The following is a 120,411-nucleotide window of genomic DNA, read 5'->3' on the forward strand; positions in this document are numbered from 1 at the left end:
GTACTTTAGTGTAGCTGTACTGATTGATTACTCAATTGAAAAAAAAATTTTTATGAGAAGCAAGATAATAGATCCTATATGGTTTGTTGTTATGCATAATTTGAAAAAAAAATAATCTCAAATGATTGAATTTTGTCATTATCTGAACTCTTTTTTTATTTCATATTGAAGTCCTCTTCTGTAAGGTCTAAAAGTCCTCTATTCAAGTTAAACACACATTTATAATTATTCAGAACTTATTTAATTCTATCAACTCCTGATAAATTTAACAATTAAGTTACAGTTATTTTGAAATTAATTTTGTTCAGCTATTACACTTGTAATGGGACCAAATTTACCGTATGGATTGTAAGTATGTTTTTTAAGGTGGTAGACCAAGGGTAAGGGACATAACTCTTGAAATCATTGATATGTTGGTTTCATATTTAATTTCACCAATGCCTGTCAAGCTTTCATTTGAAACAAAATGAAATCAATCCAAGTTACTTTGATGCTTACATGAGATTAATATAAAATGCTTAATACAAACATTCGAATGATTTATAAGAGTTGTGTCCCTTATCTTAGGTCTACCTCCTTGAATACAATTTGTATATGATATACAGATAGATTTGTAACTGATATGGATTAACTATATGTAGCTACATGTATGTAAAAAACATACACTTGGAATCAGTTATCTTATCTTCTTACTTTCATGCTGTGCTGTAATTTCACTTTATTTTCAATCCAAAATATTGAAAAATGTCACAAATTTCTTGCTTAAATTATATTCCTCTTTGAATTTAAAAAGAAATTATCCAAGACATGACAAATTGATTTATACCTGCTAAAATAAGGACCCAGGTTTAGGAAAAAGGGGCCAGATAGGGTAAAAAAACAAATTGGGTGGTAACATATTTGTTTTAGTCTTTAGTGGGCATTTCTCTGAATTTATTCACACTACTTTTATGGTTTTAACAGCCTTTTATTTCAATTTGGTTAGAATACATGTATACAGTACTTGCTCTTTATAGTTTAAAAAACAAAATATAAATTATATGTTTAAAAAAAAAACAAACAAATTAGTGTGAAAAAAAAAATTCATAAGAAAATTTGTTAATAGTTTCATTGCTTAAATAGTTCTAATATTTTTTTTGTGCAATTTGCTCAATATTATAGCCCATTTAGGGCAAATTTTTAAATGTGTTTTAAATGTATCTAGTTTTTTCATGATTTATTTGTTTTTGAATAATGATTTATTTTTGTTCCCATCCCCAACAGGAAGAGCATGGGCTGTAGAATTCAGCTTTCAAATGGATTCTGGAGCATAAAGTTCCAAGTACACTTATGCAAAAAAGTTTCTGGTATCTAATCTCATAAAACTTTCAAAATGTACATGAGAATTCTACCAGTTAGCTATTTAAGAGTTTTAAAGAGGTAGACCTAGGGTAAGGGACACTGTTTGAACTCTTACAAATCATTAGAACTTTTGTATTCACTATTTTACATCAATCTCATGTAAGCATCAATGCAACTTAGATTGATTTCATTCTGTACCAATTGAAAGTTTGATAGACTTTGGTGAAATTAAATTAATACAAATACATCACTGATTTCAAAAATTATGTCCCTTACCATTGGTCTACCTCCTTAAATGAAGACACCAACCAATTTGGTATCAAGGTTACTTGTAGGTCTCCTCAAAAAATTTCTGAAAGCATTAGTGTGTTTTATATTACTTTAATAGTTACAGTAGAAGTTACTGCATAGTAATTTCAATGATGAACATGTTAAATGTCAATTGGAATTTCCTTTTTTTTTGTGCAGTAGGGCTCAGATTGCTGCATGTGCCATTTTTTGTTCAGTTAAGGTTGTTAAAAATTCAGTCCCAATGTACTACTGGTATTTATTGTCATATTGTTGATTCAACTGTGGAAAAATATAATTTCTGGTTGTAAACTGATTTTTGTTCTTAGTGGGGAAAATGGCTTTTTATAAGGAAGTTCATGTCATGAAAAGATTTATTAATACTTCAGATACCATAATTCTAGACTTTACATTGATGTTCTTTTTACTCTAAATATTTGTGCAATATTTTTTTTAGACTCTTCAGTTGTGTACTCTGTTGCAGGTGAATGATCATTAATACATAAATTACTGATCAGTAACCCCACAAATGACTGATCAATGACCCATAATTGACTGATCATTGACCCATAATTGACTGAACATTGACCCATAATTGACTGAACAATGACCCATAGTTGACTGACCAATGACCCATAAGTGATGGAGCAATGATTAATGGGGTTGACCTATGACCTGTTGATGACATAAATATGACCAATTAGAGATGGAATGTGACTGATTCATGACCGAAAGTTTGATTGTTGACTGAACAGTGACCATTTGATAAGGAACTTATTAATGACAGATTACTGACTTATGAACTATGATTTAGACCAATTAGTAGTTTTGAAAGATAAAAGACCCTCCAGGGGCCTGGTTTCATGAAGAATTTCAAATTAAGATTTTTGTCCTCAATTCTAACCAATTAAGACACATGAAATTGAAGATTTGAGGAAATTCTTGAAATTTTTTATGAGATCTGGCCACGAACTTGTTTTTGCCATTAATGAACATTTCCATTATACTTTTATATAAGTAAAATAGTTGGAATAATTTCTTTTAGATGATTATTAAATATCTCAAAAATATAAGAGTGGAAAAGTTTGAGAAGTATTAAACATTTATACAAACTCAAAGACATTTACGATGTAATGACCCTCCATCAGAGGTTAAGATATCAGGAGTTATTAGATGGAGGGGATTGCTTGCCTAACAGATTATGACTCATTGTTTTATTTAGTGATATTTTTATTTGCAAAACATATCTTTACAATATGTCTGGCTTAAGTGTGGACTTTTAATACCTTATGAATGATTGATTTGGCCTGAGGCCAAAGTTGGTCATGATCCACTTGATCAGAATTCTTCTTGGAAAAAAATATGATAATTGCCTTGCTCACATGTAAATTGCCAGTTAAAATTTCTCTTTTCCAATTTGCCACTAAAGTCACAGATACTTGAGGGTAGGACCTTACTTGTTACTCCACTGTCTGGATCCCCCTCATTAGTTTAGTTACTTTATGTTCTTTGTTGTGATTGTCTGTTTTACATGTCTGGTCATTGTCCCTGGATTACATTCTTTTGATATCTGCTCAAATCTTGGTTCCCTTGATTACTCTGACTGAATTGAGTATAGAAATGAGAAGGCACAGGGGCATACACTTTGTACCAAATAGTGTCATCTCCTAAAGTGCCTATGATAAGGAGTCTATTCTATTGAATATGGTATTCATTGCAGAGTGTTGCCTTGATTGTGTATCATGTATATGTAAGACACAATTGTTGTCTTTATCATGTCTTATGTATACATATGACAAGATAACTTTAGGTATTGCTTCATGTATTTAAAGTCCACAATTAGCCAAGACTGAAATTGTATATATTTTTCATTTTTATTTTATATTGTCAGAATTATACACAAGTGTCATACATATATTTTTAGTCCACCTACCTGTTTTTAAGTGCTAGTACCTGCACATGAAATTTGCTGCATAATTTTTGTCACAGAATTTTTAATTCAAAAACAAAAGTTATCTCTTGATATTTCTCCTGTTTCTTACAGGATGAAACATACAAGTTTATGGTTGATGGTATTAAATTTAATTGTTATTATTTTTAGGGGGTGTGGGAATTAAGTAAGTCTTAAAGAGACTGTCCATGTAAAAACCAGACAGAACCTATGGCAGCACAAAGTAAATTCCATCCCACTGATTTTTTTGTTGCTGTTGTTTTTTTTTTTGTTCTTTTGTTCCAATGTTATGCTTAACACATTATGTTATTATAAAGGGCAGGAATTTCTTTCTGTACAAGAAGTGGAGGACTTGAAATATTTGTTCAAAATTATTAAAATGACCAGACCAAAGAGTTATTTTCCTATTTTCCCTTTATTTTAAAGTTTCTAGTGCTCTTTATGTAGTTTGTTTCAGTCTTACCATCTCTATTTATTCCAAACCAACATTTCATATATAATCTCTTATGGATGAACATTTGTTGAAAACAAAAATAAGACACGTGTCACTCTATGCCAATGTCAGGTCTTTCATGGACACCCTCTTAGAGTTATTATATATTTGCACTACATGAAATTGAAATGGACAATTTCACTACGAACAACCATTTGAGTTTTGAGAGCGGTGCCTGGAAAATTATGTGGGATCATAAATTTTATTTTCAACCACATCAGGGCAATGTTATTTATTTACATTTCATTGTATGAAGTATCTGAATTGAGATCAGAAAATGTTTCTGTATTTTCTAGGAGGTGTAGGCCCAAATATTTATTTTCAATTTTTCAGGTTTTTATTTGAAAAAATTGCCAGCCCTCCTCCATCCAGAATCAAATGGTTGTACCACTTATATATATTGTATTTGTTTTTAAAATTAATGACATACTGCAAAATTGTAATTTGACTTCAACTGTCTCACTTTTTCTGTAGATATTTTTATGTTAATTCAATTGTATGGCAGTTTTGTTAATGTGCTTTTATTTTTTATGTATTCTATGTATTTTATGCTTCCAATGCTGGTGCTTGCATAGTTACACATAATACAGTCCTTGAAACGATCCGCGCAACAATTTGACGGATTGATGACCATTGATTGATTGATCGCTGACGGACCGATGACCGATCTGATCGCAGTTTTGTTATGTAAAATGACGTAAGATCTGTTTGAAATAAAAAAAATGTAAAATGAAAGTATAAATTGATGTTTAAATCTATTACACTATGTGAATGTGTGTAAAATTGACAAAGAAAACAATAAAAACTGTAAAATACAGTGACCGCTCTGTGGTCATGTGATGCGATTACCGGTTTAATGGATCGGTTTGATGGATCAATGACTGACCGGAAACTGATCGGTGATCGATCGCAATTTTTGTTGTATGGATCGGTTCAGGTACTGTACATATAGAGCCTTTACAATAAACCATTCCATTTCAATTGACATGAAATTATGTTGTTTGCGGAAGATTGGCATTCCATACTTTAAATAAGCTTAATAGCAAATGCATTAAATGCATTGCATGCATAAGCTTTAATAACTTAACTAACCCTTTAAACTACTTTGACAACATTATTTTACCGAGAACCAAAATCATTAAAAAACTTTCAGGGCCAAGAGTCTAATTTGTTAGTGCTACCTCATATAAGTTAGAAAGATATTGAACATGGTGTTTTGAGTAAAGAACAGAGTTTCAACACATTTTTGTTATGAAATAGGTCCTTTTTTTTTCGAAATTTATAACCTTAAATTTAAAACATTTTAAGACAGGCCCTTTAAGCTTTTTAAAAAATATTTTTTAAGTAATTTGACAAATTATTTCCTCCTGTGAAGATTTCCTTATGGAATATTTTTTTAATGTTTCTTGGCTAAGAGAGGCTATTAGATTGGTGGGCTTTGAAGTATTTATTCCCTACTTTCAGTATACAGATTTATCTCCCTTTTGCAGAGTTATCTTTCTTTATAATGGCTATGTTAAGAAATTTATTTTTTTTGCAAAAGTAATTTCTTCATGTACTGTCAGTACTAAATAAATGTTATTTTCTCGAAATGATAATTATTTTTTCTTGCTTATTTTCAATGATTTTTGTGGTCTACATGCTTACATATTTTTATGATAAAAAAGATGTCTTCTCAACCCTTTCTGAACAGGTTGTCTGATGGGAACTAATGCCCATCCTGCCAGTACAAGATATCTGTTTTATGGAATGATAACTCACGTAAATGGGATGACCAAGCTAATTATAAATCTGTTTACTGTAAATAGGGAATCCTGTGAAACTATCAGAAGTCTCAATGTTATCAAAAAATATGATTCAGAACAAACAATCCAATTTATACATGTGGCCTTTTAGATTTTAAATATGTTTGTTTGCTACTTATACTGTCCTTTTAAGAAACTGCACCATGTGTAATTCTAAGGCCATACAGAATATTTTTTGTTAATTATCATCCATTTTAATATTGTGGACTGAAATCAGAGTTTCAGAAGTTTCATTTAAAAAAAAAAAGGTTAATTTATTAATTGAGGGAAAAAAATAAAACTGGTAGTATAAAACCATGTCACATAAATTTTTTGTGTATGTAGATACAAATTTATGATTGTAAACATACTTGAACAAAACCAAATACATTTGAGTTGACATTGATAGGCTATGGAAAAAAATGAAAACAAAACATTTCTCTTAAAATGTGTTTGAAGGTAAAGGGAGATCCTTTGACTTATCTGTTATGGTCAAAAAATAAAAAAAAATAGTTAGTTTGAAATGTTATTGTTAATGGTTAATAAATTATTCCTTCTTGTTAATGTTTTTCTCAGGGGAGATAATTTGTATTTTCTGTATTAAATAAATTATTATTCGCTTTGTATTCTTTGTTTTATTTATTTAGGTTACAGACCACCAATTCAACCAATGAGCATTTGGAACGTACGCAAAAATAGTCCTACGCAGAAATTACCCCTGTTCCTCAAAGTGCTGTGAAAAAAGTTCTCATCTCATTTAAGAAATTTAAACAGTTTCTGAAAGGAAAAACATTTCTGTACATTTTATAGGTGCATTTTGCTTCTTGTGATGTGAAGCCTAATCTCCATAATGATTTCTAAATATATTCCTATCTTGTAAAAACACTGGGATTTCCCATGCTATTTATAGACACTTCACTTCCGGTGACCAGTACTGCACTGCAAGTCTGCTAACCCCACATGCCATTCTGAGGATTGTGAGCTGATATATGTAGAATCATGCTGATATATAGTCCTCTGCAGGTTAAAGTTAAGGTAAAGTCCAGAGAAGCCATTGAATATTGTGAAATTAGCATAGGAGCCTATGGGAAGTGGAATTAGTGGTTTCTAGCCTTTATTGGGTGACTTGAATATGTGATTTATTACACCCATAAGTGTATAGGATACAATCATCTGCACCTGGATTTAAAAATAGTGTGAGGAATATAATATGTATCACAGGTACTTGATTTTTTTTTTTTTTTTTGGGGTGGGGGGGGGTGGGGTTAAAAAAGAAAAAGTTACAAATATCATGTGTTAGGTGTAATACAGCAAATATTGGATTGATACTATTCATAAGAGATTTTCTGATATAGTGTTGACTGGTATGGTTTTTTTTTATTAGAAAAAAATCCTGACCCCAAGTACCTGTGATAGGTATAAGAATTATTTAACCAACATTTGGTACAGCCATTAATCAGGAAGTGCTGATTATGTACATATACTAGACCACAGTAGATACTTTCATGAGGATCTGTGGCTTTATTTAAGCAATAACTTAAGACAAATACAAAGATTTTCCCATATAAAGCCTACGTTTTTGTCATTTAAATGATAGATTTGTATCTTAATATCTTCATTGTAATTTGGATCTGTTGCAATATGAGTAATAAGGTTTTTTCAAAAAAACTTTCTACTAAAAACAGGTTTTATAAAATCTCAGACATGAAAACGAACAGGAAAAAGTAAGCAGACTGGATTTTATTGTAAAAAAATGCCAAAAAAAAAACCCAAAAAAAACCATAAAATATTTGTACATTTTTTTGCTAATTATTTCTCATTTATTAACCAGCTGGCATACACAGAAAAAATGTTGGATGGACATTCCATCAAATATAACATGAACTAACAGTAAAAGTCAAACATGAACCAGAAAATGAAAAATAGACACTGTACATGTATATGCATTTCAAAGTAAAATGGAAGGTTAAACCAGTTTAATGGCAAACCAAACCACTCGCTTCCGTAGTGGCCATAAAAATTCCGGAATAGATATTGTATGCAATATTTTATCAAAGTTCAAAAGATCTTTTATTCATATCTACAGTAAAATTAATGATTATATATACTACAGAAAACAAACGCGTAACAAAAACTTTGGACATTTATTCTATCAAATATTCTAAGATAAAATTGTTCAACCGACTTCTTTTTGAAGTACAAAATAGTATAACGTAAGCACATTTTCTGAATGGAAAAAGATAGATGCTGAGACCTTTGAAACGGAAAAGAATAAGTGCTTCGTGACAATTTTTTATTGCGTTAAAAACCTCATTTCTTAAAATAGTTCATGTAACATAATATATGGACTTTAAAAGGGTTAAAGCTGTTCGGCCTGAACCATCGAATCTACAACATTTAGCAGAGTAGTAATGACTTTATCATTACACATTTAGAACATATAAGTTATTTTGGGACAGGCAATTATAGCGGTATTATGTATTTTCTTAACGGTTCTTCCATTCTCTAAATGTCAACTTTTCACGCGTGTCGTAGAGCATTTCGATCACATTATCCGCGGCTTTTTTTTTAATTTTTCGTGGTGAACTTCATATAACCTCATAGGCCAAATCCACGAAATTATGTTATACAAAATTTGGTGAAATCTGATCAGTTTTGAAAAAGTGATATGTAATATAATAAAAACTTATTTTTGTTACTTATTGTTACAAGTTTCATGATATTTTTAGAGCTTTGTGTTTCTTTTTTTTTTTCATATTATATGAATATTAAGCGGTAAAAAATTACCAATATTTGTTCTTTAATCATAAACGAAATGTGCAGCTCAAAAATATTTTTTACATGGGTGCATCGAACTACTTAGAATAGCACAATACATAGAGTTGTCGTCAACTTTTTGCGCGACGTCGATCACAACTTAAAATTTTCTATGAGACTTTTTAGTTAAGTGTTGCAAGTGAATGGAAATATCGTCATTACATTAAACCTTGCTACCACATTGAAAGAATGAATAATGATGACCATTTTGTGATTTGTTCTTAGATAATCTTGAACTTTGATTTTTTTTACATATTTTTTTATGGGAAATGCTAATAGTATTCGAAATTACCATGATATGGAAAACATAATCCTCCCAAGTCAGGGGTTTGAGTGAGCGAGGGTGGACTCAAAACCCTGACTTGGGAGAATGGGAAAACATAGAAATTGCGATGTTATCGCAATATTTCAGCGTCATTCAAAATATTTTATTTCATCTGCAATGTTTTCTCATGTCGCATACTCTAGCTGTATGTATTTTTATAACTATAGTTATAGGAACCCTAGCTGCTAATGATTCTGAATAGAAGAAAATTGTAGATTTAGTGCATTCAAATTGGGACCATAGATTGTTGAATTTTGGATCATAAATTGTTTTCTAAGGCTATAATTGTCTCTTTGACGTGAACACCATATCCTAACTGTTTCAATCAATTAAATGCAGTGTAATTTATTATTAAATAAATGTGGCCGATTAGGTCATAAGGGCGATAATCGAAAGGTCGAGAAAAAATGGAGTAGAATATCGCCAAATAATACCGAAGCGTCAGATATTTATTTTATGATTCAAATACGTCAACATCCAAAAATGTGGCCTAAAAGAGGGAAACTAACTAATTAACGCATTAGGTATTTCATACATGTATGTGTGTAATATTGGTCTACCTTTATTATACATATCATTTTGTTTTTAATTTTGATAATTTTAACAGTATATTATTTTAGGTTCAGTAGAAGAAAAACAAATTCATTTCGTCGATATATTATTATTTTTTTAATTTATTACATTAAAAATAGAAGGAAATACTTGCGACCGAAGAAAATGATAGAGCTGTATTTAGGCTACAAACCACTAATGGGGTCCAATGCTAATTTCACTAAGTTCAGTGTGAACTTTTGTCTTAAGTTTAACATGAAGAAGACTATACATCACCTAAAAGCTGCATGTTTACACTAATAGCCCTGAAAATTTTATGTGGGGTTTACCATCTTGCAGTGTAACACTGGCTCCTAGAAGACAATGAGTTAAAAATAGAATGGGACTTCCCATCCATTTCACAAAAGGGGTCTTCACGCAGAACTCATATAAAATATGTAATTCAGTGAGTTACAGTGATCATTTTATCTAGAAATGAAGAAAATATAATTCCCAGCAAAACGCATGCTCACTTGTGTAGATCTTTTTTTTTTTTTTTTTTTTTTTTTTTTTTTTTTTTTTTTTTTTCACAGCAATATAACAGATCCATACGAAACAAAATTTCAATTAATTTGGGTTTTTGACACAAGTTTTCCATACTCACATCCGTTACATGGCCCAGTGTTCGGTATCCATTTCAGATTCATTTGATTGCAACCCGATCAATAAAAAAAACATGTTTTTTTTTCTTCTAGTAACACGAGAAACGGATTTTCAAATAGTTTTTTCTGAATTTGTTGTTACAGTAGAATAGATTGTTTTGTCTTTGTATGCATATTTATCCTCGATATATCCAAAAATTAATCAGTTTTACGGACGTCTAATTGTGACCGGGAGTTGTGACGGCTGTCATTAATATAAAAATATATATGGCGCTAAGGCAAAATTGTAAATTTCTAAAGAAACAACCTTTAAAACTCGATATTTTCAGTTAATGTATGGTTAAAAAGTTGATCCCTACACTTGAGTAAAAACCACTCGATTTTCTCAAAATTTGTAACAGTATCAACATAATGTATAAGAATTCCTTTTGGGTCGCCTCATTTTGGCCCTCTGAGTGTATAATGGACTTTTATTGAACAGACGAATTCGTTACATGCATAAGTTCAAATCCGTGTACGTGGAGTTTGTTTACACATTCAGTACCCTGTACATCGTTCGGCTACGCCTCATGGAGTAATTTGGTACTTCAGATGTGAAAAAAAACCTTCAAACGTAATTATAATATAATTCTATCAAAGAGTCTCACAGTACACTAAGTACTATCAAAATTCTTGATTATTTTCATGCAATTTAGGCGGATTCAATGGGTTCCTTTTTGATCAAACATTTTTGGTTGATTATATAGAAAATCACTCGAATTTGTGTTTTGACATTTGTCAAGATTGTGCTCCTTTACTTGCTGACCTATTCCTTCACTCTTATGAGGCTGACTTTATAGCTGATCTGATCCGAAAGAAATAATATCGTTTGGCTAGATCTTTTAATCTCAGTTTCCGCTATATAGATGACGTATTATCTTTAAACAATCCTAATTTCGGGGATTTGATACATCGCATCTACCCCAAAGAACTTGAGATAAAGGATACTACAGACACTGTGAAGTCAGCCTCATATCTTGACCTACAATTAGAAATAGATGGTAAAGGAAAACTATTGACCACACTTTACGACAAACGTGATGACTTTTCATTCAGAATTGTCAAATTTCCTTTCATCTGTAGCAACATCCCTTCAGCACCTGCGTATAGAGTGTTCATATCACAACTCATACGTTATGCCAGAGCTTGCCGAAACTTTTTGTATCGCGCTAGAACTTTAACAAATAGGCTTCTGGAACAGGGTATGTTGCTACAAGATTAAAATCATCACTACAGAAGTTTTATGGTCGTCATCATGAACTCGTGGATCGTTATGGTGTATCCATCTGCACCATGAAAACTGATTTATTCAACGGGTCACAGCTTTCCTTCCCTCGTTTGTCTACCCCGGACTTGACTTTTTATGAGCAACTCGGCAGGTGTTTCTAGAAAAGCAGAGAACGCTTACCCTACCGGTGCACCTGGCCCATGCTCCCAGTTTTTAGTGGAGTCCGAGTTGCTCATTTGCTTTTGTTACTTTGTATGTATGATTTTAGTCACTTTGTTGTGTATGTCTGTTTTCCATGTCAGATCTTTGTCCCTGGATTACATTCTTTTGATTAACGCTATCACCTTGGTTTCCTTGATTAAGCTTATATTAGTTCGGTATTGAAACTTTGTTATTAGTCTACCCATCACTGACCTACTCTTAGGCGAGTCAGTATCCCTGGCCTTTTTTTTTTGGGGGGGGGGTCTAGATTTACCACTGCTATAAGATCTATGAAAATCATTGCTAATTGTTCGTTCATCAACCGTATTATCATATATACGTGAAGGTGTAGGTGGATTCAAAAAATGATCAGGTGACAACATTCTTGTTTTTGAATGTCTATAAGAACTAAATAAATGATATACATCAGATCTTTAAGAAATAAAAAAAATAACTGTTAGAATTAGTTGAACAGACGAACAGAAAGAAATAATATAAATGCAAAATAAATCGTTAACATTCAAGAATTAATAAAATTAAGTCGACATTAAATAATTAGAAAAGTTGGATGTAATAACTGAGTATAACTTCAATGGAAAATACCAGCATAATCTATTATACATATTATTGATCACGTGTCCCAAGAAGTTAAGTACTTCTCTGTCTAAGAATCAGGCAACATGTGTATAATGTGTGGCACATGAAAGGAAAATCAAAGCACCGAAGGTGCTGAAACTCGGAAGTCGCTTAGCGTGCAACCTTCAAGATACAAATGTAGGTTCCTGATGTTTATTTTTTAAGCAATGTGCTAGAGTGCCGGTCATGACATGGACTAAGGTTTGAGAATGTTTTGGTGTTGAACCCATATTTCTCTTGCAACCTGCAGCAAAACAAAACAAAGCTGTACACAAATATCGTGGAAATAAGATTATTGCATTTGTTTACGTTCTTAAGACCTTAAACTTGGAAAAAGGCAGCTGATGATGTTGATTGTGACGCTTCACAATGATTTTGATTATAATACCATTCACGGGGCATAGTTAAAATCCAACACCACCCAAAGAGAGATAACTCCAATTAAATTGTAATGGCTTTTATCTTCTTTGAAATTACTACGCGGCAAAGCGCAAAAAAATTGTTTTACCCGATTTATCGATTTACCCGGTTCGACAATATTTAGCAGAACAATAACACTTAAAATGTTTGAAATATCATACATTTGGGATATCGATGAAATATGTAAAGTTTAACAGAGAATCACGCATTAATTTGAAGAAAGCATTTTCGTCCGTGAAGTTATATGCCGGAAGCCCTTTTGTCATTCTTACACTTACAATACTCGAGGCCATTGACGTGACTTCCGAGTAAAAATGTAGAGATTTTATTGCATTAAAGAAGTAGTTATACCCGATAACCTCCAGATATAAATATCAAAGTTTTTGTAAAATTTGCCTTTTTAAGATATTGAAAGGTCAAATTTAGCTAAAATGCACTATGGAAATTGGGGGGAAAAATATTCATGCACTTTTTTTATTTTTATAAGCAGTCAAAAATAGCTACGTCACAGAAACTTCGGTATAAATTTAATAACTTTTCAGTTGTTTGCTAGATTATTGAATATATTTGAGGAAAAAATTTAGATGTATAATGTGCCACCCATTGCCCGATTCTTACACTGAATGGTACTTAAAGGAGACATGACCATTATATCATAAAAACGCTCCATGTAGTCACTTACATTGTTTCATTGAAGATAAATTGATTCAAAGTCGACGATGACCCAAGCCATACGAATTTTAATTAGCCACGTGGTCACGTGCTACGTCATTGGTTCTCTATTCATAGATCGAGTGGTTAAAATGCGTGGGGCTTTTGCATCTACAAGTGAGGGTGAATATATTGAAAGTTTTGGTTTATATACTTACAGTTGTATCAATTCAAACAACTCCGAGAAGAAAATGATAAACATTGACTGAAATATTTAACTTTTACATGTGTGAAGACTAGAGTCCACAGAGACACGACATCACTTCTCTTCGAAGATTACATAATAACATTTCATTATGTTCTGTCATATTCGATTGAATTTTTTACATAAAGTAAATTAAATTTACATTCTATGATTTTAACTCAATCTTCAATGAAATTACTGACTTCATCCCTTTTTACGGAACGTTGCTACTGATAAGCTTAAGTGTACCAGTACCCCGTAAGTACAGCTATTGCATAATACGAACATGTTTATTTTTATTGGGTTTGGATAATTTTATTTAAGAACCCATAGAGGTTTTGTGCTGAAGCTTCCACGTGTTCCAAATCTGTTTTGCTGAAATTAAATATTTTAACTGACCTATAAAAAAAATATTGTTCGTACCAGAAATTAAAGCTCCCTTAAACTCACCTAAGGTCGCCTATTATAAATTGTGTATTGTGTCAAATTCTCCATGTAAATTGTCTTATTTCGAAATTCCTAAGACAAAAGAAATGCAATTTTATTTCAATTATCGAAGTCATACACCTGCGTCGACTAGGCGCCGAACCATGTAAAGATAAAAGAAGCCGTCCCACGCTTTCTCTTGGCCATATTAAGTCTACCGGGCTTGTTAATAGATATATCCCAGCGGCAAAGAATGAACAATACACATAGTGTCACTATTACACAGATCATTGGACCATATATATATATGTGCTATTTTTGAAGATTTGTTAATTTTTTCGGACACGTATATATACATTTTTAATGCACCCAACCAATGACGTAGCACTTCCTTACATGCAAGTGGGTGTTACCTCCGGTTTTAATTTATACATATTAATTAGGTCGTCGTGATAACACAAATGAACCTTCTAACTTTATTTAGCGTTAACCTGATGAGAAAACATTTGTTATACTCGTATCTAAACATACTCAAGTTTTTTTTATAAATATAAATGTTTAAAAAAATGAAATTTTTGTGTCATGTCTCCTTTAAATATTATTGCGTGTCCCAATATAATAAAACCTGACAAGTGACTTACATACTTATATTTATTAATCATTTTTCATGCTTATCGAAATAAAAAAAAATAAATGAATAACATTATAATACGGAAAATGTCGGAACTTGATTCTAGCTTTTTGTTTTTCAGCCACATCCGTTTACCTTGGCGGGCATGGATTTGTTGCCGGTGTATATCATTTCTTGCTGTTTGAGTGCTGTCTGCGTACTTTTATATTTATGTTATCGATATTTGAGGTTTGTGTGTGTGAACTTTTGGTTCTTTTCGAGGTTCCCATTGCCTAGCGGTTATATATATTACTAGAAATGCTCACCAAGCCCCTGTGCTCACCACTGCCTAGCACTATCCGGCACTGATATGACTGGGAATGACCTATAAAAGTGTATGTGTTTGAAAATTTGGTCAAAAAATATTTAAAAACCTTTTGTGTTAAGTTAATGAGCATGCTCAATATACATTTCCATGACTGGCGTGAGGGAAGGCAAGGGTAGAACAAACGAATTTCGCGAATGTGGAAATAATATTGAGCATGCTCCTTATTCATTGTATGTACACTAAGCTACATGTATATGTAAATGTATCCATATTATGATTTGAATAGGCGAAAAGAGAACTTATAAATATGGTAAACTTCACATTTTCCACTATTTCTCTTGGAGCATATAAATACATATCAAATAGTCTTTAATGGCAAATAAATTTCTGACAAGCCTGAATTTTAATGATCAGTGATCTTATAAAGCAAACATTGGCATAATCCTCATTTTGGACAAAGTATTGTAACTTATAATTATTACTGACAATGTTAGCAGTCCTGACTAAGAGCTTCTACTTTGCAATTCTTACAAATGTATGTACACATCATCTAGAGTGCTTTGGACCTGTAAGTAGTTTCTTTTATTTCTGGAGAAGTCTTCAATTATTAAAACTATCAGAAACAAAAAGCATCACCAGACTGTTTTTACAAGTTCGTCTGTCGAATGAAAATTGTTGGTACAACTATCAATACGTTCAAAGAGTTTATTTATAATTAATATTGTAATTATCAATTTAAAAGTGAAAATTTTAATATCAAAAGATTGCATTGCATTAAGAATGTATTACTTGATAAAAATACGAAGTAATATTTCTGCACAATATCGCCCATTCATTGGACATAGCTGTAAAATAACGCATCAACAAATGATAAACAGGACAAAATTTTTAAAAAATCAAATATACCGAATTTTCAATGAAATAACTTAACTTAAATCTTAACTGCATTGCCCCAAATTATCTGAGAAACAGAAACAGAATATACATCATATCTTACAATGAATTCCCCATTTTGCCTCATTGAATTTTTTGACTTACAATATGCAAACAGTCGGTGTTGGCTAGGTGGAATCTTGGTGTTAAACACTCAATATGTCAGGGTAACACCAAGTTTTATCCAGACTTGACTTATTGTAAGTGTAAGAGAATCATTCCCCTCTGAGTGTAGTGTACTTTTGGAACATAATGGAACAAAACCTTTTTTAAGACCGGAATCTGATAGAAATATTTACTGAATCTTACAGTACCTTCACAAGTCTGAGATTATTCTGATTTTCTTTCAATGGCTAGTGACTATCAAATATGAATATGTAAGATAATTTCCTATTAGGCAAAAAAGAAGTTATGTATCTGTTTGTGCCATAACCCTAAACATTTTATAGTATTTTTGGCTCGGGCACTGTTAAAAGTTAAGATTGTTTCCCCAATAATTCATGGTAAAAATTACAACACTGAAGACCCAATAAGAAAAACAAACACTATTAAAGTGTGGCTGAAACCAAGTGCTGCAAAAGGTTGGGGTTAGTAGATAGACAAGGTTCTGACACAAACTGCCACACATAATGCAGAGAATGATTTATACATGTACATTTAAATTGTATGTTACATTGTATGTGTTGTGGTTTACCCTGAAAAAGTTTTCAAGAAATGTTTTCCACATGTATTTTATTTTCTAGGCAAAGGTTTCCTGTCAGAGTTACATGTTGGTTTTGTCATGAAGTTACTACAGTACCTTATGGTAATAAGAACTGCTGGGATTGTTTATGCTGTGAACAGTATAATGGGTTTACTAAGGTATATGTACAAATGTATACATAGTTAACAGGTTTTGTAATGAGCGAACATTGATTATCACAAAATATCAACTCAAGTTTCATGTATTTATATTCAATATGATAACAAATGAGCCTTGATATTGTAATTGAATAAAGTGAGTTAATAATTTGCGTTAGTCATTAGTTACTGGTAAATGTTTAAAACACTTTCTATGATTCGTGTGGAATATTTGGCTGCTTGACATTCAGTATATTTCACTGCATGAAATCTAGGGATAGTCTTTTGGGAGAACAACTTAAGAAATGTCAGGACATTCCTTTTTATCATTTATTTTTATTGACAATGCAACACAATCACACAACAGCCAATTGCAACAGTGAATACTGACATTGTTTGCCTTGATTTTCCTCTGAAATAAGGCTGTTTCTCCTGATGAATGTTCCCAATTTGTAGAAAAACGAATGGCTAAAAATAATCTAAAGTACGATTTATAACCATTTACAATGTACTAATTGGTAGTCAAAGGGCAGAATTAGAGACAATTAGCAAAAAACTTGAATTATAAGTTCTGCTGAGGGACACTAACTTAGTATCATCAGTCAATACCAAATGGAGCCTTACAACTTTTTTTCCAAGTTGTTCAGTGTTGATTGGGATCTTTCAAGCTCAGCTGAGCAGCAGACGTACATTTCCTCTCTTACTTACCATTGAAAACAGTCCTTCCACAATTTGCATACATTATTTAAATCAAACACTATTTTAAAATTAGATAATTTTTTCACAACATACAATGTACATGTACTAGTATGTATTATTGCAGGTTTCTTTAATAAATATGCAATGGTATGATACTTTTTACAGGTTATTCCAATTGATCAATGAGTAAACATTTTCACTTCTGGTTTAATCGTCCCTCACTTCTTTTTCCCCAAATTTAATACCCTGCTATTCAAGTACTTGAACAAAAGATGACAGTTTAGGGAGGGTTTACTGTACATGTATTTTCCCGATCAAAAAAAGGGATGAAAAAGCCTAACTGAATAACTGATTAAGTTTTGATATCACTTGTTTGTATCATCCATAGTGTGATATCACACACTATTAAGTCATCCAGAATGTAGAAAAACAACCAAAAACCATAGAGAATTTGTAATAACACAGGATCTGGGGCCAGTTTCATGAAAAATCTCAAATTAAGATGTTCCTCAAATCCTTCTTCTCAAATTTCAACCAATAGATTTGTGCAAAACTCAAGGATTTGAGGAAAATCTCAATTGGAAATTTTATTATGAAGCCAGGTCTTGAAATTCTTGTAAAAAAATTCTATTCTTTCATCATTGCTTTAGCAGTAAACAAATCTGTCAATTAAAATATTTATATACTTTTACACTGAAAAGTAGATTCAAATGATCATGAGGAGGGAAAATTTTGACATCATTTGTTTCTTTTGCAGAATGTTCAATTTGAAAATTGCATTGTTATTATTATATTACACCTTTCTTTCTGAAGATTTATGGCAGTCGATTTATCAATAATGTCCTCTACACAAGCATCTATTGTGTTTATGTCATTGAAAGAGCAGTCATAACAGTGCGATAATGTGTTTTTGACATTTTTTTCCTAATTAATGAATCGTATACATATGATGATGTTTTAACCAATAAAAATAAATCATTCTTCTCTGATACATGTGCATGTATGAAATGATATTAAATATTTGCCAAAAAGTCTTTCAAACTTTGAGATTTTGACATGCAAGTAGGGGTAACCGGGGTTATATGTACTAATTTGAAAACACACTTTTTCTAGGATGGGGATTATAATAAGAAGATTCCAGCAATGTATGACAGCTCCATGAACCATGGAATCAGCTGTAAACCTTCAGAGTTCATGACATTTAACAAACAGCTCTGTGACAGATGTAACAATAATCTCCACCTTAAAGCCAGGCTACTCGCTGACTTTGTTCCTGTCAATGAGGTAAAGAAAAATGTTCACTGTGCATTTGTCTCTTCTGATAGTCTAATTTGGAATTATACGATTAAAAAAAGAACATGTAAACATGGTTCATTGTTGTCTCTCTATTTATCTCATGCTCCTAGCCCCTAGCAGGTCCGGGTGTTAAAAGAATAGGCCTGCAGCAGCGCTAAGCTTGTCGTATAAGGCGACTAAATAGTGCTCAGAAACCTAGCCGGGGGCTAGGCGCTCTGCCCACAGAGCAACTGGGATGTGTGCCCTAGGTGGTGGAATGGGGTACCCCTGGCGTGTTACATGCTGGGGTTGTCAGGCTATAATACGGAAAACCTGACCGCAAACCATAGTGGTGCACCGTGTTGGGAAAGATGCCACGTTCCTCGCACGTTAAAGAACCCTGCTGTGGTATTCGATAGGAGTAGGAACCTTTGCGCTCCGCCACAGGAGGCTAAATTGCCCGACCTTACCCATTCCCCCTTTTACCAGTGGCAATCAAAATTTGTCGACCCTATTATCCTTGTGACCCATCCTTTCTTTTTTTCATTTCATGTTCATTTTATCCATTTCATGTTCATTGTCTGAATATAGCTGAAATATTGCTGCTCGGACGTTAAACCCCAACAAACAAACAAACAAACAAACAAACAAACATACTCATGCTCCGAACTAATCAAAGCCTATTGATATTTTTATATTCTTCGGGAAATGGCCCTTTGCGACTTGAGACAACCTGTGTAAGAGGAGGTCTTAAATTGTTCTCGTAACCGATGAAAAGTCTTAAAGTGCCAGCATCATAGACATACAACGTATTCAAAACACAAGCAAGAGAAAGCTATATAGTACATTGTATATACTTCTAGAAATGACAGTGCTGTCTAAGGGAAGCAAACAAAATATAAATGTTTTCACAGAAGAAACAGGTTTTTATATATGTTACAGATCAAAGATTTGGTCATCTTTCACTTGTAAGAGTAATTCTTGATGTTTTCGCTCATTCCCTTTTGCTCCAATTGTGAAAAAAGACTTGAATTTCTCGAACTCATGAAAGATAACCAGATCTTCTATCTTCATTCATTATGTAAGAACATGTTAAACGTTCCTATACACTACACTCCACGACATTTGTTTCTCTAACATTCAAGTCCGGCCTGAGTGAAACTCAGTGTTACACCGACATTTTGGGTGTTTACCACCCAGTTTCCAACTAGCCAACACTGACCGTTTGTATATTGCAATAGTCGTAAAATTCAATGAGGCATATAACGGGGAATTCATTGTAAGATACAATGTATATTGTGTTTCTGTTTCTCATCCGTTAGGTAATTTGGAGCACTTTTAGTTAAGATAAAAAAAAATATTCATATCATTAAAAATTTGGCATCATCTTTTTTTTATATTTTGTACATGTTTATCATTTGTTGATGTGTTGTTAGAAAGTATTGATTTTTGTAATTTGATTCAAGTGACGAACTTAATATAGCTTGTAAAAACAGTCTGGTGACGCTTTTAGTTTCTGATAGTTTTCATAATTGAACGGCTATTCTAGAAATAAAAGAAACTAATTGCTGGTCCCATGATAATTTGTGCATAAGAATTGTGAATTAAAAGCCCTTAATCAGGACTGGGAACATTGTCAGTAATAATTATATAAGTTACAAAATGATCTCCAAACAAGACAGTGTCCTCAGGTGGTTGTTTTCGACCACTAAAATGCTTCAAGTTAATCTCTGAGAAATTTCTTATTTAAAGTACATTTCAAATACAACCTACATATACCTTTATTTTAATTATAAGTTTTGAAAAACGGTTTTGAACTTTCACTGATGCCAACTGATGTTTACTCCCGGAAAAAAAAAAATCCCTTGACGAACCTCACACATATATAGTTGTCTATTTCTAAAAATTTGAATGAACACATTGTTTACAATGTATCCGATGTGTGTCTGGTCATCAAATGGATTGCAATTAATTATAATTACTCAGTACAGGACTGTCATGAAGTTTGTATCAACGATAAATATCTTTTTTCATGATTTTCACATTATATTTGTCAATCTTTAATACCACGTGCTAATTGTCTCAACCACTGTTTTATTGTACAGACGCCTTGAATTGGATTAAAGCTGAACAATTCAACATATATCGATTTCGGCGATTGGATTAAGAATTTTCACATATCCTCTGGACTCCTTTGTTGTGATTTTCTAGGGTCTAAATTGAATTTTGGAGGTCAATGACTGGGAAGCTCAGGAACTAACTTCCATATTGTGGGGAAAGATCAATGAGATTAACTCCACTCTGCTGAGTGATTTTTCACCCAGGTCAGTGGTTCTCCGTACACAATTAACAACTGGAATATACGATATTCCAGCTGAGTGGGTGTAACACTCACATTTCACCGTGAAAAAATCTGTCTGGCACCGTGTTTCACAGACTAACACGGATTTAAAACCCCGACTTGAGTGTTAGAGAAACACAAGTCGCTGAGTGTAGTGTAACATATTTTCTGATAATGTTCATGGATACTGATAATAAGTTATGTTTGTTGGCAATGGCAGATCCAGGATTTTATGAAGGGGAGGCGTAATTACGAGAATCATTATAAAAGGAAACCTGATTATGACATATTTAATGAATGAATATGATAAATTGCCATATTCAGTACAATATCCAACATATTATGATAGTTTTTTTTTTAGGGGGGGTGGGGGGGGGGCGTACGCTCATTATGACCTCATCTTGACCTGTCCCTGATTGCTGCCAATTTGGTGGTTGGAGAAGGCAGCTGTATTGTTCCATGAATTAATATATTTTACTTCAGCATTATTATTTTGTGTTCAGACCCATCGAAACTCATTTTGCATTTGTCAGACAGAGTCCTGAATTTAGCATCTTTTTTTCACTTTTCTCCTTATTAGCAGCTAAAAATAATTAAAATTTTCTACCGGACCTATTGAATTTTTACCGGACAGGTCAGGCAGTTCAGCATATTTTGGTAGGTCTGGTGTCTTATTTTTTTTTTTTTTTTTCAGAATTTTCCAGCGTTTCAGTTTACTTCAACAATTAAAAAAAAACTGTTATTGGAATCAGAACAATTATTAGATCCAAAATGTCTTGATTGTTGCATCATTCCACTTTCTTCAATTCAATTCTTAACTTTTTTTCTGCAGGCAAGCTTTGATAAGGAGATCGAGATGCATTCCCAACGTCTTGATAAGTGGTATGACATTTGCATTGATTGTCATATGATAGTACAACAGGAACTACAGAAGCAAGATGCCATGTTGCTACAGAAACTGAAGTCATTTGACCAATTATGGCAGGAAGACAACACTGTTGATGATGGTTGCATTAAACCCAACCCAAGTGCCAGGGTAATGCACATACACATGTTAAGTGTCTCCTTTGTAACTTGAACTTTTGTTTGAAGACTGGATTTTTTTTCAGTGTTTTATTTCATGTCAAAACAAGTTAATTTTGTGTGAAATTTACGGAAAACCTCTGGCATTTAATCCTCTTTCCTTGAGATGCTGTAGAATTGGAATAAATAAGAGTTATCTCTCTTTTACCTGTTTTGAATATTAAAAGTTTACTTATTCATATGCATATTAACCTTCATGGATTTTATTTCTTTATGTTCTCAAAAACTCTTTTTTATTGACTGATAGCATATTTTATTCATCCATGGCATTCATTGATATGAAGAAGATTAGGCCTACAAAAGTCTCCATTGGATCAAAGTTCTAAGATGACTCCTTGAAAGGCAAAAAACAAAAAATGATGTATTTTGAAGTTGTTATCCAGTTTTTTGAAAACTATAATAAATCGGAAAAAAAATATTAATGAAATGATCCTCATAATTATGTCTATGAAAGTTAGAAGAGGTATAATGTGAAAGGTAATTCTTCGTTTGAGTAATTGCCCTTGAAAGATGAAAAATGAACTAGGTGAGCCATTCATGCTCCTAGGATCCTCTTTTTTTTCTTGCTTTTGAAACTTTCAAAAATAAATTGCTAGCAATTATAAGGTAGTTTATTGTTACTTTGACCAAAACCATTTGAAGAATGTAGTCATTGTAAAATTCAATGGAACATCTAACATTTTGGAAAAAAATATATAGCTTGGTACATTTACTTGTATGGTCATAAGATGTTATATGTGCTTATTGTAACATTATTAATTTATCATTTTTCTTTCAACATCAGCAAATCTCGAAAGAAAGAAGTAAATTTATCTGATCCCAAAAATTACAAACTTGTAGCCAATTAAGGCAGTTAATTATGACATAAAATCCTTAATTACTTTTGTAATTGAAAGATAATTGAAAGATATTTTGCTATAAGACCTTAATATTCTTAAAGTTTTGAAATACCCAGGCGAGTGACATGTATATGATTAATATTGTACTTAGAATGTGAGTTTAGGCTTTGCCTATGAGGAGTGGAACTATTTGTTTTAAAAAAAAACAACATTTGATGGTGACGATAATGTACTGCTATATTGTAATATCCCTGATATTTTGACCAACAGAAATAAATAAGACTTCCCATATAACATAGAGCTAGCATTATCATTAAAATTTAAAACAATCACTTTCTAACTCCTGAGTCAATTCTGAAATATGTCAATTCTGACAGATGGATTTCAGCCATTAATTTGTGTGAGTGTCTACATTGTACAGATAAAAGATGTCGCTGATGCTCCATCCCTATTATATTCTTGTTTTTTTTCTGTTTTAGAAAAATATAACAGGATCTAACAGGATGTACAAAGTGTTTGAGTTGCTGTCTGTTGCCTGCCTTAGTTGTATATTACTCAATATTGTCCTGAATTCTGACCTGTCACCAAAGGTCATTGAAGATTTGGCATGGATAAAAATAGACAGTGATGCAATCCATTATATCTACCTCATTGGATGTGTAGCAGACATTTTATCAAAAATTGTTCTCATGTCAAAGCATTACAGGTAAATTTCATTTTATTTGAGTTAGCCGTTAGTAGTAATAATGTTTTTTGATAAGTCTTAAGGCCAACCCTAGAATTTTTATTGCCAAAAACGAAAAATTGGTAATCACAAAAGGTCAGCCAAAACAGAAAATATGATTTTCACTCCTTCTTCAAAGAATCCTATTGAAGTGAAGGATAAATGTCATAATTTGACTGCATTTTACTCCAATGTTTGTGCAAATGTTAAATTGCTGACTTATAGACGGTTTTTGATATGCAGGGATGAGTTTTTTCTGCTTTATAGTTGAATTCTGCCATTTCAAATTTGAATTTTACTGTACAATTTTCCTTTTTACTGTATATTTCCAATTTTGCCAATTTCTTCTTTCTTTGTTGACCTTGTAAAATCAAACCTGAATATGTGAATTTATGGTAATCTGACATGTATAGCCTGTATTGACCAACCCTTTTCATGGACCAAGATCGCTAAAAAAGATAAAGTTTACATGAACTGTTGGTTTTCTGATTATAAGGTAACATAAACCCAACAACTGAGTCATTAAAGCAACTCGCATTGTACAGCAGTGAACATAATAACTCTGTAAAGAAGTATTATCCAGAGTGTACAAAAATATGGCCAGGTATTTTTAATAGCCAAATAGGAAATGTTCAAACCATTCTGTTACACAAAAATAACACTGCATGAAACACTGATGTAGCAATTCACTGCAGTGCAGAAGACTTGTTGAACGCAACGATTTCAGTGTAGATTTTATAATTTTTCACTCCTTTTATTTTGCCTTGCACTCCTTTATGTTCTTTCTCCACTTGAATCTACTTGGTTTACATTCTACCTGAAGAGTCATGTATGTGATTTGAATTAGAAGTGGCATGCTGAAACCAAAAAAAATTATCTAAAACATATTTTTTTTAAAAATTACAAGTTTAAAAAAAAATTATTTATTATTCAATTAAAAGTGCTTTTGGAAAGTACACATAACATTTATGGTGCAGGAAATTTTACTGGCTGGCAGGCTACTATTTCTAACTCTGCTTAAGACGTATAGGCGTACTACAGTAGCTGAATCGATCTGTGCAACTATCACTGTGATCGGTCATCTGTCACCAATCAGTTTCTGATAAAAAAAGTTGTGATCAATCGCTGATCTGTTGAACCGGTGATCATTTCTGTTGACATTGCATGAAATGCTGATTGCTATATATAACTTACAGGTCAGTAGTGATCAGTTTTCCATGTTAAGACATATTCTCTTACATAATATAAATTTGGATATGAATGTAAATATTTTTCTTTTACCTAAGTTTTTTCAATTGAAGTAGAAAATGTGAAATTTTAAGAAAAATCCAAAGAAAAATTTAAATATACAGGGATGACCTTTTTCTGCTTTTTAATGGAATTCCGCTAATTGAAATTTTACCGTTACAATTCTTCTGTTTTACTGTTTATTTATTTCTGATTTTACCAATTTCCTCTTTGTTTGATGACCTTGTAAAATCATCCCTGAATATGGTTTTTGTTCCGATGAAAATTTTGAAATTTATATGAACTTTTTTTTCATCATTTTACATATAGAAAAAACACAAACAGGTCAGTCATAGGTAATGAGTCAACCAGCGGTCATTCAATTATAAGCTATCCAGATGTCATATAGTTGTGTGCATTGCATCAGGGACTGTAAACAGGATTTGCCGTTTTCCTGATAAAAAAATAATCCCTACCAACTCTAATTATAAATTTTGTGGTATTACCTTCAATTAAAACACACATTTTTTATGTTTGCCTAACAAATATATACCATGTTTAGATAAGGCAGATTGGTAAATAAATAAATTACTAAAGAAAAATTGTCATGATTTTAGGGAAAGGTACTTGTAAATATTTTTTTTCCAAATTCAACAAACATACAGAATAAACAAATACAATTATTATCTTGATCGACACGATGGAAAGTAATCACAAATGATATTTATTGAAAAAAAAAGCAGTGCCAAGGTACTGTTAATATGAACATCGTAATTACCATAACATAAAAACACTCGTTAAGATAACATGTTTACTTTTATTAATTTAATTACATTTTATGATATTTAATTAATTTTTATTCACATTTCTTATTAAAATTAGATATTTTATTACATGTATATTTAATACTTGTAGGTTTATGATTTTTTTGTCTGATTAACTTAGTCACCGGGAATAACAGGTTTTTTATCTTATTAAATGAAATACAAGTAGAAGGTGTCTTATTAGGTACACTTATTTATGTCAAATTTTTAAACTAATTAACAATCTTGAAAACAATATTGAATTGCAGTTTGACTTAGTTCTAATAATGGCAGAAATAAGAAACATTTAAAACTAATAAATTGCAGTGATTCACTGATCAACGGTAGCATTCTCAATTATATGAATTTTGTGATATCAATCTGTAAACTCAGTACAAAGATTTTATTTGTAGTCTTTCTCCTTTCAATCTAGTCTTGATCCTGATCATTCTTTATGTATATTCAGTGTTCTAGGATTCCACATTCTTGTTGCCTCGAGTAAATCAGATTTTAATGAGGGAAAGTTGTTTCACTTTCTCTTGGCATGTAGAAAACTTGAATTTCGGAAAAGGATTTGTCAGTTGGAAAGTTTGGAAAGTGGGGGAAAATTAATTTTCTTCTCAAGTTTTCCTATAAAACCTTAAAAATAAAAAAAAATAAAAAAAAAAAAAAAAGCCCAGAACACTGTAGAAAATTTGTCACAAAAATCTCTGCTCCCAATAAATGGATTGATTTCAAATTTGTTTGTTTCTTATACATGGGGCATATGTTGTACATGTAAGTAAGTGAGTTTGGTTGCTCTCCGATATCAACTTTTTGTATGAGTAGGAGTATGCTTAGCATGACAATCTGTGCAACTTTATGTCATCCCTATGAGCTCTGTTCCTCTGTTTTTTACTGTTGGTATTTATAATTTTATTTTTATTTAACTCAATTCAAAATATATCTCTTGGACCTCTGGCTTATATTTACAAAGACTGAGAGTCATGGACAGGAGGCATTTCTTTTTACTATTTTATTGACCTACAACGTGACAAGGTTCAAAATCAGAAAATATATATATATTTATAGATGGCCAAATGGATAGTGAAGCGGCCTCCCTAGAGACAAAGCAAGAAATTAGCTTTAAATGGCTTTAACCATTTATTTTCTGGTCATTTCAGGCTTCATCTGGTGGATGCATCAGTAATACTCTGGATTGATCTATGTCTACTCAAGTTTATTTTTAATAATTGGACAAGTGATATGTTAAATTTGTATATATGTGTCGCCAACTTAGTCTTAGTAACATACTCAGTTCTTATAAAAAGGAGGAAGTTCCAATCTAGAGTGATAAAAATTAACAGGTAATTATGTTAGTTTTAAGTAGCAGTCTTTATAAAAATCAGACAGAAGGTGATTCATGCATGTCAGAAACCTACACAATTCAGTTTTATTTCTTGCTCAGAAACAGTAACTGATCATGTAACCAGTCTTAGTTTTTCATTTGGTTGTTGTGCTTTTGATATAAAAATTATATAGATTGTACATGAAATTTGCACTTTTCAAGAGTTATCATTCTTGATTTGGCTTCATTTGGTTGATTTTAGTGGGAGATAAATGTATGATTTTCTAAAAAGTGCAAATCTGAATGCAGAAAAAAAAGTTATTCTTATGTGAAAATATAGCATGTGTAGCCTAAAAAAAGCATCGTTTGTTTGATGGATTTTTCTTGGCTATGGATCACATAACCATTGGTAGTGTCTGAATTTTATTTGGACTTGTACTTAAAATATGATTTCTGTTCAATTTTCACATCACCTGTATGGTAATTACACTTCTTGTTCATTTGTTCTTGGCGGATGGTAGGATCAAATTCCATTGTGGCAAGTTGTTTTGCTTTTTGATGTAAGGGACAAAGAGCACTAGTTTGCCATTCAGCGTTTTGTGTCAAGTTACATTTTCACACATGATCAGTACATTTTCCTTTTTCAAAATTGTAAATGAGCCTCATGCTTTAGAAAATTTTACTACTGGTCTAACATTAGTGTAGAACTGAAATGTTGTTTTACACTGGGTGCTGCATAAGATTCAATATTTAAAAGTTTTTTGAAAATGACTAATTTTGAAAATGATATTATGTATAGCACAGCTCTTTCAGAAAATGTGTTTGAATGTTTTTTTTGTTTTTTGTTTTTTGTTTTTCATTTTCTTCTTCATCAAAGCTTTCATTTTACACAATTATTTACTAAGAAATATGTTTTTAGGCTGTCATTGGGTGTTAAAAATAGCAACAGCAGATTTGAAGAAAGTAAACCAGCCTGTAGTGACAAAAAGATGTCCACCCTTAATTCTCAAGATCCATCAGTTTCCTCAACAAATATTTTAGGAAACTTTGAAGATACAATGACTGGCCTTAAAGCCTTTACTTTTGGTACTCCTACTAAAGTATCTTCAAAAAAAAGTATGTATTTCAAATGGAAAAAAAATGCTCCCTGTTGTTCTAAAAATTTTTGTTGGTCCTGTCAGTGTTAGCAGTTGTAGAAAATTTCCATAAGCCACACTTTTCTAGAAAATAAGGCGTGGACAAATGCTGTGGCTAATGTCCAAGGTTATCCTCAAAATTTAATTAGGGCAGTTCCAGTAAAACATGGGGAAAGAGATTTTTATTCTTTGTACATGAGTGGGTGTTCAGGTCTCTTGACAAAATATAAAATTTAATATGAATCTTCAATAGAACTTCCATGGGTGGTCCCCCCACATACACAAACTCAAAACACCATGAGTTAGAAAAATTTAATAAGATTATGAAAAATTATGCTTTGAATTAAAATACATTTACACTATTATGTTTTATATAAAAGATATAAAAGACTGTTCTCAATGTTCTCAATATCATACAAATAATTCCAAATATCATAATATTGACTTCATATTTTTACAATGAATTAAAACAGTAGCATTTCTATTTCAGGTATTTTCAGTTCAACCTTCAGAAGTCCAGACAATACTGCCCCATTTCCTGATAAATTGTCACATAAGAGGCCCCTTATATCTCCAGCCAAACTCAAGATCATGAAGTTCTCCAAACAGTATGGAGGTGGTAAGTTTCTGAGAAAAATGGTTCTTTTCCTAAATGTCTGCCATCAGAGAAAGGTCCTGTCATTTTCCGTAGCTAAATTTTTTCAGTTGACAGTGTACAGACTCACAATGACATACTCAAAATACAATGCTTTTACTTGTGTTTTTAATGAGAAATTTTACTAAGTTCTAATTTTTTACAGTATTTTTAGGTCATTTGAACCATGAAAATAAAAATCATAAAAATTTAGTCTAAATATCTGTTAGTCCCTAATTTTTTCTTCAAACTTCCGTTAACACAAAAACGGCACCTCAAAAATTTAAATTTGGTAAGCATTGTAAAAGTGTTATAGTTGTGAAAATATCAACAGAGTTTAGGTACCATACTGTAATTAATTTTTATTTCAGGTTCTCAAGAGCCTCACAAAAGTGGAAGTCCAATTCCATCAAACTCCAACCATGATTTAATTAGTTCTACTTCTAGTCAGCTGTCTCTAGCCTCTACCCCAAGTCAGCACACTTTTGGATCCTCCTCAGATTACCTGTCGTCATCTGGTAGTCACCTCTCTGTTGCCTCAACTTCTAGTCAGCTAGGAAGTCTCTGTTCTGGTAAACATACAGAGAGTAAGACAGTTGATGAAGAGAATAACTCAGAAGAGAGCCATTCATCCAAATCATCTGTTTGTCCTGTAGATAGCACTACTACAAATACCAAAAGTATAAGTGGTTATAAAGGTGAATATTTTACATAGAAGGTGATGATTTTATAAGTGTTTTGTGTTTCATAATTCATTGAGTTTAAACTTAAATATTGATAGTCATTGCTTCACTGTTAAACAGTGTTGGAGGAGGTAGACCTAGGGTAAGGGACATAACTCTTGAAATAAGTGATATGTTTCTATCATATTTAATTTCACCAAAGCCTTTCAAGCTTTCATTTGAAACAGATTGAAATCCAATTTACTTTGATGCTTACATAAGATTGATGTAAAATGCTGAATACAAACGTTCCAATGATTTGTAAGAGTTATGTCCCTTACCTAGGTCTACCTCTTTAAGAGGATAGACTGACAACTGGTTGGCTTGGGGTCAAAATAATGAGACAGAGTAGGGTGGCATATATACTGTTAGCTGTTGCTTCTCTGAGCTAACACAATAAAAATCAAGTTCAGGGTGTCTGTTTCATTTGTAAATCATTCAGCAGGTCTGTTTGACTTGTAAATCATTCATTGGGTCTGTTTGACTTGTAAATCATTTTCATTCTGAAATTGATAAGATACATGTACCTGCCAAAGGATATTAAACCATATTCAATCTATCAATTGTGGGGTTTGATACTAGGTGTTTTCACTGTAATGATCTGTCTCATTTTGTTTTTGCAGAAGCTACATTCTTGATAGTGAATCTAGATTAATAAATGTGAGACCATAAATATCTATAGTAATGTAAATTAATTTGAGATAAATACTGTAGTCTGATTGGTTAAAATAATTTTGTTATATCTCAATGGATAAAAAAATATTGACACACCCCTATTCAGTTATATTCAGAGCTACTTTTCTCATGTTTAAAGATAAAAATATGTTTTAAAATTAATTATAAGAATTGGGTATGAAAAAAAAATTTGTCTATTGAAAAATAACATAAATTTTCCTTGTGCATATTTTGTTTATTGCACTTCACGCAATATACAATATGCACATGGAAAATTTATGTTATTTTTCAATAGACAAAATTTTTATCATAGCCAATTCTTAAATCATTACAAAAATTTAATTGAATCAGAAATATGCTTAAATAACACCTACATGAATGAGTCTGGTTTAGAGGTTTTTTTTTGCATTAACTCTTACCATGTGGGAGCTGAATATAGTCTTGGGCTGTTTTCCAATTTTTTGGGTTCTGGCAATTTTATTTTTAGCTTAGGAAACCACAGTTTGATTTCATCTGCAAGCAGAGAGATTGTGCTTTAAAATGAGACTATCTTAAAAAGAGTTTTATCATAAAACTAGACTAGAGAGCTGAAAAAGAGCTCATGAGTTAAGGTGGCCACAAAAAAGTTGTGTTTTTATAGGGATAGGGCTCATTTCTTGACCTCTTACCAGTGTTCTAGGATTTTTCAGAAATTGAGATTTCCTCGGGAAAAATCCATATAAAATCAACCTTCCCACAGTCAATGACTGCTTTCCTAACATAACAAATCCTTACAGCATATGAAGTTTTCAACTTGCCACGAGAAAGTGTAACTAAGTACCTAACTTTCCCTGACCCAAATTTCACTTGCCCCGGGTGACGGGAAATATGAACCCTAGAACACTGCTTGCTACAGCAGAATCGACCCATAGCGCTTCATTTCACCTGGTTTCTAGAGAATAATATGTCTCTTACCACTCCCACGATGTGAATTCCTTATACTTCCAGTTTAAGGACAATCTGAAGCCAGTAATTACAAAAAAATCCTGATTTTTTTTCATGAGTGACCCATCTAGGGAACACTGACCTTCCACTAATGACTGTATTGAACAATATTTGGCTTAAATGACCATCAGAAGGAACATACTTTGGAAAAATTGCATTTGGGACATTTTCTTACCCTTGGAAGTGACAAAAAGTCACCAAATATTACTATTTTTAGGTATCAGACCCATTTTCCTGTGCATACCCACCCACCCTCCAACCACCTTTTCAGCCCATCCACCACACCATTTGATCACCTACCTTTAAATTATATATATAAAACAATCAGCATCAGCACCATGATGCAACAAATTTGCATGTAATTTGCATAAATTTTCAAAATATCAAAATCTAGACATTTTTTCTTCAAATAAATCAGGATGCTAAGAGTTAATGACTATTATTATAAAAATGATACTTTATTTCAAGAGTGTAGCACAGTAAGTCAGTATCTTATTTTCCCTTAGGCCCTCACACAAACCTAATACAGAGGTAAAATACAATACCACAAAAATGAGTAAAAACATGCAAGTACATGCAAATAATTTTTTAAAAATTCCACACTATACATACAGCTGATAAAACTCTTTAGCCTGTTATTCAGGGTTCACCATATTGATGATACTCATGATTGTTATCGATCATCATTCTGACAGAGCATGTGCAGCAACAAACAACAAATGATATTTTAATAAAGTGCTACCATTGTTTACATAACAAATTACACGACAATAATAGAACATAGTTATCATAAAAGATGCCTGCCGATAATGGCTTATGAGATAATACATATCAAACAAACCACAGAAAGCAAAATAAAAAATATTATTTACTATTCAAATTTAAAGCATTATACTAAATTAATGCAGGATTTCACCCGTAAAACATTTTATTAACACAACTGACTTGAATTTGAATCGTGTAAATGTAGGCCACATTAAAGGATCATTTCTAAATCAGTTAAACTTTCTATGTAACAGCAAATCAAAAAATCTCTTACTATCATGCAAAAAAAATACTACTTTCTTTGCTAGATTGCATTTTTTTTAGTAATATTGTATACTGATATGGTTTTATTACTATGAGACGAATCTCCATCTTTGATTTCATGCACTCTTTTGTTTTATTGCTGTTGTCTCGACAGATGAAGATGTGTCAGACTTTTTATAACTCATGCTGCTCACGGTGTCAAAAGTTTATACAAACACTTCCTTGCATACGTAATTTTCCAAAACACAACACTTCTTGACAAAACCATTCTGGGCCATCAATGTTTCATAGCATCTACATGTATAGGATGCCACTAACACTCTGTCCCTATTAAATATAATGGATACCTGTTGCATTTCTGCTGAAAAAGACGTAACTTTCCTCTTTGAGTGTTGCTATTTAAGTTCTAACAATATTAATAAAGTGATTTGAATTATTTCTGTGATCTGCAACATTTTTCTTAACTGAGTCATTGTTTTATTTTCATTTTAGCATCCCTTTTGAAGTCTGTAGTAAGAAAAGAAGTCTTGTATGTTTCCATCTTGGTAATCAGTTTGACATTTAATGCTTACTTGACATGGTTGAAATGAATATACAGAGCTGAAATTCCTGTTGAAGGAAGTGTTCCAAGATGCAGTGGATGTTCTGTCCAGTTCAGTTCATGAGTGGTCTAAATGGTGTAGAGCAGTGACATTTTTTAGTGATTCCAAAGTCCTATAGTACCTAAAGAAATGTCTTATTATAGAAGCATAATTGGTTGTTTTAAAAGTCAATATGAATAATCAATATTATGCAACTAAAGTAAGGTTCTGAAAATTGAGTCTTTCAATTTAGATTAATTTGTGTTATTGCTTACAAAATCTTTCATTGTTCATGCCCATAAACATAGAAACTGAAGTATAAAATAAAACAAAAATGTACTAATTTGATCAAATTTAAGAAAAACATTGTGTTCCATGTCATCGTCACAGTGTTCTAGGATTCCACTTTCCCATCACCCAGGGCATGTATAAGTTTGGGAGTGGGAAAGTTGTTTCTCAGCTTGTTGTAAAAGGTGACTAAATAGTGCTCAGAAACCTAGTCGGGGGCTAGGCGCTCTGCCCACAGAGCAACTGGGATGTGTGCCTCAGGTGGTGGAATGGGGTACCCCTGGCGTGTTACATGCTGGGGTTGTCAGGCTATAATACGGAAAACCTGACCGCAAACCATAGTGGTGCACCGTGTTGGGAAAGATGCCACGTTCCTCGCACGTTAAAGAACCCTGCTGTGGTATTCGATAGGAGTAGGAACCTTTGCGCTCCGCCACAGGAGGCTAAATTGCCCGACCTTACCCATCCCCCCCCTTTTTCCAGTGGCAATCAAAATTTGTCGACCCTATTGTCCTTGTGTCCCATCCTTTTTTTTTCATTTCATGTTCATTTTATCATCCATTTCATGTTCATCGTCTGAATATAGCTGAAATATTGCTGCTCAGACGTTAAACCCCAACAAACAAACAAACTTATGCTCCACTTTCCAAATGGCAAGTAGAAAAGTTGAATTTTCTAAAGAATTTGTTACATTCGGAAAGCAGATTTCAAGAGTGGAAATATGAATCTCTATTTTGAGCTTTCCTGTGGAGACCTAAAATTTTGAAAAGTTGAATTATTCAGTGATGTAACAGTGAACATATTGTATCAACTAAATCTCTGACAGTATTAATCTTGTCAATATATGCAGCATTTTTCTTGAGTTACAAATAAACAATGGCTACAGTACCTAAACTGGTCCGTGCAGCAATAGTTGCGATCACCAATCAGTTTCTGATCAATCATGAGGAGTCAAACTGATCCATTTTATTTTACAGCTTCCGTTGTTTTATTTGTCTATTTTACATATATAGACATTATACAGTAGATTAAAACATCAATTGATACTTTTAGTTTTATATTTGTTCTGTTTTCAACAGATAATCCGTCATTTTACATAACTAATCTGGGATCAGATCTGTCATCAGTCATAGGTTATCGTTCTGTCAGTGGTCATCCATCTGTCAAATTGTTGCATGGATCAATTCAGGGACTGTAACTTGAGATTTCACTTTTTACAACTCTTATGTCCATTATGTTATCCTATAACATCAGATAGGCTAATTTTTTTTTTTATTTTTTTTAATGAGCATTATTAACCAGAAACTAGTGAAAATGAATATAATTCTTTGCACTTTTTCTTGGCATTTTTGTCTCATTTTTTAATTACACTGATCATTGTGTTATTAAAATCTTATTCTAGAACTAAGAAAATCACAAATTGTTTTGTTAGGTTTTATCATGTGGAATGACAGTTGTCTCTCTTTGCATTTGTCACTTAATCATGTGAAAAAGAAAAAAAAAGTTTCTGTTATTCCTAAATTTTGGTGTACACATTTTACATAAGCATTTTAAATATGTATTACATTTATGTCTTAGTTTTTATTTTTATTTAAAATTTTTCATTTGAGGCTAATTGCTAAGATAATGAAACGAATGACTTACTCATTCTACAATGCATTTTTCTGCTATTTCTAGGATGAAAAAAAATATCCTTATATCTTTTACTTGAATGTTTCTTCTCAGGAAATTAATGGGTTTTTTTTTTTTTATTTTAGATTACAAATTTAAATTTAATACTTTCAAGCTACATGTATATTTGATTAGCTCTCTGATCAGGTAAACAGATTGCTAGATGTACATGCATGTTTGACTTTAATGATGGATGGTGTAGGCTCCAGGTTGAGCTGTTTAGAGTGGTAACCTCTGGTTTTGTAATTGAGATGTTATGTTATGTAGATGCTGTATTACAAACAGTAATTTATTTTGTACAACTTTGCAATTTCGACAGGAATGCCAATAAAAGTTTTGTTTTTGTAAAAATGTGTTTTTAAGTCTCACCAGATATGGCATGACCATCTCAGCTGTTCTTTGTAAAAAGCAAAATATATTTACTCTCTGATGGACCTGATATTCTAATTTGAACGCAGTTGTTTATACTACTGTGTTATATTTAACAGATTCTATTTTTCCTCACCTTGACTTTTGAATTTTTGACCATTGTTCCTCTTGAAATCACTTGAGCAGGAATTAAATATGTAAAATTTCATTGCTGAATGGAGTTTGTTCCATTTCACAGACATGTATATCTTAATTATAAAAGATATTTAAAGCAAGGAATTCAAATTCGAGTCTGTGTGTAAATCCATAAACTTTATATTTATTTTAATCAGGTAGAAACTTATTTCTTAAAAGCCCAATATGAACAATGTAGTTAGTTGATGAAGTAGGTGAAAAGGAAGATTATCATTGTCAACACTTGATCATAATGAATAATCAAGATTTTCAACGTTTTAACTGTCAATAAAGAATGTTTCAAGTCAAGCTGATCGGAAATTTGATTTTTACATGGATGATTGCAATAACGTGATTGAACAAAACCTTACACTGTTCAATTATTAAAATACAAAAATACCAATTATATATATTGCAAATTTCTATATGCTGTATATGGAGGGGACTAACACAGCCCCCTGTTTATGCCATGTGGAGATTTCATGCTTTTACAATGAAATTCGCTTTCAAAATTTTTTTGCTATGGAAAACGTTTTTATCATGGTCGAAGGGAATGGATTTCTATGCTTGACCCGTTTCAATAAGTCTCTTTCTATAATTTTCCAGCTACAATGTATTTAGGATAGGAACTTATTCAAAACGGATCAAGCATCGATATCCCATCTCTTCTAATTTATTGTACGATCATTGCTTAATGTCAGACTTTCTTGCTATTGCTGTAAAGCCGTTTAAACATACCAACTCTGATTTTGCGGACTTGCATGTAATTAAAACAACTATGCGTTACCTTCTACCGTCAGTTCATATTATGTTATAACAAGTTCAAGGTCAAATGTTCCGGCGTTTTTACATATATGGTTGGTTTTGTTCCATGGTTTATAGTGATTTTGATTATCTTAATTTAATTTGTCAATTTCAAATCGAATAATTTTCCATAATTTCTGCATTGTTTACTGTATTGACAATCATCCAAGGTTGCATTGAATGATATCGCTGTAGTGGGAATTGTGTTTGATGGGACCTCTTTTTGACTCGTGTTGGGGAGGTGTAAAATAATCCTTGTCCGATCTTACATATTATAGGATTAACAGTAAATTATTAGTTGAGAACAATCATATATTTACGACAATCAAAACTATCATAACTATTTAATTTAATTAGGATTTTACCTTTTAAATGTTTATATATAAATATACGCTGGATGTGTAAAGCATTCTGATTTGACAAAATCATTAACGGTAAAAACATTGTGGAATGGTCATCGCAGAAATTTGAAAATGTGAAAATATAGAATCTACAACGATAACGAGTTGATTATGGAATTTCTCGCATCGAATGAAATAAATTATATAGTTTTGATGGCGAGGCTTGCCTTGAGTGTAGATTCTGTTTCTCTAAAAACGTCAAAATACCCAAAAATGAAAACGCGCGAAACTATGATTCCGATTCGTAGGAAACATGTTGATGTCACACAAACGCAAACATTCCAAACAAAAGAAACCAAAGGTTTCAAAGATTTTTTTCTTTTCAAATCTTCCCGAGTCCCTTTATAACTCTTACTTAAGGTAAGAAACCACCAAAATTATCTCATTTAACTGAAATATAATTACTACGACAATCGAGGTGATTCAAGATGGAGTCGAAAACAATCGATTTCTAAGCCAATAGAACTCTGAGAACAAAAAAGTCACTAGTGATGAGAACGTTCTTTTCCCACACCGGTCAAGCGGTATGAAAATTGAAGCAAAATTAGAGAAACGGATATTTATGATGCAAGCGTTTTAAAAGAACAAGAACATATCTTGAATTGTAGTTAATGTGATGAAAATCCTACAAACAGGATCATTGCATTGAAGCGTTAATTGAAATCGAGGATAAAGTGAATGTCCACAAGTATCCAAGTCACACGGATATTGGTCAATACCGTTCCTTGACTCTAGAGCTTACATTGCTTTTAAATGTCCTTTAATTACCGTACTAAATTTTCATCTCCAACTAGACATCCTCTGTTTCTTTGTGAGTCAGAACTGGGATAAATTTAACACTATGAATATTTACTATCAACATTTTCACACCATAGATATTCTCAGAGCCAGACACTTGTTATGAACTATTAGCTTTATCGTTTATCAATAGTAAAATATAACGGATTTCTGTTTACAGAATGTCATCAGTATTTTAGCGCATGCTCTCGATGGCTGATCGATGAAGGAACAAATTCGAATACACGAATTTCAGAAAACAAAGTTCGTAAATAAAGATATGAATATAAACGTATATTCAGATTTTAAAAATGGGATGTTTTGAATCAAAAGGACACAGAATATTTGACTTTAAGAAGAAGTCGTTAACTAAACAGAGTTTGCCACCGACGCTAAATGAAAAGCAGAGGTCGTTACTTATAACATCGTGGGAAAGACTTAAAAATGATGTTGAAAAAGTCGGAGTAGTTACTTTCATGAAGTAAGTTATTATTTTTCTTTAAACGTAGTAGTGGCATGAAATTGTCTTATAAACGTTTTGCTCTGATTGCAAAATGTATATAAAAACGAACCAAAACCAACAACCGTTACAATTATAAGAACAAAATAAACTATTTTAATATTTCTAAAATACATATTGAAAGTGACCCACCCTCTTCAGATTAAAGAGTTCTACAAAAGTCTTCACTGTGTCGAAGTTGTAGGAAGACTCTGTGTTAGATTTATTAACCTTGAAAGATGAAACAGGGTGCAATTATCGCAGATTGTTGTCAACATGTTGAAAACTATAATACGAAGAATAATAACTATATGATTAAATGATTCTGATGATAACATTCAAAAGTTAATATCGGGGTGGGGTTGTTGGACAGCCTTTGTTATTGATGCATTGATGAATGCTCCTGATGGTATGCCCTTAAAAGATTTACACTTGGTTGAAAGTCATATGAAGTATAAAATTCGATAAACTGCCTTTCTACTTTTGATCAGATAAATGTTATCTTCATGTTAAAATTGTCTTCACGTTTCTGAACTTTTCTGTGGATGTGGAATTTACCATGTCAGATGGTCTTTACAGCTCTTCTGCAAGTAAAACATCGAATCCTATGGTATATTTGGGGATAAGGAATGGGACGAAAATAAGAAATTGCTAGAAAATTTCCTATTCTATGGTATATTGGGGGTTTAGGAATGGGTAGGAATAAGACATTGCTGTAAAATTTCCTATTTGATGGTATATTGGGGGATTAGGAATGGGAAGAAATAAGAAATGGCTGTAAAATTTCCCATTTAATTGGAAAGAATAAGAAATTGCTAGAAAATTTCCTATTCTATGGTATATTGGAGGATTAGGAATGGGAAGGATTTAACACTGACTAATTTTACTAAACCAATAGTTAAGTTCTTGAAGAATTGAAATAATAAAAAAAGTTCTGGAATTTACTGATATGATAAAGAAAACAAAGTGCCTAAGATTAGGTATTGTTCCATGGGGAATAAAGAAACGTATATAGTGTACATGGAGAGCTATACCATTCAGTAGAGTGCATCATAGTCGGCTTTACAACACCTCTGCTTTTCAATTTCATTTATATTAAAAAAAATAATTTTCCTAAAACGTTGCATTCATGGTATTACAACTGGGCTATTTTAATTTCTCTGTAAGATCTGAAAAAAAAATGTTGCAAAACCACTTCATTTGTCGGTCTAAAGTCCAAAGATATATTATGTACAAAACAGGAAAAAAATGTTTATAACCCTACATTCCGGAAAATGTTATCTGCTATTGAAACTACTATAACTCATATGTAAGTCATCATTATTGTTTTTAAAAATTATCTGAGATATTACCTGGGTTTTTTGTAAAGAATTCTTTCACCTACGTATATAAACAACAAATCCATCATTTTTTCTACTTCTGTTCAAATATATAAATAGTTGAATCACTTTGTTATAAAACTAAATAAGTTATATATATATCAGATCGTCGAGATAAAGATAGTAGACTTTATAATTTTGTTTCTTTGTGCTGTATCATCATATGATTACAATGAGTATGCAACAAAGCTTGTAAATGACATCGGCTTTTAAATACCAGTCTACATAAAATTCAGAGACTGCCTATGGTAAAGTGATTCATGAAGCAGAAAACCCCATGGATCAGACGATGCTTTTTTTGGTCTACATATGCTGTATTTTCATGTGACAATAGTCCTTTTTGTATTTTGATTTGTACTTTTGAGAAAGGTACACTTTTAACCTCCCACTAAAATCAACCAAATCAAATCAAATCAAGTACGATAACTCTTGTAAAATGCTAATTTCATGTACAATCTATATAAATTTTATCTCAAAAGCGCAACCCCCAAATGAAAAACTAAGACTGGTTATGTGATCTATAACAGTTTCTGAACAAGAAATAAAACTGAATTCGGTGGGTTTTTGATATGCATGAATAACCTCCCGTGTGATTTTTATAAAGACTGCTATTAGTATAGCCAGCACTCCACAGTATTGTAGAACTGCCTAATATTGGTCTTGTAATCTGATGCTTTGTAACATTTATCACTTTAAAAATTGTCAAGCATCTGTAAATCTATATATCTAGAAATACCACAAACCAAGGCCTTCAGGATGCAGTAAACATTTTCTGGAAAACAATTACCCACAGCAAATAGAGTTACCATAGAAACCATGCAAAAACATGCGAAAATTTGCAAAAAAGTTAATAAAATCAGGTTTAAAAATATCAAATTTTCCGCGAAATATCTTCTTTTGTTTTGTTTCATGCCCTGAAATTGTCCAAACTTTTTTCTTCGAATACCCCTTCCTCATATGGGCATCGCCGGTTAAATTTTGTAATCACTTTCACTTTCACAATGAAGTTAAATTGTCATTGAAAAAAGCCCTTTCAACATTGAAAATGTATAAAACATTTCAAAATACTTTGAAAAGTCCCCTTTTTCAGAAAATGATTTATCAACAACAGATTCTTCATTTCTATCACTATAGCAACCACCGGTTTCCATTGATATCATTTTTCATCCCTAACCAAAAGTGTGAAACTAAACTTAACTGTGAAGTGCTGGCATAACAAACTTCGGTTGTTACAACGTAACTGTTTTAGATAGTCCCATCAGAAAGATTGAATGTTAATCCGTTTCCAATAGTTTATAAATTACAGTAGTGAAGAAAGAGGAGTTTTAGGGAAATGTTTATGAGATAGCATCTCTATCACTATACTTAGACACGCAACCACAGAAACAACAATATGACACCCTCTAACTTTCTCACGGAACGACATCTCTTGTTTATACTGCCGCATCTTTAGTTATGTGGTAGCTTATAAGCCTTCGATCTTTTTTTCGAGGGGGGGGGTGGTTTCGATTCTCCGTCAAGTATGATAAAAGACTAAAATTTAGTAGTGCCTGCTACTCCGTTAAATACATGCGGCATTTGATATGGGAGATAAAGTGATACCAGTTTTGTGTAGAGTGAGAAAAACGTGTCTGACGTGGATGGCACACTGGCGCTTATTACTGTTGATGAATCATGTTACACTACTGTTAAAGACTAGATGTGACAGCTATTGGACTTCATATCTATTCACTTCGTTTTGTGCAATGAAGAACCGCAGCAGTAGTCTTGTAACTGATAATAGCCAATTAGCTTGGAATCATCACTTCAAATGTTTTCCGTTTTCTTGTTTGTAAAACGAATTGTGTAGATATATAATCTTCGACTTTTAAATTCATACACCGATTCTCTTCATGGAAGAAATATATCTTAAGGTGCTGTCATATCAAGTAATTCGTTTTGCATGTTTCTGAGGTTAATTAAAATGAGTTGTGCTGTGGTACAGTTTTTTTACTCGAATTTCGCGCTTTTGTAGAACAAGTATCCTTTTCCTAGTGGAAGTAATCACTGATTTCTCAACCAATCATCGTTTGTGTGTGAACGTGTTAATCAAAACTACTTCATGAATCGTTGTGATTATTCTTATTTTGTTAATTACATGTAGTCAGAAATCAAAATACAGTATACAAACAACAACTGCAAAAAATAAAATCAATAAGTGTTATAGCAGAAGTACAAATCATCTTATATTTTCCTCCTATCGAGGTTAAATATTGCAACATTTTTTGGTGATTTAATTTTAGAAAAACCTTACAATCGGAATGTAAATCTATTTTGTGCTAACATTTACATATACATATGCTTCTGCCTCTATTTGATTGTTTGTTTGTATCACATACAGCTGGCATATATGTTGTAACTCAGGTCATGTTATTCATTGATCTGGATGTAATAGACCACCTAAAAACGGCCTGAAAAATTTCATCACCTTATTAAAATCTTGGATTACATACTCTTGTTATCTCTTCACCCCGAGAAAAAAATTAATCATGAGTACCAAACAATGCACGAAACTGACACTAGGTTCACTGTTGAAACATCTGTCTTATGTATTCTGCTTAAGTTATTCAATACATGATATTTTTTGTACCCAGACTTTCTAGCACTACATTTGAGTATCGGTTGGAATTTTGTCTTTGACCGATACTTGTCTAAGGTCATAGTTCATTGGTAACATTTGGGTATAAATGGTATTAGACAATTGGCACTTTATAATGGGAATCTAAACAATACATAGGAGTGACGTAATTATTATTGGGTATATTTTAAGTAAGAGTGCAATGTCTGTCATTGGTAAGAATAATATGATTTAATCTTTATTTTTAATTGTTGGATGTCTCGGTTTCAGCAACATGCTTTTCCGAAGGTCGCATCAAGTGTTCTTTCGTTCAAAGCAATATTCAGAAAATTGAATGTCGATTTGAAATAAATCTTGGAAATATTATACATATGAAATCCAACCATCATCTTTCTTCATAGAACTTTACACTTTACTGTATAAATACGCTTTGCAACTGGGAACGTCATTATCATATACGTTTTCACACAATAGATATTTTCAGAGGGCGACAATTAGTTGTGTTGGACTATTATCAGTAGAAGAATCATACCAATGTTCCTCTAACATCTTTTTAATATTGTCTTAGCGCATGCTTAGGATATAAATATCAAATCGATAAAAGAACAAATTCGAAAACACAACCTGCAGAAATCTGTATTCGTTATTGGAGATATGGTATAAAATTCGTATTTTCTGATTTAAATTATGGGATGTTATGAGTCGAAAGGGCAAAGGATATTTGACTTTAAAAATAAATCGTTTTTAAAAAGGAATTTACCTCAAACATTATCTGAAAAACAGAGGTCTTTGCTTATAACATCTTGGCAAAGACTTAAGATTGATGTTGAAAAAGTTGGAGTAGTAACGTTTATGAAGTAAGTAATTTCGATTTTCTTTGAATTTTATTACAATACTGATTAACATTTTGTTACAGGGTATTTTACATTATATAAAGGCACCATATTAGTAGTTTAATGATAAACTGTTGTATACTACTGCTACCGCTTGATTTGGGCCATGAAAGTGCATTAAGTAAAATACATGTACGATCACTGTCTATATAGAGTTTGATACATGAATATAAAATGAACTAGAAAGTGTGAATATTTCGCTTTTGGTTTGAGCTTTTTTGTATGAACTTCATGCCTTGTCATTGCATTTTTGCCCGTCATTTGTATTAGTTAGTATTACTTGAATGTAGAGCATTACAGAAGTGGTGTCTTGGTGGTATACTTGCGTAGTTAAAATTAAAATCCTTATCCGATCGCTTTTGTTTAAACATCATGTTCTTACATTTTTCTGTTTGAGACGAAGACATAACATAGAACATTTGTTTTCAGGTCATGTACGATACTAAATATAATACAAAAAATGAAGAAAGAAAATCAAATGTAATTTAAGCAACATGACGTACATGCAGATTTATGTGTGAATGAATATTGTACGTTTATGAATGGGAGATGTCCTTGAGTTAAGTCACATTCAGTTTTGTTTTGTATATACTTAACATGTGCCAGCTGCGTAGCTTTCGCATCTCTTCAACATTGTTTGTTTGGGGTTTTGATTCCGTATAAGCTTCTATACAGCTAGTTCATTGAAGTTAAAGAACATTCTGTTTTACTGTAGACGGTACTATGTGTACGTAAGTGTAAGTATTTGTAAGAATCAGGAAAAATGGGAAAAAAACTAGAAACCACATGTCAAAACCCCACCGATCTGACAATAAAATATCCATCAAGGATTCTTTCTCTATTTGAAAGATCATTATTTGATCTCTGCATCATTGGATTTGCTCAGAAAATTGACAAAAGAATCTTAGAAAAATGAGGTTTTTGACAGAGTTATCTGCCCTTGAATTGTCCATTTTCAGTGCATTTACGTGAAATTGTAACTCGATGGTCCAGCATGATATGAAAAATCGCATCTGGTTTCCTTGATTCTGATGGTGCAAATAGTCAAACTAGACTATCAAAATGATGTTTTTTTCATACCATGATTCACCCACTGCCTGATTCATACAGAGACTGGCACTTAATTATCATTTGACTTATTGCTTTTGTTATATCTATAATATAAGAAAGTTTAAATCTCACAATGCTCCAACTTATGATATGTGAACTTTCTTTCTTTTGACCTTTGCTGTTCACTACTGTCTTGAACTTGATTTTCATTTATTTATTCAATTAATTATTAGTCTTTGGTTTCATTGTCAGTGTATGTCATTATTATTCATAAATGTAATTTTACGACTTTCTCTTATTATTACCCATGTTACTGCATATCTACAAGCTATCTTCAATTCCGTCATTCTAGCTTGACAACCATTTAAATAGGCAATGCAATGCTCACTAAATGACTCCCTTATTTCCACTGAGGGTTGGGCCAAGCTCCACGTAGTGGCAGACGTTCGATGGAGACATGCCTTTCCTAATTATCGGACATTAATCAATTCAAACATCGGTTGGCAATCGGATAACGTCGCACAAAATCAATAACTTTTTCCCGACTTTTCAGGATTCTTCCTTTTTCTAAGAGGACTAGCTGCAGCGTCTGTAGTTAATTTCGAACGTCAAACGCTGTTCGGGGCTTGAAGGTTGTGTGTATTTAGTTTTTTTACCCGGCAATGTCGTACCAAAAAAACAAAAATATTGTTGTCACTACTTTTCCGGCAAGGATGTTGCATATTGGAGAAAAAATGTTGGCAATTTAAAATTCGGCTAAGTGTGATTGTCGGGTAGAAAGGTATAAAAAAGGTGTGTTGAATTTGTCAAACGTTTTCGTCCTCAAATATATATAATACCTGCTATACCAAGTAAATTAACCAATTTTATTGCCAATTACTACTGTTACAGAATACCTAAGCATGTTGAAGACTGGATGTTACATCTACTGGGCGTTGTCTTATGCATTTTTCATGCTTGTATTTATCATTTGAAGATATTTTGGAACTGTTATTTGAGATATACATTTTCTTATTTGTAAGATGAACCACGTAGACGCATATTTCTAAGAGTTATGATACTTAAAGTTTTGTTAATTATTAATTCTTTTATCGTTTTATTTGTTTCCGAGGTTAATGAAATAACATACATTGCTTATTGGTATAATTAATAGTTTTCATGCTCCCAATTTTTAGTGGAGTCCGAGTTGCTCATTTACTTTTTTTATGTTTTATTTTAGTTACTTTGTGTTCTTTGCTGTGTGTGTCTGTTTTCCGTGTCTGGTCTTTGTCCATGGATTGCATTCTTTTGGCTACCGCTATAACCTTGATTCCCTTAATTACTCTTTCATAGACCCATTATATATCTCGTACTGAAACTTATCTCAAATCTCTCAATCCATTATATTTTGTAAGCTTACAATTGAATCAAATCTCTACTTTGTGAGTTGTCAGTTTTCTAATTACTCATGGATGCAGTTGTACACATAATTCAACGTTTATAAAGGCATTGCAAATCACCATGTTTTTTACTCTTATCGAGATCAAATTTCGCTTAATCATTGGTCAGTTAATTAAATTAAACCCTACACTTGCTAGAATAGCATATATAATGAGAATATGTGTGGTGAATCTGTCAAAGGACATCACCCTCACAGCCAAAGGCCACCTATTGGTCTAGAATGAACGCTAAGGAAACCCTCATACTTCAGGGCAGGCTGCAGCTGGCCCTTATACATCATTATAAACAGATATAGCGAAATAGTTGCCCATATTTACTCAAATAACATAAAAAAATAACTAAATGTGAAATAAAGAGTAATCAAGGGAACCAAGGTTATAGCGGTAATCGAAAGAATGTAATCCAGGGACAAAGACCAGACATGGGAAACAGACATACACAACAAAAAACATAAAGTAACTAAAATCATACATACAAATTAACAAAAGCAAATGAACAACTCGGACTCCACTGAAACCTGGGAGCATGGACCAGGTGCACCGGTAGGTTAAGCGTCCTCTGCTTTTCTAGAAACACCCACCGAGTTGTTCATAAAAAGTCAAGTCCTTGGTAGACAAACGAGGAAAGGCAAACTATGACCCGTTGAATAAATCAGTTTTCATGTTGCTGATGGATACATCATAACGATCCACGAGTTCATGATGACGACCATAAAACTTCTGTAGTGATGACTTCAATCTTGTAGCAACATAACCCTGTTCCAGAAGCCTATTTGTTAGAGTTCTAGCGCGAACCAAAAAGTCTGCGTAGTTTCAGCAAGCTCTGGCATAACGTATGAGTTGTGATATGAACACTCCATACGCAGGAGCCGAAGGGATGTTGCCACAGATGAAAAGAAAGTTGACAATCTGAATGAAAAGTCATCACGTTTGTCGTAAAGTTTGGTCAATTGTTTTCCTTTACCATCGATTTATAATTGTAGATCAAGATATGATGCTGACTTCACAGTGTCTGTAGTATCCTTTATCTCAAGTTCTTTTGGGTAGATGCGAAGTATCAAATCCCCGAAATTAGGATTGTTAAAGATAATACGTCATCTATATAGCGGAACCTGAGATTGAAGGATCTAGCTAGACATACATAGGCCAAAAATTCGTGATTTGAAACAGGCAAAAAATGCGGCGGGGTTAAAGTACTTTGGCTTGATCACAATCATCCCCTTCACAATTTAGCAACTGTAGAAATAAATATTACACAATTAAACACACCTAATAATCAGTTAAAAAAAGTCTAAAATCCTTTTACTACGAAAATAAAGATTCTGAATATGAATTACACAAATGTACAAACTAAGGACTACGAGCAGTTAATTTATATGGAAGCTACCGACCGGTTTAAAATTTAGGTCCCTAAAACAATCAAAGTAAAGAAAATAATCCCAATTCTTCCCACCATCTCGCTTGTAAGAGCAAGGTAATGTATTGGGCCATATGTTATAATATACAATAAGAAACATAAAAATAGGAATGGGAATATACATGTAAATATAACAAATTTTTGGACGTTCCCTCCGCGGCACTTGAACTCGTACCGCTGTGTTATCTTTGTAACACCGCCTGTACAAAGTTCAGCACTCTCGACTACTCGACCAGCTAGGCTATGTAAAAATATAGCTTTCGCTGTCCGGGTCATTCCTACTCGCAGGAAAAACCAAGGATTATTACTTATAACACGAGGTATGGTAGTACGGAACAGCTCATCTAGATGTTGTTGTTTAGGATAGATGATAAAATTAACGATGCATGTCCCAAGAAATCAATATTATACATGCGTCTTAGAATGTGCCGACTCTATTTGCTGTACTGCTCCTTCGGATCAAATTGATACAGGGAAGATAACGTAAGCATAGTAGAGTAAGCATTGTATAGGAATGGGGGAAATTGAATTAGTGACCGAAATGAATTTGAGTAAACCGTCATGTCAAGTTATCAAACGTTGTGATTATTATCGCTTATATTTATCTAGCCATGATAAGTAAGAGTGCAATGGAGGTATGACATATATTAGTAAGGATTATTTAAGTATCAGCAACATACGTCTACTAAGGTGTCATCGATAGTCAATTTGTTTAAAGCAATATTCAGGAACCTGAATGTCTATTTGAATTTTTGTTTAGAAATATTGTTCTATATGCACTGTACATATATCTTAAACCAAAGTCTTTCTTCATGTGAACTTAACAGTTAACACTCTTTAAAACGTCTCACTGAAGTACGCCTTTGTAATTAGGGGCATCTTAATTATATATATTTTCACAATATAGATATTTGCAGAGCGCAACAATCAGTTGTGTTTGATTATTATCAGTAAGAGAATTTTTTCCAAATAGATTTTTAATGCTTTTAGCTCATGAACTAATGTATCAAATCAATAAAAAAAATAAATTAAAAACCACAACCGAAGAAAACTGTATTCGTTATAGAATATGTGGTATAAAATATACCTTCTGATTTTAATTTGAGATATACATATGATGAGTCGAAAGGACAAAATATATTGATTTAAAACCAATTACTCTCTTAAAAAAAAACCAGATAGCCGACGCAGTAAAATGTGTACTTTTTACTTATAATCTTCTGCATTTCATTCAGGAAATAACATATGTCACGCAATTTCAATTTCCGATACGCCACTAAGTTCTCAGTATTTGGTCAATCGGGAAGCAGACTTTCGATCAGCTGACTTGCGTTTCCATGAAATAGCGTGTTTAAGGTCAAAGGGTAAAAAGCGAAACTACACTGACTGCGTCGAAAAAAAATTCGTTTACACAATGTAATTTTCCTCCATCACGGACTGAGAAACAGGGAATTTTTGCTAAAATATCTTGGATAAGACTTACAAGTCGGAGTAGTTGTTTTAATGAATTAAGTAATTTTGATGTTCTTCGAAAAAATATTTTTTAAAGCGTTTTACATGAAACAAAACTGACATTGTATTGACAGGGACGGCGCATCATCGACACACTACATCTACATATGTAGACAACCTGTCAAAACATGTATGGCTCAAAATATTTTTTCCGGAAGTGACGTATGCAGTAAGGGTGTGTGTTTGAACTTATAACGCAAAAGAACACGTGCTTAAGTAAATTTCCCATGTTCCCGTTGGTAGAGATTCATGATCACTGATATGAAAACATAATGGCGGATTATCAATAAATGTAAGTTAAATACAGATTGCTCTGTCCTCCTAGGACAAAGCCTTAGATCTTCTTAGTTTGATGTAGTATACTACGGCAGCCGCTTTATTGAGCCATAAAGTGCATTGAGTAATATACATGTACGATCACTATCCACACATATAGACCATAATAATATATTGATTTCAAATGAAAGGAAGATGCGGCTTAGAATTGGGATAAAAAGCGAGGCTGAGCGTTTTTCAACTCATGCCGAATTCATATGTCGCATTGTTTTGCTAGAGAATATACTGTTGCAATTAAATTGGATTTTAATACAAAGTGTTTATTACTTTTAACATTTCTTTCTCACTAGCTGCCCCTACTATCGACGCTACAATAAACAGGTACTTCATGCAAGGGTAGGAAAGTAGGCAGGGCCTAAGTGTTATTTACTGTCAGTGACCGTTCATCATCAAAGATATTTATTTTTGTGGTAAATAAACTGTATTTGAAATCTTCGATATACTGTAAACCAACTTGTTTTCGCAATTACTTTCTTTCGCGTTTTGCTGTCGTTGGCTAATTTTGCGGAGATTTATTTTCGCGTTTTTAATAAACTAATTGCTTGAACATATAAAACAGTGTCTAAGTACGCTTTTTTGCGACTATTTATTTTGCCGATAGTTTACGTCCGGGAAAGTTGGTAAAATAAATCGCGCGCCAAAATTCGCTGGTTTACAGTATGAGCTTGGCATGAAAGAGGGGTGGGTAGAGTTTTGTTGTAGTTATAGCTTCCAAATCTTTTGAACATATCAGCGTAGTATTTTGATTTTTTTATCATAAGATTCTATACAGCTTATGTATTGAACCTATATAAAATACTGTGTTATTGTTAAACTACAAGAAATGTAACTTTAAGCTACAATTATGGTAGACAGAGCTATTTGTACTGACTTGTTGATGTTGTTCTATCGCTTATATCTCGAACCATCGTGGACATGGGCGATTTCTTTTAACACAAGCTATCATCTACTATTTGTTATATGAACTTTCCCTCTTTTGACTACTGTAGAAAACTTACTTGTCAGTTTGGTAATTTTAGTATCACCGTTTATTTATTTCAACTAATTTTCACATGACTGCGTTGAAGCTCCAGTTTGACAGTCGTTTGTTGTCGGTATCATTCATTTGGATTGTTTTACGACTTTCCTACATTATTACCACTGATATGGCATATCTAAATGCATGTCAGTGCAAGGAAGATTTATAAAAAATAACGTTCAAATTCAGGTCTTCAATCTTATGTTTATCATCTAGTCGAGGTAATAATATATAGGGAAATTATTGTCTAATTTCCGGTAGTTTTAATACTTCATATTCCTTGAAAAGTATAAACTACCATCGATAACTTCAACAAAAACGTTGTTGTTTGACGTAGCCATCAGTCTGTCCTGAATCAGATTGTGTCCTTGCCTTATTTTTAAAATAATCTAGTACAGGTTTAAACAGACTTTTTTATATTTCTAAATATTTACTATCTTTGGGTTTCACATTATGTCGTTTCGGAATTATCATATACATTGTGGGAGTAGGAAGTATCAGCTTTTTTTTTTCTAATTCTTTCATTTCCTCAGAAACCTTTAACACGTCATTAACCACGTTAGTCATGTCTGCACAACATATGTAATTAGCCATTTTGATAACTAATCGCAATTTAAGCAGTTTGTTATCTTATTATTTATGTTATGCCAAGATATACAATTGAGTAAGACAGCTTATCAATGCTATTTATCTTGTATCGCTAAATTGGGTTTATTTAAAGGGAAATGGAGGTAGCATTGGGTTTCTTAATTTCCCAGTGTAAGAAACATTATGATGCAATTTATCCCAGGAGTTCTTATAATACGGGCTTCGCATAAACAAATGCTTCAAACACTGGGATGAATTCCTAGTGATTTATTTGATAATATTGAGATTTAATAAAAAAAAATCCTATGCCAGAGCTTGCCGAAAATTCGCAGACTTTTTGTACCGCACAAGAACTCTAACAAATAGGCTTCTGGAACAGGGTTATGTTGCTGCAAGATTGTAGTCATCACTACAGAAGTTTTATAGATCGTTATGGTGTATCCATCTGCACCATGAAGACTGATTTATTCAACTGGTCAAAGTTTTCCTTTCCTCGTTTGTCTACCTCGGACTTGACTTTTTGTGAGCAACTCGGTGGGTGTTTCCCATGTAGCATGTAGTGATTTCAAACAACACATTCGCAAAAGTACAATGCTTTGAAGCTTTTCTTATGATGAAATAAAATTTATAATAAAAGCTATTAAATCTTTCTGAAGTATAATTACCAGATATGACAACGAAAATTGTGTGGGTGGCGATTGGATTGACTGATATTTGTGAATCACGAAAACAAATGTTTCATAGCTAAGGAAAATTACATGTGTTGTTGAAGAAACTTACAGATTACAGAAATAATACTGATAATATGTCTCAAGCTGCACTAAAACCCTTAATTATATCTCTGATAAACATGTGATAGCAACTCATCAAGTCTAACAATGAATATATTGTCCGAACATGCGTCTGAGGATATGATAATCATCTTTTCCAATTTATGACAGACACAGATGACTTTCATATATTCAAGGGATCGACGTGCATCGTGTCAGTGTTGTGCGTTCAAAATACAGCGCTATGTTCTTATGTAAGATTTACTTGCTAATGTATATTGCATTGCAAACTGAAACGGAAATCAAGGGAATCATAATGCAAACAAAATTAAAAAAAATATTTCTTTGAGAAATTTGTACCGAATATAGAAATTTGTAAATTAACTTTCGTATTTTCGTTTAAATATTATTTATTTTTGTATCTGAAGTTACATTATATGAACGAAACAAATTCTTGAAGTTCTATTTTTAAATTACATCGTATCTTGCTTAAAATTACGACAAATTAAATGATAATATATTGCTATCGGAATGGGATTATGCGTGACAAATATTGAGTAATCAAGGGAACAAAGGTTATAGCGGTAATCAAAAGAATGTAATCCAGGGACAAAGACAAGGCATGGAAAACAGACATACATAACAAAGAACATAATGTAACAAAAGCAAATGAGCAACTTAGACTCCACTAAGAACTAGGAGCATGGACCAGGTGCACCGGTAGGGTAAGCGTCCTCTGCTTTTCTGGAAACACCCCCGAGTTGCGCATTAAAAGTAAAAGTTGTTCGTTTGTTTTTCAAAATTCTATTTGATAAACCAAAAATAAAAGTTAAATTTGCTAATGTATGCTCACCATTATGATGTTAAAAAATGAGAAACATTTTAACACTTCGTAACTGTAAATGTATTTTAAGAAAAATAAATAAGTTTCTGCGGAAAAAGTCATGTCCATGGTAGAATTAGGACTGCTTAAACTCATCAGGATCAAAAATTTATGTAAGCTGAAAGGTTCAATTTTTTGAAGTGTTCAACATATTGAGCATTTTCTACAAAAAATATCCAGAGGTCAACCATGTCAGACTGCTCCTATGCAACATTTACTTTAAACAGCATGAGCGCAGTGTTATGTATTTGACAGCCGTAATAATATTGGTATAGCACTAAACTAATGTGAATTCAACATATAGTACACATGACAGTTACATTGAATTATATGCCGGAATAGATTAACGGAAATTTTCATAATATGTAACAATCACAGAAATGTCCTTTTAACAATCAAGCGTAGAGGCTTTGAAAGTCCTCATTCCGCCTTCTCTTTTGAAAAATCTGATTAAATTATCCAGTACATGTATACTATTATCTTCTAATCGAATGTAAATTTAGTCGACATTGTTGCCTTTTTGTCCATTGTTTGTTAGTATAATGTTTGGTTCTATTTCATTTTATTACATTTCGGTCAGTTCTCAACGTTACAGCATTTGAGTTTGAGTTCATGGACCACACCTGACAAAGAAAAAAACATTTTGAAAAAAAAGACTTTAACTTTAGTACATAGATGAAAACGATATAGGCATGGTGTTTTCACGTTTATTTAGAAGCGGCAGTATATCTCTAGTTGATTGGAGATTTCCAGTATATGCTTAGTTTATATCATATATTTAAATTACAATATAACTTTTTTGAATATTTAGTGTTTGTTTATACCCTATTTCATCTATATGTACCCTATACTGCATATCCTATATCACACCCTTAGACCTATATTGTATACCTTGTATCCCACCCCTTCACATACTTATATTTGAAATATGGTTAAAATATATTATATAATGAATATGACTTGTTAAATCTGCATCACATGCTGTATCAACCGTCGACCTATACATTGTATCAGCCCACGGACCGATGACCCTTGGGGTAATAAAGGAGTCACGGGTTGATACAGCATGAGATACAGATGTTTTTACATGGAATATTCAGTATATATCTCATATAAACATATATTATTATGATGCTTTTTTTATTTGTGACGATTATGACAGTGCCAAATAACATACCCATTAATCGAAATTTTAACATCATTTACGGTTAATATTATCAATGTGTCTGCTATTTAATGAAACTGACGTTGATTTTTAATCAATTGAATCACTCAAAGGCTTATGTCTATTTTGGGACAGTATTGCAACAGCTTGATTCTATTTTAAATGTCTGTTGGTCGTACTTTAACTGACATGCACGACCAACATTGTCATAGTCGTATGGAACATGTGAGATGTTCTAAAAATATACCTCTTAACTGCCCTATTTTTCAGTGTTGTCGATTATTTTGCCGTGATAACCCAACAAACGCGAATTATGTCCAAATACTTAATTTATGTATCAACTATGAGTTAGAGATATGGAGACGTCAATTCTTGGCTTTCACAAATTGACGACGTTTGAGCAGTCATTTATTTATATCGTAAAATACAGATTGACGAGTAGAATACTGTTCATAATGAATTAACCAGTAAAACTGAAAAAATAAAAAAGATATTATACAAGGCCAATATGACAATATACAAGGCCTATACAAATTATTCCTTATTGGCTTGGGTTTTGCAAGTACAGCTGTACCATAGAACTTCCGATAATTCAGGAGAGTTCTGCAAGGTGTCATTGCAAAACTAAACACACAATGAGAACTGCATGTCATGACGAATTGTTTGAATATGTTAGTTTAGAACATAAGCGAATGGAATTTTGGTGATGTCCATTGAAGTAAAAAAAAGATAAACAAAAATATATGTATCCTTGTATGATATAATGACATTTTTATTCAAATGATTGACCCTTCATCTTACTTTTTATGAGCTGCGTGAAATAAAGTCGTAAGGGTGACTTTGGAGGTTATAAAAAAACAGTGAAACCTTATTCTCAAGATAAGCATAAATACTGGGTAAGTCATGTCGAAGAAATCATATAAAGCGCCTATCATTTTTTTTTCAAAATGAGCTACACAAGTTAGGCTATATAGAATAACAGTTAAATCATGTATTTATTAAATAAAGGTGTCATTACGTATACGTAGTGATTTTCATATTGGTTGAGGTATAGGTCCTTGTCATGTCATATTGGCGAGCCTTGAAACTAAACCCAATTTACAAAGGCGGAGTTATTTGGACAGAATGAATAGCAGAAAATTACAAATCGTATTGCCGCCGTAATTTAATCCTAATAGGGACAATATATTGCGAAATGTTCCATACCAGTATGATGCTTATTGTCATTAAAAGCAGTTTTTATATTACGTTTTTTTTTTTTCATAGACCTGCAAAAACAGATCGATGGTCGTTTCAATATGAAATGGTGCTCTTACTTAATAAATTGAATTTTTACGAGCTTTTCTATACCGACCGCGTTGGTCCTATTTTGCAATACTTATTAGATATCAGTACTTCCGGTTTCCGATGTTACAAGCATAAAATTGACGGATTTTTCGAGTTCAAACAGTTGAATAAGAAGCAATCTTCATCGAATTAATCAAATTTTCACAACCAACATTTACCTGTTATGGAGTTTTCATTTTACAAACCTCTTTCAAACTTTTAAATTTTATATTCAGAGCTGTCAAAGAGGTCTCCAGTCCTACCAACGACACCTTTTACTACCGTAGTGATATCAATTAAATATATGTCGCATGCAGTGGACGGGTTTTCTAACAAACGGTCGGCATTCCAGTGGAAATAAATTGTGCTCCTCTGCTTGCTAACATATTCCTAAACTCTTATAAGACCGACTTCATAGCTGATCTTAAAGAAGGAGCATCGTTTAGCTAGATCCTGTAATTATCAGTTTTTACTATATCAAAATTTAGATGACGTATTGTCGTTATACAATCTAAGTGTCGGAGATTTAATACTTCGCATCTACCCCAAAGAACTTGAGACAAAGGATACTTCAAACACTGAAAACAGTGTCATACACATAGAGATCGGCGATAAAGGAAACTATTGATCAAACTATACGATAGACGCGATGGCTTTTCATGTCGTTTTGTAAACTTTCCTTTCATCTGTGGCAATATGCCTTCAGCACCTGCGTATGAAGTTTTCATATCATAAATCATACGTTATGCCAGACCTTGCCTTAAATATGCACACTTCTTATATCGCGCTATACTTCTAACAATTAGTCTGCCGGAACAGTGTTATATTGCAACAAAATTGAAGTCATCACTATAGAAATCATGAACTCGCGGATAGTTACGGTGTATCCATATGCCGTTTCATTTGTTCAACGTGTCTCAGTTTTTTCCCCATTTCTTCTTCCCTTTATTTGACTTTTTATGAGCAACTCTTCGGGTGTTTATAGAAAAGTAGATGACGCTAATCCTACTGATGCACCCGGTCCAGACTCCAGAGTCGAGTTGCTCATTGCCTTTTTTTAATTTATATGGAATATTGTGGTTAATTCATGTTCTTTGTTGTGTATGTCTTATTTCCAAGTCTGTTCTTTGTTGTGTATGTCTAATTTCCAAGTCTGTTCTTTGTTGTGTATGTCTAATTTCCAAGTCTGTTCTTTGTCCCGTCCCTAGATTACTTTCTTTTGATCCTATTAGAAACTTGGTTCCCTTGATTACTCTGCCTATTGCACTTCAACTTGCCAGGGGAGCTTGGATTTTTTTAAGAATAGTGTTTATGAAAATAATATCAGTATGGAAATATATGTTCGCAAGCAATTCATTTACCGCCCTTCTCGACCCCCAAGGCAGCAAACGTTTTGGTCTACTTGATATATGCTTTCCATCCCAGATTTAATTATTTCAGTAACACTCCAGGTAAGAATCGCGCAAAATGTGATTCATTGTTAAAAAAGCTACATAGTTTTTTGTTATTTTTGATATTTTGTTATAGTTAACGGAAATGAAATGTGGTTTTTCATATAACCCGTGTATCACATATTACAGAATTTACATGATTCTTACAAAGACTGCTACAATAATTGTTATACGTATTTATCTAGTATTCCTCGTGTTTAAGTTTCGTAACCATATTATGAAATCAATGAGCGTTTTGCCAAAGAGTGTTGAGAGTATGCTTTTCCAAACAAGTATTGAATCTTTATCTTTATTCTATCCCCCAATTTTATCATTTTTATGATCAATGTTATAGCCATGCTGAATTAATCGTCCATGAAATCCTGTTGAAATGAGTTTGCTAGACTATGAGTCGCTTATTGTCAAACTTTGTATAATTATAATTAATTCCTGTCCCTGAAGCTTTTTCATAAATTTGTAAAATCTTAAAGTATCTTTTAGTTATCGCTTATTTTTGTTAAACATGTGTGTATAATCTGCCAACATACTTAATTTCGATTCGATTTTTCCATTTCTCTCTACAATTTGAAGCTGAATACCCTGAATTCGGTTATCTAACATGATTGCATATGGCATTGGCTCAGCTTGATATATATCAAGGAAGGGGGCGATCAGGCATCCCTGTCTGGCATATAACTGGGAAATATTTTGAGACATAACCGTTAATTCTAATTGCCGTAATCCTATTTCAAATAGCATTTGAATTCATGATCAAAATATTATTCCAAATTTATTTTTTCTTAAACATATTTTGATTATTCCCATTTCGTTTTAATAAAAAGGTTATTGATATCCTGTATGCAATTATATCACCTTCAGTAAATGTTACATCGTCATTATAAGAAAACAAAACAAATTAATTTATTAACCTCCTACAACCATGATAATTAATCATAAATTAGTCGGTATACTAAACAAAATTCCAATATAGGTAAATATATTAATTACGGATGAGAGATCAAAGGTTCTTTGTTAATTAAATAATGCATCAATTGAATATAGTGCAAATATGGTTAACGTTGCTACAAGGTTTCATTATTTAAGTAGAACGTTAATTCTTGTCTCAAAAGAGCACGGTTATATGTAAAGCCACATGTTAATTTCTGTTAACTGTAACATTTTAAACAAAATATCAAAAAATATGTAGGCTTTTCAACCATGAATCACATTTTGCATGATTATTGTCAGGAGTACTACTTAATAATGCAACAGGTGTTTACTAACAAAATAAAATAAGTACAATGAAACCTGTCTTAACTGTTATAGCACACATATGATATGTTTACACAACTGTATTAGAACAAATATAAAGTGATTTAAGGAGGTAGACCTATGGTAAGGGACAAAACTCTTACAAATCATTTGAACGTTTGTATTCAGCATTTTCTGTCACTCTCAAGGAAGCATCAAATAACCTTGATATATTTCAATTTTGTTTCACGTGAAAGCTTGATAGGCTTTGGTGAACTTGAATATATACAAACATATCACTGAATTCAGGAATTATGTCCCTTACTCTAGGTCTATCTCTTTAAAAAGAAGTCTAGTAAGAATGAAAGTTTAAGACAATTATTGCCTAACAATACAAAAAGTATAAACAAAATGGTGACAACCATCACAATAATGCCAAATGTTTAAGTTTAAACAAATCCATTATCCTAAATTGTCGATCCTTTTTCGACCAGTCAAATTATAGCACTTATGTTTTATCTAGATGTACTGGCGCACTTACGATAAATACCGATTTGTCCTATAACGAAGCCAAAATCGGAACCTCACGAAAAAATGCTACGTTACCAAGCGTTTAATGTTGACAATGTTTTTTTCTGTATGACTGATTATAAACAACATAAACAGAAGGACAATTTCTTTTTTTTTCTTAAATCAATAGAATTAATAAAGTAACAGTATCTTTTTTGCAGTTTTTATGCAAACTTATCACGACATTAATTGTGTTGATGATTAAAATGCATCCAACATTTCTGCAAGTATTAGGACCATTAAGAGAATCAAGCTCAAAGCACCAGCGCACCTTAGTATTTACCTTGCTTATCGCTACACTCAAGCCTTTCGGACTATATTCGTCGTTTTATAATTTGGCAACGTGGCGTAAAGGTGTCTTTTAATCTAGATAAACTTGAAAACTTGGTCTGAGTTAGAAATGTAACAGGAAAATTTAACAATCTGACAAATGTGTTTGTTGATACCTGCTTAACTATAGGATTGCTTCCTGTTTCGATCTTTTGTTTTGAGTTATTCGTCCATACGTTTGTGTTTCTGATTTTGAACTTCATTAGTATTTGCTTATTATCATGCCGACGAGCAACTCCTTGAAACACGTTAACAATATACAGAAAAGCCCCTTTTCATATTCATTTTTTTTTATTTTAAGCACAGGGAAGTAACTTTCTACTTTTTTTTTGTCATCAGACTGACCTGAGTGGTTTACTGTCAAATTGGAGCAATCGACAGCCGTTGACTTAAATTTCTAAAAATCTAATTATTTTTCAGATATCCAATTAACAGGGTCCTTATAAGAATAAAGGAACATTAAATATGATACTGATATTGCTTCACATTACTACCTTCTTAGGATATAAAAATGTTTCTTCCCGGAACCTGTAAATTTTATGTCTTGTTCCAACGAATAACACTTATGCTTTGGAATATCAGATTTTCAATCTTAAATTTAAATATGTCTCCTCTTTAAAGAAAGGTTCTACATTCGAACAATTTCAGAATAAAACTGATTACTGAATATGCTTATCAGTTTAAGTATAGACTGTTTATAACCCACTTTGTATGTGCATTTCCGGACCGTGCCAGGCATCGGCACATTTAAGACGTCTGTGCAATAAGTTTGATTTGTAAAATTATGTTGTACCTTAAGCATCATGTGGAAAACATTAAAAAACAAATATAGTCCCATAAAACTTCAGACAATGTATTCATGGCGTAGAAAACCAATCGAACAAACAATATCTGTTCGGTGTACGTATGTTATATTCTAAAGTAAAGGCAGTCCTTTCCGATTAGATCTGCATTTTTGAGGAAACTATATATTCATCCCGCACTAAAATCATCTAAATAAAACCTAAAATCAAGAACGAAAACCTTTCCAAAGTGACGATATCATTTAAAATCTATCTAAATTGGGATAGCCAGTTTTTATCTGGAACTTAAAACAACCGATGTGGTCTGCATTATTTCTGAATAAGAAATAAAAGGGTATCCGATTGATTTTTGACATGCATGAAATACGTCCTATCTGATTTTTATGAAGGCTACTTCTTAATACAGAAGAACACAATGACGATGTTCATTCTTCATATTTTTTATTATTTTACCAATGCAACCCTCATTTCGTAAAATTTATATGTAAGGCTGAACGTATATTTCCTTTGAAAATAATAAACTGATTGGTACTTGTTTGTATAAGAAATTCAGTAATCAGAATGGGTTTTGCATAATTTTAAAATATTTTGCATCTTTTCTTATATCTTGAATTTTTCGTGATTGTTTAGTGTTAATGAATATGTATCCAATTATTATGGTTTCTTTTTTCTTAATTTCATAGTTTACATAACACGTCGCTAAACTGATTATTTATCGATTCGAGTGTTAGTCGATAAAACTATATTTTATTATTGCAAACAACTACTTTACAAAGACCAAAAGTACGCACACCAACTATACAAATACCAACTGTACACTTACCAACTGTAGAAATACCAAATGTACAAACACCAACTGTACACAAACTAACTGTAGAAATACCAACTGTACAAACATCAACAGTACGAATTCCAACTATACAATAACAAACTGTACTAAGACTAACTTTACAAAAAACAACTGTAAAAAAAACCAACAGTCGGAGCACTTAGTATAAAAACACAAAATGTACAAACACAAACAGTACGAAAACCAACTACATTGTATACAAAAACAACTGTACAAAGACCAACAAAACGAGCGCCACCTATACATAACAAGTGTACAAAGGCTGACTGTACAAACACCAATTGACCAAACACCATCGGTACGAACACCTACTGTACAAAGACCGAATATAGAAATATCAACTGAACAAATACCATCTGTACGAACACCATCTGTACAGACACTGTCTGTACGAACACCAACTGTTTAACCACCAACAGTTGAAACACAAATTGTACAATTAACAACCGTACAATTACCAACTGAACAAGAATCAACTGTACAAAAACCAGCTGTACACACACCATCTGTACAAACACCAACTGTACAAAAAATAACTGTATAAAATCCAAATATGTTAACACCAACTGTACAAACACGAACATTAGAACCACCAACTGTACATACATCAACTCTACAAAACACCAACTGTGAACAATAACCAAATATGTTTAAACATCAATTGTGCAAACACAAACAGTACAAAAAAACACTGTACAAAAACAAACTCTGTGCAACACAATTGTACAAACACAAACTGTTTAAACTCCAACTGTAGCATCACAGAGTTACTAATCATCGCTACAAATATGAACAAAACAGACCTAGGCGCGCCCAATTTCTAACAATACCATCATCAACCAAGGCTAAATTGAGTACGTATTGATCAGAATTGTAACATAAAAGGAATGGCTTTATTGCAGCAAAATGAAAGAGAATAGGTATCAAAGACCGGTGTAATAAATTACTATGATTTTCTTTAGATTTCATGTCTTATCATATGTAATAACCAGAGAAACGCTTTCATAATAATTAGTCAGTTCAGCTGTGACATTCTGTCGATTCCAGAGAAGGCGTTTAAGCTATTGTTAATGCCTTGGCCCTACCCATATTTGCTTTGCTGATTAAATAGTTTACCATGAAAGGCAGGAATTTGATCAGATATCAATACATTGCATGATTGTAGGCGTTTCTTAATAAAGCTGTTGCGAAACCTTGACACAGATGTGTCGTTGTTATTTCACTGTTTGCCAAAGAATAATAAAGCCCATTAAAAGACATACAAATAATTTTCTTTATTTTCATGCATTTTAATGGGCTTTACGAAGTTCTAGTTAAAAAGATGTATCAGCTTCATTATCCCAAAAATAATTAAAAAAGTGATTGAAATGAATACATATAACAAAAAAGATATTTATTGAAGTAAAGCCTGATCCTTAAACGTATCAGAAGTTCATACAGTGAGTTGTATCTCATTCTTTTTATTTCGGTGTTTTTGTTTGCTTGCATGCTTGTTTGTTTGCCATATTAGCATGAATCTTCAATAGTTTGATGCAATAATTGAAACTGTAGAAGAGCAAATGTTTTCATATTTTATCAGACGAGGTGTTAATTTAGATAAGACAACAATGATGCTGTTTATCACCTTTTATAGAACCAAAATTGGCTTTGAATCGTCTCGATAATTTGATCTTTCATTATAACCACCCATACATATCAGGAAAGCAATATATATTATATAAAGTCAAAATATTGTTAATCACTTAATATTTATCATAACATATTTGTTGAAATGATCTTTATACCCAAAAAATAATCGCATTACGTCAAGTCAATGAACTCAATGTCATTAGGCATATATTGGAGTACCAATATGGTTAATAAAAAACACAGATGATTTGTTTTATAGAACAATGCGATGTGATTTATATAGAAATAAATATTATTCCTAAATGTTGAATGATCAACCGTTGATACATTATGCTTAAGATACATATTAATTATATTTTACGTAATGTCCGCACTCTAGATTTACTAACGAGGAAGTATCACTCGGTTGTCGAAATCTGTATTTTAATATAGCCTAGTGGTATAGAGCGTTATATTTAGTGCAGGCAGTGTTGCCTTAGATGTCTGTGTAGAGAAGCGACCAAATTTGCATCGAACATTTGCATATGATGCATGTAAGTTATCCGATGCAAATAAAAAGCTTGTACTTAATGTCACAGTTAATTTGAACAACATGGAATACATTGTTTAAAATCAAGAATTCTAAGTGTACAATTTGACAACAAAAACAAAAACAGGACCTAAAAAAACTAAAAGCTACTAAAAGTCAGTATACAACGATACCACTTCAAATCCCATAAAGCACACAAAATCGTTGAATTTGCAAATGCAATATTTTTTTGTCCGATAGTTCACAAGGTCTGTTAACATTTATCATGCATTTAATATTCCCCCGGAAGTAACATTTGACAACTAAATTACTATGTCTTCATTCTTTGGGGCGAAAATTTCCTTTTCATAGAATCGAGACAAAGTAATTATATTTACCAATGTAGTTAAAACATTGCATGCTGGTTTGAAACAGAAAGAAGTAATATTTGATAAAGGGTAATTGTAAACAGGCTAAGTACTTTATCGTGAAGTTTGCTGCTATATTATGTCAAATTATTAAGCAAATCCTCTTTGTCCTTGCGTTTTTCAACTACAATTATTTTCTTACATTTCCTTCTCATTTTTGCAGTTATTCGCATGAAATGGTTATGTCAAGTCTTTCTTTTTTCTCTCTTTTTTTCCTTTCAAATTTGCTAATTTACTTTCCATTGCTTAATTGACTGGCACTTCTATGAGATCGATTAATTTAAGTGCTTGCAAAACAGGATATTGAACAAACAGCAAGTAAAATCCGACAGGTTTATTTATATCAACCGATTTAATTATTGTATAATGCTTATTTTTTTCTACCATTTCTTTTTATAAAATCAGCTAATAACACAAACTAGCGTAAATGAAGAAGGATAATAGACAATACAAGACGTAATTATACTCGACGATAACGGATTACCATAATCTAATGCGTCATGCTTTTTCTTTACAAAATTTCTAATTCTAAGAATTCGTATATTCTCATATTAATGCCTCGTGAATTTTAAATTCTTATTAGAGAGAATTCACTTCTTGTCACATTGAAAAAGTCTTTGAATTTTATCTTATCATAATACCTGATGAAAAACTTATTTCAACAAAATATAAAAAAAAATGACTGGACGGTAGATTCAGGGTTCAATTTCAACTAAAAAATAAACATCTTTTACACAATTTTATGCAGGCAATGTCCAACACCTTTGACGCTGACGCTGACGGAATGAAAATCAAGGGATCGAGGCGAAACTAAAAGGAACATAATCCAAAAACATCGATCAGACACAAAAAACAAAAGACACGAAAAAAAACTTTATAAACAAGTTCGTAGAACAAAAGTAAATATCGGCAAAAAATAAGAACAAAACAAAAGCAAAAGAAAATAATGAAAATAAAAATAAAAAAAACAAAAACAAAAAAAAAAAAACAAAAAAATATGGGAGTGATACCAGGTGCTCTGAAAGGGTAAGTATGTCCTGCATCGCCAGTGGCACCCGTCATATTGCAGGTAAGTGTTATCCGGTGATAGTCTAGAAACAATTATTAAGCTTTTTGACACTATTCATAAAATGGTTCCATCAAAACGGGCAGTAAATGAGCAAACCGGCTTCTTTTTAAACCTTTGCGCATCAACAAAGTCTGTAGGAAGGCTTAGCATCTTTTGCTTTTATAGAAACATCAACGACGAGTTGGTCATAAGATTAATTAATTGTATTCCTTGTCTAGTCGTTATCTCTAAATTATTTGCCTTTTGTATACCGTTCGATTCTAATAACTTTCATTTCCTATGCAATATTTTGTTAAAATCGTTGCATTCAAACGAATTCTTACAAAACAAAAAACAAAACAAAACAAAAACAAAGCCCCATACGTGCACACTGTTTGACCTCCATTTGTTTAAATAATTCTCATATTTCATGTAGTGTTGTTTCTCACAATATATAATGAGATTCATGATTACCAACACTGAATGCAATTCCTGTTTCCGCCAGTTTGTGCAATGTCATTTAGTATTTTGATATTTAAGTACTAGTCCGTATAGAATTCAGTCACTGTATCGCCAGTAGTAGAGGTGATTCATTGTGTAGAAAAAACAATTGTTTTTGTTTGTTTGTTTGTTTTTTATCTAAATATGCCATATTTTAGGTAACGAGAGTCCTTTCATTATGAGGATATGTATTTATGAGAAAAACCTTATATTCATCTCGCACTAAACTCAACCAAATTAAATCAAAACGATAACTCTTGCAAAGTGCCAATTTCATACACAATGTATACAATTTTTAACACAAAATGCAACCGCTGAATTACAAACTGAGACAAGTTCTGTGGTCTGTCCCTGTTTCTATATTACAATTAAAAAATGAATTCGATAGGTTTCCGCCATGCATGAATCATTTCCTGTATGACTTTAACATAGACTGCTACATAAATACGTCCTGCTGTCAGTAAATTAATCAACGGAAATAACATATTATAATAATACATTTAATACCCCAAAATTAGTATAAAAAGAGCATGAATACTTTTTTGTGTTAAGCATGTGATAAAATCATAGGAATTAAATGTGTCAATAATTAGTACAACGAAGCCAGAGACTTATGTAAATATATTGAATAGTAAGATGTTGGATGTAAATTGCGTGCGGATATGCAATTGTAAAAACTATGGATGGAAATGGATTTATGTCATTTGCATTTTGTTTGTATCAGCATCACGTTTACCACAATTTGATGAAAAACAAACAAAAAACAAATACAACAAAAAAAAATAAAAACAAAACAAAACAAAACAAAAAACAAAACAACAATAACATCAACAACAACAACAAAATCAATTCGGAAGAACCCAATATTTCTTCTCACAAAATATATTTAAAATTGGCTATGTAATTGAAATGCGGCGGAAATAGACTTATTAATTATTCAGTCATTGAATGAAAGGAAATTACGTTTCATATATTCACATGTTCTAGCAGTATTTCTTCATTTGTTTAAAAGTTGGCACGTATTAATCCATATTGTGTACCAAGGAAATGTTAAAGAAAAGATTGATCAAATGTGATATGCATTTGTCATCAGATATGTAAAAGGTTACCATCAAAATATAAAAAAAGAAAACTGTGTATAACAGAATGTGCATGCTCATAGACCACGCCGTCGAATATTGTAACAACTGTAAAACAAACTAGCTCACGGATCCTATTGAACATGTTAGGTTTGGATGAGTATGATATTTCCTATGAAATGTTTGTTTGAACAGGGACCTTGTTTTTACGTAACTAATACAGCGACTATTGTCAAAGAGACAACAACCCGACCGGCATGAAAACTATAAGCTCAAGGCCAGCATTTCTATCGTTCAGTACTTTTTAACTTTTGTTACAAGGACTTAGAATAGAAAAAAAGAAGACTGATATAGGGGGTAATTTTTCCTCATCATGATCAAGTAATCAGAATAAGAATCAGGCAAAATGGGAAAAATCAGAAACATGCATGTCAAAACCCCACCGATCAGAAACATGCATGTCAAAACCCCACCGATCTGAAACATGCATGTCAAAACCCCACCGATCTGATAATAAGATATCACTCAAGAATCCTTTTTTTTTTTAAAAGACCTTTTTTTTTATCTCTTTATCACTCGATTTGCTGAGAAATATTTCTCTTGTGTTTTTTTTTAAGATTCTGTTAATAGTCAAATTGAACTTACAAAAAAATGGTAGGTTTTCTCATTACAGGTTTCACCCACTGCCTGATTATTACAGAGACTTATACTTAAGTAAACTTACCACTAGCTTCTTAAAGATTTGTAATATTAACTGTATCGTCTCATTAAATTTTGGAACTAATTGATTTCTATTCTACTTAAAAAATTTGTATTTTTTTACATTCTATTCCGTTGCATGCTGCTTTGGAACCATTTATTGCTAAATGCTATCTAGTATTTGTTTTGAATGATGTGTTAAAAACTTAATGCATTATTAATCTAAGCTCTCTGTGAAATATAATTAATAGTTATTTCAAGCTGCAATAAAACCTATCTCTGCTCTAGTAATGCATTATTAAGCCTTTGCATGTAAAGTTTTTAGTATTTGTTTGTTCTTTGAATAACCTACTTGGTGTTTTATTGTAGAAAACTTGTAATTCTTCGTTGAAAACTAAACATTAATTATGTATTATGTCACAGTGAAAATAAAACATGTTAAACGTGTCCCGTCAACTTAAATTTCGACGAGTACATTCTAAGGAAGTCACAAAAAAATAAAATGTTTATTGAATAGGTTGGCATAAAAGACAATGCTTTTCTAAAGATTTTTATTAAGTTAATTACGTAAAACGGAAGACGAAAAGTGTGGTTTTCACTTGTGATTACATAATTACATCTTTTTTCAGACACTAAATTCTCCGGACATTGAAAATATTTACATACTTAAATGTATAATCATTCCGACATTCAATTGTCTGATTGGTATGAATATTTCAGAGCCAGAGCGTCATTTTTCTAACATAAATAATTAAAAACATTATTTGTAAATATCATATGTATATGTTTAAATGGTTTAAATAAATGTTTAAATAAGGTTTAAATGTGAAACCATCTCAATCCCGATTCGTTACATTTGCAAGGCATGAAATACTACATTTTAATATTGGCAAATTCAAAACCTTAAAACCTTAAAATCAATCGTCTATACAAGAAAACTTTGATTTTGTGTTCAGCCGAAACAAGAATATCAAACACAAACAAGGAATAAAAACCACAGTGTGCACGAGCAAATGACCTTATGATTTTTGTAGGGCACTACATGCTCTATAGACAAAATCAGAGAGCTCTTTTATTCAGATGGTAGCTGAAATATTTCATAATAACAAGAATTTCGAAATATTGTGAAATCGTTTAAAATCTTTCAATCTAGAACAATATAAGTAGAAACAATTGCTTGGTCACTATGGTCCGATTATGGATTTCCTTTTGGAGTCTGTATGAAAATTCCTATTTCAATCAAATTTTAGATATCTCTAACGGTTTTTGACTTACGTGGGATCAAAGAGGTCACATCCAAAATAATCGACTTGTCTCTTTTGTAAAATTTTAATTAAATTTCAAATATTGTACTATATTGTACCAACAAAATAATGAACTACAATGAACACCATCATATGGTGTTCACATATCACAATTGATTCGATTTGTTGGTATTTGTTACAATGTTTCGGATTTTAAAAATAAGAATCTTTATACAACCGAGAAATAATTACATCAAGGTTTTCGATATCACAAGCTCGTAAAATATTCATAGTTTTTTTTTTCAACCGATGCAAGGAACTCAATCAATTACCGATGTACTTGTTAAGAATTAATACGTGCGTGTATCTCTGAACCTTTGTTTTTACGGTAATATTCTACACAAAGCACGGAAAGCTCGATACTCACCCAATAGGTAAACTAAACCATTGAATAGGCACATATGTAAGGGATATAGTTATGATGTTGTTGTCAAATTGTTAAGGATATCATTTTTGGTCATTGGTAAATTCATAAGGTCTTTGCATAGAGGTGTGAAAGACTATATTTAAAAGCAGTTTTTGGCATGACATGGGTTGTGTCCTTAATATATGTTTTATGGTATAACGTGATTCTCAATCCTGCATGGGAAAAATTAAGGCTGACATTACATACGATGGTAAGACAAAGTTTTTGTAGGTTTAAACTGATCTGTAGTTGGCAAGCCAGTTAACTGCTAGTATTCCTTAGTTAGATTAGTGTAATGTATATATTTAGTTACTTTGTTTTCGATGTAACAAGGTACTTAAGCCTTTTGAACTTATTTGTAGGCGTGTTTTACTGTGTTATATTTTTCCATAGTGGAAAGATTTTAAAGGCCATGGATTGTGATCACGTCAAAGTACTTTAACCCCGCCGCATTTGTTTGTGCCTGTCCCACGTAATGAATGTCTTGCCCCTGTTTATTTTGTTTCGTATTCACTTATCGTATTTTTAATGTTACTTGAGTATATAAAGCAACTCTTTCGCTGTACATGTATAAAATGATGTTTTGAAACCAGCTACAACCTCACCTGTGGTCTGAGGATTTCCTCGTTCATTGAAGACCAATGGATGGCCTTGAGCGGACATTTTCTTTTCGGTGGGGTTGTTCTTTGTTGTACATGTACAAAATACCTGTTCTTGTTATATTCCTATGCATAAGTGGGTCAAAAATTAATATTGTGTCCACTCTTAACCTAACTGCTCAAGGTGCTACCACTGCGTTTGTATCATGCTGTGCTCTACAAAATTGTTTATTACCAAAGTGTAAGTAAAGACAGTATAACTAAGACCTATCGGAGCAACTCGGTGGGTGTTTCTAGAAAAAAATAGGACGCTTTCCCTACCGGTGCATCTGGTCCATGCTTCCAGTTTTAAGTAGAGTCCGAGTTGCTCATTTGCTTTTGTTACTTTGTGTGTATGATTTTAGTTACTTTAGGCTCTTTGTTGTGTATGTCTTTTTGCCATGTCTGGTCTTTGTCCCTGGATTATATTATTTTGATTATCGCTATAACCTTGGTTCCCTTGATTACTCTTTATATAAAATAAACATCACGATCTAGATAAAGTATATTTCAAAAGTATATAAGGTTTAAAAAAAATTTACGTTGACTGTATATGTTGTATCGTGAAAATAACATATGTTCAATTACTGACAAATGTAGAGTCCGTTAAATGGCATTAACATAAAATCATGTGATTTTCTTTACGAAAATCCTTAAAATTAGATATTTATATCCGAAAATGAGCTCGACAGACAAAACTTTAATATTGTGTAGAAAATAAGTCATGACAAGTTTATTATGACGCTATAATATCATAAAGCGTATTCAATTTCTTTTGTGACAATCAAGTTTCAAAACCTTTACCTCTATGAATCCATTAAAATGATCGCTTGATTTTTTGGCAATTTTGCACACGCAATGTAACGTCATAACAGTTCAACCTAACTAATCGAATGCAACACAATCATAAAGCAACCAATTGGAACGGCAAATTTATATCTTTTTTTGAATCACATCGTCCGTGATACCATTTATTTTCTAGCCGTCCAGGAGCTTGTTAAAATGGCCAAATCATGAAGAGATTATTAAACAGTGAATGGCTCAAAAATCGTTATTTCGGAAGTGACGTATTCTGGAAATGACGTATGTAGTAAGGAAGTGATTGTTTGAACTTCTAACGTTAACACAAAGCGTATGTTACACAACAACCCTATTGACCGATATATCAGTGATGTAAAGACATAGCGGTGCATTATAATGAACGTAAAATATGTTTTGAGTAACTCCGTCCCTCATTATTAAAGCCTTAAATAGTATTGAAGAAGATAAATTGTTATTTTACTTCATTCACAGAAATAAGTGACAGACATAATTTTTTTTTTTAGCCCTAATATTAATAGGAGTAGAAATGCATATCACCCTGATTATTGCCTTTTATAATACACACGTTCCTCTTAACTATTTCGTTTGACTACTACTGCCTAGATTTTATAAGTTCAGTATTTTTGTTATAATGTATTACCCTTTATTAGAACTTTCAAAATCATCGACCTCACTTAAACAAGATTTAAAAGATAAATCATAAAAAGAAATAATACAATGGGAATGTATTCAGAAATTAAATAGATCAAAAACTGTCTGACATCCTATCCTATGAACTCCATCACAAGCTGATAATTATCGAAATCATTTGAAACCTTTTGAAAGTGTTAGCAGATTGGAGATCAAACAGCTTTTTTTTTTATATCATCTTTAAAATATGATCTTTTGTCAGCAACAGCTGCCTTTTATTGCTATCTAGCATTTTTTCTTTGGTTATCTCAGTCATTTATATTTCACTTTCTAAGCTTATTGAGTAAAGCTTTGAAGTCATCTGAGTTAATGTCACCCTGCGGCAATCGGTTGTCGGTTATCATTTTAATACGCGCATTTTAAACCTTCGTCAGGACGAGATTTAAAGAAGTAGTGAAACTATGTTAATTGACAGGATGATTTCTGTGCTTGTGCTCAGTTTACAATACAAATGTACAGGGTTTGTGCAGTAAAAGTGCTTGCAACTTTAACACCAATCAACATGCACAGTATCAAAACCAAACAAATAATTAACATAGCCATCGTGAAAATATATGTCCTCGCATAAACCCCGTTACAAAAATAATACATATTTTAGACAGTGAAAGACGTGCATTTAAGGAGGTAGACCTAGGGTAAGGGGCATAACTCATGGAATCAGTGATATGTTTGTATTATATTCAATTTCATCAAAGGCTCTCAAGCATTCGTTTGAAGTAGAATAAAATGAATCCAAGTCAATTAGATGCTTACATAAGATTGATGCAAAATGTTGCATACAAACGTTCCAATTTTAAGAGTTGTGTTCCTTACCCTAGGTCTACCTCCTTCAAAATCACGACATTGGACATCCTAAATAGCAAAAATAAGCATCTTCAAACATAAATTGGTTTCTAGTGATAAAGTAAATGTAAATATTTGAGTACATGAAAATGTAACAGCGACATCTAATTTTTAAAATATTCCCATGTTAATCTAATATATAAAATATTCCCATGGAAATTTTACCGCAAATTTAGGCTGCAGATGATAATACTTTAATTATTTGTATAACAATTGAATTTAAATATCATTAGAAAAAAACATTCCAGCCATTTTCGTTACATTGTAAGTAGGCATACATTTCCATTACTTGTGTCAAAAGTGTAAATGGATTTCAGCTTGATTCTTACATGGATAATGTGTCCGTAGGAGTTGAAGTATTGGTTTACTGTACTACGTTTAATTATCGACTATGATGTATAAAACGGTTTCTATTAATGGTAGAAAGCAAATAAATAAGTACAGTTTAAAATTTTCAATCAGATCCCCTTTGATAAAACCGGTGACGATTTTCACATTTGAAAAAAAAAATAATTATTAACTTCAATAAAGTCTTTTTTATAACATCACAGCTTTTAAATCAATTTCCTCTGGATAGCGAATATATATTTTATAACCCTTCATAAACGATATAAAGCGTCATTTAGCATTAAAAAGATCTTAAATATAGTACTCATCAACACAATGATTCACTTACTTAAACGCAATTGTATCGATTGGTACTTCATGATATATCGAAATGGTACAAATAAAATATAATTGAATCGATGTAAATTTATATATAAACTTCAACTGGCACACATTTGATTGAGTTTTTAAATATATTGTTTACAGAAGCATGTTGCAAAATACCATGATAAAAGAAAGAAAACTTATAGTGTTAAAACAAAATGTAGTCATTTTTAAATAACAGTTTTCTTTATAAGGCTACAAGATATGTGAATTTTCAATAATGCTGATCTTTACAGGGATACAATGTTAAACGATTGAACAATTGACCTCCGTCAAGTTGTTGCCCATGGCTTGTCCAAAAAACGCTTCGGGGAATGAAATCTGCACAAAAACATTTCAGTGCCTACCTGTTAAGTTATATATCAACTGAGACACGGACGTTGAACAGTATTCTTGTTTAAAAAGAAAAAAAACACATGAATTATTAATGTTTTAAGAATTTCCAAACAACTGATGCTTAAAAAAAGCGGATGCTTAAATTGACTGAATACTTGCACTTCCTGTGTATTTATGTATTAATTTGAACGTGAATTGTTTATGATATCTTGCTTGGAGGGAGTACACCATTCCTCACTTCTAGGTCCAAAATCAAATTCGATTTAAAAAAAGAAAATTAATTTAAATGGCCAAACATGTGTTTCCACTTGCTTTTTCCAAAGAAATTGTTCTATATATTTTTTTTAATTTGTTATTTGTTTATGTTTAGCTTGGTTGTCTTTTTTGCACCAAAAATAGCTACCTTACATTGACCTAGACGGATGCTTAGTTTAATCTGAACTAAATAGAGAGAAAAGAGCCGATATTCATGAGAGCATGAAATAGAAAAAATCCTGTGCAATGACTAATGCCCCAATAAGTTTAGTACTATTATAAACCTGGCCAGGGTATAAACACACACCCCATAGAATGATGTAAACGTTAAACGATCGATCGTTGATATTTTCACAACCTTTGATGATCTTACACAATAATCAGTTCTACTTATTTAAAACATTACGCCTTACTTTTGTCATAGAATTAGATTGAGAGAAAGACTGCTCTTTATAGAGACAAAAGAAAAAAAAAACATAACTTTGCCATACTGGAGTAAGTATCTAAGCATCTTTAAACATTTTTTATGAGCATTACTATATTTGTTTCGAGAATAAAGTAAATATTGTTGTTGTTTGCATTGGTTCTCGTTCGTCTTTCATACCAAAAATATCGCGTTTTTTTTTTGTTTAAAAAAAGACGTTGAAAAATGTAATGAATCTCTATTTCTCAATTCAACATTTACACCATTTTATATTTACTTAAAACAAAAGGACACAGCTTTGAATAAGGCAAATGGTTTGTATCAAAATTGGAAATTATTCTTTTCACCCAAAATTGACGATTTGGTTCTGAAATGTATGACAAAGCATCGAACATTCCCTCTCGACAGTAGTCGGAAAATTTATATTATAGTGCAATTATACATTTAAATTTAATAAATGCACGTCGAGTTGATTATTATTCTCCGTGTTTTTAGCCTGGAGTAATATAACGAAATACTTCGAAATGAAATAAAATGTAGAAAATGAAATTAAATGCCAATTTAGATTGACTTTTACACCCACGTGACCTATATTTGAACTAATATTTACAACAGGCATTACCAATTATTTCATCACCAAAATTGGTTTCAGGAATGTCTAAACATGTGCTGGCAAATTGAGATAATTGAAAATAAATTACATCGTATTTGTACTTAGTTCAATTTGGTGTAGAGTAAGTTCTTCAGATCTTTGCAACAATTTACTTAAGTGCAGTAAAGAGTGAAAGTAAATCAAGGTTTATAATGGTTGGAATCTATTCGGTGATGGAAGTATACTTGTTCACACTTAAAGCAATTCATTTCAGTTTACTATACTGCATTCCTATATCTGAATATAGTATTTCTATTCAAATTAAATAATATATGAATGTATTTTTGAGTTTTGACGGAGGAAAATGGCATGGAAAAAGTACACTTACTTTGTTTTGCGTATATTGTATCATTGGAAGAATTATTCAATTCATTGAATTGTTGCTAGGTTATACGTGATACAGTTTACTCTTATAAAGCGTAAAGCTTAGAAAGATTACTAGAATTCTGTTTTAAAAAATTGTTCAATTTAAGTAGAGGTTAAAAAGAGGTTTTACATCAAGTTGTCGTTAAGTTTTGGACTTTCGTTCACAGACAACGGATCAATAGACATAAATAGCATTAAAGTATCAAACAAAGTTATACAGAATAACTTTATTTTTCTAAATAGACCCAACTAAACATATTGCCTTGTATCCATGTACACAATGAAAACTGATTTATTCAACGGGTCATAGTTTTCCCTTCCTGGTTAGTATACCTACGATTTGACATTTTATTTACAACTCGGCGGGTGTTTCTAGAAAAGCAGAGGACGCTTACCATACCGGAGCACCTGGTCCACGCTCCCAGTTTTTAGTTGTCTTTGTCCCTGGATTGCATTCTTTTGATTACCGATATAACCTTGGTTCCCTTGATTACTCTTACTCATAAAACAATGCCTACAAGGTATTGTTAATAGAATACTTGATTTTTGAGCTGTAACTAAACTATAACTATAATAAGGGTATCATTTTCTTGCTTCGTGATTATTTATCTCCCTCGAACGATTGATGAGACTTCATTTATGTTTTACAATTTATTCTTGAATGATTTGATGTAAAAGTTTCTTTGAGATTAAGCGTACGTCATCGGCTGTTTTTTACTGATAAGAATATTCGAATGACAACACTTTCCAAACCGTTGTCACTCGAATATTCTTATCAGTAAAAACAACCGATGACGTTCGTCATTACTCAAAGAAAAATATAAAAAATATAGAGTTGGAATTCTGCTTCATTTCATCTAAAATCATATATATTAACACTTGAATTTGAAGTTTGTAAACATGTTATATATACAGCCTAGCTGGCCTAGTGACCTAGGGCGCTGGATTTCGTGCAGGCGGTGTTGCAATAGTTGTCACAGCGGTACGAGTTCTGCAGAGGGACCGACAAAAAAATTGCTTTTCAAATTTGACAGTTCTAACATCGTTCGGAATTTTTTCAAACCCTGCTTTGTTTACTTTATCGTCCCTGTATCAATTTGATCCGATGGAACGGTGTAGAGAATAGAGTCGTCACATTCTGAGGCGTATATATATCCGTATTTCCGTATTTTACGCTCCTTATTGCCTCGTTATATCCCATAACAAGATATCCTAACCTATATTTCCCATACCTTATTGCCCAATACCCCAATTCACATTTCCCTTTGCCCCATACTCCAACCCACAAATACCCATCTCAAGTTGTTCCATACTACAACCCACAAATTCCCATCTCCAATTTTGTTCCATACTCCAAACTAGCAATCCCCATCTCCAAGTGTTCCATACTCCTAACCACAAATCTCCACCTCAAATTTCCATATTCATATCTCCTTGTGTCGCAAAGGCCTTTTTTCTAATTATCTAACCCACATACCCTTTTGCCTATCTCATATATCCCCAGTTCCAATCCCCAATTGTTTAATTTACCATAAGTTATTGCCCCATTGTAAGCAGTGTCTTAACTTAATATGAATTGGTACTTCAGTAAATCTTCAGCTTCCATCGCCCATGGTAGTATTTAATTAATCATTTATATCAGCATTATGCAAAACTTAATATAACACGGATTATACATGAGTTTAATCGATTTGGCATCATTCATAAATTGAGACAATATCTTACATTTATGAATAAATTCAAACCAACTATGAATGTGTGCCTAATTACATTTAAATTTAAATTTTCCATATTGAATAGGAAGTAAATTGTGTCCGACATTTTTTTTTCATAATCTGACGGATACCATATCCTTCGTATTTTATGTTTTCATGTTAAGAACAGGCTAACTTTAAATACATACTGTAAACGTATTTATTTTTGCGATTTTGGCGTTTTAACTGTTTAAACCGAACCAATCTCAGTACGAAGGGTTAGGTGAAGATATGTTTTCCATTGCTTAAAATATTAAGATGTATTATAACATATAATCATTGAATTCAGTTCTGAAAAAATCAGGATATTTCTTACCATAAATTATTGTATTTCAGTTGCTAACATATCAATTTTTTTTACCAACAACCAGATGCTATACATTAATAATGGAGATGAATGCATTAGATGATACACATTAATTGAATATCAAATCAGTATAAGTGACTCAATATAGACTCAAGTATCAATTCTTAATTTCGCTGGATTGCTCCCGTGTTACGAAATAAATGTCGGTCAGGATATTGTAGCTGGCGGCATGCAATTGATAGTTTTATGTACAACACTGATTTGCTATTAAAACATTTGCCTGAACATAACGGACAACTTTGAAAGTGAATACGAAAAGGTAGTGTTGACAGCGTATACACGACTGGCGAACCTCGATTTATTTACATGTTTTATTTTTATTTTTATTTTTTTTATTTTTTATTTTATTTTATTTTTTTTTTTTTTGTTTTTGATTTTGTTTTCGTTTTGTTTTTTATGTAGCTTATTTAACATGTATAACATGTGATTTTCAAAAACATTAGCCTTTAATAAATACCAAAGTGTCTGTTTAACACGAGTTGGTCATCTCAAAATTTTACTCGTTTCCTAGACGAAACATTAGGTGAAGAGAACTAAAACGATAACCGCAGGAGAGTAAAAACAAATTAAATTAACTGTCTTTTGTCGATGCCGAATGATACGTTATAAACACATAAGACGTCCACCATAAAATCATCTAAACAATACTGCTTTATATTTCATTTTTAATAAAATAATAAGTACAACATTGGTCTAATGTGAGGAATTGAGTATGGTCCTGCCTAAAACCATGACATGGATGGTTCGGCTATATTTCTTTTGAAATTTGACGTATTTGATCTATCCCACTGCTGTCGCTTCTGTAAATGTCTTTATCAATATCTCATCGACTTCTAAAATGTACAAGATTATTATGGATCTCGTTTAATTATATTTCGTATCAAGACTTTTAACATTAGAGTGAATAATTGAATAAAGAATGAGAATGATTTCGTCGTTATCCTTGTATAAGGAATGGCATCAATGTCATTAGGTTTTTGCAATTAGACAGTTTGTATTCATTAGCGATTGAAAATATTTCCTATAGTTTGTTAAGTTCAGCTATCGGGAAGAATATGAAAAACATGACTACGGAAGATCAATAACCACTATTGAAAATGAACACATGTTAACCTCGACCATTTAATGTATTAGTTTATTGGTTTATCGCTTTGTTTCTTTTTTGATTTGGCCTCTTATGAGCAACTCGGCGGGTGTTTCTAGAAAAACAGAGGACACTTACCCTACCGGTGCACCTGATCCATGCTCCCAGTTTTTAGTGGAGTCCGAGTTGCTCATTTGCTTTTGTTACTTTGTATGTATGATTTTAGTTACTTTATGTTCTTTGTTGTGTATGTCTGTTTTCCATGTCTGGTCTTTGTCCCTGGATTACATTCTTTTGATTACCGCTATAATCTTTGTTCTCTTGATTACTCTTTGATACTTTCCGGGTGTATAAAATATTATTTTATCTGTTTTGTCAAAGAAAGAGAAAACTAATGTCATTCTGCAAGCATTAGTATAAGCAAATTAACATGTATAAGAGGACACCAATGTAAAAATCGGGCACTGGTTTTCATTTGACCAACTTTGTTTTCAAAACAAATTGTCATCTATCTCAAGTCTCATGTACATCTCTTCTCAAAGTTCAATGTTGGTGTTTGATTAACTGCAAAGATTTCAGAAAATTAAACTACATAGAAAGATTGGAAATAAAAAGGAAAAAGGGAGATAATTGTTTAATTTGTGCATCATGTGGTTGCTTTGTTAGGGATTTTAATATCATTTTTGAGCCTTCCGATGTTGGTTAAAGATATTTGACATACATGCATTTTGTTTGATATAAACATAGCATATAATCATAATACCTTTTCGATACATTGTTTGTTCACTTCATATTCTACATATTAATGCATACTGAATCAAGTATACTTTATTATGACAGATAGAAAAGTTTCAAGGGTTGATTTAAGCATCATTATTGGAAAGATCTGCTAAATTATGTGAAAATGAACGAAAATACCTTAATGGAGCACATTACAAGAAAACTATCTATGTTCCGAAGGTAATTCTAAAGAATGTTTAAAGTTCTGTTTAGAAATAACAAGGATTGAAAGGGTTGTAAAACCTTATAAAGATCTTTCATACTGGAACAAAAAATAAAAAGAATAAAATTAATGGTTCAGTGTGCTCATTTTAAGCATATAAAAAATTGGCGGGAAAAGGATTTCTCTTGACTTCCCATAGTTTTTTCTCAGTAGCTGTTACCCTTTTAAAAACGCCGGAGAAATGAAAAGGATGTCATTAAAATTTCTCAAATAACATGTTAAGGCGTGTTTAATGCAATAATGTAAGTAAAATGGGGATCACTGGGCAAAACTTTCAATGCTTTGAAATCGATAAAACAAGAGGACTCCGAAAACCTTACAAAAATGGCTGAACATGAACAGCGAATTTCCTTGAGTAGGTTATTGTTACGTTTATAGCATACATCGAGCGATAAATTCATTTATTTCATCACTTATCATTCGTTTTTGGAAAATAAATTTCGATTGAAGCAGGAAAAATAGTTGTAGGGTAAATGTGATTCTAAGAATATTTTGAATTTTATACTTACTTGAAAATGTTTCAAAAACAAGACGAATTCTGCTTATATTAGATCACTATTAAGCTAACTGATAAAACACAATTGACCAAAATTGGATTCAAGACGCTTTTTAAAAGTATCTAATTTCTAGTTTTCGCTCACGACGTATATTTTTGCGTTCCATCTATTACTTGAAACATCATATCAACTGCGATATAAAATGGAAAATTAAATGTACATTTATAGCATGCAAACCGAGAATTTTATGACGCCATTCATTTATCGAGGCTATAAACGGTGTCGTTTTTTTAAATTTTATCAGCGGAAATAAAAAGAATTGTTCATTTGTTGTTTTGTTTTGATTTTGAGTCAATGAAGTGTTACAAGAAAAAAAAATTGAAGGCACATTTTTAGCATTCGAAGATGTGAATGCCAATCAATAACTTCAAGACAAATCTACTTGCCTCTGAGTGGTTTGAATAGAGTTCAAAACGACTGAGATATTGAAATCAACTCGAGCTATTTGATTTTGAAAACCGGAAACTCGATGAATTATTCAATGTGTGTTGAAATTAAATCATGAGAGTTGATTTTAAGAGATACATTATTACTCAATTAAAAGTTTCTCATTTGAAACAGTAGTTTTTTTCCTTCTTCTTCTCATTAACATGCAAACAACGGTAATTAGATTTTACATTTTCCAATGCAGCAAAAATCTACGTTTAATACTAGATACATGTCTACAAAATGAGCACACTGAACCATTATTTTTTTCTATTTATTTTTGTTCCAGTATGGAAGATCTCAAACGGTTTTACAGCTCTTCCAATCCTTGTTATTTTTTTAACAGAGCAGTGAACATTCTTGAGAATTGCCTTCGGAACGTATCGATAGTTTCCTTCTAATTTGCTTCATTACGGTATTTTCGTTCAATATTATTATGCAGATCTTTAAAATAATGATGCTTCAATCAGGTTCGCGGGAGTGTAAAAATAAATCGCGTAATAAATAAAACAATGTAATGCACGTACAATGGGAGCAATTTATTTCGTTGGTTTCAGCTTGTGTTATTGATAGACAAAAAAACGTTGAAGACTTGACATCCTGTTGCCTGGCTCTGTTGATTTAATTGAAACAATCGTCGATTTTTTTTAATAATTTCCGTTAAAATCAAAACCAAAGCTACAGCCATTTTGCCGGATATTGAAACCAAAAAAAAATGAAGCATTTAGTTTTTGTAGCGGTTACGTGTTTCACAGCACTGACAATTGAGATACAAATAATCACAATAACAAATGAAAGATGTGTATAATACACCCGAAGGGACATTATGAATTCGGTTTTCATTTTCCTGATTTCTAAGTCTGTTCGGTCAACTCAAATTCCTTGAAGGAAAAAAATCAAGACGCCATTGGTAAATTAAAGATTGTCTTGAAAACTTGGTTTTGAGGGCTTAATTTGGATATCTTCTGAATAAACTCCTTAAAGTATAGTTTAATATCGATGGCAATTACGTGTTTTTATTTTTTTTATTTTTGTTGTTGTTGTTTTTGTATTTGTTTGTTTGTTTATTTGTTTTTGTTCTTTCCAGCATAACATGTTACTATATTTGTAACCTGGGAAAACATAAATGCGTATTTAATAGGATTATATAGGTCAGTCATATCAGAAAAAAAATTATCATATGAGTATGCTTATGATTTATTGGAGCCCAGTATTTTATAAAACTATTCTTATATTTGCATTAAATGTTTTAAAATAGTACAAACTAACCAGTGAAATACACCCGGTATTAAATCTCCATTTACCACAATCCAAAATACACATTTCAGGTGGTTCCCTGCTGACAGTAAACACTCGTTAAACAAATGATATTATGATCCCTGTGTTATGAAATCTAGCCTCTTTGATATTTTTTTTCTGTTTGAAAAATTACCTTATTAATCATTTATTCTATTTAAGACTGTGGATAAACGAAAGAGTTTTTTTTTTCTGGAAACCTTAATAACCTTAACATATTGTTAAAAATCTTAGTTATTCGTGATACAGTGCAGTGACTTTTTTTTAGTAAATCTAGAAGAGAAGAGGACACTTACCCTACCGGTGCATCTGCTCCCAGTTTTAATGGAGTTCGAGTTGTTCATTTACCTTTTTACTTTTTTGGTATTATTTGGTTTAACTTATATTCTGTGTTGTGTGTGTCTGTTTTTCCATGTCTGGTCTTTGCCCCTGGATTACATTCTTTTGACTATTGCTAGAATCTTAATTTACTCTTAGAATACTCTTTAATCAAGGTAAGATGCAAGTACTACTTATATTACAATCAGTTATAGAAATAATAATAATAATAATAGTCTTTATGAAATGAGAAAAAAAACTGAAATAGTAAAATAACCTCATGTTCTGATGATATAAATCCAATTGTGTATTTTTTAAATCAACGCTGCTTTTATTTTTTCCCTAAATTTTTATAAGTAGATTGATTTTATAAGAAATTTACCAGTAAAAAGTACGAAAAGTGTAAAGAAGTGATACAATTAAGGAAATTTGTTTACATATTTGTATTCTCCGAAGTGTTTTTATTCCGATGATGACTATCGAGTAGTGCAAGCCGGAGATTGATAATCCAGTTGCATAAAATACTATTTGTCCATTCTTCCTAATTTGTACCAATTGAGAAATATCAGTAATAAAAGTGAAAACAATATAATGCCATGTCTAATTTTGATTAGGTTAGTTTTCCCTTATTGTATAGCACACTTGAATACACAGTTTAATAACCAAATTACACATATAAAAATGTATGCGTTAATTGATATTTAAAACATTGTCGTTAACATTGTTCTGGAACACCTGATTGCGCTCCTGATTTTTGTTTGTATTTTGTTCTGTTTTCTGTGTTATGTTAAGACTTTTGATTTTTACGTATTTGAATTGATTTTATGTTTTGATACGTCCAGTGTGGTGGACGCGTTTTTCAACAAATGGTCGGTATTCCAATTGGAAAAAAATTGTGCCCCGTACTTGCTGACCTATGCCTTCACTCTTATGAGGATGACTTCATAGATGATCTGATCCGAAAGAAAGAATATCGTTTAGCTGGATCCTTTAATCTCAGTTTCCGCTATATAGATGACGTATTATCTTTAAACAATCCTAATTTGATACATTGCATCTACCCCAAAGAACTTCAGTTAAGACATACTACAGACACTGTGAAGTCAGCCTCATGTCTTTACCTACACAGAAATCGATGGTGAAGGAACACTTTACAACAAACGTGATGTCTTTTCATTTAGAATTGTCAACTTTCCTTTCATCTACGGCAACATCCCTCAGCACCTGCATATGAAGTGTTCATATCACAACTCATACGTTATGCCAGAGCTTGCCGAAACTACGCAGACTTTTTGTATCGCGCTTGAATTCTAACAAATAGGCTTTTGGAACATGGTTATATTTCTACAAGATTGAAGTCATCACAAGTTTTATGATCGTCATAATGAACTCATGGATCGTTACGGTGAATCCATCTGCGCCATGAAAACTGATTTGTTCAACGTATCAAATACGCTTACCCGACCGGTGCACCTGCTTCATGCTCCCAGTTTTTAGTGGAGTCCGAGTTACTCTTTTGCTTTTTTATACTTTGTATGTGTGATTTTAGTTACTTTATATTCTTTGTTGCGTATGGCTGTTTTCCATGTCTGGTTTTTGTCCCTGGATTACATTCTTTTGTTTACTGCAAGAACCTTGGTTCCCTTGATTACTCTTTTCCCAATTTTTTATCTATAATTTGTTAATCAAATCATAGTTTTAAACCAAAGGTTAGTGTAATTACCTACATGAGTGGCACTTTTGATAGTGTATTTTTTTTGCAGTTGGATATAACTTTGAATTTCCTGTAATACCGTAGTTAATGTCCAAGGTAATTGACCTAATTATTAAAAGAAATTCAAGGTTAATCCTTATCCATTTGTTCAACGGACTATTTTCCGATGAAATATGCCGATTAAAGAAACTAATTAGATTCCGAGAACATCCATACTTGTCGTCCTTCTCTACAAATACCTTAAGCTTTGATTTGCCGTAATAATCGTATAGCTGTACATAAGAAGCCTCGAAATGTCTTCTACATACTGCCAATCTACAGTAATTACCAATATAAAGCCGTAATAATAGCTTGATCAAGTACCACTCGTTCAAAACGTCATGCATTGGCATAGGACTGCTCATCATAGAAAGAAGTTTTTAGATAAGTAATACATGTATATGCTGCAATAAAAACAATGACATCAAGAAAACAATTCAAACCAGGCAACAGTGCAAACATTTACAAAAATAGGTTCAAATGATTATCGGGTGTCTTTTATGAATGTCGTGAAGTTAAGATATTCATAAGTAAAAAGTAATGTGCAATGATATTGTTACTATCAAACATCATAAAAATGTATTTGATAAGGTTTAATTTTACATAACTGAAAACACGCGTTTGTTCAGATCTATATTCATTATTCTTTGTCTATCTAGTAAACGAGTCAAATTCTGGGCTATTTAAATTGTGTATCTTAAAAAATAAGGTAACGTGTCACAGAGATTAAAAAGAAATAACGTAAAGCATGTTCCTGTTGTGAATATATCAAGCAGAGAAGGAGGTGAGACACCTGGTAAATAGTTTACTTTCCTAGCTAATTTTGGGTTTTATACTTACTTGAAGTGTACTTGTGTTTCCTTTCGGTTGCTGTAAATTGATTGATGTATCTCTCCATGTTTTGTTTAGACTATGTCTTTTGAATACTATAATTCGCTTCGAACATATTTACATGTAAGCTTAGTCATATATTAATCTTTTTATCAATTTTAAAAGCCTTAATGAATTATTTTGCAGTGTCAGTTCGTGCACAAAATGGGAAATATTTAACCTTAACTTGCAAAAATACACTGAAGCACAATAAAAACTATTGCATGATATTCTAAGAAATTGGTATTTCAACGAAGCCTTAGACGGAGTTTGATTGACGTCTACAAATGGATTTTATGTTTTGATATTGGCTATGAATGATAATCGGTTCCCGTATATTTTGTTTTAATGTCTTTGAAGTAGTTATTGATTTGACAAAAAACAGCGATCAAAATACCGTCTTAAGTATTTATATAATAGTCTAGTCCTCGATGATAACATAACGTTATTTGATTTGTCAATAAAACGTTACTGATTATCAAGTGTTTATTTTTATCGTGCAAACTCGTGACATTTCGGATTGTTCTGTATCCATTTCTTATAACACTACAGGGGATGCACGACATAAAAAAAATACAAATCGTGACGTCCCTTCTATATAAATGCATCGATAAAAGTACAGTACAATGCCAAGCATCACGGCAATGACATTGGTCCTGGATCTATGATCTGATCTTTGAAACTAAAATTCTACTATTAATAAAGGATATATATGTGCCAAACTTTGCTAACTTATGTTGGTTTTAGTAGCTGGACGGCAGGAAATGAGGTCCAATATATCGTCGACCTTTTACACCATTGTAAAATCATCTCTTATACAGATGATCCATGACAATGGGAAGAATAATGGCTATATTTTTTTTTAATTCAACGATCGAACTCAAGACATAAACAATATAAAAGTTTACACGTATCAAAACAACTTAAGTAACGCTTCGATCATACCCATAATATTCTCACCAGTAGCTTAGTTGAAGAAACTAGAAATACGCCTTAATCCATGGATTCTTCCAAGTTGACTTTTAAATTTAGATTTTCAACAACTCTTAGTGTTAGAAGTATTAACCCGAAAACAATATTCTCTTGTAATTAGAATGGCTTTAGACACTTACCCTACCGGTGCAAGCCATTCTTGCTTACCGTTTTATAGAGTATGATTTATTTTTTAACTTTTAAATAATATGTTTTTAATTTGGTCTTGGTTTGTCTCACTTTGTTTGATCCGGTTTTGTTACCATGGTAACTATATATTTATCTATAGTAGGGTATCGTAAGTATTTAGTAGGAATCGTATATAAAAGTTCAAAACCCTTTTCATGATTGTAACCCTAAACACATACTTGTAATGGTTCAAATACGTTGACAAATGTGTTATTTATCAGCCGTTGATATGGAAAGGCAATTTATTATTTTGGTTACGTGTACGACTCGTTGTAATTACAATATGGAAATCATCTTTAACTTTTTACTTATATTATATTTACCTTTAATTGATTTGCGATTTGCGCGTTTTGGTAAATATCGCACCGTCTGATCTTTTCCTATGGATTACATTCTTTTGATTACCGCCATAACCTTGGTTCCCTTGATAACTCCGTCCAACATACATCTACTATTCCGTAGATGTACCCAGCTGTGGAATATTATCATTGTCATTTATAAATGATATATATTTATAATGATATATACTATGGCATTTGATTTTTTTCCTTAGAAAAAAACAAAATAATTTAGAGTATGTTCTAGATTAGGTTGAAAGTATTAGTCTAGCTTTTTATGTTTTACTTGCTATAAACATAAGATAGAATAATATATATTTTGCGTAGTAAGTTAAAATATCTGAGAAGAATGTAAACTGTCGTCCTTAACTTTCCCTGGTGACGTTTTCAAATACAAATGTATATGATTTTCTGCATTAGGTGACCGGTAAATTATTGGGCTAGAGCGTCAGCGGTAATGTCCTACATATGTAGACCCTCTGTCAAAACATGATTGACTGAAAATCTTTCTGTCGGAAGTGAGGTGTGTAGTTTAAATGTGATTGTTTGAAATTTTACGCAAACCATGTGTTATAGGGAGTCTCCGTTATTCCTGTTGGTTGAGACATGAACGACTTAAACGGCATAACGAGCATTATCAGTAATGTGAATACAATAGCTACATCCCTTATCGACAATGGCTACAATTTCTATAATTATATTAATTTGCAAATTTAAATGCGAGAGTTGTCTTGTCCTGAATACTTAATAAATAAGAAAAAGCCCGGCGGATATAGTAAAATAACCATTTTTTATTTGTTCGTTAATTCAAAACAGTTTCAATTTTAGGAATTATGTCTGAAGATTTATATTTGTTTTTTACATTTATATTCCACTTTCCTCAATTCAAATATGAATCCACGTAGTACTATGAAAATGCCATTCCTAAAATGACCACAAGTTATATTTGGAAAGTTAATTTTGTTTTCCTCCTGCTTTTTACTCATGAATGTATGTACAAGAGTCAAAGATGACAAATGAAGGATAATAATCGGATTACAAAGTTAGATTTCCTACACCTCATTTATCACAACTGCAAATCAAACATCCTTTGATACATTCATAAGATGCTGAAGAAATGAACATTAGTCCATAAGGAATAGGATTAAAGAAATCGTATTAGGGCACCTGTTTCATGGACAATCTCATTACTACCAATGTAAATCAAAGTTTTATCACAAAGTCAACCGTTATAATCTTCGATTTCCTATATTTCAAGGTATCCAACGTAACAGGTCGTTGTACGTGTGAATATATTTATAATAAAATATAAGATGAACATATTGGATGGATGGCTGGATAGATGTTGATAAATTCATTGTGTACACGGACTATCAAGAGAAAATGAAAAGCAAATGTTCATTATGAACAATCTAACATTTTGATATTATTAACTGCGAATCGAGGTTTTCATTGCAATTGGCCTAAAATTATATCATTAATCTGTGCATTTGATTAACAATTTTGCTTTACTCTCTGTTTTCTTTACACCTTGCCGCAGTGTCCGTTTTCTTTACCTTTTTCCTCAGTGTCCGTTTTCTCTACTCCTTGTACCTATTTCTTTCATCAGTCTCCTTAATGTTTTCTTAGTTTTATCCTGTAATAATGAAACAAATGAAAATTGAAACACAATTGGGACGGAATTTGAAGACGCTACTTTTCAGGTGACCGATGTTTTACTTAATTTTATTTTATAAGTTTTACTCACGACGTAGAATATTCAATACGTAAACAGTCCATATTATGTTTATGTCTAAAATACATACATATCTCGTTTTTTATCCATCGAAAAATTAAAAACATGCAGCAGTTTCCGAATTAACTCTATTCTTATTCATTTCAAATGTGTTAATTTCGAAATGAACCGAAAAAATAACTAAAGGAAATGGAATACCAATTTACTTTGGTCTTAGATAATACCAATGATCGTCTATAATAACAAAACAAACAAATTCCATCAAAGACCATCTTTTAAAAGTATAGATCATCTATTATACGAAAGAAAAGGTTTAGGCGTGTAATTTGTAACGAACGAAAATTACATAGTTCTGTGACAATGTTTGCCTTAACAGTATATTTCTACTATAAAAGTCACTTGTGTTATAATCCATCATACTCTTAGATGATTTTAGCATGGATTTGCACTACAAACCCTTGTGTATCTAAATTTCATTCCCTTTATTGGGGAAATCAAGGGAACAAGAATTGGAACGATTATCAAAAGAATAAATTCAAATAGACAACGACTAGAGAGAGCGAAAATTGGCACTCACGACAAAGAAAATGAAATAATCAAAGTAACACGTACACAGTAAAACAAAAATAAATTTCATCTTCATGACAGTGTCATTCCTGAGAATGATATAAAGCGGTTTTAAATAGCAGCATATAATTTAAAAAAAAACTCTTTTCCCAAAATTATATAGGTCTCAAGTCTAAGGAAAATTAAAATTGAAGAAGACAAGAAGCCTTCTGATCATAATAGTGTTTTAATAACAATAAACTGAACCTTCAAAAATTAACATGTGAACGAAAAAAAAAGCATGTGTTTTGATAAAAGTCCAACAAATATAGAACGTTTAGATGTAAATAAAAAAAAAATATTGCATGTAAAGTAAACTTGGCCTCCAGCTTGACAGAAAAACCATCAGGAAACAATACTTATCAAATGGAAAGTAATTGATGTCACGATATTACTACAATGAATACATCTTTGTCAGACTGTCAAATGATTGCAAAGTTACTAGTTTGGCAAGTGACCTTACAACCCTTGGTAAATTGCAATATAATGAATCGTAAAAAAATTTATTCATATGAATATCAGACACTTGGTCACCTCGGGTGTAGTTTTTTCATTTACGATTCATCTTAAAAGATACGACTATTTGGTAATGTATTTATATTTTTGATTTATAGTCAATTGTTTTGAAAACAGTATTCTTTATGAAGAGTAATAGTAAACAAGTTCCAATATCTTTTACATATGAATCAAGAAGAAATAATAGTCCGGTATGATCTGTCGGATTTGTTGCATTCTTAAAATGGGTTCCTAAAAAGTCTCTGCTTAAAAATCAACTGCATCGAAGTTATATTATTACTTTATATTAACTACCAAGGAATAATGAAGGGAGCAAAATTCTAGCGGAAATCAAAAGAATGCAATCCAATGACAAAATCAGATATGGAAAACAGACACACACGACAAAGAACATAAATAACCAAAATAATACATACAATGTAATAAAAGTAAATGTGCAACTCTTTTATGTCATATCATCTCGAGGAATATGTGATTTGCTGAGTTACGTTAGCGTTGTCTATTAGATTGCAGTCACTAACCTCTTTCTACAAATAAACATAGCATAACGAAACTTATAAGTAGCGACGGAAATTATATAAGTAACGAATTAAAGTTGCGTCTTGTATTAACAATCTAATTTCTGCTGGGCATTGTTATGAATCGAATCAATATTGCAAGGTAAATTGTTACAATGTTTGTTTTCTTGGTGCAACAGTCAATCATTTGCTTTGTAACTATAACTGCTTGCAATATTTTTGTTTTTGTCATATCCTAGTTCTTTAATTTCCAAATTCAATTTACCGTATAAATGGATATTTTCACAGTCTCTTTCATGTCACTGTTTGCCTCTCACAAAAAATACATTACGCAAAAGAAAAAAAAAACTCATACGGTAACCAGGTTCGCAATATCTAATTTCATCAACACTGTGACAGCATAGGACAGGAAGTATTCAAAGACCAAAGACTTCGTCATATTCCGCTCACAGAGAGAATAAGCTGGAATCTCCTCATAAATGAGTTACATTTTAAGCTGCATTGGCTGCCAAATTTGTTCAGGTCTGATTCTAAAGAATTTCGCTGATTCAATGGAATAAGTTTGTAGTAATGCAATTGAGGCAATAAATGCCGAAAATACCTACAAAATATTATGAACGTTTTTTTTTTTAATCAAAGAAGATCGATAGCTTTGATCTAATTATTTTTCGCCATTACTTCCGGAGAATGCCCACAGGACAATCACCTGGGTTTAAAAATACTTTCATCTTGGAAGAAATTACCAATTACGGGTACACAGATAAGCACATACCTTGTTTACAATTCATTCCATCTATTTATTGGTTAGTTTTCAAATGAATAATGACAATTACTGACCATATTTGTGCAACATCATATCACCATATGTAAATTACAAAAGGATCCTTGTGTTATATTTGAACTTTTTTTTCTATTACAACTTGAGTCCGTCGGCCTTCCTTGTCGTTGATTTACCACTTTCGCTTTGCACTCAGATTTTTTTACGAATCAACCCTTAGATACATGCGCGGTTTAGAGTCACCGGACGTTACATGCATACGAATTTATCGAAGTCGACTTTTTGTCTTGCAAGACAATAAATGTATCGACACCTATTTCATGTGTTTAGTGCATTCATTGTTGGATATCAAATAAAATTATACAGGAAAAGTACAAATCAGTAGAAATAATTCAAAGTTAAGGCATATTTCAACAAACACCAAAAAAATACGAAAATGACAGCTAATGCAGCTTTAAGGTCTAATATATATATAGGTTGGTATGCAGTCACTAAAATTGAGTACATGTGATTTTGTTTTGATTTTATGATATTTCTATTGAAAACATACTTTCATCTTTTGTTGTTTTTTTTTCAGAAATGGAATGTAAATAAGCTATTTATGATCAATCAGAACAATTACATCATTCAATGTTTGTTGTCTTGGAATCTTTCGTCTTTCGTTTCCATTATAACTATTATTATGTCATCTATATCATGGAGCACTTTGAAAATTGTATCATCTTTACGAAAATAATATTCATATATCGTTGTCTATCACACCTGCCTATCTTCTTGTGCCAGTTTCTGGTACAAAATTGTCTTTATCAAAAGGCATTTAATATTCGAAATAATAAGTAAATAAAACAGTTTGCACAAAGGAAAAATTCTTGTACTAACTACAAAATATTTGGAATGTAGCCTTCTCTTAATTAAATTGTTGTTATATTCATTTATAGATACACAAAAAATCAAGCTGCTTATTTCATTTGTTATTGAATATATTGTTAAGCATTTACTGGTATTTTAGCAGTCTCTGTAAGAAGCTAAATACATTCGCAAAGTACATGTAGCATCCATCAAAATTAGAAAACAAGCCAACAAAACGTTACGTGTACATGTACTATTTAAGAATAATACAAAAAATTTCTATTGAAAAATAATATAAATTTTCCATGTGCATATTGTTTATTGCGCGAAAATAAGCCAAGATTCGAAAACAAATGATTAAAACACTAAAAATAATAACAGTATCCTATTGTATTCGGCGAAACACCTGGTGGGATTCTTGATAAGAAATTGGAATTACTAATCAAGTTCTTTTATGTTAATACTAATGTTACTCTTTAAACAACTGAGCGCTTGTATAACGTTATCTTATCTTCGTGACAACAAATTGGAGAAACAAATTATTTCGTTACTAGAACATCATCCTGTGGATAATAACAAGAATTAATTTAACATAACTGTTGTATATTTCTTTAATCTAAGCTTGGGTAATTATTCATCTGGGGGCATGTCCTAAACGTTGAAAATGATATTTGAGATAATGAATTTTCTAATAGCCACACCTGCAAACCAAAGGCTTTGAAAATTGAAACACAATTTAAACGGTATTTGAATAAACTCAAAAACAAAGTATCTTTGTCAGTAAGTACAAAACAAACTTATGAATTTGTGTAAATCAGGAACTTGTTTATCTCCCAAATAGATTTTAATGGAGTCTGAGTTGCTCATTTACTTTTGCTGTTTTACACGAATTTGTAGTTATTTTATGTTCTTTGTCATGTGTCTGTTTTCCCTGTCTGTCCTTTGTCCCTGTATTACATTTATTTGTCTTCCACTAGAACACTCCCCCCTTTGATTTCAATTTTGTTCTTAGTTTGTCTGTTTATAAACTTTCTGTAATGATATTATTAGCTTATAATGTAAGGGTTCACCGCGTTTAAAGTAAGAAGTAAAAGGAAACCATGGCAATATATAATGGTTTGGGATAAGTTTGTCTAAAGGACGGTTCTTTCATCCATGTACTTTGATCGGAGCTTTGACTTATCAGTCTTTTTTTACATGTAATGAGAAAACCCAATTATTTATTTTCCAGTGGGCAATGTATTGAAGCAACTCTAAATATTAATTCCTGGGACTCACCAATCTCCATATGTCATTCCTGTTGATTACAATGTGTACAATGTCGTTCTGTTGTACAAAAATAGGTTTTTAAAATATATTTACATTCATTAACCATTCAGTCCTTTCTTGGCGCCATATGTATCTAGTTGTGGGTTGACTATTTAAACATGGTTATTTTAAACTTTCATATGCAAGTTGTTGGCAAGGCTACTTCTCAACTTAAATTATTATTGTTTGATCTATTACGATATACCCTGATATTTGAAGGCATTAATTAGAAAATATTTTGTGTGTTTTGTTTACTTTGTTTTGTTTTGTTTTGTTTTTTGTTTTGTTTGGTTTTTTTTTATCTGTTATAGGTTTTCCGGGTATGATTTTTTTTTATTTGTTCCGTTAAATTTGTATTTGCCGTCTTTCTTGTTTTCTTTTTGGTTGTAAGTTTATTGTGCGTTCTCTTTCTTGACACCATAACAGCTAAGTGCAGTCCCTTTGAAATTATCGAAATACATGATGCAACATTGTAGTATTTATGATCGGTAGCAGTCACGACTATTTAACTTGATAAGTCGTCTGAGTGAACAGAAACATATATAACTGTTCTTGTAAACTTGTCACTTGCCACCCACTGTCTGATTTTCACATTGACGTCCTAATAAAAAGAAATTGAATATTTTGGTCTGCCTGAAATTACTTACTTGGGAACATGTTAAAACTGCCTTTAAGTGTAAACATTAGTCTCTTGACCACGTTTATTTTGTCTACTCAACAATACACATTAGCCAGAACCATGTTTCTGTTATTTGATCAATGAAAACATTTATCTTAATCCATGATTATAATTGACCACCCAAAAAATATGACGTGTTCAATTAATCATTTTGAGATAATGAGATGGCTACATATTCCACTTAAGTTTATGTATCTTATTACAAATTGCCCGATAACCCAGTCGCAGACTCTTAGATATATTGTAAGATAGCCACCTAATAGACATGTAAACTTCATTCATCTGCCACATTTATATTTCTGTATGAAATAAATTGGCTTTAACTTATTAATCAACGGTTCCAAAACAAGTACGCGTTGTTCAAGCAAACTAAAACATTTCAATGATTGTATTCCGTTGGCATCCAAATCTTGGGAATCAAGTGATGTTGAACCTGTAATATTTATTTTTACTTTTTGATAACAACACTTGGAAGCATCATGAAAGAAAGAGTTAAAATTTTCACTGCAAAATTCTTCAATGAAGTGTATATACACGATTAAATGATCACAGGGAGGCAAAACAATTGATTGGTGTGGTCAGTGAACAGTTGCGTTATTTACAAACATAATTAAGATTTAAGGAATAAGACAATATTTTTTTCATATATGGAGCTGTAAATTCATTGAAATGCACTGACAAAGAACATTTCAAGGGAAGATAACTCTGTCAAAAACCTCATTTTTCTAATATTCTATTGAAACAATTCTGAGCAAATAACAGTAATTCAGAGATCAAAAAATGGTCTTTTTATAGAGGAAGCACCTTTAAGTGATATTTCATTATCCAATTGGTGGGATTTTGACGTAATGTTTCTGATCTTTCCCATTTTGGCTGATTTTTAAAAACTTCTACACTTAAAAAACATCCCCGTCTATAAAAATATCATTCAACCTGAAAAAAGTTTTTTCGACACAAATTTGACATACTCACTCACATATGTTTTCATTATTTACAATTTCATCATTCTATCCTTCAGATTGTTTGACAGTCACCCAGAGGTTCAAGATGCATTCCTTCCGTTTAAACAACTGAGTCAAAAAGATATGGAACAAAGTGCAATCCTCAGATCGCATGCTCTCCGTGTGATGGGGACTGTTGATAAGTGTATATCTAGGCTGCATAGACCTGAGAGGCTGAAAGAGTTAATGGGTGAACTAGGTCAGAGGCACGTTCATTACAATGCAAAGGAGGAGTTTATAGATGTAAGTAATTTGCATAAAACGAAGGGAGCATGCGTACTATATCCTTATGTACAATTGATTAAAAGCAAGTCATTATGTAGTTTGGAATTTAAAAGCTACGTACACATCTACATATTTGTTTTGTTTCAATCCAGTCAGCCGTTTCTGAGTGGATTCGGTTACAAAACGAAGGTTAAAAGCAATGAGAATTCAACACAGTAGCAAAAACGTATATATATCTCCAACTTCGTTTTGGGAACATAATGATTAAATCAGTTTGATAGCTTCCCTGTTATGTGTTCAGATCATGTTTGAAATAAGGTTATAAATCAAGTTTCGTTTCATTAAACATACAGATGCAGGATTGTAATTATAGATCACCTTTTGTTATAGAATAGATACATAAACATAAAACCACATCAAGGGAAAATAATACATTCGTGAGAATAAAACAACTATTTTTGATGTCGCTATCTGAGACAATGTACAGTTCCAATATAAGCAATCTTTCATTGCTGGTTTAATAATCAAAAGTGTTGTTGAGCTTTAGTTACATGATCCTTTGTAATTAAAATCCCTTGTGAAAACAATGAATGAACTTCAATTCATTAACAAAACTGAAACAATACCATCTAAGTAGGGTCTTGATATGATGTAACTCAGTCATGAGGAAATTTTAAAATCAACATCATTATTTGAATATCTAATAACGACCTCATTTTCTATAGGTAACAGCAACCTTTTCGTCTCATTTACAGGATAGTCGATGAGCTTGCATGACATATACTACTCAGGGCTTGGATTCAATAAAATAATGTTCTGTAAATATACCCATTAGTCGCAATAGGCACATAAGTACGAAAAAAGTAAAATAGTAAAATAGTTCCCGCAAAAATATTTTTAGCACTATTAACCTCTAGTCATTTTTAATATGGTAAAGGTTAATAACCGCGTAAATTTTCAATCGACCGAATCCGTGAAACTATGCAACGAATATAAGTACCTTAACACCTCACGAAAGTCTATCAAGTTCATTTGTGTATGTTGAAAGAGGTAAACGGAAATAATGGCAGTAGTGGAGTGTTAAGGAAGTATACCTAGGGTAAGGGACACAACTCTTACAAATCATTGTAACGTTTGTATGCAGCATTTTACATCCATCTTATGCAAGCATCTAATTAACTTGGATTGATTTTATTCTGCTTCAAACAAAAGCTTGAGAGGCTTTGGTGAAATTGAATATTATACAAACACATCACTGATTTCAAGAGTTATAGACCCCAGGTCTACCTCCTTAAGGTTTGTCATAAGAATCGCTTTTTACATGTTTTGGTTTTCTTTTCTTTTTCTATAGACCAATGGATACGACATGATTGACTCTCAATCCATTTGGCGCACTTGACAGATTTTTCCATTTTTCACGGATTCTGGATTTTCATTGTTTGAACGTGGTGCTTTAAGATCTGTATTTCTACTATGTAGAATTGACAGAATACTGTTAATTATATGTTTCTAATGGTTTACGGTTAATAGACTCACCAATTATTTATTTATTAAGACACAAAAAAAACATCTGAGCGTGTGTAATTTGATACCAATGTAATACAACCAAACTAAAGTTCTATAAAACAAAATTTCTTTAATTAGATCCTTGTTAATCACAATAAATACTCACCAGCATATTATTAGGTTTGACAATGGTTGCTATAGTTACTTAAATTATCCAAGAATACAGACTTTACTGAGTCAATAAGTCGTATAATCCTAAGTTCTCTAGCATATTAAATAGCATACTAATGATTACGTTATCTTTTCACATTGTTCGAAAATAACCTATTGCGTTAGAAGTTATTAATTTTGGTTGAGATATTTTAAGGGTGACATTGGAATTTGGATAATCATAACAAAATGTCGCGAAACGTAATGAAAACAAAACTATTGCTAAAGTGACATCAGGAATTTAAGCATTGGAACATGAACAATAAAGATGCAAATCCATGCCTGAACGTCACCAAGGTACAAAAAAGTCAAACTTGGTGAGGTGTAGATGTCTCTGAATTTTCTTTCTATTCATTTCTATTTGATTCTGTACTACTTTGGCGATATTTGTATGGAATTGGAACTCTTCAACCTTTCTCGTTACAAAAAAAACCCCAAAAAAACCGCGGATGCACTAGGCGAAAGTGATCTGTTCTTTATTTGACCGATCCGATACAAAAAAAATAATAAAAGTTGTTGAATATTTTACCGACACTGTTTCCCTAGCTCCTCGTTTCGCGCCACAATTGTCGGAAGAGTTGTTATACTTTTTTTAGTGATATATAAACAATCTTTATCCGCAACTTGTTGGAAAGAACTTCTTTGATCCGCGTAGGACAAATTTTTCCAGGAGGAATTCTTCTTTCTGCATCTGAGGTTATTTTTAAGTGTAGCAGAAATTGCTAAGAACTTCCAACTGTATTTGTATTATGACTCATGAATGATATTTTCATTTTACAAATGCCTAAATAGGAGATAAGTACTGCTTTCCACACTTATAGTTATTTTCGATAATATAAACGCGCAAAAATCAAACATAACAACTTGATAACCAATATTTTTTTTTTCATATTGATATCAAGGTTGAATGGTACATTTGAATTTTATAAATCTTCGAAAAAAAATCATATAAAATCATTTTTCCAAATAATTCAATTTTTCAACGGCATTTGGATCCCTGCAGTGCAAACGAACTATGAGAAACATTTTCAGAATTTTAAATTTTATCTCAACATATCTTTAAAATTAGAGTAGGCTTAATGCAATTTTAATTTTAAATACAATTTTGTCTGTTTTAATGTTGGAATGAAATTGGTGTATATAGAAATAAAGAAAGCTATGTGTTCAGGCTACATGATAAATCTAGGTCACTTAAATTCAATCCAGAACTATAAAGGATGATTTGTGATATTGACATATTAGATATTCATATGACTCACTTAATTACATGAATATTCAAAAAGTTCTTTCAATCCGAAAGCGTTCAACAAATAATAGAAATATAAGATATAAAAAAAAATAAAAAAAAGTTACATTAAGCCTAACAGGAAAGGATTTTGTTTATTCAGATAAAATTATGATAAAAGGCCAAGAGTTCGTATATACTGTAGAAAAGGATATGCAATAGCACAGTTAAAATATTATGAAACATGATTTGTTTTGGAAGATTTATAAAACTCAAGTGAACTATAATAATATAATAAACTTTATAATAAAGTCGTTGAATACTGTTACCAATGAACATATAACTTTCAAGAATTAAGTAGCACTCCAGCTAAGGATCATGCAAAATGTGATTCATGGGTAAAAAGCCTACATATTTTTATTTTTGATATTTTGTTTGAAATGTCATAGTAAACATAAATTAACATGTGGTTTTTCATATAACCCGTGCTCTTTGGAGATAAAAATTGTATAGAATGCACTGTAGATTCAAAATTAAGGGAGATAACTATGTAATTGACGCTCAAATACAATAGAATCTACTGGGTTTTTAATGTTGATTATATCCTAAGAGCAGGCAGATTCGAATGAATAATTACATATTTCATAGTATAGACCCACAAAACAACTTTATTACAAAAATTAAACTATGTAGCCTTTAGGGTGTATCACATTTTTCAGATTTTACATGATTCTTACTAAGACAGCTACTTAAAAGAAAAAATACTTTTTGCATAGAAACAAATACAGAATGGACATGTAGTATTTGATACTAAAGAGAATGTTTCTCGTTATTAACTGATTTAAAATGATGAATTTCATTTGCCAATATTTTACAAATACCCAATATTTTATCTTCGTTAAAATTGCATGAGTCATATTTTTTTGCGGCGGTCCCGATTGATAAGGTAATATATATTGTTATCAGATTTATATCTTGTGACCAACGAGTCGATAAATAAGCAAAGATGTGAACTGATTGTGTCGTGGGACGCATTTGAAACACGGTCCTTTATACTGAATTATTTATTCATAATTCGTAAATTGAACCAATTACTATATAATTATGTGAAATAGCATAGAACAGTGTCATTTGGTAATTCAAAACGTTAACATTTCTTTATTACCCGTTAATGTTGTATCCATCACAATTTAAAGTAAAACGAGCCATATTAGCATTAAAACTTTGATTGGCTTAGTACCCGTACATGTAAAAAACAGGCAGGTTATAATATATATTAACATTATTTGGTGCAATATTACACTGCCACCACTTTAAAGCATTCAACACAATTAAAGCACAAATTAGAAACAATTTAATATAAATTGGTTGTGACATATTTCGAGGAAATATGTGGTTCACAATAGCCCAATTTTGCAATTATTGAAATTGACATTTCATGCTGTTTGTAGAATGCCTTCATCTGTATTATCTATTTTACTGAATGGGGCATACAAGAAGAAAAAACAGTAGCTATGATTTCATATTTTTCTTGATTGGAAAAATAAGGATTAAACACCGATATTCAACACTTAATCGATGTGTAAAATTGGACCATTCAAGCAAAAATCTGATAAAAGATTCCTCTAGGTTCTTTCTCTATTCTCACACATCTGCGATGTAAAGTGTAAATGAAATGTTTCTGAAGTGCACTGAATTGTATGCAATGCACCCCATAGACGTACTGTTACTATTGGATCTGTCTAATTTTTACATGGACCTGTATATTTCAAATCTTGGTGAGGATTGCAAATAGAAGTGTTAACTGATGTTTTATAAGTTAGGTTTGTATACATTGTTAATGTTCAGATCCTGTTCTGCTTCTTTGTTTAAAATATATGTTCATTGATCTATTAAATTGGTTGTGAAATTAAATTTGTTGATGGCCGTAATTTTAATCTTTAACTGTATCAATCGTCTCATTTTAATGATTAGTGGGGAAAGAGTCGTCATTACAGCAATGTCAATATCAGTTTTAATTAATTAAGTTTCCATTGCCCGATATACAATAATTTATACATGAAAAAAATATTGCATTTAGTGAGAGCCATACATATGTTATTTATTTCATTATATGGAACGCCGTAACTGCCTCGTGGTAGATCCTTCTTTATTGAATATCACGATAAGATTTTGATAGTGTTTTGCATGGGTGAAGATTAAAGATTTGGGTTATCGTTCACCAGATCATTCTCGAGTGAAGTGTGACAGAAGGAGCAAAAAGACTAAGAGTGTCGAGTGTCGTCTAAACTCGCAAAGGAACATTTTCAGGAGAAAATAAAAGTTCTTTTTCTAATTTCCTGTCCCACATTGAATACGATCATTTGATACATATGTTTTGTTCATTTCTCTGTATTTCTATTTACATAAGAATTAAAAACTCGGTTTTTAGTTGATTCATTGTAATTTTCTTCTGTCGGTATCACAATCCTATTGCAGTTTCAACCAACAAAAAAAAACAACAACAACAAAAAATTATATGTAATTTGCACTATACAGATGATCTAGGTTAATGCTTATTGACTACTGTGGTATCTATTTTGACTCCCGTGTGCACAATATTAAATTTTACTTATTTTTTTATGGCAACACTAGTAGTAAGGCTAGTATTACACCTGCTTTAACACACCGTTTCACGATGGAATGTCTGTACCAAGTCAGAAACATTTCCCCAGTGTGTCCATCTTTTGAAAATTAATGTATTATTTAAAGTCACCTTTTCATGTCATAATTATGATTTCGGTACTCTTCTTATTACCAGTTTAACTGAGTTACATCTACGTCAACAACAGCATTCAAGTATAAAAAGGGCTGAATTTAACTTTTCATGAAAGCTTATTCTTACATGTGTTTTTTTTTTTTTTTTTTTTTTGTTTCAGATGGTTGGTCAACAATTTCTGCATGCCATTCAACCTCACCTCCAGGAAATTTGGTCAGAGGAATTGCATACAGCCTGGAAAAATTTATTCAACTATATGACATTTTATATGCGACAAGGATTCACGGGTTCAGCTACCATACAATATTAGGCAGTCATATCATTTGGTTTTAAAAGACACATATTGTTTTGTACATGTCACCTGGTTTTTAACTACACTTGAAATTAAGGTGATTCAAGATGTTGCAAACAAGAATTACATGAATTCAATTAATTATACATAATACATCATTTTGGAATACTATTATTTAACTTGTATTCTCAAATTGACCATTTGACAAGGAAAAATCTACTTGCATAAATTTCAGAAAAAGTCGTTAGTGTAAAATGTATGGTAAATCATAAAGTCATGATGCTGTTTTAATGTTCGTCATGATTTACGATCAACTTTTACTTACGACATTCTGTGGCATTGACTTAACATGCTCATATCGAACAATGTCAGGAATGTCATGTGTCAAATTCAGCTTTTTAGTTCCACTTTTTTTTTTATCAAAACAAGAATAAATATTATTACCTCTAAGATGAATGTCTGCAAATAATCAAACAGAACATAACATTGAATTACGTAATATTAACTAGTACATGCAGTCCCACATTATGAGGCAACGAAAATCAAGTGCCCTTATTACTTGTTAGTGTAAATATCACTTACGCTTTGTATATATTATGATACATGTTAGTTATGAAAAAATGAATAGTTTTGTTAGTTTTGTTACATCACATTTAAAAAAAAACATTATAATTCTTATTCAAGTGTTGTCCCAGTCGTGAGACGATGCAAAACTAAGTAATGCTAAGTGATTCGTGCAACTGTCCGTAACGCTTACACTTTTCAATTTATTTTGATAAATAAGTACCAAAGTCTGCTTTTATAAATTATCTCCCATTTCGAGCAATATAACAAAAAAATCAACGATATAATATTTTTTTGGAACTTTATTCTGAAGGAAATTACTAAACGTTCTCATATCTATGTTACTCAGCCGATATACCAATGTAATTATAACGAAAATCAGGTAAGCCGATAATAGTACTTGCAAATATTATTTAAATGACGTGTATGTCCTTTCTATAAACAAACTCCTGCATGGATAAGTACAATGAAACTCCGTCTTTTTCATGTGCTAGACAAAAAATAAACGAAATGATAATAGTGTTTTCAAAATATATATGTTCCAACATTGAATTTTCTAGTTAGGTTGATTGAGCTACCACTTACGGAAAATATGTCTCATCTGTCATTCATGATGCCGGTTCAAAAACATTTTAACGATAACGTACTTTCTAGTACGAATATTTGCGATTCCATAGATGACAGTTTATTCCATTGAAATCTAGTCTAGCTATCATATATTCGAACTTCAAATGTAAGTAGATCTTATGGCACATTATACTCTAGACAAAAGTTTTCCGTGAAGCAGACTTTTTACAACTGCGAGGACAATTATCGACTATTAAAAATCTGACCGTCATTTTGCAAGGTTCATAAATCTCATTTTGCATTTTTACGATGACATCGTAGTCAACCATCTCATTTCAAATATATGATATTTCGTGAATGTGTGAGATATATGAATCATTAATTATCAGATACTGTTTGATACAATAGTGAAGTTTTTTAAAGTTATATTTACTTAAATTCCATTTGTAACATGAGGAATATTTTGTTTACTGTAAAATGTCATTCTTAATCATTTGTTGGTGACGTCACTAGACTTAATTAGCTGAACATCATCATATATTGACGAAGACCCTTATTATAGCAATTTATTTTAGTAACCTCTTAAATTATTTCTTCATATGTTGTTCTTACATTTAAGTAGCAGTTTTTGTAAGAGTCATGCAAATTCTGTAATATGTCAAACACACCAATAACACTACACAATTTTATTTTTGTTAGTAAGTTGCTTTATAGGTCTGTATGATCAAATGTATTCTTATCATTTCCAAAGTGTCAGCTCTTAGTGATAATTCACATTGCAAATCCAAATGTTTCTGTTGGATTTTTTTTTTTTGGTGTCAAATACAGCGTTATCTCCCTTAAGTTATATACAGTATATTCTATATAATTTATATATTTTAAGAACAAGGATTATATGAAAAACCACATGTTAATTTTTATTAAAAATATCATTTAAAATAAAGTATAAAAAACGTATGACAGATTTCCAACCATAAATCGCATTTTGCATGATTCATATCTGGAGTTCTACTTAATACTTCAAAAACATGATGAAGATAGAGAACATTGAACGGATAAATAATATGAAAAATGTGTCTCAATTATGTTATATTGAGAAGATAGATCAAATTTTCAAACATTTTAGTTGTATGCGATCTAGATAATTCAGTATACGTAAATACATGTTTGTACAAGCATCTTAGAGGCATCTAGTGTAAACAGTTTCACCAAAGCGCTAGTTTTCTTTGTAAATGATTTCTTTGTATGATCCCCCCTTATCTCAGTTCTGTGAACATTGGATATAGTTTTGTACATTCTTCAATATTATTATTTGCACATATTATAAATAAGTTTGTTCCATATCACAGTGTACTAATGTAAAAAGAAACTACTGTGCATATTGAGTCTGAGTAAACGTACACATTTAAATAAAGTGTTCCATAAAACATCGTAGTTTTATATATCATCCAGAGGTATTTTGTAGTTGGGTCCAAAATCATTCGAATTATATATTGACACACGTGCTTACATAAAACAAATACATAAATTTAACATTTAAGGAGGTTGACCTAGGGTAAGGGACATAACTCTTGAAATCAGTGATATGTATCATTTTCAATTCAAACAAAGCCTAGCAAGCATTCCTTTGAAACAGAATGAAATCAGTCTGAGTTACTTTGGTGCTTATATGAGATTGATGTAAAATAGTGAATAGAAATGTTCCAATGATTTGTAAAAGTTATGTTCTCACCCTGTCTCTTCCTCCTTAAATGTGAAATAATCATAATTTGAAGGGTACACTCCTTGAGACGTTTAGGTTTCTCGTACTCACGATACCTAAACACACATTAAACGTTCCCCAAACGCACGATAAAGAACGCTTTTATCGTGCGTTTAAACGCGATAGACGAACGCTCACAGCGTGCTTTAAAACGCACGATAGACGAAAGATGAAAAATGGTAATATTTGCAAATAATGATGAAAAAGAAAAACGAAAATTGAATTAATGAAAATATATCAATGAATAATAGTATATAATATAAAAAATAACAGTTGATCAAGTAAATAATCAAAGTACAAACGTAAACGAACGCTTCGCTTCTATCGTTCGTTCATGGTGCGTTTAAACGAACACAAAACGATGTGCAAACGCACGATAAACGATGCACGAACGCTAAAATGGGAAACCTAAACGTCTTAACGAGTGTACCATCGATGTTCTTATAACAAGCCATGAATTCAATTTCCCAACGAAACACATTAGTTCTTTGAGTACAAACAAAATCTGTTCAAATCAATGAAACCCTGAATTCCAAAAAAATATTTGATAAACCAGGAATATTGATTCAAAAGAAAATAAGCACCTTTATAGTACTAACATCGTATTGACAAATTACGAATGAAAAATACCTCACAAATGTTGATGTTACTAAATAATGGGAATGATTATATAATTCCAAAAGTAGACATTCAGCAAACCCATGGTTATCCTTTTCATAAATCTTATAATCATGGGTACAGTTATTGTATCAGGTAAACTTTTTATTTTACAGTTCATGTATGTAGGTGATGCATAGTGGGGAACTCATATTGAGAAATTGCGATTTACGAACGAGGAAATTTGGGGAATCAGTTTATTATGTTTTATGTTTGATTGATTGATTGTTGGGGTTTAAAGCCCGAGCACCAATATTCCAGCTATATTCAGACAATGAACATGAAATTGATGAAAACATGAACATGAAATGAAATGAAAAAAAAAGGTAGTACACAAGGGCAACAAGGTCGATAAATTTAGATTGAAATCTGGAAAATAGGGGGGTGGGTAGGGTCGGGCAATTTTGCCTCCTGTGGCGGAGCGCAAAGGTTCCTATTTCTATCGAATACCACAGCAGGCTTCTTTGATGTGGGAGGAACGTGGCATCTTTCCCAACACGGTGCATCACTATGGTTTGCAGTCAAGTTTTCGTTATAGCCTGACAGCCCCAGCAGGTAATACGCCAGGGGCACCCCATTCCACCACCTGGGGGACACAACCCAGATGCTCTTTGGACAGAGCGCCTAGGTTTCTGAGCACTATTTAGTTGAAAGTTATTTCTAAAACACAAGGACTACATACGATGGATGGATGGAGGTCGCTTTGTCATATTAATGATTGACTCATTAGGGTATACAGGTAATCAAGTTGAAGTATGTTGTTACCGGTAATTTATTTAAAATTAATTGATTTAAAAAGTTGTCAATATTACCAAATGGTCGTTTCGAGTGGAAGAAAACCTTCCACTTAAAAGAAAAATTACACGTGCTACTTTATGAAAGCATATTTCCGTCTGTGAGGAAGCATTCGTGTTTCCTAAAGCAAAGTCAACACTAAAATTTCGATCAATCCTTAAGGATCGATTAGAATAAATCGAAAGTTACCTTTAAGCAGGAAAATACCAAAAAAAAAAGAAAGCATATAACATAGTAGAATTCATACTAAACTTGGAAAATTGACACACAACGAAGAACACGATTAAACAAAATATCACGTTCAAAGAAACAAAATTAAGTGAGCAACCCAGGCTCCACTCAAAACTGAGAGTAAGGTCAAACGGAAAGGTAGCACAGTCTGCTATTCAAGAAATACCCGTCGAGTTTCTCATAAAATATCACACCCGGGGTAGACAATAGTGTTAGTAATGACGATGATAAACATTTTTAATGATGATTTAGAAACATATAAGTAAGCACATCTATATTAGTTAAGGTAAAGGTGCATTAAAAATCAACGTTTCTCGTCATGCGAATCGATTCCGAGTTGCCTATTTGCTTTTGTTGCACTGTATGCATGATTATAGTATGATCGTTGTTGTGTATGTCTTGTCTTTGTCCCTGGATTATATTCTTTTAATTACCGCTATAATCTTGGTTCCTTGATTATTCTTTTAAAATAGGATTAATATCTTGGGTGAGATTGACACGTGTTAGTGACCATTTAACCTTTCTCTCTTCACCTAGGAAGCATGGAATGAATTGCATTACTTTAATTTCTATATCAATGTAAAAACATCTCTTTGATTTTCTTGTCATGTTATCATCACACGTGCGATCAGCGTGATTAAATTTTCAAACATTAGTCTTCATTAAGAAAAGCTCTTTCATTCATATCTACCTTGAAAAGTGTAATACTCTTTAGATAGAAATCTTTCTAGTTCTAGTGGTGGTAAATAATTACCTTGTCATAACATAACTAAAAGAAATATTGGTATAATTTACAGAGCACTGATATATGTAATACTTTATATTGAAGCGCTATCAGTTATGATTGTAAAATCAGATAAAAATAACGAATCTATGAACACAGCTAAAAAGGAAAGGAAAATAGCACTATTACTTCTGATCAGATAGATAAACACGACACAAAAATACCTACAAAACCTTATAGTTTTACTTTCCTCGTTTGTCTGCCCCGAACTTGACTTTTTATAAGCAACTCGGCGGGTGTTTCTAAAAAAGCGGAGGACGCTTATCCTACCGGTGCACCTGGTCCATGCTCCCAGTTATTAGTGGAGTTCGAGTTGCTCATTTGCTTTTGTTACTTAGTAAGTATGGTTTTAGTTACTTTATGTTCTTTTGTGTATGTCTGTTTTCCATGTCTGGTCTTTGTCCCTGGATTACATTCTTTTGAGTACCGTTATAACCTTGATTACTCTTTAAAACCTACCAACTTATGAATGTACGAGATACATCCACAGGGTATCGGGTTTTGGGTTATTTTTGTAATATTTGACCGGAAATTCTAACATGCCATTTTTTTGTTTGTTTTAAAAAGATGTAAACAGCCTCTAGATTTTTTAAGGCACCACATCCAGCACTTTCAGTAGTGGCAAACATCTTGTTAATTTTGAAGGAAATGATAATAGGATAATTCATTGGAAAGGGTGAATAACCCCAAATTATGATCACAAGTACCGAAGAACGCGTAGATTTAACGAATGTGCGGAACTTTTTTCGCACACGAGTTAAACCGTTCTTTGCACGAGAACGTGCGAGAGTGACATTACCGAATTCATTTCACAGTGTAAATTTTCGACAATATTTACACTGGAAACATCCGGTAAATCACTACTATCTATATAATAACATATAATATATATTTCGTACATTTTACTGATATTTATCCCAGCCTTGACTGAAATATACTTAGGGAATATTTCGAAAAGCTTGCCTACTCAAGTTAATCATAACAATAAATTGTGTATAGTCTTTTGAATATCTGTTGTAATTGTTTAACAAGGGTACAATGTAACACACATTTCATTATTCCGATGTAAAGACAAATAAGACGGCTAAAACACTATGCAGAATCATGTTTATTTGTCGTTATATTTATAATCTACGTTAAACTGAAATTGTAGTGATCAAATATTTTCTAACGCTGGTATTACCATTCTTTAATATGTTCTGGTCTAGCTTCAGTAACTGTGAGTATTCTCCTAATTGATATCTCATTTTGTCTTTTATGGTGTCTGTTGAGAGTATTGGGTCTATAATTGAGTTAATTTTCAGGTATGTTTGTTTACTGTTTCTGTTCATTTTGACCTTACATTAATTATACAATTGTTGTTGATGAACTGGTCAATATCGTGATATTTAGACTGACCACAGGACAGTGGTATTGACTAAGACAGCGAAAATGACCGACCGAGCAGAAGGCGAGATCATTATTGCTGTCGAAGTCAATACCGCTGTCTTATGGGCAGTCTAAATTTCACGATATTGACCAGTTCATCAACAACTATTATGTTAATTTCATTGAGGAACCATATCCATGATTTTTTTTTCAGAAAGTGATGCAAATCGTGTTTCTGCGCCAGGAGCCCACGAGCGGCTCGCCATATTTACATTGACAACTGCTTGATCAGGAATCCGTTTGAATAAGGTGATATAACTCTAAACTCGTAATGACCAGGCAGTACCGCGATGCGATAATGTCGGAGGGTATTATCATATCATGGTACTGACTGGTAAATTTTTTTACTGCAGATTAATTAATACCACATGAAAAGGTTTTATTCAGTTGAAATTACTGATTTTTCACTGATATGAAATAATGCAGTATGGGGGAGGGGGGTAGTTAAAACTAGTATTAATCCACCGCAGATTTTAAGTGTCTGTCCGCAGTCAGGCGATTTTTGTCATTGATTTGGCGTGTCCTTATACATTGTATTATTACAGTTTGATTTTGAAGAATTGTGATTGTTCTGTTTTCCGTAGATTTTATTACTTTTGTTTGAGGGTTTATATTTACGATATGGAAGACCTGTTGGTAATCTATGAAAGTATTTACTATTTTGTATTTAGGTTGTATCTGTTATGTCTTATCATATCTGTTCTTTTTCAATTATACATACTAACAAGTATTTCTAATTATTTAGAATATCGCTGATCAAAAAGCATAGTAATTAGTTGTGAAATTGATAAATGAACTCATGACACCATTAAGAGAAGCTTAATGGAATTTCACAGTTTGAGTCCTATTCATATTGATGAATTATTATTACTTTTCTTTTTTTTTTTCGAACGGATATGAAAAACTCCAGTGTATCTGAACCTTTCATTAACATAAAGAGTTGGGGTAATGCATTTGTGACATTGTTTTACAAAAAAAAAATATCATTTGTTCTACTTTCAATCTGTTATACCGGTATCAACTTTATATAGTTGAAAGAGGGTTTCAATCGTAATACATTCATCCTGCTTTTTCACATTATAAAATATTTAATTTCAGATGTAGCGCGTTTTGTTTTGTTTTGTTTTTTGATTTGATAAAATAAATTTGTCCATCAACCTATAGACCGAACTTTGCTATAGTAATATAGTAATCAGGGGAACATTCTAACGGAAATTAAAAGAATCTTGGGACAAAGACCAGACATGAAAACAGACAAACACAACATAGAACATTATGTAACAAAAATAATACATACAAAGTAACAAAAGTAAATGAGCAACTCGAACTCAACTAAAACATAGAAGCATGGACCAGGTGCACCGGTAGGGTAAGCGTCCTCTGCTTTTCTGGAGTCATCCGACGAGTTGCTCATAAAAAGTCAAGACTGGGGTACACGAAAGAGAAAAGGAAAACTATGACACGTTGAACAAATAAGTTTTCATGGTGCAGCTGAATACACCGTAGCGATCCATGAGTTCTTGATGACGACCATAAAACTTCTGTAGTGATGACTTCAATCTTGTACAAAATGTAGCAACATAACCATGTTCCAGAAGCCTAATTGTGAGAAGTCTAGCTAGCGCCATACAAAAGTCTACGTAGTTACAGCAAGCTCTGGCATAACGTATGAGTTGTGATATAAAAACTTCATACGGATGTGCTGAAATGATGCAACAGATGAAAAGTAAAGTTTGGTCAATAGTTTTCCTTTACCATAGATCTCTCAGTGTAGGTCAAGACATGAGGTTGACTTCAGTCTCTTTTTTATCCTTTATCTTAAGTTTATATGCGATGTATGAAATCCCCGAAACTAGGTTTGTCTAATAATAATACGTCATCTATATAGCGGAAACTGAGATTAAACGACCTAGCTAAACGATGTTCTTTCTTTCATGTCAGAGCAGCTATACAGTCATCCTCCTAAGAGTGGAGGAATATGTCAGCAAGTAGAGGAACATAATTTTTTCCCATTTGAATGCTGACCATTTGTTGAAAAACACATCCACCACACAGGACAAATATTTTGTGGACACAAAATTCAAGTATTTTGAAAACATCTTCTTCTTTATATTTGGAAGATAATTTTGAATTTTATTTTATAAAGTATGAGTAATCTCTACCAAGAACTATTTATTTGTATCACTACAAATTTATTAAACAATTATTCATATAATTTATGTAATCGAGTCTCCCACAGGTTATCTCTTTAATGCCATTTGATTATTACTATTTTTATTATAATTTTGCATAGGGAAGGTTTTGTATAAATATATGTCGAAGGCGCATGTGAAGTTGTAAAGTATCAGAGGAAGATATTTTTCAAAGTTTTGTTTTGATGTTTTGGTTTGATATACATGCAGGTAGCCAACATACTAACATGTATCTTCTAATTGTATTATTCTCAGAGTTTCAAACTTTCAAAATAGGAAACAAAATATGATCAATTAGATGTAAAACTAATTTTAAACATACACAAAAACCTATTATACTAGTAGTACGAACTCCAACAAAAAATGAAGGAAATACGCATGCCAAAACTCGCCGATCTGACAACAAAACATTGAAAACTCCGAAGAGTCTTTTCTATTGGGAATGACAGCTATTTGATCTTTACATCTATGAATGAATTTGATAATTGATATTTTTATCTTGCGAATACTGCATTAAACAAACTTTTTCGGTATTTTATGTATCTTTATCGACATTATATCGTACAAAAATAAAGCAAAGCAAAAAAAAAAAAGAAACTGTAAATTTATTTTTGCTGGTTTCGGGATATGAAATCAACATCAGTATTTAACATTTTAGCGATTATTACTCTGTTAAGAATTTATTCCGCTACGAGGAGCATATATTTATTTTTCTTACCTGTGAAATAGAGAAAATAACTTTATTGCAATACTTAGCTATTTAACCTGGGGGTGGTTTTTACACATATAAAATGATTTTTTCTGACGTTATTTTGGTATTGATCTATTTTAATAGCTTATTATAAAAATTGCAAAACTAACGTTCTTAAACAACTCTACAGGCACAAATGACTTCAATAAAAGGGTACAACGCGTACATCTATGCATCTGTTTGATGTGGAAAGTTTTTCTCAGGTAAATGGCTTATTCATTTATGTGTATTTAAAACATTGATATTTGGTAACATTGCAACGAGTTTGCACAAAATAATAGTATAAACATGCAAATGTTAATTAACACAAGGAGTATTTAATTAAATCAGTGTAAAAAGAGTTACTTGATTTCCCGTTGAGTGTATAAAGAGAGTAGTTCACATTACCATATAGCTAGTCGGATATGTGGCATGACGCACTATAGCTTTTTCCCTTCACCATTAGTTTTAATGGACGTTGTACAATTCATAACAGGTCAGCGTTAAGTGCCACAATGGTAAGTCTATTGAATAACCCTCTCAGTGTCAAAATGCAGAACATCTGCAACAAAGTGCTGTTCTCTTCGCAAAAGTTTGGCCAAAGACTGTACCAATAAATGACTCATCAGAACGGTACCCATGGCATTTGCAGCACCGTGTACAATTTTCATATAAGGTGCATCTTCATATTTGCACATTATATCAATTTAAGCTGTACTTTTGGATAGTAGCAATCCGCTCTTCCCAAGTCACTTTATGAATATACCTATAGATTTTGCAGCATAAAATGTATCCTTAACTCATTGATCGTTACGGAGTATCAATTTGCACCATGAAAACTGATTTGTTCAAAGTGTCATAGTTTTCCTTTCCTCTTTCGACTACCCTGTGCTTGACTTTTTATGAGCAACTCGGCACGTTTTTCTATATAAGCAGAGGACGCTTACCCTACCGGTGCACCTGGTTCAAGATTCAAGTTTTTAGTGGAGTCAGAGTTGCTCATTTACTTTTGTACTTTGCATGTATTGTTTTTGGTTATTTTATGTTCTTTGTTGTATTTGTCTGTTTTATATGTCTTGTGTTTGTTCCCGGATTACATTCTATTGATTTCCGCTAGAATCACGGTTGTCTTGAATTCTCCTTCGAACCTTCTTATGGGACAAATATCTGAAAGCATATTTTCTAAAGCCATTTGGTTTCTGTCAATGGGTGCAACTGTTGATTTGAACTACATGCAATACAAGGTTGACCAATACCAACTGTCACCGTCCTTGGAGGCTTGGTTGGGGATGCTACTTACACTGGTTGTTTCTTGTACTGCATTCGAATCAGCCTGAGGTAATGGAGGCGTTACATTTGTACTAAGGATAGGGCGTGAAGAAAAAAGCGGTGTTCTTGTGTTTCCATTTGGCTTGACTGACGGTCTCTTTGTGTGGCTTGACATAGTGTCTGTACCCATAAAATTAGAGGTATCTTTGCCCTTTCGTGTTGACCTTCATTAAAGCATTTCTCCACCTGAAATGAAATTATTACATCATAATTTTGTTACATTCAATCATAAATTATTTAAGGTATATAAGGTTATATTTAAACAGTGCCAACTAACACCTGACTCAATCTTTTCCTTATTTACATTAGGTTTAGTCATTCAACATTTCAGTTCCCTTCTTGGATTAGCCTATCCCAGGCGTTCCAAAATGTGATTCACTTCCCAGGTCGCAGTTTAGCCTATGCCTTTAAAATTACGTTTATTTTGTATCAGTAAAATTAAGCACTGACTTCTGCTCTGATGATATGGCTTTGTCGTATTTATCCCACAACCCGAATATACAATGTAAACATACTAAATCAGAGTTTAACTCACTGTGCAAATCGCTATTTAAATGCGTTAAAAGGAAACAAATTTAATCTATGAAAAGTGGCCGATGCGCTGTCAATTCAGCACAGTATATATCGTTAAATGTCTGCTCGTTTTTATTTTGGTTGAAATGTTGCATGTGTTCGCCGTTTCTACAATATTCAATCTCATGCTAAATAAACTACGAGCCTGTCTATGAGAGAAAAAAAAAACCTGCAAAACTGAAAAAAAATCGACCGAAAGTCATTTTTGAATTTGCCGTACATTTTATATAAGGAATGAAAGAAGGGAATAAGATGTTTCCCCCCCCCCCCAAAAAAAAAAAGTATTTGATTATGACCAGACTTCTACTTTTAGTTATAGCCGTTTGTAGGTATAAGGGGTATTTCTTTAATGTTGTGGCCCCGTGCTGGTCCGGGTGTTAAAAGAATAGGCCTGCAGCAGCACTAAGCTTGTCGTAAAAGGCGACTAAATAGTGCTCAGAACCCTAGCCGGGGGCTAGGGCGCTCTGCCCACAGAGCAACTGGGATGTGTGCCCCAGGTGGTGGTATAGGGTACCCCTGGCGTGTTACATGCTGGGGTTGTCAGGCTATAATACCGAGAACCTGACCGCAAACCATAGTGATGCACCATGTTGGGAAAGATACCACGTTCCTCGCTCGTTAAAGAACCCTACTGTGGTATTCTTCCGGAGTAGGAACCATAGGGCTCCGCCACAGGAGGCTAAATTGCCCGACCTTACCCATCCCTCCCTTTTTCTAGTGGCAATCAAAATTTGTGGACCCTACTGTCCTTGTGTCCCATCCCTTTTTTCATTTCATCATCATGTCATGTTCATTTTATCATCCATTTCATGCTCATCGTCTGAATATAGCTGAAATATTGCTGCTCGGACGTTAAACCCCAACAATCAATCAATCAATCTTTAATGTTGTGCCGGTTTTCATGATCAATTTCAGTTCTAACTGCTACAATTTTCTTAATTACAAAAGTGTGTTTACTACAATTCGGACAACCAATCCGTATAATCGATTTTTAATTACTATCTAAACAACTTCTAAAATTTTAGTTAGCCTCTGATCAAAAAAACATTCCTAAGTCTTAAATAGATAACGACGCTATTGATATTTATGTTGTCTGTTGAAAATAACAGTTAAATAAAATCTAAAAATTCATAATATATTCGGTTAACCGCTTTGCTTGTTTTTGATTTGTTTTGTTCTGTTTTGTTTTTTTTATATTTGGTGTATATACCTTAACCTTAATATTTGTTTTTTATTTGCTTATTGATATCATATTGTAGCCAAAACCATCCGATTGTAAAGTTTTGCTTTACTATATCCAGATCGCTTTCATTAGGGTTCAAAATATAAACAATAGTTTATCTGGCTTCCATGAGAAGTCAGTAATATATTAGCAAAAACATACATCCCATTCCAAGTTTAACCCTTTCTCCGCCATTTTACACTGATCTCACTACTGGTAAACTCTATGCTATCCTTAGTCTTGGCTTAATGACTATGGTGTGCCTGCAAATATGGACGAATATCCAGAGAATAGCATATAGCATTTTCTCAAATGATTATTTTTTTATACTTCAGTTTTCTGATCTCAGAATGACAACCAAATTCCTAACTAATAAATGAAGAAGATTTTTCCAAACTTTTGACTTAACGAAAGACGATTTACTTTCAATAGAAGATGCACACGAATTTTTCATACCGTATTTCACCAACTGCCTGATTCTAACAGAGACCGACACTTAATTAAACTTGATAAAATTTAACGGTTGTTAAAACGAGACGTCTTATATTATTAGTAGACTATCAATATATGTCTTCAAATTACCTATTGCAATGTGTAGAGTATACAAACGCGACAATATCAATACTGTTTTAAAAGAGGTTAAAATTTTTAAGTAGCAGTCTTTACAAAATTCAGACAGGAGGTGATTCATGCAAGTCAAAAATCCACCGAACTCAGTTTTATTACTTTTCAAAAACCGTTATAGACCACAAAACCAGTGTTAGTTTTTTCAATGAGGGTTGCGGTTTTGAGATAAAATTTATATAGATTGTACATGAAATTAGCAATTTGCAAGAGTTATCGTTCTTGATTTTGTCCGATTTGGTTGATTTTAGTTGGAAGATAAAGTGTAGGTTTTCTCAAAAGTACAGATCTAAATGCAGAAAGGACTATTGTCACAAATATGTAGACCAAAAAAGCATCGTCTGATTCATGGGGTTTTCTACACTGTGAATCACTTTACCATGAACAGTGTCTGAATTTCATATGACCTGGTAATTAATTTACAACGAGGGAAACATGTATAAACGTTGATTAATGATCGTACTTTAAACCTACATACCTTCTTAACTTCATAACGCAATTCATAAAAACAAAGATATGTTTTATCAATTTTCAGTGGCAGGTTCATAGAACCACAACAGCTGTCTGGGCAAATAGCCGACGATTTCAAGTCTAAATATGTGGATTTCTTTAGAATGTTCTTCCTGAAAGGATCGACCCAAATCAATGAAGACCAAATGGTTGCAGCAATGACAAAACAATACAACGAGGATAAGCAGGAATTCGAGAATGGTACTAAAGAATAATTTGCAATATTGTAGATGTAAATATAGATATCAAGATATCAAAAGAAGAGTTCGGAGAGGTTTAAAGGTTCGCACAGCTTTGATGATAAGTACTTCGCTGTATTTCCAACGAATGAAGATGGTACTATTGAGGCGAATCTTTTGCTTCACAGCTGGGTCGAATATATCTGTAACAATGACGGACGCAAAGTGAGCCAATTAGAAAATGCACGCCCCTATGGTTTCCAAATTATTGACGCTATTACAATTATCCGAACTGGTTCATAGTAATTTATATATAAAGTAAAGAAGGTGTCCATGAAAGATCAGGCAGAGGCTCGCACATGCCTTTTTTTCTAAAACATTTCGTCTATGAGAAATCACAAACTCGTATTTTCAAAAATTAATTGAATAGTAATTTTCTGAAATACACGGAATGAAACAAATACATTTTTTATATTTAAATCTTCCTTCATATGTGATTCTAATGCTGCAGATGAGAGATTGCATATTGAAATACATATACAACATATCGAATTGTTCAATATTTATGAATGGTATTTTTATACTTATTACAAGGAAAGCATAAAGAGGGGGTTCAAGTAAAAACCAGGCAGTCGGTGGCACATGACAAATTTCATTTACATTGAATTTTCATCAATTTCATATCTCAATGCATCCTTTTTTTTTCTCAAAGTTGAATGTTGTTGTTGTTTTGTTTTTTGTTTTGTTTTTGTTTTGTTTTGTTTTTGTTTTTGTTTTTGTTTTGTTTTTGTTTTATCTGCAATGATTGAAGTGAAATAAATAACATAAAAAGCATTGAAATTCATTGAATAAGGTGATAAAACTCTTTTGCACGGATCGGTTCAGGTACTGTACAGTTATTTGAATTTACAAAACCGTATAAAATAATACCATCGAATATGCTGATACATTCTGAGGCAATTGAAAAACCCGAAAACTAATATGTTAACAGATTTTTTTTAAAGACAATGTGACTATACAATCAACAATGAGCCTTTTTACATGTAGGATATGTTTTTGAACTAAATCTTTTGGCATTGATTCCACGAGAAAGTGTTATATTAGTCATTTGTATTAGTGTCGCAGATCTGGAAATACCAATTAGAATATCATGTTGGAGTGAGTTTGTTTGGCTTAAGACAAGTTATGCTACAGACCTGGTTACCCCTAAATCCTTAATCATTTGAGGCAAATGGTCCGCATACCTTTGATGAAGAGCACTTGTATGATGCGCATGGTACTAATGAAGCTCACCTATACCTTGACAGCTAGCTTCAGTTCATCTATGTTGATAAGACAATTATAAAAAGCTCTCCTACTTGTATAATGCGCATGGTACTAATGAAGCCCACCTATTCCTTGACAGCTAGCTTCAATTCATCTGTAACGATTAATCAATTAAGAAACACACATCTTATGGATTCAAAGTGCTTGATCGAAACAACTCAGCCTTTCTCGTTACACATAAAAAAGCCCTTGAATGCAGTTGGCGGAAGAATATATCCGGAATTTGTCCGATCTGATTCATAATTTATAGTTAAACTTTTAGAATGTTTTACACTGACATTTCTATTTAGCTGCTCTATTGGTGCAAAATTCTTGAATGAGTAACGATTCTCTACGCCACCTAGTGGATGGAACGACTTTCATTGGCATAATATTACAATTCCAATATACCAATATATATGAAAAAAAATCAAGACGAAATCATCTGCAATTACTTTTTTTTACTACCGGAAATTGTCGAGCAGTTCGTTAACAGTAGAACAATTTTACTATAAGTCCTAAGTATAAAATGTATTGTAAATCAGAAATCGTGATGTTGTTTTTTTTAATGCTTACGATCAACACTTTTCACATTTTGTGACATTGACCACTGGAGTGGGAATAACGAAAGTATTTAGGAATTTCTTGTGTCAAACTACATAACGCTCACATTTATCAAAAACAAGAATAAATATTATTACCTCCAAAATGAATGTCTGCAAATGATCAAACAGAATATAACATTTAACTACGTAATAGTATCTAGTACATTTAGTCACATATTATGAGGCAACAAAAATTAATTGCACTTACTAATTGTTATAAATATCACATTTGCCTTTTTGTATTTTTTGATACATGTTGGTTGTGATTACAGGAATTGATTTGTTACATCGCATAAAAAAATAATAATCATAAAACATTATTTATGTATTGTCCCCTCGGCGAGACGATGCAGAACGTGGTGATGCTCATTGCTTCATTCAACTGTTTGTCACGCCTAAATGTTTCAATTTATTATATAAATCAAATTATGCTTTCTATTACTGTCTCCACTCTCGAACGATATAAAATAATCAATGATGAAAGACTTGTGAGAGTTTTTTTCTCTTTGGAACTTTATTTTAAAGAAATTGTTTTAGGAAACGTCTTCGCATCAATTTTACTCAACGGAGTTGGAGCAATATGCCGAAATAGCTATGATTCTCTTAGAAAAGTGTTGATCATTATATCAGCAATACATCTTGAATGGATCAGGACAATGTACAGTAAAATAAAACGAATTTTAATGAGTGCTGTCTAAACAGAATGTAACATTAAATTGTAATTAGACAATTGAGGCACCAATATTGAAGATATGTCTTATTTGATATATAAGATTAAAAAAAATCTACCGGTAACTTATGTTAAGGTACGACATTGATCGTCTGAAAAAAAAACCATGTTTTTCCTATGACTACAGTCTACTCAATTGAAAGAGTAACCAAGGGGAAATCAGGCGGAAATCAAAAGAATGTAATCTAGGGACAAAGACCAGACATGGAAAGAAAAAGAAGAACATAAAGTAACTAAAATAATACATACAAAGTAACAAAAGTAAATGAGCAACTCGGCCTCCACAAAAAACTGGGAGCATGGACCAGGTGCACCGTTAGGGTTAGCGTCCTGTGCTTCTATAGAAACACCCGCTGAGTTGCTCATAAAAAGTCAATTCCGGGGTAGACGAAAGTTGTCAAGGTGCAGAAAGATAAATCGTAACGATCAAATCAAATCAGATATGCAAATCTAAAATAAAAGTAGATATTTTGGCGTATTATACTCTAGACAATAGATTTCCGTGAATCAGACTTTTCACAACTTAGTAAATGCGCGACTATAAAAAGTGGCTGTCATCTTAATAGGAACACCAGTCTAATTTTGTATGTATATATGATGACATTGTAGTGACCTATCTCATTTCAAATATATCAATGTTTCATGAATGCGTGAGATGATTTGACATATCTTTATCTTGAAATATGAGTCTTTAATTATCAAGTATTGTTTGATGCATTAGTTACAGTTTTTTAGAGTTATTTTATTAAAATTCCATTTTGATACACAAAGAATAGTTTGTTTACTGTAAAATGCCACCCCTAACCTTTTGTTGGTAACGTTATTTGACTTTATTAGCTGAACATTATCACTTACTGACGAAGACGTTTTTTATGATATTTTTTTTATGTCAATTCATTTTAATCGCCTATTTAAACGTCTCTTCTTATCTTGTTTTTTTTTTTCATATTTAATACTTCAAAAACATTTTAAAGATAGAGAACATTGAAAGAATTATTGATATGTACAGTATATGTTGAAAGAATAATTTCAATTTTAGAACAATTTAGTTTTATGCGATCTAGTTAGTTCGTCATAAGCAACTAACTAGCACTTTAAGGAGGTAGACCTAGGGTAATGGACAGAAGTCTTTAAAATCATTCAAACGTTTTTATTCAGCATTTTACATCAATCCTATGTAAGCATCTAATAAACTTGGATTCATTTCATTCTCCTTCAAACAAAAGCTTGAGAGGCTAAGGTGAAATTGAATATAATACAAACATATCACTGATTTTATGAGTTATGCCCCTTACACTAGGTCTACCTCCTTAAAGGGTTTTTGGTTGGATGAAAAGTCGTTTGAATAGATACATGTACGTAAAATCAAACAAATACATACTTTTAACATTTTTAATGCAGAACAATTATTGTTTAAGGGATACCAACTTCAATTGATTTTGTTGTATCAAGTCTTGAATTCAAGATCTTAACGAAATACATTATTTCCTTGATTACAAACAAAAGCTATTCAACTTATCGAAATCCTGAGTTCCACAAAATATTGAGTCAGGAATATTAATTCAAACGAAAATTAGCATCTTCATGGTACCAACGAATTTAGAAAAAAGTACTTCCCAAATTATGTTGTAACTTAATAAGGGGAATATATAATTTAAAGACTAAACATTCAGAAACCCAAATTTTTTCTTTTCATAAATCTTATAATTATGGGTACAGTTAATGTATAAGGTATTTTTTTTCTACTAAACGATTCATGTATGTAGGTGATTCACAATAGGGAACTCATATTGGGAAATATGATTGGATTGCATTCTTTTGATTACCGCTTTAACCTTGGTTCCCTTGATTACTCTTGTCATATTATCATCACCCGTGCGATCAGCGTGATTATATTTTTAAACATTAGTCTTGATTATGAAAAGCGATTTTATTCATATCTACCTTGACAAGTGATATTCTATAGCTAAAAAATCTAATTCTAATGTTTGTAAATAAACGCATTGACAAAACATAATGAAAAGAAATATTGGTATATTCTACAGAGACCTCATATACGTAATGCTCTATATTGAAGTGCTATTAGTTAAAATAGAAAATATCAGATAATAATAGGCGAAATGCGAACACAGTTGTAAAAGAGTAATCAAGGAAACCAAGGTTATAGCGGTAATCAAAAGAATGCAATCCAGGGACAAAGACCAGACATGGAAAACAGACACACACAACAAAGAACATAAAGTAACTAAAATAATACATACAAAGTAACAAAAGCAAATGAGCAACTCGGACACTCCACTAAAACTGGGAGCATGGACCAGGTGCACCGGTAGGGTAAGCGTCCTTTGCTTTTACGAGAAAATAGAATTGTTCTTATTTAAACCATAGATATACAGAACATTAAACTGTATCTACAAAAAAATATTTATGTTTGTGATTATAGCAATATCATCAAAAGCAATTCAAAGCGGAACCGGGAAGACATTAACAAGTCTACAAACTTCTAAATGAACGAAACATGTCCATGGGGTACCTGATTGTCATTACAACGATAAAGTATTTGGGGTATTTTGTAATATTTAGCTGGAAGTTCAAACATGATTTTTTTGTTTTTGTTTCAGAATTATTTTAACATCCTCCGGTATTTAAAGACACCACAGTCAGTACTTTCAGTGGTACATATTGTAATTTTAGAAGGAAATAGACATTTTCATCAGACATTTGCTGATATCTATCCTAGTCTTCACTAGAATATACTTTTGGGGATATCTTGAGATTTTTATAGAAATTACTTTTGTATGGTGCTTTGAATCTCAGTCTTTGTTGTTGAACAAGTGTACAATTGTAACGCAAATTTCGTTAATCCGATGTAAAGATAAAAAAAAAGACGGCTAAAAAGACTATACAGAATCATTTTTATTTGTCATTCTATTTATAATCTACGTTAAACTGAAATTGTAGTTATCAAATATTTTGTAACGCCTGTATTGTCGTTCTTTAATATGTTCTGGTCTAGCTTCAGAAACTGTGAGTATTCTTTAAGTTGATATCTCATTTTGTCTTTTTGGTGTTTGTTGAGAGTATTGGATGTATTATGGACATAATTGTTAGTTATATTTGTTGTTTCTGTTCATTTTTTACTTACATTCACGGGGGATAGTTAAGATACTATAAAACTAGTATTACTCCAACGCAGATTTTACGCACCTGTCAAAAGCAAGGAGATATTGGTAATTGATTTCTTTAAGTGTCGTCAAATTTCTTTTGTTTGATTTTGAAGAATAGTCATCGCTTTGTTTCCCGTTGATTTTATCAACTTTTGTTTTGGGAACTTTTAGAACTTGTATGAGAATTTATGTTTACGCTATGAAAGACTGTTGGTGTTCTCTGAAAGTATTTACTTTATCGGATATATATCAAATACGCTCATAGCAAATAGACCTCAGTGTCTTGAGATATCTTGAAACGTCTTAAGACATTAACACACATGTCTTAAGACATGGTTTCGATTATTTTGTGTCTTGAGATTCTCAAAACACATGTCTTGAAGACATCTCTGGAATCAAAAATGTCTTCGAGACACGCGAATGTTTTTTTTTATTTTATTTTATTTTTTTATTTTTTTTTTTTTATTTTTTATTTTTTATTTTTTTTCGTGCCTTGAAGACATGATGTCAACAAATGATCAGGAGCCTCCAAAATGGACTTATTTCAGTGAATTGGACTATGCCATGTCTTGAAGACGTATCTTGTAGACACAAGTCATTAAGACACGGCAAGTGTGTCTTGAAAACATGTCTTCAAGATGCATGAGAAAAAAAAATAAATTACTATTTAAAGCCGTCTTTGTTATAAACATACATGTGTAAGTACATGTACATTACACCTTTGTGGATTTTCGGAAATTGGAAAGTATGCTTGTTTTTTCCTAGTGCATGTATATATACTTTGAAATCGAATTACACTAGAAATTCAACTTGTCCGACTTTGACACAATATAAATAATTACCCAACTTATGGACAAATATCATTTGATAAAGAATTTTCCGAGATGATTAACCCTTAATTAATTGAATAAGATACAGTTGTATGCATGTAACTGAAATGATATTGAAAACTTGGTGCTTTGTGGTTTATCTTTTTATTTTGTAGAAGAAATAAAATATTTAAAACATACATGATTGAGGAATGCTTCCTGACTTCCCAAGCTCTTTAAAGATTCACCCACCATGTTTCCCTGCTTGTTTCTTTAGTGAAAAACAGAGGGAACAGAGAAGTACATATATTTTCTCTAAGTGTTAACCTTGAGTGTAGGGACATTTTGCATTCACTTCCTTTCTGGAAAAGATCTTCGTTTCCATTGAAGTTAACTGAGGTTGACAGGCTTAAAATCAGAGACTTTGCAATGGGAGCCAATGGATCAGAAATTTTAATCGATTATTACTCAGAATATTTTAATTATACATACATAAAAGAAGCATTTCAGATATTTTTATTTTTGGACATTTGTTTACACATTATTATTACCATGATTCCTGTTTTTATAGCCTGTAAATCTTTAAATCAGTAAATCTGTCCTTCCTTTATCAAGTACCAAACCATAAACCAGTTTCAACAAAGATTCGACATACATTTTTGTATGTGGAAAGCGTTAAAGTCGTCTATTACAGGAGATTGTTTGTGCCACAAACACAATACATAGTCACTAGGCGGTCAGCAGGCATGTTCGAAATGCTTGCCAAATTATATCTATGTACAATAAACAAATACTTGTATAGTGCATTCAAAATAAATAAAAAAAACATGCATACTCAATAAAAGAAAATTTGTAGTGTACAATGTACAATCGTACAATTACAGACAAACTGAACTGTGTTTTAACGTACTTCAAATTGTTAATCTTCCCTTTTTTTCACATCGTGCTTGATTAACAGGATCAAGTACGAATATAGTGTGTTTTCATTCTTTACACTTCATTGGTACCCTAAATGCTAAAAACATGTTATATTTTACATGTTTTATAATTATCTGGATAAAAATAATAAAACAGTTCTTAAACTCTTTAAAATGCCACTTGAATTGATCCACAAATAAATGACAAATAGTAGAATAGTGACCAACAAAAATGTTTATTGACAAATTGTTTATTATTACAGACACAGATCATAACATCATACATCATACATGTACATGTGAGTACAATATAAGAACAGCCATTTTTGCCGGCTTCACAGGTTAAGAACTCATGCAGGATTCTCCGAGTTAATACTTACATGTACGTACATGTATGGGGATTAATATGCAGTTTACAAAAATGTACCTGTAGTTCCGATTACATCTATATTGGTATATCTAACCCTAGTAATACCGTTGTAAAATTGTTGCTCTATTTGACTCAAAGTCCATGTGAGTTTATACCATAATTTGCATCAATTTAAATGTTAGGAAAGTGAGACTAAGTTACTCCTTAAAATAGAAATGTAAAAAATTGTGGTTGTATAATGGTACATGTACATGTATGTTGCTGTTCATGTCCGTGTTGTCAACATAGTCTGTAGACACTTGATTTTCATACGATAACTTGAATATTTGTTTGCTGATCTTGATGACATTTTATATTTGGGTTCTAAATCTATTTTTAGACACTTGGTTATTTTGGGATAATTTGAGCAATAGTTGGTTGATTTTTATTAATTTTTATAATAAGGACTTCGG

The 120,411-nt window shown here is 32.1% G+C and overlaps 2 protein-coding genes across 6 annotated transcripts; both read left to right on the forward strand.

Moving 5' to 3' along the window:
- The first annotated feature begins 14,786 nt into the window (after window positions 1-14,786).
- On the forward strand, window positions 14,787-35,137 carry LOC148601644 (uncharacterized). 3 transcript variants are annotated; one of them, XM_088555453.1, is made up of 10 exons: window positions 14,787-14,896; window positions 16,652-16,769; window positions 18,561-18,731; window positions 21,896-22,099; window positions 23,465-23,691; window positions 26,903-27,085; window positions 27,986-28,182; window positions 28,693-28,821; window positions 29,208-29,534; window positions 32,739-35,137. In XM_088555453.1, exons 1-10 carry the CDS (start codon window positions 14,814-14,816, stop codon window positions 32,834-32,836), a joined length of 1,737 nt encoding a protein of 578 aa, XP_088411579.1. In that variant the 5' UTR covers window positions 14,787-14,813; the 3' UTR covers window positions 32,837-35,137. The 3 variants fall into 3 exon arrangements, with proteins under 3 accessions (XP_088411579.1, XP_088411580.1, XP_088411581.1); XM_088555454.1 differs by lacking the exon at window positions 14,787-14,896 and adding an exon at window positions 14,913-15,042; XM_088555455.1 differs by lacking the exons at window positions 14,787-14,896; window positions 16,652-16,769; window positions 18,561-18,731 and adding an exon at window positions 19,480-19,645.
- Window positions 35,138-37,481: 2,344 nt separating this feature from the next.
- On the forward strand, window positions 37,482-100,467 carry LOC148601645 (neuroglobin-like). 3 transcript variants are annotated; one of them, XM_088554863.1, is made up of 3 exons: window positions 37,482-37,792; window positions 91,711-91,936; window positions 93,270-93,455. In XM_088554863.1, exons 1-3 carry the CDS (start codon window positions 37,623-37,625, stop codon window positions 93,315-93,317), a joined length of 444 nt encoding a protein of 147 aa, XP_088410989.1. In that variant the 5' UTR covers window positions 37,482-37,622; the 3' UTR covers window positions 93,318-93,455. The 3 variants fall into 3 exon arrangements, with proteins under 3 accessions (XP_088410989.1, XP_088410987.1, XP_088410988.1); XM_088554861.1 differs by lacking the exon at window positions 93,270-93,455 and adding an exon at window positions 97,778-100,467 and having other exon boundaries at window positions 37,487-37,792; XM_088554862.1 differs by lacking the exons at window positions 37,482-37,792; window positions 93,270-93,455 and adding exons at window positions 42,289-42,663; window positions 97,778-100,467.
- The last annotated feature ends 19,944 nt before the right edge of the window (window positions 100,468-120,411 follow it).

The sequence above is a fragment of the Perna viridis genome, chromosome 12, assembly GCF_037379345.1.
Source record: "Perna viridis isolate PV_CMFRI_1.1 ecotype Kerala chromosome 12, ASM3737934v1, whole genome shotgun sequence".
Taxonomy (NCBI): Eukaryota; Metazoa; Mollusca; class Bivalvia; order Mytilida; family Mytilidae; genus Perna; species Perna viridis.

Excerpts from the sequence above, each read along its gene's own strand:
- LOC148601644 (XM_088555453.1), top strand. The coding sequence starts at position 14,814 with ATGGATTTGTTGCCGGTGTATATCATTTCTTGCTGTTTGAGTGCTGTC. Across the intron at positions 23,692-26,902 it reads CTCATGTCAAAGCATTACAG|GCTTCATCTGGTGGATGCAT; the intron begins GTAAATTTCATT and ends TGGTCATTTCAG. Across the intron at positions 28,183-28,692 it reads TAAAGTATCTTCAAAAAAAA|GTATTTTCAGTTCAACCTTC; the intron begins GTATGTATTTCA and ends TTTCTATTTCAG.
- LOC148601645 (XM_088554861.1), top strand. The coding sequence starts at position 37,623 with ATGGGATGTTTTGAATCAAAAGGACACAGAATATTTGACTTTAAGAAG. Across the intron at positions 37,793-91,710 it reads GGAGTAGTTACTTTCATGAA|ATTGTTTGACAGTCACCCAG; the intron begins GTAAGTTATTAT and ends TCTATCCTTCAG. Across the intron at positions 91,937-97,777 it reads CAAAGGAGGAGTTTATAGAT|ATGGTTGGTCAACAATTTCT; the intron begins GTAAGTAATTTG and ends TTTTTGTTTCAG.